This window comes from Lagopus leucura, unplaced genomic scaffold, assembly GCF_019238085.1.
Source record: "Lagopus leucura isolate 7727_CA_CO unplaced genomic scaffold, USGS_WTPT01 Super-Scaffold_100019, whole genome shotgun sequence".
NCBI lineage: Eukaryota > Metazoa > Chordata > Aves > Galliformes > Phasianidae > Lagopus > Lagopus leucura.
The window spans coordinates 940,565-1,082,492 of NW_024962273.1; the positions used below are offsets into that span (position 1 = coordinate 940,565).

The 141,928-nt window shown below is 46.7% G+C and overlaps 2 protein-coding genes across 5 annotated transcripts; both read right to left on the reverse strand.

The window, feature by feature from the left end:
* Nucleotides 1–3,918: 3,918 nt before the first annotated feature.
* Nucleotides 3,919–31,910, reverse strand: KCNJ3 (potassium inwardly rectifying channel subfamily J member 3). Its single transcript, XM_042877936.1, has 3 exons — nucleotides 31,203–31,910; nucleotides 27,957–28,173; nucleotides 3,919–4,908 (listed from the first exon to the last, which is right to left on the reverse strand). Exons 1-3 carry the CDS (start codon nucleotides 31,878–31,880, stop codon nucleotides 4,325–4,327), a joined length of 1,479 nt encoding a protein of 492 aa, XP_042733870.1. The 5' UTR covers nucleotides 31,881–31,910; the 3' UTR covers nucleotides 3,919–4,324.
* A 7,118-nt stretch (nucleotides 31,911–39,028) lies between these two features.
* GALNT13 (polypeptide N-acetylgalactosaminyltransferase 13) lies at nucleotides 39,029–119,467 on the reverse strand. Of its 4 annotated transcripts, XM_042877795.1 has the most exons (15): nucleotides 119,380–119,467; nucleotides 112,265–112,363; nucleotides 110,643–110,891; nucleotides 87,975–88,143; nucleotides 78,211–78,377; nucleotides 76,971–77,178; nucleotides 76,272–76,442; nucleotides 70,018–70,135; nucleotides 64,081–64,261; nucleotides 54,517–54,656; nucleotides 52,485–52,583; nucleotides 48,726–48,860; nucleotides 45,705–45,734; nucleotides 44,684–44,882; nucleotides 42,268–42,349 (listed from the first exon to the last, which is right to left on the reverse strand). In XM_042877795.1, the coding sequence occupies exons 3-14, from the start codon at nucleotides 110,782–110,784 to the stop codon at nucleotides 44,697–44,699; spliced, it is 1,746 nt and encodes a 581-aa protein (XP_042733729.1). In that variant the 5' UTR covers nucleotides 110,785–110,891; nucleotides 112,265–112,363; nucleotides 119,380–119,467; the 3' UTR covers nucleotides 42,268–42,349; nucleotides 44,684–44,696. The 4 variants fall into 4 exon arrangements, with proteins under 4 accessions (XP_042733731.1, XP_042733729.1, XP_042733730.1 ...); XM_042877796.1 differs by lacking the exon at nucleotides 45,705–45,734; XM_042877797.1 differs by lacking the exons at nucleotides 44,684–44,882; nucleotides 45,705–45,734 and having other exon boundaries at nucleotides 39,029–42,349.
* Nucleotides 119,468–141,928: the final 22,461 nt, after the last annotated feature.

Genomic DNA, 141,928 nt, shown 5'->3' on the forward strand with positions numbered 1-141,928 from the left:
AATGGTGCCATACCTGGGCACACACCCAAGGCAGCTCCACTGAGCACACAGTTTGCAGCCACCAGCTCAGCCCATCCTCACTTTCCTGCTGCTCCTCAGCCCTTCCTCAGCTTTCATGCCCAGCACTGGGCTGAGCAGGGCAGGTCCTGGTGGGCTAGGACTGCTTGGGCTGGAGCAAAGACAAATGCCACACCTGCTTATCTCAGTGCCATGAGATGCCCTCCTCTTGTTAGCATCCTGTATCCCTTGGAAGGAAAGAGGGGGAATCTGTGCATCCCCAGCCCACACCCTGCAGGGGAAGAGGCACAAGTGTTTGTTTTGGAAATAATAACTCAAGTGCATTTCTGCTGTACTGAGAGTGTTTGGGAGGGCCGTAAACAGGTGAACAAAACCAGTGCTGCATTCATGCTAAACAGTGCTTAGAGGCATATGGAAATTAGGCTGATAGAAATGATAGGCTCTGTATCCATCCCTGTCTCTTTCCCCATCCTCCATCTCTTTCCCAGTCTGGCTGTCTCCAGGTCGCACACGTTCAGGAGCAATGCAACACTGCCATCCAACATCTTTAAGGACACTGTGGATGCAGTTGAGCTCCAGCTGTCAGCCACCCCACAGTCCTGCCCTGGTGCAGTTCCTTTGCTGCTGCAGGCAGAAGAAAGCCCTTAGGTCTCATTCAAAAAGCAATCAAATTCTTCTTCTCTGCCCCAACACATGATGAGCATGAATTTGTTTCAAGCTATTATTACACTGGGGCACTTCTCTTTTTTTCTTGCCCTTCTTCCCCAGCCATCTTTACTCCAAGTATTTAAACAATTCCAGTTCCATTTCTCCCAGTAAGCAATGCAAATTCGCTGTTCTACAACACAGCTGAGGAAATAAATTCAAATGTATTCTGCGTCTGGCGGCACAGCGTGATTGATACAGCTCTGTGTTGCCATGTCTTTTTGTTCTGCCACACTCAGTAATTCAATTATGCTAAACAGAGCTTCAATTCCCCCATTGTGGCACTTCTAGCCCCAGCAGCAGGGCTGACTCCCAGTAACTGTGCAATTCCTGCTAAGAAAGAAGAAAGCAGAGAGGAAGGGCTGCTATGAGCAAGGAGGGACCTGACAGCCACTATGGAGTTCTGGGGAGAGAAATGCCCTATACCAATATAACAGCAGCCACTCTAGGACACGCAGCCCTTCATGAAGGTAATAAAAAGGGGACTGGCTGACAGACAAACACCCAGAGCATCACCAAACTGAACAATTCTGAAAGTTTAATACAGCTGTAGATAAAACTGAGCTTGCAGTATTAATGAATACAAGAGTCTGTTGTTTTGCATTATTCAAATAAACTTGTACATTTATACAGTTATAGAGTGCATGCCAGAAAATGCTTTTAGTTTATTCTAATTTGAATATGTACAATTTACAATATAATTCAAGCATAAATTCAGCAGTAGAGAACACAGACCGGCTGTGCAGTCGAACAAACAGCTACACTTCTCTTAGCACAAGCATTAGGGCTGGGTGAAAACAGTCAGGAAAAACAGAAAAGGGGCCACATCAGTAACAATGAAATGTTCACCAGGAATAACTTCCTGAACCCAATAACCAAAGACAGTTACCAACCATCCATGTTTTTACATTCACTCTCAGTAATAGAAGATGCCTTAACATACATCGTACATTGCAATACAAGCCACAAGCCTCAGAAAACTTGTGTGCAACAAGGACAGGAGAATTATTTAAAACATTGAATCAACTGTCACTTTCAGTATTTTATATGGCATTAGTTCAACAGACACGAGAGCGCTGTCCCAGTGTTGGTGCACAGGCACCCAGCACCTTGCCACCGCTCCCACTCAGCCCCTTACATTCATTTTGTGCAGCACATGGCCGTGGATGGGGACACCCCATTGCTCTTGGAGGCATGCTGGCTGTCCATATGGAGGCCTGGGTGCAGGGGACCGACCCAAAGCCTGCTGTGTCAGGAGGGGCTGCAGGGAGGTAGGCTGCCCTGAGCACGATGGGTGCCTGATCCCTGGAGATGCCAAGGCCTGGGGCTCTGGGCAGTCTGAGCAGATGGGGGACAGCCAGCCCATGGCACAGGGTGGGACTGAGTGATCTTTAAGGTCCCCTCCAACCTAAGCCATTCTATGGTTCTCTGACTCATCAGCCTCCATCACACTGGTTCAGGGTCCTCGGCTTTCTGCTTTGGACTGGAGGTGGCATATTTAATGTTGATGCCTGACCTTTGTATGTGGCCATTTTCACTCGGCCAAGGTCTTGTGGAGGAGTTACAAATGGCACAAAACTCTATGTCTACAACATGGCCTGAATAAGTGTTAGCAAATAGGGGTAAAGCATTCAGCTCTTACCTTGCAACGTTGGAATTCTGCTCATCAGTTGTTGAGTGCACAGCATCAGCGTGCAGGGAGCTACACACACAGTTCTCCTTAACAACAACAGGCAAAGTATTTCAGTACAGCCAAAGGTGTAAAAAGCATGCAGTGCCACTCAAAAATCATCACAAACAGTGGAAAAAACCTTTAGTTAGTATAAAGTCCATGAGTGCACAGCTAATGGAGCACTGGGCAACTTCCAGGCCAAGCACTGAGCCCTTGTAGACTCTCAGCCAACCCTTCCAGCAATATTGCATTTGTCACTTCTCATCCCATGCCATCATTTCTACCTGAACCAAACTATTGTCTCCCAATGAAGAGCAGATCCATCCTTATTGAGCAAGCATGAGCATTCACATCCAGTGGCCCAGAGCTCTCAAGCCAGAACTGCCCTACACAACTGCCATTGCACTTGTACATCTCCAACACCACACAGCTGTGCTTTGCCTCCAACACCATGACGCCATGCTGCCAGTGCTGCCTATTGGTCTGTCTCACCCAAAATGCCCACTAAAGCAAGACAGAGAGCCTTGTCACTGCCCAGCTCCAAAACAGCCACCCTGCTTTGGGTCCTTCAGCACAGCCCAGGCACTGCAACAGCCTGGTGTTAGGCAAGGTTAAGCACAGGTGTTGGGACACAGCAGCAGAGAGGGAGTAAAACAGGATTAAAACCCCAAAACCACACAGAGCCACAGGAGGATACCAAACCACACATTTACACAACGTATTACTCATTTCAAAACCCACAGGGTCAACCTTGGTTAACGTCTTTGCACACATTCTCACCAAAGAGAAAGCAGCACCATGGGACTCAGCAGCTCTCACAGCTCTGGCTGCAAGATGTGGGCTCACAGAACCACCACTGGGACCTGGGTTTGCAGGATGGGGCCTCAGATTAAGGGGGAGCAAAGCCCCAGCACAACAGGGGCTCAGGGGGAGCCCAGCTGTGCTCCCGAGGCTGAGCATCCACAGCAGAAGCCTGGCTGACTTCAGAAACAACTGAATAATAACTGTTGTCATGTCCAGCTGTCCTGAGAAACCAAGCTTGTTGTCTGTACAGAGATAAATGATGGAAGGATTCTGATTTTTTTTTTCTAATTTTATCCAAAGGGCCAATTTCACTAATTTCCTTATAGTTTTTCCTAGCCTTACCAATAGAAGCTTCTTTTCTCAACAGCATCTTGTTAAATACACTGACTTTTTTTCCCAGCAGTCTAGAGGCAGGAAAAGAAAACCCAAGAATAACTTAACGCAAAATGTACACCAACAGTTAGTTTAAGGCCAGCAGGTTTGGCGTGAGGAATTAATGAATACAATTCCTTTTAGGAGAAGAAAAAAATAAAATAAAAATCACATGCACTGTAACTACTTTGTTGAACAAAACACAGAATCATAGAATAGCTTGGCTTGAAAAGGCCCACAGTGCTCACCCAGTTCCAACCCCCTGCTGTGTGCAGGTCACCAACCAGCAGCCCAGGCTGCCCAGAGCCACATCCAGCCTGGCCTTGAATGCCTGCAGGGATGGGGCATCCACAGCCTCCTTGGGCAACTTGTTCCAGTGTGCAACATCACAACCCACGTCAGGAAAAAAAAAGAAAATGAACTCAAATTATAACCTATGCTGACAGTTACCCACTCACATGTCCCAACCTGCTACTGACTCTTAAGAAATACACAGGGAATGCAACACCCCTGGACGCATTTTTTCAGACTATACAGTATAAATATAGTAGGAGCCATGCCAGAAAATTAGATGCAGGAATTGCACACTATTATTGCATGCGCATCGTGGTTCTACATGCCAGGGGCAGACGGCTCTGCTGGCCCCGGGCAGCCTGCTGGTGCACCCACAGCCCTGCCAGCACAGGGCACGGAGCCACATGGAGCTCTGGAAGGCCATCCTCCTGCTGGGGCAGTCCGGCCTTGGTAGCTGGGTTATGTGAAGCGATCCGAATTCATTTTTCTCAGTTTTGGAGGAAGGTTCCCTTCCATCCGACCGCCACCCGACAGTTTCTGGAGCTTGGGCGGCAAGTCAGCCACAGACTGGCTCATGGGATCCGACATCATCTTGGTGGCTTTGGACACCAGTTTCTCTTCTGAATTCCCAGGGACTGAGCTGATCCGCTGCAGTTTCATGGGCAAATCGCCCATGCTGTAGGCCTTCTCCGAGGTGGTGGAGCTCATCCTGAGGAGTTTTTTAGGGAAGTCGTCCCTGCCAGTTATTTTCTGCAGTTTGGAAGGTAGTTTTATGCCAACCTCATCCAGACCATCCAGGCACTCCACTGAATTATTCCTCTCCTTGCTGTTGCTGACAGCGGGCGCTATCAGGGGTGAGGACATGAGCAGCATCTCCTCCTGCTCCTTCACGCTGTACGGCGGCGTGGGGACCTCAAACGTCGCGTGGAACTGCGAGTAGTCGACTTTGAAGAACCCTTCTTCCAAGGAAATAACCGGGAAGAAGCGATGGCCCCACAGCACCTCATCCTCAGTGTAGGACGTCCTGGCCTGGCACGTCATCCCTGCAAGCAGCAAGGGACAAAAGTGCATCCGTTATACGCAATTTAGGAAGTGCACAAACCTTGGAGGTTTTTGAATGTTTTAAAGGAAAAAAAAAAAAAAGAGAGTTGATGTTTTTAAACATATGAAAGAAAAGACACTGGCATGTCTACCACTCTCACATAGTTACTATTAAATTGTCATTCTTGATGGGAGAGGAGCCAGAAAAATAGAGAAAGGGATCTGCCTGTATGAATAATTCATGTCTGTTCTTATGGCCACTTCTGAAGGCTCTGCTGATGAAGGCAAAACACAAGCCATTTTGATAGCCTCAGGACAGACTAGCAGGAGCTGCTAACTTGAGTGTGAACTTGGACTTGTTGCGATCTTAAAGGATGGCCTGGCTGCTCCACATACTTATAATTCACCAAAATGCACAAAACCAGCCCTCACACTTTATGTATCCCTTGAATGAACCAAGCCCATCCTGGTGCACTGTGCTCCATTGGAACGCAGTGAGCATGGGTTAGGAAACGCATTTATTTCTCTTTAAGTGCTTCGCTGGCAACCTGCCCACAGATCACAGATATACAGTGATCAGGCTGAGATCAAAGGTTCCAAAAGTTAACACAGACAAAGAAATACGACCAAAGGGCCCAGCGCTGCCCTTGCCTTCCCTTCTGCCCCTGCCCTCTTGCCTTCTCCTCCTCCTCTGGGCCATTGGCCCCTGGCTGCCTGCCTGACCTGAAGAACCAGAGGGAAGCAGTAACTGGGGCAGCTGGAGGTTTCCAGCTGTGTTGGGTTTTCTTGTCTTTATTTCCCAAATGGCATCTACAGCAATCTAGAAATATGGCTACACAGCCATTTTATCCTACCATCATAGAATCATAAAATATCCCAAATTGGAAAGGACCTGTAAGGATCATCAAGTCCAACTCCTGATATAACAAGCTGACAAAAGGACATTTTATTCTCAGAACGTTAAATCTGCCCGGACAATCACACACTCTGCCTGGTTGGCAGCAGTGCCTTTAAGTCAGGAGCAAGTGAAAGGAAACTTTGGAAAGCACGTGAAAAACACTACCAGGGCTGTAGGAAAGGGGAGTGGGGCACGAATATACATCTGATGACACACAGCCAGAGAAGGAAAACATTATGCTTCATGTTACCACTATCGGGATGAAAGTAAGGTTTTGCCCTGGATGCAAACCTCACTGCCCACAGTGCTTCTAAATACCGCTGCTAGTGCGACTTTCAAGCCCAGCCCATCCCTGCTGTCACCAACAGGACAATACTTTACACCTCATGATGCTTTTTCTATTTTGTTTCTATTTTCTTTACGAAGTGGAAGCAAACGTGTGTGTAATGGGTTTAGAAAAAAATCCACCGTTTTTACCAAAAAGAAGGTAATTACAGTGAGTAATTCTGCCATCTGCAGCCTTTATCCTGCAGCAGTTCATTAGCTGAATTTTCACAGGGAAAGCATGGCCCTTTCCCTTCTGCTCCCCTAGACCTGACCCCAAGGGAGCCTTCATTAGGACAGAGTGCTTCCAGCAACGCGCGCACATGGCAGAGCAGCACTCAGAGCTGCCCACAGAGCAAGGGCTGCTTGACTCCATGACCTGTGCTTTAGATGGCAAATGACTTCAAATCCAGAGCTCTTCTAGGACGGTTGGAGAAGGACAATGTAACTATGCTGATGGTATACAAAGTTGGACCTGCGCTGCAGAGCTGCATCACAGGATCATAGAATCACAGAACCATGGAATCACTGATTGGAAAAGACCTGGAATCTCAGGTTGGAAAAGACCTGAGAACCCCCCCAAGTCCGGTGCGTGCCCGCCCCCCCCATGCCCACATCCCTCAGTGCCACATCCCCACAGCTCGGGGACACCCCCAGGGATGGTGACCTCCCACTCCCTGTGCAGCTGTGCCACTGCCTGACTGCTCTTTGGAGAAGAAATGTTTCCTAATACCCAACCTGACCCTCCATGCTCCAGGCTGCCGCATGCAGCAGGGCTCTTCTGCAAGAAAATCCATGTTTTATTGCATCAATGTAACCCTATGGAAGCTCATCTGAGAGAGGAATATTTGCAGGTGTATCATTTTTCTTCAAGTTCAATGCGTCCTATTCACTAACAAACCCAAGGTTGCAAATTACTCAGCAGTCCCCCAGAGGAGCTGCAGCTACTGATACGCTTGTCAGCACCAGGAATAATTGTCAAGCTCAGCAGAAGATGCTAGGAGGTGCTGAACGTGCTCTGTTAAGGCACTGGGCAAGAAATCGGTTCTCAGATTTTCCTTCAGTTCCACTGCATTGCTCTGCTCTCCCTCCCTTGCTCTTTACGGCAGAATCCTAGAGTGTGGCAGTGCCTCTTTGCAAGCAGTCAGCCCATACTCAATACATGCCAGCTATGGAAAAGCTATTTCTGTGCCACCAACAGCAAGAGTCAAACTCCAACAGCAAGAGATGGGAGGGCATGGCACCAAATAGAGCACAGCAGGGAACCTCACCTTCCTCCTTGCTTCATGATGAACTTCAGCTCAAACAGCACATCCAAAGGGGAGAACACCAAAACTCAAAGCAGTATTATTTCCAGGCTTTCCCATAGGAGCACTACTGCAGGTGACAGCCTATCTGAACAGCCACCACTGTACTGTTTTCTATGTCTCCATACTTAATCTATGCTCTGCTGTGAGCAGCCCTGCCATCTTACAGCAGGTGCAGCTCCTTCTGCTCCCACCAAATCTACCAGGTCCCAGCACCATGCTCATGTTCTGCTCTCTCTCTGTTCATAGAGCCACCACTGTTGAAAAAGACCTCTAAAAATCAACTGCTCCATCATTACAGATTCTTCTTTTTCCCCAAGGAGTTATCCATCAGCAGGTATGATACTGACAGTTCTTTCCATGCCTTCATCATGTTAATGGGCTGCTTATATTTCTACCAACTTGTCTATTATTAATATTCATTTGCAGTATAAAATTTAAGCTCTCTTTTGGAATAAACTCTCCAAATGCTGCGCAGCCATCCGTTTGTCAAAGGAAAAGGCTGAGATGAGCATTGTTTATCACTCCAAACGTGGGCTTCCACCACAAAGTGCTCTTCAGGGCTGTTAGCAGCCGCTGATTGCAGTGCACATTAACTAAGCTCTAGCTGAATAAAAATCATAATAATGTACCTGAAAAGTAGGAACAAGTGTCCAATAAGAAAACCCTCTATTATTAAAAACAAAAACAAAAAACCAACACAAGATGCAATAACATTGTTCACAGCGCCAGAGGGAAGAAATTTCCAAACAGGAGCTGCTCTTCTGCTAGCAAAACATGTTATTTTGGCTGATACACTGCATGCCAAAATCCTGAGCATTTTGGACCACCTCACCTAAGACTGTCCTGCAGTGCTTCCACCAGAAGCGGGAGCCGCCATTCCTACTCCTGCCTGTGCTGACAGTGCCACACATGTTCATAGAACCATCATAGAATTATAGAGTGGCCTGGGTTGAAAAGGCCCACAGTGCTCACCCAGTTCCAACCCCCTGCTGTGTGCAGGTCACCAACCAGCAGCCCAGGCTGCCCAGAGCCACATCCAGCCTGGCCTTGAGTGCCTGCAGGGATGGGGCATCCACAGCCTCCTTGGGCAGCCTGTGCCAGTGTCTCACCACCCTGTATGTGAAAAACTTTCTCCTATAACAACTTCCTCCTGTTCCACCCCAGCAGCCATGCAATGATGTGCAGCACCCAGCCCCCTGCTCCTCCACCACTGCAGATGCCAGGGGCTGCAGAGCTGAACTCTATGGGATGCCAGCCCCCATGTACGTGCTCCATGCTCATCTGGTCACAGTGGGACAGCCTAGCCATGCACATCTCCGAACATTTTCCATCACTGCCCTTGAATAAAGTACAGCAGAGCTGCTGTCCAAGCCAAGCATGGGTTAAATTGGTGAACCTTGAGATTTATCTGAAGGCATCTTTTTAATAACCATGCCTTTTCCTTTCATCATTTGCACTGTCTGAAGCGAGCGCTATCACTCGCAGCAAAAGGCATCTATCTGCCATATTATAAGTTATTAACTACAAGTTATTATTTCTAATGAGGTAGAACATTTGCTGTTAGAGCCCCGACTGGGCTGAAGAAGTGAACGCAATTAACTCAGCTCAGCCAGGCGGCAGCTCTGCCAGCTTTTGTTTTCCTGTCCGTGGCTCCAGCAGCTCAGCTCCCCATCCCAGCAAGCACAGCTGGCAGGAGGGGAGCTCCCAGCACAGCTCCCAGCCACCCAGAGAACAGGATCCCTCAGCATCCAAAAATCCCAATCCCAAATCCCAGTCATTAAGATCATTATCCCAATTGCTTTAAGCTTTGCTACAGGATCAGGCTCATTCCACAAAAGAGCAAGGCCATCTCAAAGGATGGCAGTTGTTGACAAAAGCCCTGCAGAAAGCTAATTCTATCAGCAATAACCCTCAAGTTATGTCTAAATTTCTAAAGGACCTGTGTGGGTGATGGCTGTATCCAGGCAACTCCTGGAACTCACAACATGCAGCCTTACAAACCTGGCAGACACACTGCCACTTCTCTTCTTCTTGTTTCTTGGGCCCTGTGTATTAAAACTAATTTTGCACTGCCATCTGAGGCCATGAAATCAATGCAAGGGGAGAACTTTGGTGTGCAACTTGTCATATTGGTACACCATGCTCCGTGCTGCACTACCATGGCACCAAGGGAAGATCAGCAGCTCCAGCAACACGGAGGTGGCATGAATGCCACAGAAATACATTTCTCTTGGGCTTCCAGGATGGTAGAGAAGGGAAACAGTGGCTTTTGGAAACCAAGGGAACGACAGGCTGGTTGGCAGCACGTTCAGCACAATATCCCAATGGGAGCACCTGGCTGCCAAGCCTCTCTCTGCCTGAAATGAAAACAAATGGCTGAATTCTGCAGTAAGACAGAAAATGGGTGCCTGAAATGCGAGGGCAGAAACAATTCAGCCAAACCCGGAGTGATGGATGCTCTCAGGCTTTTCCTCCCGATGTTTGCTGCAGCATTATTTTTTAATACAACTTAAATTGACAAGCTGTGCCATGCACAGCTGAGAAACACAGCCCAGTTTCTACCCTGACAGCAGGCACGGTGTCTAAACCTTAATAGTTCCCATCTATTTTGAAGGAGCAGCTATTCTTAGCACCAGTGTTCTTCCACCGTAATTCCAGGATACATTTTTTATTAGGTGGACAATCGTTAGAAGTGCCATAAAACTTTGTCAATTTGCAGCTGCCAGCCCCGGCTGCTGCCCAGCCTAATGCCTGATTTATGGTACAGCACTTCTGCAAACCCATTTTCCTGAACAGAGGAGAGGCGGGCAGACACTGTGCCACCTTCACATGCTTAATGGCTTTGATTATTTGTAAATAACGTTCCAATTAAATAACCTTCCCTGAAGATGAAAAAATGGCATTTTATAGAATTGTGGAATTGTTAAGGTTGGAGAAGCCCTGTTGGATTCCCAAACCCACCCCTCCCCATGCCCACATCCCTCAGTGCCACATCCCCACAGCTCTGGCACAGCCCCAGGGATGGTGACCTCCCATTCCATGGGCAGCTGTGCCACTGCCTGACTGCTCTGTGGAGAAGGAATGGGTCTTCGTATCCAACATATTTCCTCACAGGCACTGCTGCAGAATGGCAGCCATCAGCTGTTCCTTATCTGCACCCAAACCCCCAGCATCCATGCGCCAAGGAGCAGAGGGGTGAGGCCGCAGCTATGAAGAAAAGAAAACATTTTGACTCCGACAGCTCTGCACCACATGATTTTTGCTTCCCACAGCAGGGAAGCAGAGAGGCTGCCCGTTTTGTCCTTTTAGATCCACTCCACTTTCTCTGACGACAGCACAAGTGGGATTCAGTGACAGGATGGGGTGCTGGCATGTCCCCCATGGCACAGCATGCTCTGCCTTGGAATTCCAACCTGCAGACAGCTTTTCACAGAACACTTAACGCTTAATCACCATCTATCACTGAAATCTATAAACCACGGGAGTGAAAGGAGGTCAGAGATCAAACGAAGGAAGGATGTATGCAAAGAGGGAAGCCAGGGGGATTGAGTAACAAAACGCACACATTTATGCAACAGTCAGACATCACTCTTGTGCTAAACATTGCAATTTCTCATCGCACTGAATAGCAAAGGCAGGGTGCTGCCTTGCTGCCCGATTTAGATGCGTTGTTTGTGCTCCAGTGCTATAAATACCTCCCAGCTCGTTCAGGCTGTGCTCTTCTCCCAGCAGCTATCTATCTATCTGCACACTTAAAAAGCGCTGGTGACAGTCAGGGTATTTTTCTATCAGCTGCTCCTCCTAGGGCAGTTTTTAATCAGCGAGGCACACAGCTCTCTGGCACCTTGCAGACAGCTCGCCTTGATGTCTAGCAGGACTGCAGCCAGCGTGTGCTGTACGGGGCATTCAGTGTCACAAAACCTGCGTGACAAAGCCCAGCCCTGCTGCACACAGCCACACTGCCCCTGCCTAACAGCTGAATGCACGGTTAATGCAGTGGCAGCAATATATACTATCTATACCTATATACTATAGGTATTTTTCATATATACTTTTTTTTAACATGAAAAAAAAAAAAAAAAAAAGAAAAAGAAAAAACAAAACCCATGCTATTTTGGAAGAGCAACCTGTTCTCTCCCTTCTTCATGCAACAGTGAGTCAGGGCTGATTTCAGCCCTCCAGCCCCTCTCTTGGAGCAGCTCTCCCTGCAGAGCCATCTGCTGCGTGCTGCTCCCCACCTACCAGCACTGAGATGGCAGTGCTCACTGCCCTGCACCACACACAGCAAAGTGCTCTGCAGAGCCCCCTCCAGCCTGAATGCTCAGTGCTCCCAGCCCCTGCACAGCTCTCCCCGTGCTCATAGCTGCTAATCTTTCCAAAAGAAGCACAGAGCCAACAGCAGACCCCAGGCCAAGAGGAAAGGTGATGCTGCATTGCTCTCCTCCAGGCCCACCCAAACCACAGTGGTTTTGTTTGCAGCACAGTGCAACTGGACAAGCCACAGAGAAAGGATTGCTTTGCAGTATCTGAACAAAACTGTTGGTGGGCAGAGGATGCAGCGGGAATATACAGCTTAAAGGAAACATAGGAGCAGTCTGCCAATTCACCACAAAAGGAAAGAAAAAGAAATTGAAAATAAGTTGAAAAATTATTATTCCCTTTGAATGAGAACATTTTAGTTATGAGATCAGCAATGCAAACATGAGTCCCAGTTCCCTTGGAATCCACAAACCCACCAGTGGTCCCATGCTCCTCCAACACCCACCAGACCATATGCTGCTCAGCACCAAAATAGGGCTCATCCATCTTCAGGGCTTTAGCAAGTCTGAAGGAGTATCATACGTCACAGACTGCCTTCCTGGGATGGAGAACTGCATCTCCACATGGAAAAGCACTGGCACTACGCAGCACAGCTGGTGTTTTTTTGGGGCTCAGGTCCAGCAGGAGCCTATCAGCTGCTGTGTGCAGGAAGGAGATGCAGGACCCAGCAGAACAGCAGCTCGTGGGGATGCTGGGGCTCACCTATACATACCTCAAACATAGCAAGCAGTCTGTAAGCAATGCTGCTGAAAACAGCATGCCATACTGAATGGCAGCAACACAAGGAAGATAAAATACAACACTGTGTTTGAAAGTCAGTGTTCCCTACTTAGTGTTGTTGGTCTGACATACGTAATAATTAGGCGAATATCTTCACAACACTCAACACTGAAGGGCAACCCATCCATCCCCAGAGGTGCTTCAAATGAAGCTGCAGTGCTGTTGTAACTTGTCTGATCTGCATCCCTCTGGCTGCCTCCAACAGGACACCCAGCATAAGGCACCCAGGATGACTGTCAGCCTCCCACAAAAGAGGGGAAGTCTGGTTGACTATCCCCTCCTGATGTTCTAGTGTTTACAGTTATGACTACAACTGGCAGCCCCACTACTCATGCACAGCTCACACGTATCTTAGGGCTTCGGCTGAAGGATGGGGTCTCAGCTGCTGGAAGCCAAATTCAGGCAGACAAAGGAATAAATAGCCTCTGGCATCAGGCAAGGGGCTGCCTGCTGCAAATGGATGGCAAATTCCTGGGGCATGGGATTGCTAAAGGCCATCCCCTCCTTGATCCACAGCCATAATTCCCCTTTGGAGGTGACCAGGGCACCCAACACAGGCATCAGGGGTGGGAAGCAGAGATACCCAGCTCCTGCCGTGCCCTCAGCACCACCAGCACAGTGCTCAGGGGCAGCTCTGGTCTGGTAGGCCCAGCAGCTTGGGGAACATACTCTATCTCTCTGCTGCACAGATAGCTGCTGCATTATGCTTAGAGCATCTCTTCTGTCTGCAGCAACTTCACCACGGCTGCCCACTGTGAGAGTGCCTGCTTTGCACTTGAAACACAGCTCCATCACCAGCATCTCCTCGTGTGTACAGCTCATGTCATGTATTTAAAATTAATTCGCAGTGCTTAACACAAGATCCCTTGAACTAAACATAGCATTTGCCGCAGCGTCTTCAGTTTTAGCTGACAAACATTTCTTGCAAACACGTCAGGCACACAGAGCTTCCCAAGAAATAGATGCTTTAACGTTGTCAGTTCTGGGTGAAATGAATATTTTGATCATCTCTTTGATAATCCTGAGGCTATAAAAGTATCTTCAGGAAACCAGGTTCTCCCCAGTACGCCACATGTATATATATAGCACACATGTGTAGCAAACAAGTTATGGGATGGGGGGTAGAAAGCTCCCATAGGGTCTGTGTGGCTCCTGCCAGACCACAGCCTTTCCACCACACTCAGAATCATAGAATCACCAAGGCTGAAAAAGACCTCCAAGATCACCCAAGTCCAACCTATCACCAATATTTCTCACTGTGCCACGTCCCTCAACATGAGGTCTAAACATCCATGCTTCATTTCATTGCATCAAGCACAAGGCTGAGTTCACCCACACTTTTATTACTAGACACAGTGAAGAAAACTGTCTCATTGCTGAAATAACGGGGTGAGAAGGTGAAGTGTTGCTCACATTCCTGAGCCCATACATTGGTGAGCAATGTCCTGCCCTCAGACACGAAACTCCAAGTCAATACAGCCTTACAGGTCGCTATGGGGATACATGAGTGCCAGCAGGAACTGCCTGTGCTGCTCTGCAATGTGAAGAATTACACCTAAACGACAGCAAAGCCACGAGAGCAGCATCAGACACTCATTTCCAGAAGCAGTCAGTAGGAAAAGCATCAGACGTCCCAATAGGAATGGCTATAGCACAGCATCCCTCACCACCTCCCCTGCCCCCTCTGCTAAACCCAAACTCTTAAGAAGCCTCACCACACATTCAATAGCTTTGCTTTATGTTATCCTCTTGGTAATACATCTGGCTGGCCCCTCCTTACTTTTACTTCTTACTACCAGATGCATTGCAGAGCTGCCGCTTCATTCACAGCATCCCCAAACCTCTCCCATATTCAAACAAACAAAAATCCCACACTAAAAACAGGCCCAACAATTCCTGGTGGGAAGGTCAGGCAGGCAAGACCCCAAGTTATTGAATCCTGCTTTCTTCACATGGCCCATCTGCCACTGTGCCTTACATACAAAGCATCTAGAAGATAATAAAGCAGAAAATAATTTCCCGCAGCGTGCACAGGAGAGAGACTATTACAGCAGTCAGCAAAGGTTAATTAGCAACGATATAGATTGCACTGTGACGTCACACAGTACTTGTTATTCCCATGCACACCCTCAGAGAATAAATAAGACAACTCAAAGCTGTGCTGTACAAACTGCTATATGCCCACGAGGAGCTTCTAATTTTATATATAAACCCATTCCCCTACATGCAGATTGAACCAATGCTCTCACCCCAAGCCTGCAAACCCAGAGGCAGGTTTAAAAATCTGGGGGAAAAAAACATGGATTTCAGGATGCAGACCATATTTTTGACAATTCCTTGTGAATGATGTGTGGCATTCCTTATAGCTTCCAATCCTATATTGCAGCTGGGCTGCAGAGGTGCCTCCATGCAGCACGTGCAGAAGGAGCAAACCTGAAGTGCTCAGAGATGTTGCCACCAGTACCTCTGCTCATAGCCAAAAAAAGCTGGCATCAGTTTCCATCACTTCTTAAGCTTTAGGGTAAATATATAAGATAAATCCGAGAAACTACTAAGAAGAGCTTAAATGGATACCTAAAATATTACAAGTTTATCCAAGCTATATTCTCCAAGTCAAGGACTTGTTAATTATTTTCCTAAATATCTGATTTTATGCTGACACATCAAGAAAAAAGTGCTGGGAAAGTCTCTCCAGTAACTTCTTGCTTGGGAGATCCCTCACTGTAACAAAAATACACCTTGAACGTATATGGAAACTGCTCCCGTCCATCAGAAGACCCATCTCTACTGCAAGGTCTCAGGTTATGGGATGTCACGCTCAGTGTGTGCCGCAAGCAAGAGTTCAAGAAGCATCTGGACACCACTCTCAGACACATGGTCTGACTTTTGGGTGGTCGCGTGTGGAGCCAGGAGTTGGACATGATGGTCCTCATGGGTCCCATCTGGCTCAGAATATCCTATGATTCTAAATACCATAGCAAGAGCCATGCCACTACACTGCTGATGGGCACCAACCCAATCCCACGTCTCTGAGCAGGATTAAGCAACACTGCCTGGCAGGGAGGGCATGAAACGTGGTTTTCCTCCACAAACACAATCCCTGCCCATACCACACCACCATGGAACAAGGAACGTACACAAGTCCCTGCTCATCACACGCGCTGCATCACTTCAGCATCTTTCTTACCTCCCGTTTCCAGGAGCACTCCTGCAGCCCCCAGGCAGCCACCCTGAGCCATACCTGGGCCAGTCCCTGCTCTGTGCTCACCAGCAGCCAAGCAGCACCAGGATGCTGTGCTATACTACCTGAACACCATTAATTATTTTGTTTGTGTTTACTGATGTTCTCAGGTTGATCTGCTCAGTGCTAATGAGGCATTTATTCTCAATTAGAAGGCTCTTGCAGAAGTGAGCTGTAATTCCAGTGAGTTTTGCAGATGAATTAATTACAACACGAGCACTCAGCCTTCTGCTGGTGCCTCTGCTCTGTGCAACGAGCTCCCATACTGAACAACAGCGTTTTGAGGAGAAATAGGTCCACCTTTTTGTTCTGTACAAGGTACACAGTGTAAGGCATCGCATGCATTTCCTCCAGCTTTAAAATCTACCCAGCCTTGGCTGCTGAGCAGTGCTGCAAGAAGCAGCCGCGAGCAGAGAATTCCTGCAATGCAATGCCTGCTCAAAAAGAAATATTAAATATAAATCTGTGCTATTTCATCACGCAACATTAAGTCAGCAATGTTCCACTGTGGGAAATTTCATCCCCATTACTGCGTGCTGCGTGAATTTAAAGCATCTGCAGTATAATGAGAAGATGAAACAAGCTACAGAGAAACACTGGGAATATGCTTAGCACTACAATTTGTGCCCGTTAGATGATTGCATCTAATAGATGTGAGGCATCATGCTAAAAAATAAAAGGGCAAAAAAGAATGAATTATTGATAGAGCTCTGAGGGGAAGTTTGAAGATATCTATATTTAGGGAGGAAGCCTCCAGGGCCTGCTTTCTCTCTGCTCCTTGTGCTCTGGGTGCCCGCAGCTGGACTGGGTGCAAGCAGGGGTGAGCCACGTAGGTGCCTTCCCTGCCTGCAGTACAGTGCCACATCTCCCAGGGTTGCCAGCAATGCACAGTGCTGATGACAAGCAATGTGTGATCTCCTTCTCTTTCTGCCAGAGCCCTGCTCCTTGGCAAGCTCCCAAGCACCCCAAGGCAAGGAGAAAATGTTCAGCTAGCCCCAGAGGACACTGTCAGCTCCAGCCTTTTTCCAGCCAAGTTCTTGTAATGTAGACACTGACAGTTCCACGAGCTCCACGTCCCATTCTGAGCTGAGAAAGAATCATAGAACCACAGAATGGTTGGGTTGGAAGGGATCTTACAGATCACAGAACACTGCAATGGTTGGGTTGGAAGGGATCATCCAGTTCCAACCCCTGCCAAGAAGCAAACTCTTACAGGGAAGATGAGAACCCAGAGACAAGAAACCAAGAAGAAAATGTACCTAATTACTGTACTTCAGAAGCTGGTGAAGAGGCAAAACCCATGAGATATCCTTGGCTTTGTCATGTCACAAAGCAAAGTACATGCAAAACATTGGGAACCATTTAATAATTTAAACAAGACAAAACATTCAGCTGCTCTGCCACAGAGGGAGCTGCTAAGGAAGCCTGATGGCCCATAGATGGGGACACAGGCTCTGCAAAAGCTGCCATGTGACACCCATCCTGCTACCCATCAGATGTGAGCTTTGAGAAGAACCAAAACCTCAGAGCACACCCAATTTGCTTTTTTATTCTCCTGCTCTCACAGCCTCGTGTGCTTAAGCTCCCTCTGGAAACTCTTAAACATTGAGAAGAAACATCCCTGTCTCAAGCTCAACACGGCTCTTTCATCAACCCCATGAAATAAGTGAGGCAGCCCTGGAACTCAGGTAAACATGGACATAAACTGAAGGGTAGAAAAGTACAAAATATTTCAAAGAGCAACTAGTTGGTGCATGTGAATTGTCCCAGACCAGTTCAAAAGCAACACATTACATCCATCAAGGTTGTAGACAACCTCGAGGACCACTGAGTCCAACTAATTTGTTGAAAAAGGACAGCAATGTTGCATGTCCATCTTCCAAAGTACAAAGAGCTACAACTGCATCTGCACCGAGCTGCCCTGCAAATCCCTCCTGCAGTACCTTAGCGTTACATCGCAGGGCACAGATCTTCACTGTTAGACAGCATCGCTGTCTCAGATGCACTTCCAAAAGGGAACATCAATAGCACCACTTGGAGATGTCATTTCCCATTAGGAGTAACTGCAATAACGTGATCTGAACAATAAATCTTAAGGCTAGAGCAAGCCACTTTAGAACCACAGCAATCCACGTCTGCTTCTTTTCCAGCATCACAATTGAGCTGATAGACATAAAAGAAAATAATTCTTGCAATTTTATTATTTTCCCTATTGCTTTTGGTTTCAATATTCTGCCAGTTCTTTTACTGCTTATTATTTCCTTACTTCACCAAAACCCACACCTTGCACACCTTGCAGCTGATGATGCCAGCTAACTAACTAACTGGCCACTGCTCAGCCAACCAACCAGTGCATCACCAGCTGCTGCACAGCCTCAGCTTTCTGAGCACCCCCAGCCTCCTGCACTTAAACACAGATCTGACCGCCAGGAGCAGACAGAGCACATTGCAGAGTACAGCCAGATTACTTCCTGGACCAATTTTGGCCTCTTTACTGCCTATTATCTAGGGTAATGATTCCTAAATTAGAGATGTTGCACTTTGGATGTGGTTACAAGCTGGGCAGAAATGTGGGTTTTAATGCGGAAAGTAAAACTACAGTTGAGAAGTGCAAGTGGCACAGGGATTAGCAGCAGACAGAGCCTGACTGGTCGATGGAAAAGGAAAATGAGTCTGCAGCTGTCTGTGCTTAAAGGCAACCCAATCCAGCACTGGAACAAGGATAGCATTGATTCACAGCTCTGTCCAGGCATCATCTTTATTACCCCTGCGCTTCTCTGTATTCCGTGGTTGTAATTTTAACTTTAAAGTTGTTCCAACTTCTAGTTATTCTGGTCTCAGAAACCCTCTGGAAGCCAAAATCAGCCAGAAACCCACAGCTACTCAACACCGAAAACAACACAGAAGGGAGCAAAGCATCATTTCTCTGATAGAGAAGCTGCTTCGCAATGCAGAACCATGAAACGGCAAACAGCAATCGACAGAAGAGTCGCAGAGCAGAGCACACTGTGGAGCAAACTGACGTGGTGGGGACACATGTCCTTAATCATGGACAATTAGTCCACGTCCTTCATTATTTACTCATGGGATGGGAGCTCTCAGCTTCATCCTGAGTTATCAGGCCACAGACACAGATCAATATCATAACAAGGAGCTGAGAAAATCTTGTTAGAAAAATTGCTGCTTGAGGAGGCCACTTTGTTTTGCTTCATTTACCTCTGCCTCTCTGTGCTATCACTCCCTAGGGAAACTAACCCAGATAAAAAAAGGGACCACTCCTGATGTGACGGGCACCTGAGCAGCAGTGAGATCCCACAGATATCCCAGAAACAGCACTTCCAGGTGGCATTAGGATTCCTTCTGTAGGCACAGACTGATTTCGCCTTTCCCAGGACAACTCTATGCTGTATTTTGGTCAAAAGCATTCAATAAGCCTCTGCATGCCAACAATGCCAAGACCTCTGCAATGCATTGTGTATTTACACTGCTGTGGCACTCCCAGATAAGCAGAACACTATTAACATGTCCGGCTGCTCAGTGCTGTAATGCTATAATGCGATGGAAAGTACAGTGATAATAGTAGGGTGGCAAAGCTTTTCACTTCAGCAAATGAGAACAAGACCAAACGAAGCAGCTGTGGGGGGCAGAAACAACTGAAAGAAGCTGCTTACCTTCAGAAGGCCTCAGGAATGCAGGAATCTCCAACAAGATACCCTTATCTCAACTGCCAACCCTTAAATGAGATCTGGGAAGGGGTGGGTCCTGACAAACAAGTACACTGCATGCACCTGAGCTCCCTTGGGTTGGCCCTGCCTTCCCACCAGGTGTTCAATCATTGCTTCAAGTCATGAATTAGCATTGCTACTACAGGTGTCCAAGCTTTTAAGTCAAGCATTAAGTCCAGGCACTCACTGTAAGCAGCACTAATCCCAAGGCTTCAAAGTGCTGATCTGGTAGAAGAGTTTGAGACAACGACATTGGTCAGGGTTGATACGAAATGCACGGAAATAAGCACATCCCTAAACAATGTGCAAGAGAAAAAAAATCCCAACATGTTGAATTTTCTGTTTTTTGCAGTATTCTGGTGCTGATTCGTGGAACGTCCCAAGATGAAAGGGACTTAAAGGGATCACTGAGCCCAAGTCCAAGCTCCACGCAGACCCACCCAAAAAACAGACCATATGTCTGGGATCATTGTCCAAATGCATCTTGAATTCTGACACACTTGGTGCCATCACCACTGCCACTGTACCAATGCCTGACCACCCTCTCAGTGAGGAACCTTCTCCCAATATCCAATGGCCACCAGTGCTCCTGGGTCCATCCGTACGGCTGGGATGGTGAAGAAGTGTGTTTCAACATGCAGAAACTCTTAACACCCAGAAGAACTCCTGGATATTTTACTTCCATATCGTAGGCAGATGGGAAATAGCAAGTCTCCCAGCACCCTTACCTTGCTGCAGAAATCAGAGCAGGCTCCCAAGCACACACTGGTCACTTGGCTGCTGTGTCCATTGGGGGTTGGACTCAATGATCTCTTGAGGTCCCTCCCAACCCCTGCAATTCTGTGATTCCAATCAGTGCTGTAAGCACAGCAGCAGTCACGGTGCTGTGATCACTTATTCTGTCCCTGCGGTCATGCCTTGCCTTGGCACACAGCATATCTCTGAAAAATCAATGGTTTTTCAATATAAGCCACCTCTTGGCAGCTGGAAAGGGCCACGAGGAGCTGCTGTGTGATTTGCTGCATAAGCTGTGCAGTAAAACAAAAGCTGACATTTGTAATTTGTTTAAAAGTGATCATAAACAATAAATCCTATCAAAACGCTGTGGATGCTGATAATCAAATTGCAATCAAGGCAGTCACTACAAAAGTAACCACTGCACATCAGGCAAGTTTTTCCAAAAACTGGAAACTTTCTGGAAATTCTGAGGCTGAGCCCTAAAACCTGGGAGTTCCTAAAGGCCTTCCCACTGAAATACAGTGAATCTACCTTTGTGATAGGGAGCCTCTTGGAGGAGTATTTAGGGATCAACTCTTGGGCAACTGAGAAGCTCTTTGACAAGTCGTATGTGACAGGAGATGGGAATCGGGTCAAACAAGAAAGCATTATTTTAGCAATGTGAATTCTACCTCTTCTGCTGCATTTACCCTCTGTGCTACCAACAAAGCTGTCGAGACAAGTCAGAGAACATGCAGCCGTGTGCCATGAATGCCTCATCCACAAAGTGTGACTATTTCACAGAATCATGGATGTTCTTGGTTGGAAAAGAGCTCTAAGATCATCACATCCAGCCCCAACCCATCTCCACCACATCGAATGCTGTTTGCTTTCAAATGAACAACGAGCAGGTGTGAAAAAACCCAGTCTTAGAAGCCAGCGAACTGGAAAGCTCCATCTGAAGCAGCCAGAAGGCACACACCACACCAAATGGGTTCAAAACAGACAGGTTGAGTTTGCTATGCAATACATTTTGTGTTTTCTTTGACTAACGGGAATACTGTGGTGCAGATCTCCAGGGAGTTAATATGTAAGAAAAAAAACCAAGGTCCATGAACCTGTGGTAAATAATGCTGTTGGAGCAGGAAGCTGTTCCAGGACCCACAGCATCCTCAGCCTCTGCTCTCTGATGACACACCCAGATAACACAACCCATTTTTAGTTAGAAATCCAACCCACTCACAGCAGTTTGCCCATCACTGGCAAGCTCAGAATGCACTCAGTTCTGCCATTGCCACCTGCTCCCTGCTGATGCCCATCAGCACCATTGGTTCATAACCTCCAAGAGAAAAAAAGAGACAAAACAGCTAATGGAGAAGTCTGGGTTATGTGCCAACACAGCCTCTTTCAGAAAAAGTACATCAGGCACTGCTACTCAGTTATTACAATAATTGCACAGCAAAGGCCATCTGAGGCATTCTGGAAATGCAGTGCTGGAACTCAGGCAGGTCCCCCCTGAGTGCAGGGGTGCAGGACCCAGGGTGGTCCTGCAGTGTGCTGTTACTGCTGGGTGAGCTGCAGAGGGGCCCCAGCTGCACCCATCATGCCCGTGAGTGAGGAACCTCCTGAGGATGCTGTCATAGGCAGTCCCACAGCCATAGAGCCACGGAATGGTTGGGTTGGGAGGAGTCTTAAAGACCACAGAACCATGGAATGGTTGGGTTAGAAGGGACCCCAAAGTCCCCCCAGCCCCACTCCTGCCATGAGCTGGCTGACCCCCATTAGCTCAGGTTGCACAGGGCCCCATCCATGGCCTCAGACACCTGCAGGGAATCACAGAATCACTAAGGTTGGAGAAGACCTGCAGCAAAGGATGCAGCTCCAGCACCAGACACACCATGCTCCATCTCTCCTCCCTCCCAGCTAAATTGCACTGCAAATCAAGAGGCCACATGAGTGTTTATAAATGCAAAGAACATAATGCTTGCTAAGTTTTAACTACCACCAAAGGGCTCTGCTCTCAGTCAAGCGTGAAGGCCCATTTCGGGAGGGCTGCAAATACATCTGTGCAGAGCAGGAAGCTCACCTTGCCTGCTTTAATCTGTTTCTTCCTCCAGGTCTAAAGGTGAAAACACACTTAATGATACTTAAACTACAGCGAAGAATCACTCGAATGTGTCCCCTAGGGAGTATCTAAAAATGTAAGTAAATAGCTCACAACAACATTAAAATATTCAGCAGCGTGCAGAAAGTGACCTCAGCCCCAGTCTGAAGCACCGACTTTGCTCATGATGTTCCCTGAGCCCTATGAATTAAATTGTCCCCGTCTCTTTAATCAAGTTGCCCTTGCAAATACGAAACCGCACTGAGATCCATATGTGCTCCAATAGGGCACAGAGCCACTGCAGGGCCTCAGCACACTCAACACCGTGCTACTGTGACAGGCTGCAGCCCAGGAGATGGGATACGTGCTGGGAAACCACGTAAAGCATCCACGTGGCTTCCATATGCCAGCTTGGCATGCCACAAATGGGCCCAGCCCAGCCGTCACAGGGTGCACACTAAAACACAGAGCTGCTCTGCTATCCAAGGAACGACGTTTAGCTGAAGATTTTCAGTTAGGTTTATGTTTTATATCATTTCTGTGATGGGGCAGGATGGCCCCCCTCACCCCGAGTGGTGAGGAAGGACAGATGCCACAGACTGAACATCCCGAGAGCAGTGATGGCATGGAAGTCAGCAATTCATACAACGCGGAGCAGCAAGAAACACACTCAGCAGACAATTCTTTGCCCTAATGACAATTAATATTTTTAATTTCATTTCACCTGCTTGCCATCCTCCCTTGTCCCCAAGGACCATTCCTCCTTCCCTTCCTCGCTGTGAGCGCACCACAAAACGGCACCCAGGAGCCCAGCTGGGATGAGCTCAGACTGCACTTAGGAAGGGAGAAATGCACCTCGCATTACTTGTCCTACTCGACTGATTTTTGCCCCTATAACAAAACAAATTCCAGATTTCAGCCACGTATTTTCCCACCAATTTCTCCACCTACAACAGACGAGATGCATTCACTGAGCACATCTCCAAGTGTTTCATGCAACACCACTGATGGCTGGAGATCATCCTAGCATCCATAAGTCAGCAACAGCCTTGCAGGGGCTGTAAAACACTCACACTTTGTTCATTTCAGTTTGATGCAGTGCAAACAAGTATCCTTACAAAGACATGACTTTTGATGAATCACCGCTTGTTTAGATTATATACGATGAAAGCAAAGCATCTGCAGAACTCCAGATTAGAACAACTACCATTTGTCTCTTCTGTATCTCAGAAGACATCTAAGGAAGAAAAGGGAAGAGCCGTGGAGGCTTCAGGCAGTGAAGCTGGGAGCTTTGGGGGTTGTGCTGTGAGCAGGAGGCACACAGCACCTGCTGTGCTTTCCCCGAGCAGCTTCTACGTGATGCCAGCACTGGAAAAAGATGTGCTGAACTGCCCCAACCACAGAATCATATCACGACATTCGAGTGCCTGCTGTACCCCAGCACTGGGTTGGGATTGTCCAGAGCACCTGAGCAGTTTTATCCCTCCTGCCTTCTGCCCACAGTATGTTTTCCCCTTGCATCCCATCCCCTCCAAAGCCAGCACAAGATATAAATGGCACGATAAAAGGAAAACAGAGAACAAATACATTTTTCACTCCACCTCCAACTTCGCTCAATGCAGGCGGTGGTTTCCTTACACCTCTGCGACCTTGAGAACCACACATGGGAACAGTGCTTTAAGTAGCTCTAGAAATTACCCAAACCTATTACCCAAACACAAAGCTTCGTATTGCAGCTCTTGGTTCCCTCGAGTCGCTTCAGTTCTGCAATCATTCACAAGTGGCTGCTCCTGAGATAAACCTTTCCACGGAGACCGCATCTCCGCCATTCACGCTATTCGTGCTTCTAAAAGTTAAAGTCAGTGGAAAGTGCCTTTGATTCCCACTTTCTGCTCGTTCAATTAAAGAACCTGGCAGGCTGTTTGATTTCTTTCATCGGAAAAACGGTGTTAAGAGGTTTTCAAAATAACATTTCATGAGTTCTGAGGACACAGCGATGCACATCCCTGCTGGTTTCATGCCTATTTCAGGCTCATACTACCAGCTCCTCATCCAGCAATGGCAGCGGTTTGGAGGCCTCTGTGCTCCCAAAGGCAGACAGAGGGCTGGGGGGGTTCCCAGCTTCTCCAGCTCCACCTGCAAGTTGGGCAGTCCCAGTGCTGGTAGTGGGGCTGGGATGCTCCATCACAACAGCGTGAAACCGGGACAATGGGCTGTGAAAATAAACGCTCCGAGCGCTCTCCCAAATTACATGCTATCATAATAATGGAGGGGTTGGTGATATATCAAAAATAATCCAAAATGATTAGCAATTACCCTCGTGAATCATAACCGTCTTTGAATGCTGAAAAGCCATTTGAGCACTTCAGCTGTGAGGCTCCTCCATCGTAGCCAACGCTCCAAAAACCCGAAATAAACAGAGCCTGGAGAACATCCCGAGCATCCCTGGGTGTCCCTGTGCAGCCCCCGGGGCTCAGCCATGGGGTGGGCACAGAAGGAGCCCGGCCCCACATCTCCCCTCCTCCTCTACCACAGCAACACTCAGAAGGGCCCAAAAATGCACCACGTGTTGGTATCTAAACAACCCGAAGCTGTAATTAAGGAGGGTATGGAAAGCGTAAAGCAATGTTTATATTCCCAGAAATTAAAATGTCAGCGACGAGGCAGTGAAATAATTTAATCAAGTTGGGAGGCATCTATGAGAAATCACTTTTACATGATTTAATGAGAGAAGGCATCGGAAATGGTGATTTTAATCAGCCAAGTGGGGCTCGTGAGCAAGAACCGCCCGCTTAGGGAACGTAGCTCACTTCTCCCAGAGACTGTTCTGTCCCTGCTGACACTCAGCACAACATTTATTGTACATATTTACCACTTCCCCAACCCCTGGGTAACGCTGCTCATCAGAAGCTTGAAGCAGAAAACAAAGCCAAAGACAAACATCAACAAAACCTTGTAATTCAAACCTGTGATTTGTAAGAGAGTCAAATGCTGGAGAGTCTCAAAGCAGGCAGGCAGACCTGATGGTGCCATGGAGCCAAGCCCCAAACCCTGACTTGGCTCTGCTCTTTGAAAGGGGAGATAACAGCAGGACAAGGGGAAATGGTTTGAAGTTGAAGGAGGGAAGATTGAGGTTGGATGTCAGGGGGAAGTTCTTTGCTATGAGAGTGGTGAGGAGCTGGAACAGCTGCCCAGAGAGGCTGTGATGCCCCGTCCATCCCTGGAGGTGTTCAAGGCCAGGTTGGATGGGGCCCTGGGCAGCCTGGGCTGCTGTGAAATGTGCAGGTTGGTGGCCCTGCATGTGGCAGGGGGGTTGGAACTTCATCATCCTTGAGGTCCCTTCCAACCCAACCATTTTATGATTTTATAAGTCTATGATTCTCCTTCATCACGCTCACTTTGCCTCACTCTGCTTCAGACCCAAGGCAGCTCCTGCAATGGCAATGCAAACAGGAGCAGCACTAAGAGCATCGCAGGAAACATACTTTTGTTCTTCTCTCTGATCTGCTGGCTGCCCCTCTCTTGGCTTTGGCACCAGCAGATCTCTGAAAACGCAGCGCCCTGTGAACCGCAAGGGATGCTGTGGGTCTGAGCACAGCTCTGCAGCACTTTATGGGCACACACACAGAAAATAATTTACTTGGAAAACAAAGCAGGAGCATGGGCAGAAGGCACTGGATCTCCCCTTAAACTCCAGAAGCTGAAGAGATGATGAATACCAAAGCTTCTTCTATAAATATGCAGCCCTACAATGCACAGCAATGAGTGCTGCCATCGGCCACCGGACACCCAACCAGCCACCAACACTGCAAAGTGACTCAAACTCACCCATTCTCACAGCGCCAATGCAGTCTTTTGGGTTTTAAAATCCAATTTCATATTGTTTAAAAATGAATGATGTGGAATAAGGGTGATGGTTTCCCTGCAGGAGGTGATAGTAGGGCAGGGAGTGACTGCCTCCAAGGGAGCACTCAGGGCTGCCAAGAGGGCAGCTCTGCATTCAGCTCAGCACCTCCTGATCCTGAGATGGGGAAGGAAACCACCACTGGAAGGGGACACAGCAGACCACCTATAAGGTCTCCTCACCATTAAAGCCAACCATAATTCCAGCAAAGCAAGGAATGTGATCCAACCAAACACCACGCAGTGGGCACTGCAGTGGATTGCACAGACGCAATCTGAATTAATGGCAAAAAGAAGCAACTTTTCACATTTCTCATTCTCCCAGGCAAACTGAAAAGCAGTCAACATTTGTACACAGAACCAAAAATAGGAGCCCAGCTTCTGAACAACTGCGAGTTATTTCTGGCCCCTCCGTTCCACCGTTCTTTCCACACCAGCAGAAGGCATTTCAACCCTCTGCTGTGTGCCTGATATCACCAGACCGCCCCACAGGGCCTTCCTCCTCTACTCACAGTATTAAAGATTCTTTAAAACCCTTTCATCCCTCCACGTTTCATCGAGATAGAACTCACTGTGCTCAATTTTACCCAATATTCATCTCATCTCACAAAACTAGGTCACAACATTTGCAAGCTTACACGAGTTCGGCTTTATAAATCCAGAAAATACCTCCTGTTTTTCTTGTTCTGTGTATGTCTACATTGAAAAATAAAACATCTGTGGAGTATAGCAACACATGACTTCCTGTTCCAAATTCTGATGGGCTATTTACAAAATCCCTTTTCTCTGGGCAGTAGTATTTTGAAACCGTCCTGCTGAACAGCCCTGGAGCCCCCTGGGCAGCATCAGCCTGGCAGCCCCAACACCAGGCAGCTGAGCAAAGCAATGCACAGCAGTTTTCTTGAAAAGCAGCAAGGATTCTTAGCTGCTGCTACGGCCTCGTTGGTGCTGAAGGCTGATGTTGCTGAAATGCTGCAGCCCGACTTTCTGTGGGATTGCCACCCTTGTGAGCAAAGCTGTGCAGCACAGAAATGCTGGAAAAATGGTAAAGACATTCAGAATATCCCCACTAAGCATCTTTGTGATGAAGCCAGAGAGCAGAAAGTAAAGCAGGGCATGGCAGCAGCTCCAAGGCCCAGCCTGACCACAGCTCCAGTGCCCAGGTGGTGCTGTAGGACACCCAGCCATACCACCAAGCAATGCTGCAGGATACCCAACCGTACCAATGGGTGATGCCAGAAAACACCCAACTGTACCATGGGGTGATGCCACAGGACACCCAACCGTACCACTGAGCAATGCTGCAGGACACCCAACCGTACCATGGGGTGATGTCAGAGGATACTCAACCACACCACAGGCAATGCTGCAGGATCTAATGGTGTCGTGTTTTGTCCTCCAGGAAATCCTACCCGAGCACAAGCCAGTGACACTGAGAAAGGAAACAGGGATTTTGCCACCTCACACAGAGCATTGCTTTGGTAATAAATACATTTCCAAAAAAAAATCAGTCGAGTATTTTCACTTTGAATGTAATAAATACATTTCAAAAAAAAAAAAAAAAAAAAGAAAAATCACTGAATTATTTTCACTTTCAACGAAAATAAGACTTTGGCCGTCTGGAAATATTCACATTTGAATCATGCATGGCCTTCAGCAGGCAGCCTGAGCAGCAGCAAGCCCTGCAGGGTGCCATCTGCACGGCGGAGCATCTGCTCCACCACTCACCCGTGGTTTCCACGATGCCCTCCAGGATGACGACGATCTCGAACTGCTCCGTCTGCATGCTGCGCTGGGACAGGTCGTAGAAGGGGCTCTTGGCATCGATGACGTGGCAGATGGTGAGCGGCGAGACGAGGAAGAGCTGGTCGGCACCTGTGCTGAAGCCCACGTCCAGCTCCAGCTGGTCCAGCGGCAGGAACTCACCCTCGGGTGTCTGGCGGGACTGGGGGAGAGCAGAGGGACAGGGGTCAGGGTGGGAAGGAAGGCCCCAAGCCCCAAATCGTGGGCTCACACAGCACCCCCAGACCATAGCGAGGGCTCCCTCCTGCTTTACTCCTCACTCTTTATTCCTCCTCGCAGCGCTGTGAATAGGAAGGAACAGAACGTTACACCCCTTCCCAGTCATTATTTTTATTACAGTTTCCCATTAGTCTCTATTTGGGTTTAAGGAAAGCTTTATGAATATGTTTTTGCCATACGTAGAGCCCCAAAATAGCGTTCCAGCGCTGCCTGAAATGCATTTCCACCATTGCCCACAGCGTGCCCCATGGAGCCCCACGGCCGGGTGGGAGCTGCAGAGAGGCTGCAGGAAAAGGGAGAGAGCGGAACAGAAAGGGATTAAGCGCCTCGCTGGGATTTGGTTTCTATTTTTACAGTATTCACAGAACGTGGCTGGATCGCAAGATGTAACCCCAGCGAAACAATGATGTCTCCCAGTGCCCCGCAGTTCCAGCTGAGAATTGGGCTTTCATCCGTGCATGTGAGCGCTGCGACCCATCGCACCCACATTGCCCTGCCCAGCACCACAGCTTCAGCACAGAGCCAAGGAACACACACAGCACATCTGCACAAACATCTGCCCCGCGGCCAAAGGCTCCTTCCCTCCTGAGAAGCCTGCTGCTTTTCAGCCAGAAGGCAGAAGCTGGGCAAGGCAGCCAGCACGGCGCGCAGACAGGGAGAGGAATGGCACGGTCCCAGCAGGATGCCAGGGAGCTGCCCAAAATGTGGGTGCAGGGCAGGAACCCGAGGACAGGAGGTGGTGAAGGTTGAGGTGCTGACTGCAAAGAGACGATGCCATACTACAGGCATCCTAACCCAGAGAGAATCAGTAAAAATGGGTGTTAAGGAGAATGCGGTACTTTAAGGACACTGGAAAAGGAAATGTATCCAATTTGATGTGCTGACAGAGGAAGAAAATGATGGGGAAAAGGTTAAAAACAGGCAAATTGCTGTGCCCCTAATGCAGCTCCTCCAGGGCCCCAGGAAACCCATCCCAGGCACCATCACAGCTGCTCGGGGAGCGCCAGGCAGGATTGAGCTCAGGGCATAACCACCCCCATCACGCACCATTTTGCTGTTCTGCTCAATACACTTGTGGAGAAAAAAGACCTTGGGGGACTGTTCTGACCCAGCGTCACATGGGCACCAAAGCACAGCACTGCCAGCATTCCCCTCAGCTCTTCACAACCACAGAGATCCATTCTGCAAAAGGAGCTCCGCCACGAGCGAGGCTTTGCAGTGATTCTCTGCTAGCATTTCCATTACAGCTTGCTTGTTTCACCACACCGTCGTCTTAGCAGGGAGAAAAAAATAACAGCCAAGCAATTCTCAGGCTTTCCAACTGTCCATAGCATCTCCCAGCAGGACAACGTGGGAAGCAGCAGGGCAGCAGCAAGCAGGCACCGCTCTGCACTGCTCTCCACTGAGCGCACACTGCGGTGCCCATGGACAGGACTCCCAGAGGAGCACTTTCACAGCACAGCTCCTGTCCCCAGGCAACGAGCATCACTTTGTCTGAAAAGCCACTGTGGCACCTTTCACTTTCAGAAGAAAAACGAACAAACAAAGAAACAAAAAACAGCAGCAAAGCCTTCTGCTCTCGGGTCCTTCCAGCATTATCACAGAGCAGGACTTGTGTGGAGGCAGCTCCAAAGTTGTGCAGATTGCATGGAGCCACACCAAGCGGTAAGCACCAACTTACAAAATTCCTTTGGAATTGTTCCATTCGGACATAAACAGAGCTGTTTTGTTGGGTTTTTTTTTACATCTCTGACAGAAAGGACCCTCTCAGCCTCTCCAAAGCCATATGGACACAGCTTATTCCATGTGCAGGGCATGGTGGTCACTGCAGTGCGCTCTAAGAACCGGGGCTGCTCCCGGGGCTCAGGGCACACTGTGCCACCATCCAACTTCTGACATGAGCCAATGACTGGGGCTCACTCACATCAGCACAAGAGAGCCCCAGCCTCAGCCAACTGCTCAGAAAGAAAGGACCAAGACTGGATGTATCCGCTCAGAGCATCCCCAGCACCAACCCAGCCCCATTATTTGGGATGCAGTGGGGGCCCTGCTTGGTGCAAGCAGCGGCAATGCTGTCCACGGAACCCCACCAGCAAAACCCACTGGGGTGAAAGCACTGCACCTTCTGATGCCTCCAAGCAAAAGGCAGCTGCATATCACTGGGGCCGGGTGCAGCAGATGGAATGAGAGCATCCCTCACAGGCAGAGGGGGCTGCCTCAGAGCGGGGCCCCCAGAACACCAAGCACCACGTCCCCCACAGCTGGGAAATGTGCAGGATGCTCTGTGTGTGCCAAACATCACCTGAGCCATCCATCCCCTTCCACCCACTGCACATTTATTTCAGCTCATCTATATATAAAACCATAATAATGAGTCTCAAATAGATATTCAATTTTCCTTGGTAATGCCTCATGCTTATTTTTCCTTAGATGTGCAGGGCTATTAGCATGGCTTTTGCACATCTAACCCTGACATTCAGCTGTCTGCGAAGTTCATGCACCACAGAAATGAAGTTCTCTCTAGCTGGAGCCTCCAAGAGCACAGAAATGTGTCAGAAAGGCAAACAGGTCCTTTTGAAAATACACACCAAGCAATTCCAGCTAAGAAGCCGTTACCTCTCAGAGAAAGAATCTAGTACCCATAGGTATTTACATGCTAAACAGTGTGGAATGTAAACATTATCATACGGGGATGATGCCTCAGGAAGAAATCCTTCACCCAGAGGTGGTGAGGCCGTGGCAAGGCCCAGAGCTGTGGTGCCCCATCCCTGGAGGTACCCAAGGCCGTGGATGGGCACTGGGCAGCCTGAGCTGGGGGGCAGCCAGCCCACGGCAGTGCTGGGGCCGGGGCTGCGAGGTCCCTTCCAAGCCAACCATTCTGTGATCCTATGATGTCTGAGGTCCCTTCCAGCCCACCCCGTCCTGTGGCTCTACTCTATGGCAGTGCCTTACCTTGAGCAGCTTGCAGCGGATCTGCGCCGAGACCATATGGCTGTTGCGGAGGTTCCCCACGCGGAACATGAGGGTGAGCTTGCCGTCCCGCATGGAGATGGCCGCGTGCTCGCTGAACATCAGGGTCTCAGCCCTCTTCTTGGGCTGGGACATCTTGATGAACATGCAGCCGATGAGGAAGGCGTCCACGATGGAGCCCAGGATGGACTGGAAGAGGAAGAGGATGATGCCCTCGGGGCATTTGTCCGTGATGTAGCGGTAGCCGTAGCCGATGGTGGCCTCGGTCTCGATGAAGAAGAGGAAGGCGGAGGGGAAGTTGTAGACGTTGGCCACGCAGGGAGTGTAGCTGTCGTCGTGAGCCTTGTTCAGGTCGCCCCGCATGTAGGCGATCACCCACCACATGGAGGCCATGAAGAGCCAGGCCACGGTGTACGTGAGAACGAAGATGAAGAGGTTCCAGCGCCACTTGAGGTCCACCAGCGTGGTGAAAAGGTCGGATAGGTACCGGCTGGTCTCACCGCCCAGGTTCCCGTGCTGCACGTTGCACCGTCCGTTCTTATCCACGAAGCGCTGCCGCTTCCCCCGCGGGGCCGCCCGGGGCGGAGGCAGCCCCCCTCCGCTGGCCGAGGTGCTCACCACCTGGTACTCATCGCCCAGCTTCCTCCTCAGCGCCGACATGCTCCGCTCCGCGCGGCACCGCACCGCACCGCGCCCCGGCGCCGCCGCTCTGCGGGCGCGGAGGCACCGCTTTGCGCGGCCGCCACCCACGCGGAGCCGCCGGCAGAGGCGGTGCGGGGCGGCCCCGGGCAGTGCGGGTACCGCCTCTCCCAGCACCGCCCATCAGAGCATCCTCCCCGCCTCCTCCTCCGCAGTGCCCCGCGGAGCCCCGGGTTGCGCTCCGGGACGCCGAAAGGTGCAAAGCTAGCGGGAGGGATGGGGAGCTCGCAGCCGCTGTGCGCTCGAGCTGCCGGCAATAAGGCACGCTGAGCGATGCGGCCGGGAGAGCCCCGATGTGCGGTGGCCGCGCTGACCTTCTCTCCGTGCCCGAGCCCGGGGGCAGAGGCGGTACCCGAAGCGCACTGCGGGGGGGACGCGTCAGAAGGAACATCGCACCACCACACATCGCACGTTTTCAAACAGGGAGCAAAAATAGAACTTCCAGTCACATTTCCAATCACGTCTGGGTGCGGGGGACATTTCGGGGATTTCGTTAGAGCTTTACGACAGCTTACGCAAACTTCATTTCCCCTTCACTTCCCCTTCCCTTCCCCTTCCCAGCGTCTGACTGCTCGTTGGATAATTGCCTCCTAAACCCAGCCCTACCCTCCCCGGCACAAGGTGAGGCGGTCACCTCCCGTCCTATCGCTGGTTACATCATTAACCCCAACGCTGCGGCTGCAGGAGCCACGTCAGTGCAAAGGGACTTATTTTCTCTTAATTGCTGCATTTCAATTCCCCCAATTCTTCTTGCTCCTGGAGAGACTCGCAGACTGAGAACATCTGTCTCCTGTCGCATGCGATGAGGTAAGGAAACAATGTGAGTGGGAAAGAGAATGACAGATGCTCAGCAGTGTCCTTCAGCATGGGAGTGCTGCTGGAGACGAGCAGGCTGCCCTAGGATCCACGGCCCTGCTCGGTGCCGCCAGGAGCTCCACAGTGCCGCTGCAACTGTAGGAGAAGGTCAAGGCACCATGGAACTGCCTCGAGCTCTCATTCCCTCTGCACCACACGGTGCCATACCCAGCTTCCCAACCGAGCCCAGATCCCAGCAGTGATGCCGTTAGGAAAAGCCCAGAACCCTTTTCCCATCCAAACCACAAACGGATTATTTCTCAGCAATTAGGTGTGCTGCTGATACAAACAGTGATGCTGGCAGCAGAAGCAAACACTCATTGGGATGCAAAGCCACTCAGGAAACCCATGTGGGGGTTTCCAATTCAAATTCAAATCGAGTTCCTAAATGTTCTTAGGTTGCAGAACAGAAAATTCCACCGTGAATCATCAGATTGGTTCATAAGCAAATACAAGCTCAAATCAGGGGATAAAGGCAGCTAAGGAAGCGCAAAGCTGAGAGAGACATCCCAAAGTTCAAACCAGCTCTACGGCTTCCCTTCTTGAAAATCTCTCCCGACTATGTGCCCTAGCATTTACATTTCTGCCCCAACCTTTTGTCCCTTTGCTCTCCCATGGCTTAAAGTGTTGTGAATGGAAGTGAGGAGCTGTGCCAGCACGTCACAGATGTGGCACATCAGCCCTGAGCTGCGTGGAACCAGCAGGCAGCACGGCTCCATTTCTGATTCTGTCTGCATTTGTTGCTTGTTTGCTTTCAGGACCAGATGGATTTGAATAGTGATAGAACAAGGGGGAATGGTTTTAAACTGAGACAGGGGAGGTTTAGGTTGGATATTAGGAGGAAGTTTTTCACACACAGGGTGGTGAGGCACTGGCACAGGTTGCCCAAGGAGGCTGTGGATGCCCCATCCCTGCAGGCATTTAAGGCCAGGCTGGATGTGGCTCTGGGCAGCCTGGGCTGCTGGTTGGTGACCTGCACACAGCAGGGGTTGGAACTGGGTGAGCACTGTGGGCCTTTGCAACCCAGGCCATGCTGTGATTCTGTGAAATGCAGTTCAGTAATGCAAAGGGCACAGCACTGACCCATAGTGCACACAAGCTAAGCATGGTAGAGGCAGCCAATTACAGAAGTCCAGCGGTGTGCTCAGAGAACGAAATCAATCTTCATTTCAGATAAACAGTTACAGCAGAAATGCAGCAAACATCCTTTTCTACAGACAATAAATGGTTGTTAGCTGAAGACAGGCATTCAAATGATCTTTACATTTCCCATCGGTGCTATTAGCAAACTCACATTTTCCAATAAAACGAGTGTAAATCACAGCCATAAATCACCGCAGCGGGGCTGGGGAGCATTGAACAGGGAGAGTGTGTGGGGGGGGGGGGGGGCAGCCCTACCTGGAGCCAGCACAGCACCCAGCTGTGGGCACAGCACCCATCCCATCCCACCACCAGGGCTGGGCCCAGCACCCAGTGTAGGTAGTGCAGCTCTGGGATCTGCTCCCAGTTCACCACCGGCCAGAGCAGTGTCCTCACCTGTGCCATAGAATCACAGTCATTAAGGCTGGAAAAGCCCTCCAGCCTGCAGCACAGCTGACACAGCACATGGGGTCATGAAAAGGTGAACTTTTGGTTTGATCTGTATGGATCTGTGTCCTCTACCTGCTCAGTATGCACCAGTGCTGCACCAGCAGCTCATTTTCTGTTTGCCAACCGCAGGCACTCAGCTCCTGCCACGTCCTCCCAGGGGCAGCACCAAGCCTGAAGTCTGCACAGTGCAGTGCTGACATTTCATGGAAGAAAAAGATTCACAGGAGCTACAAAACCAGAAAGAAGTGTCTGCTCTTCCAGCACTCCTGCTTCCCTTAGAAATGTATTTTCAAAGCTACAGTGCCAGAGAGCCGACCTGGGGTCATTTGTAGGCTTTTATGAGCTTCTTATTTGAAGTCTCAAGCCATGAATTCTTCCCTAAATAAACTCACACCTCACAAAAATGTGCACTTAGTGCTCCGGAACGTGGGCAGCTAAAAATACACCCAATTATCTCTGCTTGAAATGTCAGCACAGACAGGTCTGCAAACGAGTCCTTTCCCATCACATCTTAAATAACGGAGCAGAGACGAAAGTTGGATCTGCTCCTGGCACCTGGGAGAGCAGCGAGTGATGCTGGATGTGGCCGGGCTTCTTGGAAGAGCGGAAAGGAAGGAAGAAAAAAGGAATAAATAGAGAAAAGTGTGTCTTTGTGGAGGGCTTCCTGCTGGCTTTGGGTGCCAGGAGCTTTGCGACCCTCTCGACCCTGAGGAGCTCACTGTGCAACACTCTGCTGGGATGTAGGCAGCACTGCAAACACTGTGGGGAATAAAACAAAAGTTCATTTACCCCATCTCCAGGCAAAACGTAAGAATAAAGCTGGGTATGCTGAGGCAGAGCTTTTCCAGAGAGATGCTCAGAAGGACGCTATTGAAATGAGCTCACCTGCAAGACCAGGGGAGATGTGTTACTGAGGCAGGTGTTAGCATGGAGCACCAGGATGCAAAATGGAATCAGTGGCAATGGAAGCCATCCCCAGGGATGTCTGCATGCAGAATTCATAAACCACTGCTCTCTCATTCGCTCACAGCAAAGCGAAACACCTGCAGCATTTACATCGATATCCAAGCTGTCTTTGCTGGGCTGATCCAAGAAATGGCCCCAAGCTGTTGTGGAGGGGCAGGAATGAGGGATGCCCGAGCAGACCAGGTGAGGGGATGAGTCTGATGTGAAATATTGGCACAGGGCAGAATTTCTGCCTGATGTGCTGGCAAAAATAGAAGGGGGCAACTGGAAATGGGCAAGGAGGAGACGGGTGAGGCCTTACCCTGCACGGTCTGTTGGTAAGGTTGCATATACTTCAGCTGCCTCCATGCATTTCCTTCCTGACTTTGTCATTAATGACCATCAGCACTGAAGGAAGGGCTCACATGGCAAGGCTTCTCTTTCCCTTGTAGTGCAAAATTGGGACAGACAATACGTGCTTTGTTCACTCATTCCTTACTCCTAACCTCAGGGCTTTCAAAACGTTGGTAGTTTTGGATGTATGGAACATAAATCCTTCCTTTCTTTCTGCCTTTGCACCTAGGAAATGCCAAAGAAAGCTTTGCTGTGCTTCAAAACCGTGTGATTTAAAATACATTTTCCTCACATCTCAGATGTATTTCAGAAACGCGCAGCTCCCACTGCAGTTCCTGGGATGTCAGAACCTCAATACATTTCCATCCCTCACTACTCAGTTTTGATTAAAAGCAAGCCCTGCTATTTCTAGTGCTTGCACGCAAGCCAGTTGATCTGAAGAAAATAAAATGTTCCAGAAGAGGGAATAATGAGCCCTCCAAGAGCACCTCCTTGCACCCCAAGGAAGGGGATTCTTACCAGCAGCCCAATTTATGCCCACCAAAACCACCCCTCATTGCCACCCGAGTATAGGAAATGTGCCCATGGAATCACAGAACCATTCAAGTTGGAGAAGACCTTTAGGATCCCCAACCCAACCCAACCCCACCAAGCCCCCTGGGAAACTGTGCCAGTGCCCAACTGCTCTTTAGAGAAGTTCTTCCTCATTCCCAGCCTAACCCTTAAGGCAAGCCTGGAGCAAACTGCAATAAAACCATGAAGATATGCTGAAAAACAGCAGCATTCATATATATATAAATGTATGTATATACATTCAGCTACACAGAATGTAGCTGTATCTATGGATTTAGTATATTAGAGACTATGAAGCATATTTGAGCTCTATGAAGGTCTGGCTTCATCTGCTTTGCAAATGCAGGAGCTCCTTACAGTATATTCTTCCAACCCAGTTCTCACAGCCTTCCCATACATTCTGCTGGAAGATAATTCCATTTGACAAATTTTAAAATGTTAAATACTACAAAGCATTGACCAACCTTAGGTTTCCTCCCTTCTCTCCCCATTCTTTCCTAACACGTCTGGCTGTTCAGGTACGTGCAGCCAGCACAAAGCACTGGCTGAAGCACTTCTCTACAAATGGGTTTTTTGGGTTCCTTGGAGACCTTCTGACCCACCACGTCCTTTTCAGCCTATTGCTTCCATTTGGCTCATTTTACTCAGTAAACTCTCCTTTAAGGAATTTTCCTTCAGCTTCTCATTGCAATGGAAAGTAACACCTGCATCCCCAGAATTGCCTGGTGAGGTCCCAGAGAGCTGCCCCCAGGGAATGTCAGCACAGACCAGCAGCAGGGCTGTTTCTTCTTCTTTTTTTAATTCCTGTGTGGTAAAAAGGTATTTCAGAATTAGAAAAGTGGTAAATAAAGCAAAAAAGTGTTCTCACATGCAGACCATACAAGAGGTTATCTTCACAGCTTTGGCTAGAGATCACTTATGCAGAGACGGATGAAATACGGGGTTGCAGCTTGGTGATTTCTGAGCATCCTGCTCTGGCACGTGAAGATCACAGGGCTGAGCTCCTATATAATGCAGAGCCAGATACTGATTTTCTCTCCATTTCCCTGACCAAAGGAGGTGCAGACAGAGGACGGGTGGGCCGAGCCATTGGGGTGAACAGTGAGCAGCCCCTGGCACGTGGCCCTGCCACCAACCCATCCTGCAGCGAGTGCAGCACCCAGACAGAGCCGTGCAGGAGAGGAGAACCCAGCTGCATTGCCGAGGGTTGAATTAAGGAGCACCAATTTAATCACTTGCAGGCGTGACTCCTTCCCTGTGGCAGATGTCACCTGGCAGACAACGAGGGTGTATCATAGAGCGAATGGAGTCGCCCCTCTCACATGGCTGGGGCTGTGCAGACTGAACCCATTGCTCACGTATCCCATTGAGCACAGCCTTATCAGTAGTGATGGTGGGTGACACCAGGCAGATCTGGGACGGCTCGTGCAGGCTTGGCATGTCCCCACATGCACAGCATTTAACTCATGGTGATTTGCTTAAGGGCTCGACCCCCAGGAATTTTTTATCTCCATGTAACTCCTAAATGTACCTCAAAAGAAGAGAGAAAAACACACACAGTTTGGTTTTTTTTTTTTTTTGCTTTTCCTTTTCCTAATGAAAAATGAGATGCTGGTTGTTTCCCTCGCTGTAATTATAGCCCCATTACCAATCCTAACTATTAACGCTTCTGCAAAATGCAAAAAGAAACATACCTCTGCCTGCACTCATTACTCACAAATAGATTATTTTATGATTCATCTAAATGATTCACATACTATAATTAACACGAGCTCTACAGTTAATTGCATCTCTGTGAAATAGTTTAATAATCAGAGTAGCGACTTGACGGGCGTTTTTTTAACGGCGTCTGTGCGATGGATGTTTTATATAAACTGCAGCTTATTAGAAGCAAACACACAAATACATTTTTCTCTGCAGACTGTCCGGGTCGCTTTAGGCTTAGAAAACACAGAAGCAGGTATGCTTTGAGAGAAAAGATTTGTCAGCTTTTTCTATTTGCACAAGTGTCCTCGTCAGTCTCTATGACGCCCTGTAGATGAAGGCCACATCACCTCTCCTGACTCTTAACACCATGACTTCATTTTCACAAGGTTAATACCAAAAAGATTTGATTTAGACGGGAATTGGAATTAGAGTAAAAGCTGACATAACCGTGCTAGCACTGGGGATTGGGTTTCTCTGGAGTCCCTTCCATGGAGCCAATGCCATAACCCTGCTCCTGCCTCCCCACCTGCCAAGGATTCTTTGGCACTGATGCTTACAATCCTTTATTTTTAAAGCAGACTCTCCTCCACCCTCAGCACAACCGACCACCTCACGATTCAAGATGTGACTGGAAGAAAGAAAATCCTCCAACTGCCAAAATAAGCCTAAAACACCGTTATTGGCACCATGCGTTCAGCATCACTGCTGTGTTAGCTGCACGCAGCTCTGCAACCATTGGCACTGCTGCAGCATCATCAGCAGCCACAGTTCTCATCCTTTGGCCCTCCTGTGCCCCACTCCAGAGAGAAATCAGATTTATAGGAAAGCTCTACCTTTCCCATTGGTATTTTTCCCCAAAGCACAGCTGCTTGACAGAGCATTTGAAGAATGCTTACCCCAGAAGGTGTCGTTTTGGGTTTTGCAACCCAAGGAGAAGCCAAAGGCAACGACAGCAACCACCCCACCTCCCACCTCTCTGCCAATTGCAAACCGTGCACATAAACAAGGGCCGGGCAAACAGATGGGTTGTGCTGCAAAGCCAATCTTTCAGCACACAGCACCACTTAAGCAGAAACAGACAGAAGCACCAGAAGAAAACTAAACCAGTATATTTTAATTCTACAAAAATGTATAAATATTTAAATTTAAATGTACAGCAAAGAGTACCAGGATGCCATTTAATAACTGTTACAACATTTAAAATGTGCAATTCTTTATCCACAGTCTACCTTTGTAAATTGAAGTCAATCCCTGCCCTCATCCAGGAGCGCTGCTAAGCAAGGCTGCAGGCTGCCATGCCTTGTGCCATCCCCCCACTTCACCAAAGCCCACCACAATCCCAATGCTCCCCCCAGGAACTGTGTGCCCCAAATGTTCCTCAGTGCCCACTTACCAAGCTGGCCTGAATGTGGAGAAGAGAAATAAACAGGGCTGGTAACTGTTGGAGCAGCGGTTCTTGATGAAAGTGACCAAGAGTTGCAGAAGCAGCGCTGACACAAAGCCATGGATGTTGCTGGTGCACCACCAGCCCAGCACAGCTCCTGCTGCTGGGACAGACTGGGGCTCACCAACTCCTTTTGTATCCCCAGGTTGTTCCACACGGGGAATGCAAGGACTTTTAGATAGCACAGAACCCAGGGAGCCTGGAGGCTCTGCCCAGCACCCACAGCAGAAACAACCAGAAGGCGCAGACACAAAGTCAGAACGCACAGCTTTGCAGCAAAGCACACAGCTTTTCTTCAAAACGCCCTTCAAAGAAATAAATCCTTCTAGTGACTGGGAAATATGCGTGCAGAGAAACTCATCTAGCTGGACAGATCACAACGCCTCACTGCTTCAGGCCCCACTTGTGCCTGGTTTCTCCTGCCTCCTTGGGCTCACAGCGTGCTGATGACCCCTTGCACGATGGCTGGCCCTCACTTCATCAGTGCAGTTCTTAACACAAGGACTACAAGCAATTCTCCGATGAAATAATTATTATATTTAGTATTTGTAGAGTTCTCTTTATTTTAAACACACTGTGCAAACAGAAGCCAGTCCTCCCAACACCCTTTGGAGGTATTTTGTCAATGGAGAGCCACACAGAACCACGCTTATCAGATGTGGTCTGTGACTCTGAGTGCTGCCCTTTGTGGGCACACAACCAAAGGAGAAATTTCGAATTATTTGCCCAGGAAACACAGAAATTTAGGAGATGGAGGAAAGACTGGGGTCCATGCACTCAGAAACTTACATTCATTTCCTACATCACAATTTGTTACCCTTGATGTTGTATCAGCATTTAAATTGCCCCTCACCACGACCACCTCATTCTACACGAGAGGTTTATGTGAAATTCGTCTGGAAGGACTCAGGGGTTTTGCACATTCTCACAAAGGAGGCAGATCCAGGATCTGACCCCTCATCAAGGAGGTAGGTCTGGGATTCGAGCCAACAGAAACACCCACTGTGTCTGAGGCTAAATTCAGTGCTTTTTTCCTAAGTCAGAACGTAATTTCTCAGCCTCAGTCACTCTGAGACTGCACCTCAAGCCTAGCCAACTGCAGACTGCTTGCACCTTCAAGCAACGATGCCAGAAGAACCTCCCAATGCAAACAGCCTCTAAGGGGTGCAGCAGCTGCCACCTCATGCACTGGGGATGCCCTGTCACACAGTGACATCGTCACACTGGAGGCAGCCATCAGTTGGCACCAGGAGTGCTCACTCCTAACGCTCACAGATGCTGTAGGACCTCCCATAACTTTTACTGCTGCAACAGCAAGCAAAAGCCAAGCATCTGGATGTATCATCCACCGGCCTGAGTGGCTCTGCATCCCGAACAGCCCTTGGAAAGGAGATAAAGAAATAATTTAAAAAAAGAAAATCTGCATGGAGATTGGTTTACGTTTGTTTGTGAGGTTTGTATGCTGTTCCTGTGAAGAAAGATTACAGCCAGCTTCTGTTTTGCTGGCTTTTAAGCCATACTGAATAATTCTGGGGGGATTTTAAAATGAGACTGGAAGTGCCTGACACTGTTCTAAGCAGGGCTGTCAGGATGGACACTTCTCAAATTGAACAGGCTTCTACATTTCATGTAATGATATGTATCTAGAAAATATAAATGGCTATGAATTTTTACTATCTACATATGAGAATACTGACCCATAATTATGTGAATCTCTGCTGTGATGGCCAATGGAAATGATACTGAATGGACAGGTCACCTTCCCATACCCAGCCACAGGCTGACACATTAGCTCCTGGGATGCCTCCGACACGACCACGTGTCATCAGTGCTTCTTTAATAACCATGCTAACAAAGCAAAATGATTAAGCCACAAAATTATTAAAAATATAAATAAGCATCTGCCATCTCTATTGGAGCTGGACCCGACCCATGGTTTTACCCACTGTGACAGGGGATCCCAGGAGGAACGCTCCTGACTGCGTTTCACATAGGATGCAGGGACACAGTGATGCTCAAAAGCAGCTGCAGGTTGGGTCCAGCCTGACACCTGGCCTCTGTTTCTCACAGAGGATCAATTCAGTGGAAGCAGCAAAAACCCTTTGTCTGCCAGGTGTGAGGTTGCAGGCCCTAGCCCTGACCCAGTCTTCCTACTGCAGATTTCAACGCGTGTCACTCCTTCTTAGGACTGTTCCAACGTCTCTTTTGTTGTTCCATTCAATTTCAGTTTATGAACACGCTCCGTCCTGCTGCTGTTTCAAACACACACACGTGGCTATGCCGCTGTCTCTTGACATCACAAACTCTGCACACCACCTCAGTGGCCCGTCGAGTGCAGGTCTTCCCCACTGCCAACATCCCATCGCCCTGCCAGGAAAGCCAGGTACCAACGCGTGGAGGCTGCAGAACCACTGGCCGTTGTTCCCAGCGCCGTCAGCTCCGTAAGGCATTTCGTGCCGTGCCACTGCTCTGCAGCACCATGTACCACACACACACCAACACACTGCACCCAACCTCTCCCACCAAACTTCACAAAGGTTTCTCTTGAAACAGTCACCGAGGACATTCGCGTTGCTAACGGCGCGGGTTTTGATATTTATAAGCTCCGATGCACATCTTTTGAGCAGTCACGGGTTTGAAGGGGGCACGTGGAGCCCTGCTGGAGAACAACACAGCACGGCTCCGTCGGTCGGCGGGCCTCCTGCGGGCGCGAGGCCTCCGACAGGGCTGTGGTTTCCAGCGGGGCCGGGGCCTCCTGTGGGTGAGAGGTTTCCAGCAGCCCCGAGGGCTGCGTGTCGGCAGGAGCCGCGGGGCCGGGCCGTCAGGCCCCCAGCGTCATGTTGCGCAGCAGCCACTGCTGGGACCGGCCGCCCGCACACTCCTTCATGCTAGGGACCAGCTTGTCCTCCTCCGACGGCCCGTCCAGGCACTGGTTGCTGTTGACATGCCTCAGGGTGAGCTTCTGCAAAAGAGAAGTGGAAGAGCTGAAGCAACAGGACAATCACGGCTGGAAATGCTCTGTGGTTGGTTTTAGCCCTACCCGAGGGCCGGCTCTGTGCCACCTCAACAGCGCTGCCTGCAGACCGAGGGGTCCTGCTGCTGAGCCAGGCACAGCAGATGGAACACAAACACAGCAGTGAGCACGTGTGAATATCACCACAAAGCAGCAGTGCTCTGCTTTAAGAAGGACCACCAAGATGACCAGAGGGCTGGAGCACCTCTCCTACAAAGAAAGGTTGAGGGAAGTGGGCTTGTTTAGCTTAGAGAAGAGAAGGCTGCAGGGAGACCTCATGGTGGCCTTCCAGTACTTGAAGGGAGCATATAAACAGGAGGGGGAACGGCTGTTTGTGAGGGTGGACAGTGATAGGACAAGGGGAACGGTGTTAAACTAGGACAGGGGAGGTTTAGGTTGAACATGAGGAGGAAGTTTTTCCCCCAGAGGATTGTGATGCACTGGCACAGGTTGCCCAAGGAGGCTGTGGATGCCCCATCCCTGCAGGCATTCAAGGCCAGGCTGGATGTGGCTCTGGGCAGCCTGGGCTGCTGGTTGGCGACCTGCACACAGCAGGGGTTGGAACTGGGTGAGCACTGTGCTCCTTTGCAACCCAGGCCATTCTGTGGTTCTATAACAATTTTATGATTAAGGAATTCAGACTGCAACAACCCAAACAGATATGTATTTCAGGTCACTTGATGTGAGTTCAGAAATAATTGCTAGTGGAAAACCTATGTTTCAGAAGCAAACTTCAATTTGTTATGTAATACATGAACAACATCATCGTACAGGTGATAATCTTTCTCTTTTCAATATATTTTTTCTTCTCTGTGTCCCTTTCATTATTTGACTATACTGCACTGTTACTGGGGAATGGGAGAGTCAGAAGGGGACAGAAGGAAGCTGAACACCTTTACCTGAAATCATCTGCTCAAAAGCACTGGCAGCACACATACATAAAGAGACTGAGGGAAGGTGAATGTATCACTGCGGACTGAGCTCTGTACAGCAGCTCCATGCAGGTTATAACCCTGCCCTAGCCAGAACAGCCAAGGGAACAGATTTCATTAACAACTGCAACACATTCTGCTTGGTTTTATATGCAGACAGATACCTGGGCTACTGCACCATATAATTTTACACTGCAGTCCATCCTGGATTGACACGTCACATACTAACACTTCATTTCTATTACAAATGTTATTTCACTGGCTCATTCTTAGAGCTTGGCTCCTTGGTTTAAAACAAACTATTACGCACTTCTCAATGAAAATCCTACAGATATTGAAAGAAATCACTGGGGGGCCATCTGACATGCATTCAGTGATGAATATAAGGAATTCTTCTCTAATTACTGGAGGAAAGAGTTAGCAGTGCGAACAGAAGCAGCTTGTTTACTAAACAGCACAGCTCCAAGCACCACTGATTCTTCACTCACATTGTTTCTTGAGCAATTAACCAGCTATCATCTTCTGCTATAACCAGAAATGCAAAGAAGTCTAAAAAAGCTGCCGTCGCCTTCATCAGCTGTTCCCTTCTTTTCAATGTATAATTTAGTGCTAGACTGACATATTATTGGGATTTTCAACCGTCTCATAGATTTTTTTTCTGTGTTCTGTCATTATTTATGCTATTACAAAAAAAGGCCTCATTTGCTTGGGAAACAATTAATTACTAGGCAATACAATACTCACACAAGGCAGCCTAAAATTTCTATTTCACTCAAAGCTGAGAACACATGGATGGGTGCAGAGCAAGCTGCACACACATTCAGATGCACAAGAACTATGTTGTTTCACACTTAGCAATGTATGCAAAATGATAGCTCTGAGGGGAAATCCCTCAGCTCATCAGAGCTCTGGGGGTCTGCACTAATGAGAGCAGTGCTCACCTCGACTTCAGGGTGGTGCACCTGGACATGGAGGGAACAGTTTGCTGCATGAAAATATAAGACATGAGAGCAACCCCTGCTTGTGCCACTGAACATATGTGGTCCCACTGTCTTCCACTACACATACACATCAGTGAAACTATCTGGGCAAGAAAGGCAGTGGTCAGCACAATATTTTTGATTCCTTCAGTGGTTAATGCTTCATAATTGTCTGCTGTAATTAACAACTAACAATAAACAGGCATACTATTATATATACCAAGAGATAGGAAAGGAATTCTCTTGAGGTAAACAAGCAGAGAAAAAAAAAGCATTTTCCTGCAAGGAACTTAAATCCATAGCTGTTACATTCACTTTCGATGCTGTGTCTGGATGAACTTGCATGAGATGCTTTATATTCAGATACTAACCTCCAACAGCTTGTTAAAGGAAATAATCAGTGGGGCTGTAAAAAATGTTTCTAAAGACTTCCAGCCTGGTGTAGTTCCTTAGCATCCAAGTTTGCAAGGGGCTACCATTGCAAGCCTCCACGGTGGGACCATGGGTGCCATCCTCTATCCTGCTGAGTGTCAGGCATGACTGGGTGATTATGTGTAGAAATGTGTGGGTCTGCATGACAAAAAAATGGTGAAAATAAACAAAACCAGCAAACAGGAGGAGAAGCAAAGGAGAAAGCCACAGCCTTTGACTAGACACCCACAGCAGCAAGGCAGGTCAATCTAACAGCAGTGCTGATAGAGGGGAGGGGGGGGACTGACTGTGATACCCTGGAGTCAGATGGCACTGTGACCACTCACAGGGCCAGCTCACATGCACAGAGCACACATACAGGCATGCCCATGGACTGAGGTCCGGTCCTCACTGTGGCCTTCCAATGATTGAAGGGAGCCTATAAACAGGAGGGGGTGCGACTGTTTACAAGGGTGGATAGTGATAGGACAAGGGGGAATGGTTTTAAACTGAGACGGGAGGTTTAGGTTGGATATGAGGAGGAAGTTTTTCACACACAGGGTGGTGAGGCACTGGCACAGGTTGCCCAAGGAGGCTGTGGATGCCCCATCCCTGCAGGCATTCAAGGCCAGGCTGGATGTGGCTCTGGGCAGCCTGGGCTGCTGGTTGGTGACCTGCACACAGCAGGGGTTGGAACTGGATGAGCACTGTGGGCCTTTTCAACCCAGGCCATTCTAGGATTCTATGATACTGTGAAATCAGCTCCAAAGATGCCAAGCTGTAAATATTTCTGAGTTCCCAGTGTGTCTTGATGAACGCCTGTATTGCAGGTACAGCACTGGCAGCCTGACACCAGTGAGTTGCTACCTGAACAGATGAAGCTCTGGGGAGACCTGCAAGGAGAGCACTGTGCTGCTGGGGGAGGAGGAGATGCACTATTCTAGGGTTTGGCACAGGGGCTGCAGCTGTTTCCAAACTTACCTCAAAGCTATACTCCCATTTACCAACATACTGACAGGAGGAAAAAGAAAAGAAGGAAATGAGAGTCAGTGACTCAAGGCACATTTTTTGTGAAGACCTTCATCTTCCAGGGAGTGTAAATTCCACTGCATTGTGCAGATGTCATATTTAGTGACAAACTTAAGAGTAATTATGCACGATCAAATCCTGACATCGTTATTCATGCATGAAGAAATGAAGCCTTTTTCTCTCAAACACGACTAGTATTTTTTCTTCCTTGAGACCATTTGCATTTACCGTACATCCTAAGATCTCACCATCCTACACAGCCTAAAACTTGCTTGGGTGTTGTGGGGAGACACAATGGGATCCACCAGCTCATCCCTTCCCAAGGCAAGCATTGTAAAACCATTACACAATGCGTGCTGATGGGAAGCCATCAAAAGCTGAGAAAGTCCACCTTGGCACATGCCATTGACAGAGCTGATTTATACAGCTCCCTTGCAGTGAAATAGGCAGCTTGAAAATGGGCCAGGAATCCTAATGGGCTGTTAAGGAGTAGGAAATGAAAGCATTACCAATCAATAACAGAAGGCAATGGATTAGAAGGAAAAAAAAAATCGAACAAAATGAATTTCCTGCCAAGATGTAAATGCATTCACACACAAAAAAACCCCTTGGTTTAAAAATGCTGCAAACTGCTGTGGCTTGAACTGCCCAGAGGCAGTCTGCATTGGAAACAGAAAGAGCTGCCTGGGCTGCTTGAGCTGTCTCATAGGGCTCCCACACCAGGTTTCTTCACCATGAGATCCCATAAAGCCCCATTCCATCCACCAATTCCTGGTGCACACTACTTTCTGATGGATTAAGCTCATGGAAAACCAGCAGGCAGGAAGCAGTGGCAGAATGCAGGTCCAGCAGTGCTGCCCAACACGGCAGCCCAGAGCTGCAGGCAGCACGTGCTGTGCTCCAGCCATTGGAAACAGCAGAACCATGGAAAATCAACCTGAAAATTAAAAAAAAGCCCATCCACATCTTGATTGAAAGCAAGTTTGTTTCAACATGGACTTTCATTTCTTTGCAGACATTAAACAAGACGTGTTTTATTTGCAGGAGGAACCTGCAGGAGGAGGTGCACAGCCGTGCTGTGAGCCATAGAGATAGCATGGCACCGAGAGCAAGGCAAGTGCTCCACTCCTCTAACAGCAGCATCTTTGCTTCAGAAAGTAACTACATCTCTAGTTCACATTAACATGTATTAGTGATTTATGTTTCAAAAGCATTTTGCACAAATGTGGACACTTTCTGGCTTGGGAAAATGAGAGGAGGGGCATTTTAAATACCCTGCTTCAAGCTGATTCCATCCGATACCTTCACAAATACGTACGGAATGGCTGAGATTTACTTCCCTATCCCATTTCCTTGTTCATTTTTGAAAAGAATATGAATGCCAGGCACATCTATGGGAATTTTAATGCCAGGAACACCTGAGATTTATCCACAGATGAACCTGAATAATGAACACCAACGCTGTTTCATAAGAAAAGTTCACAAGCTGAGTCTGAATGTTTGCAGAGTAGAAGTGTTTTCTCATACAAATAACTCCTGCAAATAAAAAGGTGTGTGATGCAATGGACTGTTCTGTGCACAGAGCAGTCAGCAAAGCAGCAGTCTCCGAGATCCCTTATGTAAGGTCTGAGCACAAAAGGCAGAGTATTTCTTTTTTATGAGCTCCATCTAATGGCTGACGGCGTTTTTACACAGCTACAATCTTCTGCTGGGGATCTATTATGCTGAACGTAAGAAGATAGCTTGTCTCTAATGCTAAAAGTAAAGGGAAACGTAATGGGTTGGAAGAAATGCAACCTATTCAGACAGAATGCTGAAAGCAGCAGCTGCTCTGTGATGCTGGAGAGGGTTACAAATGACTGTGCTGTTATAAGGCAGTACCTTCCAAGCTCTGCAGCACTTTCCCAGCTTTGCTGCCATGGAAATAGGCCAAAGCTAAGGTGGCATTTTTAAGCCTAGAACAGCGTAACCGTGCAACTGCAACCATCAGGCACTCAGTGTCAGAACTCCACGTGGGATTCATTTGCTGCAGCTTGTGCTTGAAATATCCAAAGAAAAGCAACCAGCGTTCTGATTTTTTATCAGGAAAGACTGCTCTCTGTGCTGGCAGCAGGGAAAAAGCGTTTGGTGAGAAGCCTTGTCTTGAGCTCTGTGCACCTACTGACCAGTGCTACAATCTGCTTATGGAATAAAATGTGGGGAGATGAAAGGTCTTAAATCCCCAACATTAACTGCTGGCATGAGCACTTAACACCACCCAAACACATGCTGTGTAAGAAGAAAATCATCTTCGCTACAGAATACAATGGTTTCAATTCAGATGGGAGACTCAAAAATGAAATCAAAACCTGGCAAACACACTGGGGCTAACTGCTGTTTGCCTTCTTGGCAGCTCAGCGCTGTGGAATGGCAGGGTTGCATGGTTTTTATCAGAGGCTAGTAGAAAAAAAAGCCAATACCTTTGTGTGGACTTCACTGTGCAAAACTGACATCCATGTTTCAAAGCAAAAGCTCAGAACTAACGCTTTCAACCTGCTGTTCCCTGCTGCATTTAAAGAGAGGTACTAATTCAGCCCTAAAATACTGAGATTCTCACGTGCATTCTGTATTAATGCTGCAACTTATCTCTAAGTCACCGCATCTCTACAAACTGCTCTACTTTTAAAACCCAGGGAAAGCCACATCCCATGCCAGCAGCTAAATAAGCAGGTGACTGGCACATGGAAAATAACTAAACAGTTCAAACCCAGTCTAAAAGCTTCGAGAACCAGCAGAAACAAAGCAGTAAAACTCTAACTTAGACAAATACGTATTGTTTTCCATTTCATTTATATAAATCAAGCAGAATGCTTCTTCAATTTTCTAAAGATATCCAAGACAGCCACGTGCTGGGCTCAGTGAGCTGGCTGACTTGCTGTATACAGGGATGGTCAGCAACACGCTGCCCCAAGAGCACACAGGGGAACCCAGTACCTCAGCATCGTACTCCCAGAGCTGGTTTCCTCGCATGTGGTGGCACTTGAGCATGGTCACAGGGCCGTTGAGCCGCGACACGTCCAGGCACAGATCATCCGTGCGGATCTCCTTGTCTGCCGTGTAGGAAAACACCTGCCAAGAGAAAAGTGCCTGCAGTGACAAGGCATTGGCAAAACGCAGCAACAGACAACATTTCTGGTCTTGAAGTGAGACAGAGGAGGTTTAGGTTGGATATTAGGAGGAAGTTTTTCACACACAGAGTGGTGAGGCACTGGCACAGGTTGCCCAAGGAGGCTGTGGATGCCCCATCCCTGCAGGCATTCAAGGCCAGGCTGGATGTGGCTCTGGGCAGCCTGGGCTGCTGGTTGGCGACCTGCACACAGCAGGGGTTGGAAGGAACACAACTTTCTTCTCCCAACAACCACGTGGTATCATGGATTTCATAAGCATTTCATGCAAGGTTCTCCAATTGTGGAAGTCCATAGTACATAAGAAAAGGAACACCACGTTTAGGAAAACATATTTTATGTGCCAAAAGCCATCAGCCACTCAGCCTTACCTCTTGGGAACAACGCAGCGGAGACACAGAACAAAGACTGCAGCATAACGCAAGTGTGAGCGCCGAGCTCAGAGGCAGTCCCACAGACCTTTGGATTGCATGAGTGACACTGCGACCCCCCCATCTGGAGAACCTGAGCCTCTTTTACACCATGTTGGGAAGAAGTGTTGATCTGTCTAGGGGTCAGAAGGCCCTACAGCGGGATCTGGACAGGGTGAGACTGCGCTGAGGCCAGCCGGATGAAGTGCAACAAGACCAAGTGCTGTGTGATGCGCTTCAGCTCCAGCAACCCCATGCACTGCTACGTGGTGTTCAAGAAATGTGGCTCTGAGGGACATGGTGGGATGGGTTGGGGTTGGACTTGGGGATCCTAGAGATCTTTTTCAACCTCAATGATTCCATAATTCCTTAAATGAATTGCTCCCCTGAGTGTCTACCTTAACTGCTGGCACCAAGGATTATCCATGTTAAAGGCTGATGTGTACAAGAATTACACAACTTGCAGATCTCTTAATAAAATTAGGAAATAAATGAAGACGCAGCAGCCATCTGCCAACAAAATTCTATCAAACTAGGTATAAGCTTCAGAGGGATTCTTTAACAGAATGCTTCAAATTCAGCAATGAATTCTGAATTCAGCAATGCATTCACCCCTTGGAGACAGAAAGGAGGCGGAGGAAAATGTGGACACCATAAGAGGACGAAATGGAGGATGATGGCAGGACTGCCACTAGTTGTGTTAAACTGTAAGGCCCTGACTCACTCAAAGCATCTCAAAGCATTCCCAACCCACTGTTCAAAGCCTTGATGGTGCTGCTGGCCCCAGCACAAGGCAACGTTAGGTTAAGTAAAGGCAATACTCTGTAAAAACTTGCAAAATCTATAAATTGCATACAGCTGTCATGGGAACAGAGGCAAGTATTGGGAAGTTGAGGTTCAGATAAGTCATTTAGAGCAACCATGCAGAATGAAATAGCGTGCAAAGACAGCAGAGGAGCTGCCAGGTCCCAATCTGAGCAGTAAGACAGATATGGGAAAGTGCAGGCTGCAAGGATCAGTGGGCTCTGCATTTCTCTCACTCCTTATTCACCGCTCAGCAGCCACTCGTTTGGATGAAAATCCAGGCTCCACAGGCATGGTGAAGTACCAGCCACCACCTGTTTGCATTTATTCATCTTGTGATAAATCTCTGCAATCAAACTGAGGCTTTCCAAGTGCTGCTTTCACTTAAGAACACATCAGACACAGTTAACACTCAGATGGGCTTTTCTCAAGAGGAAAGGCACTTTTAAATACTGAGCCAGGGGTGCTCTGCTGAGGTCACACTCTGAAGCACACTGTCTTGTTGGAAAGGGGTGAGACGAGCCCACATCAAAAATCTGTTAATGTTCATATGCTGTAAGTATACATATCCCCACTTTTCTGTGCACAAAAGCACATTCTATGGCCTTTAAAAACACTGTGTAACCTCTATTTTGCAACCATTAGCCTTGCCAGTGCTTGCTGATGTGCAGAAAGCTAAGTATATGTAGGGCCCATCTCATTCTCTTACTTTTCAGAAGGATTTAGAAAGGAAAATTTATAGCTGAGGGCTAACCAAGGAAGACAGATGGGTGTCACCTCGAGAGGTTTCCCCAGAGGAGCTGCAAGTGCAGCAGATGCTCTGGACATAACCAGACCAAGAAAAAAGGCCCAATTTTCTGTTAATGCAAGGCTCAGCGACATTCGTAGCACCAAATATTGCTCACTGCAAGTAGCAGAATTTGGCTGCAGGAATCACTCATACACTCCCATGTACACACTGTACAGATAGTTTATCTCCTGCCATGCTCATTACTGAGAGATTTATCCATTACTATTTATCCTGAAGCAACTTCTACTTAAAATTTTAACTTATTTGTGTTGGTTTTCTTAGAGTAAACAAGTTTGCATCAGACATCTTCTAGGCTCAGGGACACAGCAGCTGTTTTCTGCTGTGCTTTACAGAAAGCAAATACTCAGATTTTGTAATGTATTTTCATTTGCATCTTTCCTTTTCCTCTCTTCTTTGATAACTGCAATACTCCATTATATCTTCTGAAAGAATAAGTGATGTCAGAGTTAACAATTACAGAAGATGGATTTGAAAAACACGCAGTCTTCAGGAAGAAAAATGAATGTTAATTAAGACAATGTAAAATTATCAAGCTACCATTTTACTAACGTCCATATTAATTACATACATAATCCTATTAATGTCACTGTATAAAAACAGAGGGTGAGGAACAACAGGTTGCATCTCAGAGCTAATTAAATAGCATATGCCATGCGATGTGATGCAGTGCACGACAGCAGCACTCCTCCTGCCCTCCTCCTGCCCATGGCAGGGACATGCCTACAGCATGGCCCTCCAGCCCCATGTGCCCCCAGCAGCTCCTTGGACTCATCCCCACAGTCAGGAGAACTTTTGGTCGTGATGCACAACAGACCACAGCTACAACTGTGCCTCTGTTACCTCCCCAGTTACTAACAAAATTTGTGTCCAGAATAAGCGACAGACATTGGAGTAAAATTTCCTTTTTGTTTTTTGAGATATATTGGCTTGGGAAGGCTGAGGAAGCACAGTGTTGTTGGGTATCTTTAGATGCATCAAACAGCCGAGGTGCAAACAGAACCTTGGCTGTATAAAGTCTTACCAAAACGATAACCCTTCCATCTCCTAAGTCAAATCAACAATGAGAGAGAAGTCTGGGATTACTGTGATGACCTCTGAAAGGAAAGTGGAAGATTTTGCCCTGAGGTCCTTCATCTTCTCTTATTTGTTTGTAGCAGATGTGACACTGGAGAAAGTCACTCGTGAAAAAATAGCTTTATCACAGAATCAGAATCACAGAATGGTTGGGTTGGAAGGGACCTCAAGGATCACGAAGCTCCAACCCCCTGCTACACGCAGTGCCACCAACCTCCACATTTAACACCAGACCAGGCTGCCCAGGGCCCCATCCAACCTGGCCTTGAACACCTCCAGGGACAGGGCAGAGTGTGCATACCTTAAAGCTCAAAATCTCCGTTTAGAACCTTTATTACTACATTTACCGATTGCTGCAGGTTTTTTTTGCAGCGATCCAACACGTCTGCTGCAGTGAGCCAATTCTCACCAGGTTTTCCAGATCACCATTTGGCCTGTGAGACATCTACCTCCTTACTGTCATTCCTACCTGGTTCCCTCCCATGCCATGGCAGTTGAAGATGCCCACTTTCTCGTTTTCCTTGCGGCCCATGTTGTCCAAACACTGGTTGGTGTCAACGTTCCTGATCTGAAGAAAGAAAAAGATGAAACGTGCCTTAGAACAGTATGCCTGTAATGTCATGTTTGTGCAGAGAAAAATTACACCATGTATTTTCTCCTGCAGCCTACAGCTATCTATGCATTCAGCTACAGCAATGTGTTTTAACTTGCAATTTGCAAATGTCACACTCCCTAGAGCATTCCCATCACCACAGAAACACCAATACTTTTCAGCAGATGTTCCCTCAGAACCCACTCTATGCAGAGCAGACAAATGCATTGACCACTTCTGCTGACTCAAACCATCCCTCTGCCATCTTTGCACAACACAGCTGTGCTACCCAGCATTACAGACACGCTGTCAGCAGTACAATGCACTACAAGACCACTTCCAGTGGTGCTCAGCTCATGCATCTGTCAGAAAAGACCACCAGACCCAGAAGCAATGTGGAGCACCTGAGTGACAGCAAGGTGTTGCTCCTCCAAATGCTTCTGGGCTGCATTGAACCCACAGAACAGCAGAGCACAGCACAGGGATGAGCAGCAAGCTGGGGTGAGCTCTGGGAATATTTCCAGCCCTGACCACAGGGAAATGGGAACGTGGCCTAAGCACCATTTTTATTCAGAGAAAAATGCTTGTTTCACGTCCTTCTGTGATTTTCCCCAACTCATTATCATGAAAAGCTCCATTCAAGCCTTTTTGTCTCACATCACCTTTTTGCAGAATAGAGTTGCAAGTGTTTCTAAGAGAAAGGCAGTCCCTGGGTTCCTTCAATCAGAGGACTAAAATGAAAAGTGACTCCAAAGCTCATCTGCGATGTTTATGTCTCAGCTTTACAAAACAATCCTTGCCTTGCCTTTGCTTTGTATTCAAATGATCAAAATGCAAAAAGGAATATTCAGCATTCACCACACTGCCAACAGCTTATGCACTTTCTGACGCCTGTTTCTGTTTACCCAGGAAATAATCCAATGCAGCATCCACCTATCAGTTCTATTCTAACTGAAGGAAAAAATCAGCTGCAAATAAAATCCCAGTGACTGCCAGGACCTGCCTGTGAAGGCCCAGCTCTGGTGCTCTCCCACCTGCCCGCTGCTGCTGCTGGTGGAACTCAGGCTTCAGGCACAGTCAGCAGCCGTGACACTCAGGCACAGGTTCTAATTCATAGGTACCAAATTCCTGTTTCCCTAGAAATTGAGGCACTGTTGTTAAAAATGAGGTGTTTTAATAACTATTGTATGACTTCCTCGTACTTTTATTTTCTGGTCTGACAATATCGCACAAAACACCCTCATTTGACACTTGTTAGATGAGTTCTTTGCTTGCTGTAAAACCATGTTACACTTTATTCAGTCGTAGTTAAACCTGAAGCCCTACAGTGGCTTTTATTTTCCACTCCAATGGCAAGTTTCAATAGCAAATTGCTTTCCCAGCTGCAATAAAGCCATTTGCGCCTTTGATTGCTATTCCAACAGTACCTTTAAATCAAAGCATTCAAGAGCTTTCCAAAGTCAGCTGAGATACAACTCAATAGAAGCCTTTTAACAGCAAATTATCTGAGTTTTAAAGAGCCTTCCACACTCAGTGGTACTTGAACCACAGGGTTATGAGGGATGGTGGTGACACAGTGCTGGGCAGCAGGCTGACTACACTGTGGAGCACAGTTCATTAGAAACAGGGGCAGAGGGAGAAACGAAAACAACCCTACTGTGCTCCACATGATAAACAATGCTGCAGAGTTTTTTTTTCAAATGCTGTGTATTATTGAATCATTTTCACACATCAGTCACAAACCCCCCCTTTTTTTTCGACGCGGGGCTCCGTTTCAAAGACAAATCCCTAATGGTGAATGCTTTCTCAACAGCAACAGCCACGTTAAAAAGGCTTAGTGCAAATATCACCCGCTCAAAGCAAGAGGGAAAGACGTGAGGATGGAGTGAGGCAAGGAAGTGCAGCGTACCTCTCCCAGTGAGTAGTAGCGCCGCGGGATCTGCGAGTCGGGGTAGATGTTCTCCAGGTACCACGAGAAGGGTTTGCACTTCAGGGCTTCCCTCAGCGCTTTCCTGGCCGACACATCGCCGTAATCCACCTTCACAACACCTGAAATCGTTTCATTAAGAGAAACAGAGGGTCAAAGAGCAGTTGTCACAAAGGAAGACATCACCAACTGGCCAATTCCCTCCCACCCGAGCCCAGCTGCTGACACTGCTACACCACAGCTATCTACCAACACTAAGTGACTCCTTCAGCAAAATGGAACCCTTGATATAAGTGCCTTTTCTTCTTTTCTGATGATTTACCAGTTCAGATAGGTGGGGCCACTGAATTCCTCCATTACTTCATACCTTCAAACGTTCATTTAAAAATTGAGTACCAAAGTCCAATTGCACAGAATCCAAGGATTTCTGACTGAATAACGATGAATCCCAGTTCCCTCTTTGAAAAAGGTGATGTAGCAGTAAGTTACCGTGATACTGGCAGAAAGGAAACCACCTCCATCGCACAGCACTGAATGGGAAATGGGCCATAAATAGAAAATACGGATCACAACGGGAAAAAATGCAGATGAAAATTCAATGAGAGAGGAAATCAGCCAGAAATCCCTCCGGGACAGAAGAAGAGATGATGCTCTGAAGCCAAGAGCTTGGCATGTCACACATTTGTGTGCTGACCTATCTAGCTGTGGAGCCCCTGCTCAGTGCAGGGCAGCTGACTACATGACCTTCACAGCTCCCTTCCAACTTTTGAACTTATTACATAGGTGAACCCCCAAGGACGCCCCATCCTAACACACAAGGTGATATCCATTCCTAATGAAATCCAGCACTGGGAAACTACTCATTCCTACTGCCAAAAATTGAACCCTTATCCATGCTCCCAAATACCTACCAGCTGTCTTTGACAAATTGGTTCTATGTACCATCATGCAATTGTAGGATGCAACGTAACTCTAAATAATTAACTAAAATATGGGATACCCAACCAATTAGTGCCACTGGTTAAATCAGCACTGGTTGATCAGCATTGTGCCACCAAAACCTGTGAAGAAATGGAATGTGTTTGCCTGGTGCCAAGAAACTCAGAGGCATTTAGGCAGGTTTAGGCACACAGGCACTGGGCCCTATGTTTAATGATGCTCAGCAGCAAGGCTTGGAGGCCTGGCTGCTCTTGGGGTGCCCACCACAGCCTTACCCTCAGACCCAGGGATCCCACAGAAGGAGCAAAGCCCCAAGCCCTGCAGCAGGAACACCAACAGGATCAGCAGAACACCTTGCAAATCAAGTCTCTTTCCTTCCTCTGTGTATTCCCACATATTGAGACTGGGTCAGCACACCTTGGATATTTTCCCCCATACAGACACAGAGGTGCATTTTCAGTCTGACTGTTTTTGAGGTGACTGGAGCCACAGAAACATTAAGGCTGGAGGAGACCTTTCAGATCCCCAACCTCACCCACCCCCCCATGCCCACATCCCTCAGTGTCACATCCCCACAGCTCTGGGACACCCCAGGGATGGTGACCCCCCACTCCCTGTGCAGCTGCCACTCACTGCCTGACTGCTCTTTGGAGAAGGAATTGCTCCTGGTACCTACCTGACCCTCCCCCAGCACAACCTAAGGCCATTCACTCTCATCCTATCACTAAATAATCAATGGGACTCAGAAGAAACAAAGAAACAAAATAACAGTTAGTGACTAATAAGCCTTCTTGCATTCCACTAAGAAAATGGAAGTGAAATGTCCTTGAATGCAAAAAAACAAGATGAAACATCACAGGAAGGCAAAGAAAGGGCTGTGTGCAAAGGCAAATGTCCCAGGGAAAAAGGCAGATGATAATAACAGAGCAGCAGATGCGCTGCCAGTGGAACAAATTGAATAGCTGCAGAATTGCATTACACCTGCATTTTTTCTAATGGGCACGTCCTGGAAATTGGTATACAAGGACACGGCTTCAGAATTGGCTAAATGTACCATTTCTGTGTAAGAAGATATTTATTCACGATGATAAAGATGAAAACTATTCACTGGAGTGTAAGATGAAGTTGCAGAGCTGGGAATGACTGCCTTTATGCAAAGATAACCCTGAGAAAACGTACTCCAAATTTGGTTTCTGCCATCATTTGCTCCTTGAGAAGTCAAAGAGGAAGGTGTCCCATGGTACACTGGTGCATTCCCAACCTGAGCAATTGTATGATTCTATGATTCAGAGGGAGAAAAGTGGGAGCAGAGCAGCACGTGGGCAGCATGGCTGACTGCTCCCAACCTGATCTAAATGTCCCCAGTGTCCCCAGACGATCAAAAAAGTCCATAAGGAGGTTTGAGGGCCACCAGGAGGGACGTCACCAATGGTCATCCAATGTTGAAGGTCACTCAATAGGTCAAGAAACCATTTATAAGGCCAGGAAATAATGGGAGCGTCCCAATATGAAGCCAAAAGAGGACCATGGTTGAGGCCAGCAGGAGGGACAAGGGACAGTGTTGAGGGACACCCAACAGCCTCTGCTTCCCAGGCTTCTGAGAGCCCCATTCCAAAGGTAACACATGATCATGCACAATTCCAAAGCCCAGGGAGCTCCACTTTACATCTCCATCAAAAGTAGATGCATTAACTGCTTAATGAGCGCGCTTCCTAATTAGCTAAAACATCAACAAAGTTGGCAGTGGGACTCCTTGGAATCCTATTTACGCCGCCACAAAAGGATGTGTAACAATAAAGCACATCTGAAGGGGTCTCACATCACTGCAGAACTGATGCAAGAGAAATGTATGCAGCATAACAGAAAATACATTTTGGAATGAAGATTCTAAGCTCTGCATGGGAAAACGTCACCATTTGGGGAAAACACATTTCAGGTGTCCACCACAAAAGATATTATTCATCAAGAGAATGAGTCAATATTGCCAAGACCTCCACAAGCACAGCCTCTTCTGTTGAAAAAGACTTTAAATTACATTTTGCCCCATAAACACACTTGCAATGTTATTTATGTGTGGATATTGTAGAGAGAAAAGCAGAGGCCTACTGAGGTTGAATCCTATATCACCAGGTTGGTCCTGACAGTAAAACAAGCAGAGGATCAGTTCTACCACAACAGTCATCTTCTATGAGTTTCATTCTGAACATCCACACGAGCCCATGAAGTAAGATGCTTTCCCAATGGAGAGCAATAACATTAGGGATGAACAAACAAGCCAGCCTCCCTCCTCCACACATTCCCACCATGTTTTATATGCCTTGGCACTTCAATATTGGGCACAATCCACACCACTGACGAGCGCATTGTTTTCTCATTCTGCTTTTATCACATGAAAGGTAATAAAGCAAAGGCTCCTTCTGCTCTTCCCCACCAGCTGAAAAGCTTGCTGAAGAGTGAAAATGTTTACCGAGAGCTCTTACTTGCAAGATTGATACAGTCATTATCAACCTAATTATATAATTACACTCGACAGGAGGATTGCACATCATCTGCTGAGTAAACACAAGCACTTATCTTGCAACCCGAAATTAAAACTTTAAGTGCTATATTTAAATCCTCAAAAATGTTTTAAACAAGGTGCCTGAAAAACAGTGGAACTCTGCATTTTAGCCTTGCTTGAGCAGCCTGGCTGGTGCAGGAGAACTGACCCCGAGCTGATGAGTGAGGCCACAGACATGTGGCTTAGTGATGCAGTGGGCATACAGAGAACCAAATGAGGATGGGCATGAGCTTTTCAGCTGACTCTGCAAAAGCAGGCTGTTCTGAGCTGTAATTATTTCCGTGCAGTGATTAGCTACAGTATTTTAATATGCACAGATTGACAAAGCTGCCTGTATTTGGAAATGCACAGACCGAGTGGAATGAGATATGCTGGAAGAGCCAGAGAAATAAGTGAATTATGCTGCTGGAAATGCCACACCAGGTAAGTGGAGCAAGCTGAGAAGGGAAGGGTGTGCAAATCCACCCAGACAGACACATAAATATTTAGGTGTCTCAGAATAATAAACTAAGATGCATATTTTGCAAATGATAAAGATGTTGGCATTAGCAAAGCACTACCTGGAGCATAATGCTGTGCTACTGGTGTACATCAATTACACTGAAAACAATGCCCAGCAGTGAAAATAACAGAAAAATGACTGCTAAATAGACTAACAGTGAGGAGCTACTATTAAGCAATTAGTTTTTTCATTAGTGGAGCCAAGGAAAGATAAGACACAGAGCATGAGTGAACTGTTGCAAAGGAAAGCACAGCAGTGGGACAGAGTGGGACATACTTTGCCCCAAGGGGATGAGGTCGACCATCCCAATTTTGGGTACTCTGCATTGCAAAGGAGCTTGGAAAGAGGTTTTCTTTGCATTTGGAACACTGCAAGGACCTACTGACTTACCACAAGTGAAACATGCCTAAGAGCACCACTAACATCAATGTGGGCCATACACACAGAGCAGCTCTGCTGTTTTCAGAATGACTTAATGTATTTTTTTCTTCTCTAAGAAAGGGATTTCCTTTAATCCCATTTGAAGCGTGCCCAGTGTTTCTGACATTCTCTAGACTCTCCTGAGTTACTGGGCAGGGTAAAATTCAAAGCTCCTTGTCAAACACTGCATTGCATTGGTTTGAAGTTGAGGGAGGGCAGATGGAGGTTAGATGTCAGGGGGAAGTTCTTTGCTATGAGAGCAATGAGGTGCTGGAACAGCTGCCCAGAGAGGCTGTGATGCCCCATCCATCCCTGGAGGTGTTCAAGGCCAGGTTGGATGGGGCCCTGGGCAGCCTGGGCTGGCATTAAATATGGAGGTTGGTGGTCCTGTGTGTGGCAGGGGGGTTGGAAATTCAAGATCCTTGAGGTCCCTTCCAACCCAACCATTCTGTGATTGCCACCAAATCCAAATGGTAAGCACTCCTTACTGCAGTTACATTCTGTGACCCCACTGACAGCTACAGACCCACGCCAGCCTCACCAAACAGCTCCTTCAGGGTCCACTCAGAAACAAGGTCCGCTCAGGACAGAAAGCAAAACCAGTGCCTCAGAACCAGCAGGGAGCACAGACAGCTTCCAGCAAGCAATCCCTAACTTGATTAATGAAGACTTTCACCTCCAACTATAATTGCGAGGTGTGCGCCCTAATTATGCTGAGAGAGACTGAAGGCAATGCTGCTGTGAGCAGCCCGGGTTCCTCTCAGGACATCATCTGAGACACAGAGTGAAGCAGGGCCCAGAGGAGAGCGGGGAAGATGAGTGTTGCTGATAGATAACAGCTTCAGAGACCTAATTACTGAAATGCATCTTGCTTTGTTCTCCAACAGAATTATCTGGAGATCTGTACGTTTCACATTAACAACCTGAAGGAGATACGTGCCAGACAGAAGGATAAAAAAAAAGGAGTTCAGTGATACTAGGAACGATTTCTGACATTTTGCAATGTCCTATAAACAAATCAATTATTTCCTATGGATTTTTGTTAAGATTTTTTTGTTGCCGTTAAAATATTAACTTCTATCAATCTTTCTAGAACACGTAAGCACCTTTCTCCTTCCTTTGCTTCTGAATCCCACAGAGCACTGTAATGGCATTTTACTTGGCAGTTTACATAGCATATCCTTAAATAACTGCCCACAACAGGAATAGCACCGGGCATTGGGGCTGGAATTAAACAAACCTGGTCCTGTCAACACCACTGTTATCACTGACCTGCTTTCACTCTTCCACATTAATACAGTGTTGTAGGTTCTCCATTCAAACCTGCTGCAAATAGGCAAACATGTAGCTGTGTGCAGAAGAGAGATGATGCTCAGCAGCATTCAATTCTGCCAGTTTGTGCTCACTTTGGAAGCAAAAGGCAGCTTTCTTCACAGAAAGAGGAGTCTCAATCTAACAATACACAGAGTAAATGCATTAGTATTTTAACCTGACTTTTCTTGTTAGAAGAAACAGCCTCACTGAGAACTGGGAGTTGGACTGGATGATCCTTATGTGTGCCTTCCAAATCAGGATATTCTATGCCTCTACAAAACCTGTGAGGAAAACCAAAGGATTTTATCATGCATTGGCTCTACTTTCACACCTACAAGTGTGAATTGCCAGCAATGCAGCAAGCGCTGCCAGCAGCTGCAGTGCCCAAGTGGGATGTGTGTCCCCCAGGCACACTTAGCAGTGAGGAACACGCAGACACTGAGGTGATGACAAAGTCCAGCTCAGCAGGTGGAATGGAAGCTGAAACGCTGAGGGATTTTTTTCATTTTCTGGCTTGCTGCTTTCCATTATTTCCAATGGAGAGAGCACTTTTCGAGCCACCTCGGCACCCTACAGGCATAAAAGAAAGGGCAAAGCACTGTGCCAGCCCTGGGGAAATGCTGCTGGGGAAACTGATGGTGAAATGTCCTTCTCGGTGTGAGGAGGACAGCGGTGCCTTCTCCAACTGCCCTCTTCCCCAGGCAATGACTGCAGAAAGCAGCACTAGCAATGCACGTGTCCTGCTGGATGACAGGCTGCTGAAAAACGGTTTGTTAAAGATAGCCTTGCATTTATAGCTGTGCTTGGGAGCCTAAATTAAAATGGCCCGCGGCAAGAACTGGGCTTTTCAATGGAAGAAGGGATGTCTCTTCCCTTCCAATGCAGCTGATGAAATGCTGGCTAGGAAGCCTAGGATTGGACATCCAAGCTAAAAAATATTGCTGACAAACACTGCCTGCTGAAACCCTGGGAACTGTAAAGGTATTTTCCAAAGTGACTGCAGAAACTCTTCGCCAATGTAACAGAAAATAACCTGTTATTCCTGTCCAAGATACATGTTGTAATGGAGAAACTTCAGGACACATCTTCATCTGTGCACAGCAGATGTGGTTCAGCACAGAGCTTCACGATGGCTGCTGTCCCCAGAAATGCCAGCTATGTGTCCAGACCTTCTAACCAGGCACTTTCTCCTCAGCTGAGCAGTGAAATAAAGGCAACTTCAGACGATGAGCCAGCACTGTTCCCTGCTCCCCAACCCAGGGAGCACCCCTTGGGCACTACAGCAAAAGACTGCTTGGCCAAGCAATGCCTGCAGTGCTCCAGAGGAACCAGTAGCTGGGAGGACTGCTGCCTTCACTCACACCCCCCAGTGTGCTCTCATATCCACTTACACAACAAAATCCCAACCCAAAGAACACGTTGAGCTACTGCACTGGAGCACTGATACATCAAACCAAAGAAGCAGACCGGGAGAAGTCAGGAGCAGAGGGGATTGCTCCAGTTTTACAGATGTTGCCTAGAAATAGTTCAGCCTGCCACAGGTAGGCTCATATCAGACTTATTATTTCATGTCCTTTTTATTGTAACTGCTAACGCCCAAACCTAACCTTCTGTCCAGTGCTGAATTCCCCATTCAACTCAGAATACTGTGGTGAGAATGCATTAAAAAGTCAAGGAGGACCAGGGCAGTCCTGCTGTAATTAAATGGACTGCTGATTAGAAGACCCTAAAACCAAAGAAATGAAGGGAAGGAAAAAGAAAACACTTTTTCTTTAAAAAAAATAAACTACACAGCATGAACTCCTCTTGAAACTCAAATTCTTAAATTATTCTCCCATATGCATCATTATTCTAGTCACATTTACATGTATTTTACTAAAATCTCATTTTAAATGTACTGTATTTTAAATAGCCCTTAGTTAGGTATTTTTGGAGCTGCAGCTTAGCTAAAGGCATTAAAGAAGCAAACTCCTCATCAGCCCAGCAAAGGCTGCTGCCCTGGCAGAAGACAGAGTGCACAGTGCCAGCCCCAAAGTGGAATGAATGGGCAGCATCTGCATGTCTTGTACTCACTAGCAAATGCACACTTTGAGGGTCAACTATTAAAAAAGCATTTACAGTTCAAGAAAAATGCAACAGGAATTTGGTATTATGGGACTGCACAAAAGCTGAACTTAACAAAGGAGGTCTGCACAAAAGTACGGCTTATCTGATGGGAGAACCTCAGGACTTGAACTCTACTGCATCTTATATCGGCTTTGAGTTCACTTTTGTGCCATCACAGACATCCATTTCTCAGTGGGATTTTTTGTGTTGGCATTTTTCCCTCCTCTTACAGGAGCACAGAAACCTATTACATTCATAACAGCCAAATTTTCCATCGCACACTGTATTCCTTCACTTTCAATTGGGTAGATGTAATTATCAGTTATAAAGGGACACAGTCCTGCCTATTTCACACAGCTCACTTCCCATATTTAAGAGGATTCTGCTGGTAGTGCTGCTTTTCACTCACATTATGTGAACTCTCTGCATGCTGCTAAATCCAGAAGGAGGAACATCCACAGGGCACTTCCCTACAGTTTGTGTGAGACCCCCTGTTTTTTGGCTCAAAGCTTGCTTCCTGAGGTATTTCTTGTGATAAGACTCTAACTGATTTATTGAGGAGGCAAGTGATGGGTGCTACAGTGTGACAATCAACATCACTTTGTGGACATTTGTAAGCACCTTTCTTCAGAGCTGCTTGCCTCTGGAACAGAACACTCAGGAGTGTTTACTGGCGGAAGATCTGGCCTGTGACTAAATAGCTCCAGCCTGGTATGGGAAAACTGGGCAATGATACCATTGTGTGAAAAACAGAATGCAGGTGGGCATCCCTGCTCCCTCTTATTTGCTGGCAAGGCCTGGAAGATGGGAACAAAGGAGTTTCTACTGAGACCCCAGAGCCAGAAGCTACCACTCCAAGGAGAGCTGACTCAACCACTTTGGATTTGAGCTGTCACTCCAAAGAGAGCTGACTCAACTACTTTGGACTTGTAAATAATTTGGTACTACCACTGAAAAGTTTTGTCATCAATGGAACAATGCCCGACAACCCACCACTACTGAAGATCAATGACTGAACTACAAACCATGTTGGATCCACGGTGGTGACTATCTTCCTCTTCTACAAAGACTCCTTGCTTCTATTTCCTATCTTTTCTATCACCCTTCTCCCCTTCCCCATCTCCCTGATTAAGATTTGTAAATATACTGGTTGGACCAACATTTGAACCATTGTTTCTTAATCTCACATCAGGTATACATTTACCAAAGAATCTTCTCTCCCTCCTATAAATTGTAGCAAGACAGTGTGGCACACAAATGCCTGTTTATCCAGCTCTATGAGTGAAGACAAAATACCAGTGGCTTTAAAAAGGGCTTCCACAAAAGAAATGAGGGAATCCCCATCCCTGGGGGTGTCCCACAGCTGTGGGGATGTGGCACTGAGGGACATGGTTCAGTGGGCATGGTGGGATAGGTTGGGTTGGGAATCCTAGAGGGTTTTTCCAACCTTCGTGGTTCTGTGGTTCTAAGTATATTGGCCAGGAAAGGGTGATTCAACAAAATGTACACCCAAACCAACAAATAAATCAGCAGAACGAGTAACAGCTGCCATGGAGAAGGCTGAAATTTAGTATTAAAGTTAATACCTCTGAATTTGAAAATAAGCTCAAAGAAGAACGCATTAAACATCTGTGACTGTAGTACTCAACTCTCCACTCAAGTCATGTTAAACATCACCCCAAGGATTCAGAAACTAATTTCTTACCTGGGGATATTATATAGAAGAAGTCTTTAAACTCATCCATCCAGACCTCTGCCAGCCTCCTGTTGTTCTTGTTGATGACATGTCCTGTGCCACCAGGGAAGGTGTAAGGGGTTGCTTTACGGAAGACGTGGCCAACGTGTGAGCATGTGACAATCTCAAGGGAGCCACCACACTGCCAAACCTGAAACGAAAACATGCAGAAAAGGTTGACTGAAGCCAGCACAAAAGATGAAAAGCTTACAGCAGGAAGAACTGATAGGTTAGCAGCTACCTGCTCATTTATTTCCCCAGGTCACAATTCAACTGGGAATTTCAAACTCAAGTTTAAGGGGAACAGTAGGGACATACTATCCCTATATTCAGCACTCGTGAGGCCGCACCTCGAGTGCTGTGTCCAGTTTTGGGCCCCTCACTGCAAGAAAGATATTGAGGCCCTGGAACGTGTTCAAAGGAGGGCAACAAAGCTGGTGAGGGGTCTGGAACACAGGCCATATGAGGAGAGGCTGAGGGAGCTGGGGGTGTTCAGCCTGGAGAAGAGGAGGCTCAGGGGAGACCTCATTGCTCTCTATAACTTCCTGAAGGGAGGTTGTAGTGAGCTGGGGGTCGGCCTCTTCTCTCGTGTCATCAGTGATAGGAGCAGAGGGAATGGCTTCAAGCTACGGCAGGGGAGATTCAGGCTGGACATGAGGAAGTATTACTTTTCAGAAAGGGTGGTCAGGCACTGGAATGGACTGCCCAGGGAGGTGGTGGAGTCACCGAGCCTGGGGGTGTTCAAGGAAAGACTGGATGTTGTGTTGAGGGACACGGTTTAGTAGGAGCTATTGGGAACAGGTGAACGGTTGGACTGGGTGATCTTGAAGGTCTTTTCCAACCTTGGTGATTCTATGATTCTATAATTCCTGAGAGCAATAAAAGCACACAGACCTTAACCACAAAGTGAAAACTTGTGTGAATGGCACAACTGGTTGCGTGATCTTATTAAATACGTACAAACCACTGCCTCGGAAAGGAGTAACCCTGTACTATGTTTCCAAGCATAGGGTTTGAATGCTGACCATGTATTTGAGTTTTGAAGGAATACATAATGTTCAAAGAAACAAAGAAGAACTTTTACAATCTATCTACCCACATCTGTAGCTTTTAAAGCAGAATCGAGTCCACGACCACACTAGTGAAGGCACAGCAGACTGTGGTTCATATTGAACAAGAAGCACTGGCACCTCGAACATCACAGATATCCCCAAATCTACACCCTGAGCAAGCTTAGAGCCTTCAATACGTCTGCACCAGTATCAACAATCCTTTAATCCTGAGCTAGGCATCCTGCTGGTAAACGAGGTACCATTCTTCTGGCAGCTCAGTAGTCTTGGTGTGATGTACATCAGCTGCCGCACTCCCTGCAATCTGCTGCCTCTCTAGGTGCTGGGAAGAACTAGAAAAGGAACCAGCAGAGGTTCCAGGTCCAACTGGACAGAACGAGAGGCAGCTGACTGCAGATGTGTACAGATTCCCAAGGGATGCTTATAGGGCTACCCAACTTTCTGCTTCTGGTTGGCTGTTCTGACAGTGGTGATTTCTTGAAGCTCTCCCTACACCGGGGCTCACTGACAAGTTTTGGCACCAACAAAGGTACCGCCAGCTTGCCCAGCTTGTTACCCAGGCTCATCCCCTCTTTGCAGTGGTCTCCTGCTAAGCAGGGAGCAGGGCTAAAACTCACAATATCTCTTCCTAACAAGAAGCAGGGCTTAAGAATCGTTTGGTGTCTTAAGATCACTGGTACAGCCTTGTAATTAGAGCTCCTCGACACAGACATAACAGTTACCATAGAAACTTAATGCAGATTTTGTTTAATTAGGACTAGATCCTTTTATATGATTTCATTAGTATGCTAAGTGATGTACTCTGTTGGGATGAGCAACGACAACATCAAAATATTCTGGTGTTTAACATCTTGTGTTTTGCAGCTCAGTGACAACCAGTCAGCTCAGGTGAAACTTCAGGTCGGTGGGTGCAGCAAGAAGAGAACACTTATTAAACCCAAAATATGCACTGCTGATGTATTTACACAGCAACACAGCAGCAATCCCCCACACAGGACAGCAGTGAACACAAACAGTTTGAGGGGTATTTTAACCTCTGCCAGTGCTGTGATCAGTGCTCTCACAGCTTCACCCCAACCCTCCTTCCTGGCAGGAGGTTCCTCCCATACTAACACTTTTATATGTGTGTTCTGCACATTTTTAAGTGTATTTTTGGCTGCCCTTGTTACAAGCTGCTAGCTACTGCAGTTGTCATAGGAATGCAGATAAACCTGCACACTGCTCAGAAGGGCTTTCATTTTTTCAGCGTTACAAGAAAAAAAACCAACCAGAAAAGCCTACAACAAAACCAAGTTTCCTGAATACTCACTGCTAAAATGACTCCTTTCCCCAGGCTCAGAGTGGCTAGAGCTTGCAGGATCACATTGATTTGGCACAGACAAGCATACAACAGCATACAATTCATCACTCTTCACTGCAAGCTCCTATTTGCCAAGATAATTTATCCCATTTTAAGTATTGGCATTAATTATTTAAAACTACCTTTTGATCTCAGACTTTTGGCAGTCATTCCCATTACTGCACAAAAGGAGTGCATTAAACTCCATCCCGTTTCTGCACAGCCCACCTTTGAGATCCTTTGCCCCTTCTGTCATTTTTGTATGCTCAGGTAAAGCCACTTCCCACCCGCCCATCATAAATACAGAAGGCTAATAATGATCAATCTGTATGCAGATAAAAATAACGCATTAAAATGAGCAGAAAAAATACTCATGCAGGTTAGCTGATGGGTCGTTTTGGGTGGCTCTGCACTTGTGGTTATTGCAAGGAAATGGCTCTCCCAGGAGCCAGGCAATCTCCTTTTGTGACAGGATATGTAAAACTAAGTCCAAATGAGATAGACAGCTTCTTAGAGCTTGGATTAAAATAAAACTAAAGTTTCAGGCTGGAGAGATTTAAGGCATTTGATTTTGCTGTTTATATGTTAATGACTTTGTTTACAGCATTTTAGAAATATTTACTTCCATAAAAGATTGCTCTTTTTAGTATACACTACCTAATGTGTGTTTATGGATGGTGGCATTAGATCAAAGCTCTCTTGCATTCCCACAGGTTGAAGCTGTGCTGGAATATCCCCAGTGACTGCTGCAACCAGAAGGTTAACACTTCAGCCTGAGTACGTTAAATGAGTTGAAGTTGCTGGCTGCTGCGCAGTGGTGCATAAGGGAGAGTTAAGAAATACCTCTAATGTCAACCCACAAACCTCCACACTGAAACTGAGTCGGCATACCTTGGATATTTTCCCCCATACCTGTACAGAGGTGCATTTTCAGTCTGTCTGTGAGGAGATTGGAGCCACAGGACCATTAAGGCTGGAGGAGAGCTCTCAGATCCCCAACCCCACTCAGCCACCCCCCCATGCCCACTGCCCTCAGTGCCACATCCCCACAGCTCTGGGACACCCCCAGGGATGGTGAGCCCCACTCCTTGGGCAGCTGTGCCCTGCCTGCTCTTTGGAGAAGAGATTTCTGCTGCTACTATCCAATAGGGACCTCTCCTGGTGCAACTCGAGGCCATTGCCTCTCATCCCATCACTGGTTACCCAGGGCTTTATACATCCCAACAGCACTCAGACCACAAAAACTCACTTCCAATGTCACTGCACTCTCAAAGGTAAGACACCTACATGCATGTGACCCCTCCAGCCCTACAGAGTCACATCCTATTGTGCCCATAACAGCACAGCACCAGTCTCCCTGCCATCCAAACCAACAAACATGCTAAGCTTGCTTACCAAACCACAGCCAAACATGCTCCCATCCCTGTAATTCTGCAGCCAGAAGAAGAGCCCTCCCATACCAGCAGGCTGAACACTGGCTGCTGCTGGTCCCTTGTCCATTCTGCAAGCAGGGCACTGCACTGGGTACAAGCAGCTATACAGAAGGCTCTGGGGAGACCTCATTGTGGCTTTGAAGGGAGCATAGAAACAGGAGGGGCAATGGCTGTTTGTGAGGGTGTACAGAGATAAGACAAGGGGAACGGTTTTAAACTGAGACAGGGGAGGTTTAGGTTGGATATCAGGAGGAAGTTTTTCCACACGCAGGGTGGTGACCACAATGATCATCTAATTTCAACCTCCCTGCTAACCACCTAACCAATCTCCTTCATCGATCAAGCCCAACTGATGCACTGGGTTTCTTTAAAGAGAAAGGCTCTAGCCATATATCTCCATACCACTAGTTTAAGGTTTTTGTTGACTTTTTTTTTTTTTAATAAAAATACATATGTATATAAAGAAGTTTTGTTATGTGCATACATTAACTCTATTAAATATTTCCCATGCAGCTCAGCAGGCTGGACACCCACACATGCTCCAAGCACAGCTTGGCCTCCACTCCAATCCTACACAACCTCCCAGCTCTGCAAACATGTTTGTTCTCCTCTCTGAGTGCTTTCCCAGCCCGTAATGCTCCCTGAGCTCAGTGGGAACCCTCCTGCAGATGCAGGATGGTGCTCTGCAGCACAGTGCACACGGAGCTGCGTGGGGCAGCCGTGCCACCAGGGCTCAGTGTTTTACACTGAAATTGTGGTGCTCTTCCTCAGAACGCAGTGACATATTTCAGACTGTCTGCTGAGAGAATGCAACAGCCTCAAGCTGGTTCTGGGAAGGATTTTTTCTATGCACCAAGGAAATGAAGTGACAGCAAATTGCTGCAGGATTCCTCCAGTCGGGGTTGAATGCACATCTATTTCGGTGAACAAGGTGAGCTTCACAGGGATGCTCAGCAAAAAGGGCAGCAGCACCAACCCACAGCATCAACCCAGGAGAGGCACGTGGCTGATACCCTAAGGCTGTGCTATTCCCTGCTGCAGGGATCTCTTCTAAAAAGACAAGAAACAAACGTGCTGCCTTAAAGGCTTCTGCTGAGCATACGCTTCTACACACGCCTGCATCCCGTGTGCATCCAAGGAACACTTTGGAAGGCTGTGCACCAAGAAAGCTGAAATCGGATTTAAAACGTCAACACTCAGAGTAAGTCTGTCTACCTCTCCATTTTACTGGAAAGTGAATGATGTGTACTTAATAGAAAATGGCCTGAAGATGCTTTCAGGTTCTCAGCTGATCTCCTCTAGAAATATCTGCTTGACAGAACCCTTCAAAGCCTGCTCTGTCAATAGAAAACATTCCACCAACCAACCCTCGCTGAAAACAAGAGAGAAAAAATGGAAGAAGAATCTACCTGTGCAGTTCTGCGGGGATAGGACAGGTGTGGCAGGTTTTATTTTGCATACTTACTTCAAGTGCAAAAACTGTGATCCACCACAGGCATTAAAAGCCATTCCCAGTATCGTTCCTACAGACTATTCATTGAAGACTCAGTGTTTCAATTTTCCTTTACACCTGAAGGACAATCACTAAATGCATTTCACTCCATCAGATTCCCTCCTGTCCCAGGCAATGTACCAACCCTCTCCTGCAGGTAGTGCCATCCCATGCAGTGTAAGCATCACGGCCACAACTCACAAGTTCAAGCCAAAATATATGCTTTCAGAAACACAGACATCAGTTGTTTTTTAACCTAGACACATTCATACCTTGTTTATGTCAGTTAGCATTTGCACCATCTCGCAGAAAGCCTCACTTTTCCATACAAAGACATATTCTAATACATATATATCATCTCAGAAGTGCAAGGTCAAAATTTCCAAGCAGTTACAAAACGTTTCATGCAGTAAAAAGGACCAAATACTGTATTGAGACATCCCCAAATAGCTGCAGCATTACAATTAACCCACGACTTGCATGGCAGCTAAAACACAGCGGCCCTAACCCCAATGTAGGAACTGTTACAGCAAAAGTGTTTGTTGACAGAAAATGAAGGAAAACGGCAATTACCCTAAAAGACATTTCAAGATTCTCTCCACCCCAGATATCCATTCCTGCATCGTAAGATCCTATCTCTTCAAAGTAGTTTCTGTCAATAGAAAATAGGCCACCAGCCATAGTAGGGGTCCTAGTTGAAAACAAACAGAAAAAAAAAAAAAGGAAAAAGAAAAGAAAAGAAATACCTTTTGAAAGACACTGTGGAATTCATCGCGTGATACTACAGCACACATCTCCTCAGACATTTTGACTATCAATACATTCTACGCACAGCAACTTCAATACAAAACACCACGCGGTTCCCCCGGCTCTCTGCCATGAGTTTAGGAGCACTGCAACAGTAAAGTGGATGGAGTTTTGGCACTGCATCCAGAACAGCACTTAAATCCCATCTGAGATGCTTAGAGAAGGGAGTTCAATGCCTTAGCTTTGCCTTAGAGGGAGACTGAATGTGCGGAACATTACTGGGCGTAATCTCTCCCAACAGGATTAGGGATCCTTACAACGGGCAAATCCCATCAGCGTGCAGCTCCTCCTTTAAAGCTCCTCCTGCCCAGCTTCCCCACACCGATGCCTGCTCCAGGCTTTGCAGCACCCAATGCCTACACCAGGGCCAGCAGCAAAGCCCTGTGCTCCCACCCAGCCCTGCACACGCAGGCTGGGAGCTGCTGGGACGCGGCTGTGCTCACAGCACTGGGTGCTCACAGGGCAGCACGGCCCAGGGCATTGCTTTGAGCACTCTGTGCGGTGCTGGGAGAGGCCTCTGCGCCCTGAACCCACACACACCACCGCCACGCAGTGCTGCAGCTGTGGGGCAGCGGCTGAAGGCTGTGTGGCAGAAAAGCATCTGAGGATGCCAAGCCAACTGACCGTGAGCATGCAGGGTGCCAGGTGGCCAAGAAGGCCAACAGCATCCTGGTTGTGTCAGCAGTAGTGTGGCCAGCAGGAGGTGACTGTCCCTCTGGTGAGGCTGCACCTCGGTGCTGCGTTCAGACTTTGGGCCCCAGAAAGACATGGAGGTGTTGGAGCATGTCCAGAGAAGGGCAGCAGAACTGTGTAAGGTCTGAGCACAGTCCAACGGAGGATGCCTGAGGGAGCTGCCATGGGTGTGGAGAAGGCTCAGGGGAGACCTCACTGCTCCCTACAAACCCTGAAAGGAGGTTGGACTGCGAGGGAGGGGAGGACTCAGCCTCCCCACAGATAGCAGTGACGGGACAAGAGGATTCCACATTGCACCAGGGGAGGGTAGAGTGGGTATGAGGAAGAATTTCTTCTCCAAAGAGCAGCTGGGCACTGGTAGAGCTGCCCATGGAGGGTGGGGGGGTCACCATCCCTGAGGGAGTCCCAGAGCTGTGGGGATGTGGTACTGAAGTACATAGGCAGTGGGCATGGGTGGGCAAGGGATCCCAGAGGTCTTTTCCAATCTTAATGGTTCTGTGATTCCAGGACAAGACAGCACCAGCACCTCTGCCCATCTGAAGTGCAGCTTCCACACTTAATGTTTGGTGATACCCTTATGCAAACACTGCTATCAATCATGCTTCCAGGATTTTTTTTGCAAAACAACAAGTCAATAAGAATGGTTAACGTGCAATTCAGGAAAACTGATTTAATAGAGCTGCCTGCAGTCAGCTGCTATGTGAGCAGGAGCAGCCTGCAGCCCCAAGCTTACCAACATTTCCTATTTTCCCCATGTCCCCAGTTCAGCTCAGGCTGCCCAAGGAGGCTGTGGATGCCCCATCCCTGCAGGTATTCAAAGCCAGGCTGGATGTGACTCTGGGCAGCCTGGGCTGCTGGTTGGTGACCTGCACACAGCAGGGGAACAGTTGGAACACAGTTGAAGCACAGTTGGAACTGGATGAGCACTGTGCTCCTTTGCAACCCAGGCCATTCTATGATTCTATGGATCATTCCAGCCTGTTCCACCTGGCCCCAGCACAACCTTGCCTCAGAGCTGAGATGCTACCACTGTAAAATGAGAGAGCTGAAAGAAATTTCTGTGATTGGTTACTTAGTGTATATGTCTATGCAAAACTTATTTAAAATAAAACCAAAAGCAGAGTCAGCACTTGGTTTACTCATAGATTCAAATGCCTATCATGGATTAGAAGTCACTGTAAAAGCAAAGGAACCACTGTATGCCACAATGTTAAATAACTGAGGTGCAGCAGGCAGAGCTCGTCTTTGCTGAGTAAATTTAATGTTGCATAAACAGAACTGCAGAGCTCTCACTGAAAAACAGCTGAAACAGTAATTTGAGCAAGAAGGAGCATCTCTGCAGATTTTCTCAGTTTTGTGCTTATTAGCTCTGTTTTGCCTACTTGGAGTCTCACTAGCAATACGGTGCTATGATTAATGCTAGCCATCATTCCAACCCACTTCTCATTTTCTTTTAGAGACAGGTCTGCCTTTCCTTTCTGTGACTGTGAGCAGCAAGCAGGATTCCCATTCCCATGCTCGCCCCATTGCCTTCCCATAGGGAAGAGCACAGCAGACAGGTGTTTAAGCCCCACTCTGCTGCACCCCAATGCTCCCAGCACCAGCTCCCAGTGCTGCTCAGCCCAGCACCAGCCCACATTACTTGCCCAAGGCAACCCCCTGCAAAGACCTCAGCCCACTGCTGCCCAAAGCACTCACCTCAGCACCTACAGCACCAGCCAGAGCCTAAGAGGACAAATAAAATGAGGTCCTCAATCTTGTGTTCTTTCCTCTTCCTAACCAATTTAATTTAGATTTTTTGGAACTATATACGTATATCTGAGTATTTTTAAGTACAAGTCTCATCAGTTTTCTGTTCCAAAGCAATTAAAGGCAGATATGGCAATATCCGTAGAAAAGTGCAGTGAGAAGTGCTTTCTGGTTGGGATCCTGCAGCTGTAGGATGAGTTGGTTGCACAGTGATCTCAGCACAGTGTTGCACCACCACTCTGGCAAATCACAGAAGGAGCACTGAGCTCACCTGGAGGCACAGGATGTGTGAGTACTGCTTTGCAGTGGGGAAAGCAGAGCACACCAATGAGAGATTAACTGAGACCACTGGGTTTAGCACTCCATGAGCATTTACCACTAAACCTGAGAGACCTGCGACCGAGCTGCACTGCCCAGAGCCCTGTGCCAGTGTCCTCAGCTCTACCTGTGCAGCCACATGGATTCTGCCCCCAGGCAGCCCAATGGAACAGGAGGCTTTGCACTTCAAGTGATGTGTTTTGCAAAGCAATCAGGTGTTACTCCAGTGACAGCATAAGTGACAGCATTTAGAGAACAGGAACAAGACAAAATCTTTGAGGAACTTTAAAACAGCCATGAGCAACAGCAATGGTCCTTTCCAGCTGGTGCTGAAGCATTACAAGAAAAAAGTAAGGGGAAAAGTGCTAGGGGCTGAGGTGTGATGGTCAGCAAAGGAGTAGTATACATGGGAGCAGCCATATCAGAACCCATTCTGTCTGAGGCAGGCGTTGCTCATTGGTATGAGAGGAGAGGCACCTATGAATTCTCACTGTTCTTTTTGCTAGAAATATGACAAACAATCCAACTTTTCTAATAGATTCCATTAAGAAAGTGCTTTTACAGCCATACTGCACAATAGGGAGATGTAGGATGTCAGAGTCACTGCATTAATTAACCTTTTCCCATCAATTCCAGAGATTCCTGCAAGGACGGATATTTCAGTGGGCTGAAATACCTGATTTGTGAATTTAAGAGCTTCTTTAATTCCTTAAGCAAACAAACAAGCTGTGCTGCACATCCACTAATTAGAAAGGATCGTGTGCTTTCCCCTGAGGATAACACACGGTCTGTGCTTAACTCCCCCTTGGGATTAATGGTCCCAGTGATGGCCGAAACCCAGTGACCTCTTAGCAGTGAGCTACTCTGATCTTTCCATTAAAAATTGTATATACAGTAACATTATATACACGAAAAATACATTTTATAGAAAATAATTAAAAGAATCACAGCACGGTTGGGTTGGAAGGGACCCCTCAGCCCCAGCCCTGCCATGGGCTGGCTGCCCCCCAGCTCAGGCTGCCCAGGGCCCATCCATGGCCTGGGGCACCACGGCTCTGAGCAGTGCCATGGCCTCACTGCACTCACAGGCTGATGATGTCTAATCTGCATTATGGCATTAAACGTAAAAAGTCACAGTAGGAATTTATCATTGTTATTACGACAGGTAAGAATTTGAGTAAAATACTTTTTCTGATTACATGGCTTTTTAGTGTAATAAAACGCAGGACTGGAGTGCAATGATTACATTACACATACAAGCACATAAGTCACTGATCTTTATGTATTCTGGGCTTATTCCATTGATTGCGAAGAAAGAAAGATGAATGCACACATATTCAATCTTCATGAGATTGAAATAATGTTATAGAACGGGGAAGGCAATGCAAAAAAAATGAAGTCAGCACCTTGTTCCCAAATGGTTGGTGTGGGTTTGGCTTTGGCTTATTTTTGGCCTCTCATCTTTAGAACAGACAAGGAGCAGCATTTGCCAAAAGCCTTCTGAACTCAAATGAAATATTCGACTTTTTCCTCGTTGGATGCAGAGTTCATTTTTGTGATTCTGACACCTCAAGACTGATTTACTGCCACAATCTCTCGCGTTGCTTTTGATAAGCATTTCCAGATAGTGGCCAGCACTGAAAGCAGCCAATGGCTTATTAAATGCCATTTCCCATATGAAGACTGTTACACCTCTTCTCAGTGCTCACCAGCTGCCAGTGTTTCCAGGAGAAATCTCACTGCTGTTTTGCACCAAAAAATCTCCACTGTGTGTTCAGAAAGGGCACCTGTGCCTAAAAGCTAACAGCTTGCATCCCAGGCAGCCCAATTACACCACCTCTAGAGCCACCACCTCCCTCTCAAATACTTGTTACAGGGCTAATTAGAGGATGTGCTGTGTTGTTCATTAACTCCTGAACCTTCACTAACACCCATCTTCACCTGGAGGGCTCCCAAAACACCAGGCAAACACCAGCTACAGCCATCGAGGAAAGGATGAAAAGCTGCTTTGCTTTAATAGGAGTCAGTTACGTGTATGATTCTGGATTAACTTTATGTACTGCTTCCCTTCTGCCCATCTTTCAAAGCTTCCTGTGTCAGCACAGAAGGGCTGGAGCAAAGCCAAGGGTGTTGGAGGAGCAGCCAGCAGTGTCAGCCAGCACAGCGTGGGGCCGTGCAGCTCGTTATGACAATTAACACTGTGAACCTAACACACACTTCAGGCTTAACTGGGTAAGGAACTGGAAAGCAAAGTGGTTCCAGAGATGGTCTGATGAGAAAGAGATGTAAAACACCCAGCACTTCTCTGACCCCAGGCTTTGAAAGAATTACAGTGACAGATTTTGGCCACTGTCAGTCACAGCAGATCCGAAAAGCTTTTCTGTGCCCACCCTCTGTCTTACCTGGAAACTCTGCAAACCTTTGCTGGGAACTGCCATCCCCTGAGCTGCCTCTCTCTTAATCTGCCTGTCGCCCACAGTCAGGGGGTTTACAGCACCAGAATTCTTTCTACTTCATCATGTCTCTTTGGACAGGTTTGAAACCATTACATCCACTTATTACAACTTAAAGTTGTTTTTTTCCATTTTCTTTTTTTTTTTTTCTTTTTTTAAATTTTTCTTTCAGTTCTCATGGAGATGACAGAAGCTACTGGAGCTGAGCAAATAACCCATGGCAAGTAATGCATTCAATCTGCTTGGTTTCAACTTCATTTAGAACTGTTCTCGAGGTTTTGTTACAGACTTTGATTTCAGCAATTAGAAGGAGGTCAGGAAGGCTCAGAGGAACTCAGGATATATTCTTAGATCAGTTTTGACTGGGTATGCACTGCCATCACTGTCATTTTATAGGCAGTATGTATTTTAAGAAGTGCAGACCATAACCAAATGCTTGGATTAAATGTCCAAAATTTCGCATTTCAGAAATATGCTCTAATATTTGTTTTAAATCATGAGAACAGTAATGTCTGCAAACAAGTTCAACAAGGCTACTTGCAGATAACAAACACAGAAGGAAGCTCAATACTTAGAAAGCAAGTATTATTTTGAATTATTGAACGTTCTGAAGGAAATATTGACAGAGTTTTCTCAGCTCTGATAGTTATCTGATAGTTACATTACAGCATTAAGGACAAGGCAGATGTTGGTGCTTTCTGCCACAGCTATCTGGTGTGTATTCTCCAATACTGCAGCAAAACCTTCAGTATTATCATCTACGTACAGCAAAGCCAAACACCCCAGAACTCCATTTCCCCTCCTTACCTTACAGGCAAGGTCCTGTCCCCCTTCCTCCTGTCCATCTCCCTCTGGGGCACGGGATACCAGCGGAAGTTCAGCTTCCAGTTGAAGCCTCCATAAGTCATATCTGACCCAGCCATGTACTCAAACGTGTCATCACTGATCACGTCGATGATGGGGCACACAACAGTCCTCCTGTGAGGAAAGAAATAAAAGGCATTTGAAAACGAAACTGTTGTTTGAATCCCCCCACTGTTTTATTCTGTGGCTCCTCTGCAGGAAAGCTCTGTTCAGCAGTGCCCTGTGACAAGACATGGCATAAACCAGAACCCAGGAAGTTCCATATCAACAGGAAGAAAAACTTCTTCACCTGGATGGTGGCACAGCTGCTCAGATTGGTGAGCAGTCTCCTTCTCAGGAGATATTTGTACCCACCTGGACACTGCGTGCAGTGCAGCTGCTGTAGGGAACTCCTGTAGGGGTTGGGCTAGGGGGCTCCAGAGGTCCCTACCAGCCTCTATGGTTCTGTGGTTTAGTACGTCAGACAGAAATTGTATAGAATCCTTTACCTTCCTGCAAAATAAATCTTTAACAAAATTCTTCTTTTTCAGATCAGTGAATGTTTTTCTGCTTTTTTATTGCTTTAGCAGCACGGTGCTCGAGGGATGGCCCAGAGCCCCAGCTGATGTTGCAAGGACCTGCTGTCCCCCATCCTCCTCTCACCTGTCCTCCCGGATCCTGGCCAGCAATGGCTCCAGCCAGCCACGGGTGCACTCACAGTGTGCATCCAGGAAGGTGACCACCTGCCCCCGGGCAGCTGCTGCCCCCCGCAGCCTTGCACGGATCAGCCCTGACCGCTGCTCCATCCGGAGGATCTTCACTGGGACCTCCAGCTTCTTCACATAGTTCTCCAAGGAGGCCTTCAGAAATTCTGCCAAAGGCAGTAGAAAAAAAACCAAAACATAATAATAATAATAGAGAAACATTAATTGAAGGTGCCGACGTCCTGGTGCTGCTGCCCTGAGCTGAGGTGCCCTAGGCCATGGATGGGCTCTGGGCAACCTGAGCTGGGAAGCAGCCAGTCCACACCTGGGGCTGTGACATCCCTTCCAACCCAACCCAACCATTCCATGGTTCTATGGCCTTTAAGGTCTCTTCCAAGCCTTCTATGGCTCTGTGGCCTTTAAGGTCCCTTGCAACACAACCATTCTATGGTTTGATTATCTTTAAGGTCCCTTCCAACCCAACTGCTCTATTGTTCTGTTACAGCTAGGTTCAGCAACTCCTGAGGGCTCCAAATGCAGCTGCAGAACATGTGTGTCATGCTCTGCCCTGCCAGGGACCAACAGTGGCACAATGCAGGAAACTGACACGTGTGGAGTTGTTTTGAAGAGCAAGAGCAGAGCTATAGAGGCTCATGCTGCAACTTAGCTCTGTGCAGCCACAAAGCACACATCCATGAGTGCACATCAGGAAAACATCACAGAGATAAAAGGATCTTCAAGTCACAGTCTGTTTTCCAGTAATAAATCAGCAATCAGTATTGGGTGTAAGATGATTACACTTCTGCTCATTCATATATGGCTTAATATGACTACAGCTATTCCTGATAAATTGCACCGTTTGGGCCCTCTAGGACCAGCCTTTGGGCACAGAGAAGTAACAAGCCGCCTGTATGTTTTCTGAAGCAGGGAAAACCAGCACAGTGACTACAGTGAAGTTAGTGCTACATGGAGCAGAAGTAAAGGATGGCTTGGCTTGCACCCTCCTTCCACTGAATGGCTGCAACTGGATGTTACATTTGGCTGCACCGGGGAAAACCTCTCATCGTCCCATCCATCCCAGCTATGGGATATGATCCCATTTGGGAATGCAGCAAAAGAGAGACCGGGGAAGGGATTCTGCCTTCTGCAGTGACCAAGCACAGCACAAAGGGCTGCTAACCATTTCCTGCAGCACCCACCCCTCTCGCTGGCATCGTCCACCAGGATGATCTCGGCAAGCAGGCGGCGCGGGGAGCGGGCGACCACGCTGTGCACAGTGCGCAGCAGGGTGCTCCAGGCCTCGTTGTGGAACACGATGACCACACTGGTGTTTGGGAGCTCGTCAGGGTACACTTTGGTCTTGCACCTGCCAAAAAAAGTACAGGAGAAAGAAAAAAAAGTGAATCCAGAAGATCCTTAATGAGTTCTACGGACAGGAAGGTCAGAAGGAATCCTCATACGCGTGAATTCTTTAGGAGGAGCTCCTCCAGTAGTACATCAAACCTCTCTGTTAAGACCCAGGAAAACAAATGATCCAGGTCCCTGCAGCAAAGTCAGCTTGTCCATATGGTTTCTTTCATAAGCATCATCTACTATAACAAAACTCACTTTAATCTCTTCTTCTGAATCACTGCCATTAAAAAAGTACGTGAAATCGTGATCACAGCTTTCAAAATGCGAGGTGAGGTGATAATACAGAACACTGAACATCACTGCATTCTGCAGAACAGGCAAAAGGTTCACGAGATAGTCACTGAACACCAGATCTGACTGCAGAAAGTATGGTGTTAATAGAAACCATAGATACACAGGCATGTGTATGAACACATGTATAAATACTCGCACACACAGAGCTACATAATGGCCTTCTCATCATTTGGATGGAGACCACCATTCAGGTCTGCTGGTCACCATCCCACCTTTCTAACTTCAGCAACCTTTCTGCATCTAGACATCGTGATTTGGATTCAGAGTTCACACAGAAAAAGTTCATCACTTGTTATCAGAGTCTGTTGTGATAGAACAAGGGGAAATGGCTTCAAGTTGAAAGAGGGTAGATTTAGGTTAGATAAAAGGAAAAAGCCTTTTACAGGGAGGGTGGTGAGGCACTGGAATAGGTTGCTCAGAGATGTGGTGGATGCCCCATCCCTGGAGACTTCCAAGGTAAGGCTGGACCAGGACCTGGGCAACCTGACCCAGCTGTGCATTGCAGGGGAGCTGGACTAGGTGACCTTTACAGGTCTCTTCCAATTCTAAGGATTCTATGATTCTGTGATCATCCATGACAACAGAGGTGCCTAAAAGAGCAAAAGCTCAGCAGAACAGTGTGTCCAAAATCAGACATTCTGAACTGATTTAATTCCAAGGCACACTGAATGGGTATATACAAAGCCAGCATAAATTCTGCTTGTCCCACAATTCACAACAACCACTTGAATTATATTTAGAACAGACTCAATTTTGAAAACTGGGAGAGAGCTGCTCCATGGGACTGTTTACAAACGTCCAGACACGTGCATCAGCAGCTGAAGGCCAGGACACAAAGAGGCAGGCTAACTAACTTTGATCACAGAATCATGCAATCTCCTGAGTTGGAAGGGACCCATGAAGTGTCAAGTCCTTCTCTGGCAGCCCTGGCTCCATTCACAGCAACAGACTCTGCTGTTCATCCCCTCCTTAGCATCCCAGACACTTCCAGGCTGGGATTATCCCTTCTGGGGGAGGATTATTCAATTTCCAAATGATTTCATTCTGCTGCTTGGCTATGTATAGTTACTCAGGTACCTCAAGCGATGAACTGGGATTTGTTGATATCTGGTCCGCTCATCAGAGACCAAATTAAATCTATTCACTCTGCTTAATTTGGGTCATTTGATTTCAGTAGAAAATGTAAATGCATGTACTTTGTCTATATTATGGTATTAAATCCATATTTCAGTAGATTACTGCAGTGCTCAGCCCACCCAGAGGAGCATTTAGTCTGCTCCGGGTAGCAAACTGGGGCCCATGCTGACTTCCACCCCACAGCATGCAGTCATCAAATCTGAAAGGTGCTCTCAGAGGAGCAGTTCTACAAGAAGCTCAACTTTCCTCAGCTTTCTGGGAAGCTCTGGAAACACGCCTGCAAAAGTAAAGGGCTGGCTGTGCAAAGGGGAGGCCAAGAGCAAGGCACCACCCTAAGCAGCAACACTGTGCACAAAGATAAAATTGGGGATTGTCTACATTTGTGCTTTAGCTATCACTAATGTTTTGGTATGCTTCTTGAGCTCAAGGGATAGTTCATGTTGCATTTTGTTTTATTTCTCACAGAATATTCACAGAAACATGGAATGGTTTGGGATGGCAGTGACCTTAAAGACCATAGAACCACAGAATGGTTGGGTTGGAAGGGAGCTTGAAGTTCATGCAACTATAGAATGACTGAGTTGGAAGAGGACTTAAAGAGCACAGAACCATAGAATGGTTGGGCTGGAAGGGGCCTTAACCATCACAGAGCCATGGAATGGCTGGGCTGGAAGGAGCCCACCCTTGCTGTAGGCTGGCTGCCCCTACAAGCTCAGGCTGCCCACAGCCTCTCTCCTTGAAGTGACCTAAGGATCAAATTTTAAATGAGCAGCTGCTCTGGAGCAGACAAACTGCACAGGCACAAAGTCATTAGTGCGTGCTAATTGATGAGTGTAACAGAGGTGATTCCTGTACTGGCTGCTGGGATGACCTCAGTCCACAAGCACCGGTCCCATGGTGAGAACATTCATTGCCTGGATTCAGTAACTCCATGAGCTCGCGGACCTGTTGGCTACCTAACACTTGCAAGCTGCTCACGTATCTCCCATGGAGGCTATGTGCTACTCCCTGGATCCTATGCCAGCACTCAGCTCTGGAAGCTAAACAAGACGTCAGTACTGCTTCAGCCATGCATCATGTGTGTAATCTCCATCACAGCACCGCTCACCTGTTTGTAACCATATGGAAGATAACATCTTCCCTTCATTGCAACCACTGCACTGACACACACTGCACTTTTTCTGCTTCAGGAACACACAGCTTGCTGAAGGAGAGGTAAAGGTAAGCCATGCACTGCTCACACAGCCATCAGATCCGAGGACTGCCACTCCACCACCTCAAAAGTCCTTACAATGCACACCAGTTGTTAACAATGATCAATGTTAACTGATGCTGGCATGCTGGCAAGACTTCCCCAGAAACACTGGCTTTCCTTCTGCACTCATCAGATGTTACTTTATAAATACACATGAAGTAAATACAGCTGTTTAAATGCAGGAAAAACACATTTTCCAAGATCAGTAATATGGAAACAGTGAGACTATTTACCATCCCTCCCGTTGGCTGTGTGCAAATTGCACGAACATGAAGGGCTGTGCTGTGATTTTTCTCTTCCAGAATTATATTGAGGCTCTCAGGAAAGAAAATCAAGGCAGAAAATCATGCAGGAAGGCAAAACACTTGGAGGGAAAATGAGAACGTAACCAGTAAGTAGAATTTATTATGCAGTATTTGTGATACAGTGCATTAGGGAACATAAAGAACTGTGTTAAATAGATGTAGTTTATACAAGCTGGGGGATTTTGATGATTATTTAGTCATTACCCACTATTACCTTGCATTACTGAGAATATAAAGATGGAAACACATAGAAAAGGCTGGATGTTGGTGCAATCCTGGATGTGTTTTCTAGAAGCTGCACTTTGGAGCACCACTGGCCACCTGCAGTCAGCAGTGCTTCGTTTCTATGTAAGTGATAACATTTGTGCTCAGAGAATCCTGTTGTCTGAAACACAGTTCTCTCTTGTATACTGAATACAAGACCTGTGAGGAAATTTAAACTGCTATAAGGAAATGCATGGTACAACATTATGAGCAGGAGAAAAGCTCATTGGAGCAGCTGCATAAAACAAGAGACTTGATTTAGGCCTAATTTGTCACCTCTCCCCACTGCAAACCCTACCTCTGCCACCTGCCCCATCACTTCAGCACACACCTGTTGGAGCTCTGCTTCAATACACTCACTTGAACTGCCCCAGCTCCTGTTTTAAAACTGAAATTAATGCAAACGAACAGTAAATAGAAAATAATTGAAGAGGAATTTATTTCACTTAGAGTGCCAGCACTGCAGCCGCGCTGTCTCACTGACTTTTACTGTATCAATAAGTCCCAGTGCCAATCAATTTTCACAGCCAGCAGATGAAGGATGTGAAGATGCATGAAAATTGTTTTCCGGTGTTTCATTACAGAGTGCAAGCAGGTTTGCACTTGGTAGGAGCAACCCTTCACTCATCCCTCCAGCTATCAGTGCTCATAAAGCTCCAGGTATAGCCCTGAATATCAAATATTCCTCTGGGATTTTCCACCCAAACTCTGCTTTGAGATCTTAAAAATCACTTCCCAAGTTGTTTACTGAATGCTCATAGTTATTTTCATGTTGAGGAAGGCCACAATTACACAACACAGCATTATTAAAAGCAAAGAACCCGCAGTCAATACTGCAGATCCGCCATCCTGAGCCTTCCAGCAGACAGCTCAGGGGATTTTCACCTTAACTCCAAGTGGAAGCATCAATACCCCCACAAACCTGAACACAGCAGCAGTTGTTGTCTGGCATGCAGCTTAATTCAGGACAAACCTGTAACGGAGCTCACAACTCTTCAGATAAGGCTTTCCTGGACAGCTTTTCATCATTAGTTTTGCTCCATTTCCAGCACTGCTTTTTATGATAGCATTGCTGAATCTTCTCCATTTTACAATACCAGGCTAACCTCAACCTTCCATTACTTTTCGATGTATCCTTCAAAGTATTTTAGCAAGTATTAACTCTGTATCCCCAAATCTCTTGCTCACACCTGCAGTACAGGAAACAAGACACCACTGTGTCCATCCCAAAAGGTCTGGTAGAGCAGACATACCCTGATGCTAATGCTCTTTATAAGGCTCTCCTGGAGCTCTCACTAACAAAGGGAACTCTCTCTGCATGCCATCAAAGCACAGGAGTCAGTGGGGTGGGACAGCAACCCACAGAAACATGGCTGAGCATCACACCTGCCCTTACCAGATGGGCACAGCCCCACTGCAGCCAGATGCTCGTTGGGATGCAGCTGCAGCTTCTGCCACCTGCCCAGGGCAGACCCTTGAGTTCTGGCTGCAGTTAGTATGGGATTTATGCTGCTCTAGTCCTACAGCAACCCCTTTTCTGGACATAACTGACAGCACCATAAGCAGTGTTGCTCCATCATGAAGCAGTTATTAAGGAAGCATATATAAAGAAGCCAGGACAACCACCCCCACACAGCCAAGAGGTGGCACAGCCCTGCTCTTGGCCACCAGCAAGCACCAAAACCTGGCCAGCACTTAGCCAAGCTCAGGGTACCTTCCCTTCTCTCCAGCAGCACTTCTGCCCTTTTGGTACAGAGAAGTTTCCCCCATTTCCAGAGGAACAACAGCAAGCCACTTGGATTTAACCCTGCAGTACAAACACAGCCTTGCTGAGCACTCACACTTTCTCCTTCTCCTCCTGCACGTGGTTGTTTTGCTGCTGGTGCCTGACCCGAATTGCCTCCCCTTGTGCCTGTGTTCTGTCACACAGAGCAGGCTCTGTTTGGCACACATGTAACATCCTTGTCTCTGCACTGCTCACTCCGTGCCAAGACCACAAACAACTGACTGTCACTGTGATAAAGTAATTGGAGGAGCAGCATTTCCCACTAAGCAATAACAATGCAAAGCCAAACAAAGCAAAGCTCTGGTCTTACATGGCTCTAGGAGCAACCCAAAGTCCACCTGTGAGAAGTGCTCACAGCCTGAGCACACCTGGCAGAGCTCAGAGGTCCCCCTGCATCCCTCATTCCCTATGAGCGCTATGGCACCGTAGCATCTTTAAATTCAGCAGCAATCCCATACATAAGGACCTCAAAGAGGCCAGAGCTGCTTTGGAAGCGTGGGGGGCCGTGAGCTCAGCAATTTGGAAGAAGCTGATGGGACTGCAGGGGCTGTAGGCACCTCCTGAGGCACTGCTGCTAATCTGACACCAGGAATTGCCTTCCATGTTGTGCAGATTACCCATGGGCACCTTTCCTCCCTGCAGGCAGTCACCCCAGGTAATTCTCCCTCCACATACACAAGGCAAAAGAATTCCTAATGCGTCATTCACATTTTCTAGCTGAAAGCACTGATTAATTTCTCTCTGACCTTCCTTGTTTAAGGATGGTTTAGAATTTCTCTATGCATGACTTTATAAGCACAGTAAAATATTTAAAAACAAGTTAGCTGTTACTGATAGGAAGCTGCAAGCAGGTAAAACCTGAACACACTTCAGTGACCACTTTGAGCTGGAAGAAGAAATAAGGCAACGCTTCATGGCATGAGACAAATGGACTAGATGAGACCATCAGAAATCAAAATAATTGGCTCTCCCTTCTCAGGGCTGAACTGGATGCTCCCTGCCCAGGCACAGGGCTGGAAGCACTGAAGGACTTCAGGCAGCGTTGGCTGCTCCTTCTTTGTCCTGAGTCCCTTCCCTGCTCTGAGCACACAGAGCCATACAACAGCCAAGGCTCTGGACTTGAAGAATGCAGCACAAAACCATAGCACTGCACTCAAGCCAGACTTACAATTAAGAAAAAGCTGAAGCTAAGCAAGATGACAGTGAAAGCACTGCTTCTGCTTCTCATGTTTGTACCAAGCTCTTTCTAAGAGGCCTCCTAGACATGCAATGACCACGTCTAGACCATGTTGGGACAAACCCACCACCAAGTGACCACCAGATCTGCATTGTAGTAAGTGCCAGAGCAGCAGCTGAGCACCTTCAGTCCTTGAGAAGTGTCCTTACTGCTTATTATGACTACTGCCTCAGATTTAATAACGGATTCTCTTACCTTCATCTGAAGTGGCACTGTTGGGCTAAGTCCCTTCATATTCCCAGGTATCCGTAAGTCGCAGGCAACAAGGCCAGCCAGATCCGAGCACGGCTGTCAAGGATGACCCCCCAGAAGGGCTTCTGACAGCATAAAGATTACTCGTGCAGGTATCTGACAGCTCACAGCCCTGCCCAGTCTGCTGGATTCTATGCAGCACCTCTGACACTGTTGTTACTGATAACGGGCACAAATTCTGCAGGACTGCTGCTTTTACAAAAGGTTCTCCAAAGCAGAAAAATAAAAGCCTTTTTGTTATGTGAGCTGTTTCTGATTAGAATATGCACGCTTGTAAGCAGAGACACAGCACAACAGCTGACTTCAACCTAAATTTCCATGATAAGGAAATCTGATTATAAAGGCTTAACAATTTGCAGAATAGCACTGGCAACTCATTCTTTCAGAAAAGACTGAAGATAGATTTCCCTACACTGGGGAATATGTTTAGAAACAAAATTACACATTTCTACATTTAATTCGACTGCTCATAATTAGGCATTGATTAACACCTTCAGGCTGGCCATTACCAGCACAACTCAGGCTGTGGGCTGAGATTCCTTGGCATAGTGGGAAGCAAGAGACACAGCCTGAGTGCTGCTGAGCTCATCAGCACCAGGCAGCAGGGCAAGTCCTGCCAGAAAACTCCCTGGCTCTGAAAGAAACATACAAGAACACACAAGGCTCAGCCACCCACATACTGCAGCACACCTCCAACCCCTGGCAATACAGCAGGTGCTGCTGTTGCATACTGAATGCATTAGCCATAAAACTCATAGAGTCATAGGGTTGCAAAGGAGCACAATGCTCATCCAGTTCCAACCCCCTGCTATGTGCAGGGTCACCAACCAGGCTGCCCAGAGCCACATCCAGCCTGGCCTTGAAAAACTGTATTCTTCCCTAAGAGCAAAGCATTATAAATAAGCATTTGGAACAGTTTAATCCTCCTTAAAGACAGGATGTGTAATTGTAATGAAAGAATTTCAGAAGAGAACAACAAAAAGATGCTTTTTTTTTTGAAATCCCAAAATACTTTGTCTTTTCAATGCAGATAGAGTGTGAAAGCTTTTCTCATAAAAGAAATGCACACAGGCACATTTGTCTCAGCATTACACATCTCATCTCCCTTAGACCAAGCACAGCCATTCACTGAGATGAACACTTTACCTATTTGCTCATTATTCCTTCTCTTTTCAACTATCACTCACAGGGGGAGGACACAGCTTTTGAAGCCCACCAAGCAGTCCTTTCTTGGTTCCTTCCTGCACAGGGAAGCGCAGGCAACAAGGAGCAAAGCAGCAATAAGTAGTAAAGCTTTCCTGGTGCTTTTGCTGCACAAAGTTGCATCTCTGCTGGCAATAATGTTAGGTGCTGTTCTATTCAAAATGAGCATCACCAGATTACAAATGGTCATGCACTGGAGAAGCACCGCTCATGTTGCTTGTGAACTAGGCATGGTTTTTAAGGAACAATTATGCTATTTGCAGACACAAATAAAATGGGTGGGAGGGAGGTAGTATTTGTTTGATTTAAAATTCCATAGGGACCTGTAGAATTTAATTGGAAAGAAATCACAATAAGCAAGATTTCAGCTAAGTGACAAATCTGCTTAAAAAGTAGAAGGAATGGAAAATTTTAGAGTATCTGGCAACTTGCCTACATTTAGATCAGCTCATATTTTTCTACATTTGCATTTCTTGCAAGGTGCAGCAACTATAATGCTAGGATACAAAATCATCCTTGGGGCCCTGGGCAGCCTGGTTTGGTATTAAATGTGGAGGCTGGTGGCCCTGCCTGTGGCAGGGGCATTGGAGCTTCACGATCCTTGAGGTCCCTTCCAACCCAATCCATTCTGTGATTCTATAACCCCTAAAGAGCTGTGCAAAAACAGGAAACATGGGGTTTTTCTGATCTATAGCTCTGCCTTCCAGTTCTCCTAAATCTGCCCACGCTCAGGTGCATCAACCCATTGCTGAGCCCAACCTAAGGAACTCTGAGAGCAGGCAGAACCTCAGTGGCACTGCAGAGCTGGGAGATGGACAGCAGGGCAGCACAGTCAGTGCCACCCAGCTGCCAGCACAGGTGCCTGAGGACAGATCAGTTATTCACTGCCTTGTTCACCTGCTCAGAGAGCAGCTGCTGTGTAGAACCTCTAATCTTTCTGTTCCCATCACGCTGAAAACACATCAGTGCCTTTAGCAGCTGGGTTTCTGCGTCTTGCTGTTAGCATGTCTAGTCAAAAGAAGGCATGGTATGGATGTCAGCAATTCAGCAACAGGCATCAGTATTCAGTGCCACAGCCTGTAACTGCACCAAACCACTCTGGTTTAAGTAGCTGTGCAACCAGGCAGGGCAGAAGTGCCAAAAATGGGAGTTATGTGGAGAGGTCACCTCTGAGCATCCTTCCATGAATGGCAGATGCCCAGAAGGTGGGGAGCCAGCAGCAGTCACAAACAGGCTATCAGAAGTTATCAGATTTAAATGAATAAGCAGACTTTAAAGTCTTCCCATTTAAACAAGTGCAAAGTGTTCTGAAAAAGATTCTTTAAAATGTGATTATCCCAGAAAAGCCTACAGGCAGAACTAATAGGAAGTCACACTGTGCAGGACAACTTCAGGCACTGGTAGTGTTGTCTTCTTGTCAGAATTAACATGTCAACTTTTCAGTGCCAATGGCTTAATTACAAAAAGCTACAAAATCAACAACAGTGGGATTTTTTTTTAATCACTTTAACAGCTTAAAGTTTTCCAGGAGAAAAAAAAGTAATAAAAAAAGTATTGCAGGTGACATGACAAACCAGACAGCATTTTGTTACGTGCCACAGTGAAAGTTGACAATTTTCATAGTTCACAAAATAAACTGCACATCTGTGAAGCAGTAACTCTTTGCCTCAGTGTGTGTTACAAGAAGCCAAACCTAGAGCTGGTAAGCCCCAGATAAGCAGGCTGCACCCAGAGCCCAGCAATGCACCCAGAGCCCAAGGAGGATTTGCCTGCAGCCAGCCCACAGCCCCTGCAGCAGAGCCCCGAGCAGCACTCACCCATCCAGCCTCACATCTGGCAAGCTTCTGTTCAGAGCAATCAGGTCACTGGCCATAAGGTTAAACTGGTTGATTTTAAACAGCTCTTTCATCTTCTCCTGGTCGTCTTTTGGAATGAGCACCGCCTTCCCCATCTCACCGGGTCCTTCTTGGTTTCTGGAAATGACAGCTGCAACACAAGACAGCAAGAGGGCAACTTTGAACACTGGGGTGTCTTTGAGCATTTGCAGCTTTCAGCTGGAATCACAGTGACAGTGCATGAATGCTCCTGAGAGACTCGCATAAGGATTAAAACCCAGCACCAGGTTCTCAGGGAGATCCTGCAAGCCAAGGTCTGGGCAACATTTGTATAGCTGTTGAAAGAATTTGAACAGCACGTGAATTAAATCGCTCTGACCTATTTCTTTTGTTGTTAATTTATTCCCAACTGAATGGCACATGGCATTATAAACCTATCCTTTAAAAAACAGACACCCCTTCAACCCTGCAAAAGGCAGTCATCCTCAGAAACACAGTCTAGACACACTTGCTAGAAGAGTATCAGAAATTTACCCAGGAGGTTTCTGCCTGCAGTTGTACTGTAAGCTTCATTGTGCAGCAAACATTTTCCCAGTGATATATTTCTATGACTTGCTCTGCTCAGAAGCACTGCTGGATGCTGCACTCACAGTGCACTGCTTTCACTATGACTGCGTGTGATTTCCAGTTGCATGCTGTCCACACAACAAAATTCCCCTTGGAGCGTTTCATAAGGGATATTTATGCAATGCATAATGCAGACATAAAGCACTTGGAAGTAACGGTTGGTAATTAAACTCTGCTCTGCCATCACTTTTTGGAGGAAGGACGACACTTTGCACACTGGAATTTGAAAGAGATGGTCCTTCCAGCTGCTAATTCTGGCTATGGAAGCCAATTCTGCCTCTTCTTTCCTCTGCTGGAAAGACTGAGGGCTGCATCCTTCCCCTGGCAGTTCTGCAGGAGCAGCTCTCTGCTTCCCAAGGGCCTGTGCCCAATGAGAGCCCAGCAGGGAGCAAGCAGCCATGCTGAGACACTGCTGAGGTAGTAAGACAGCAAGAAATGGGCTCGTTTTGGATGCTGAAGTACTCTGGGTTTGGCTGAAAATATCTTAGTGACAGTTTTCTGCTGTAGAAATCAGAAGCTTTCCATTAAAGCAAATAGGCATGAGAAAAAAATCTGTCAGTGTATTATTAGAACAGTCATCATTATGACAGGAAGTTTGCTGCCTCTCAGAGCAAACCATCTAACAGAAGTGCATCTCCTGAAATTGTTTAGGGTACCATCCAAACACCACAAGGATGCTGTGCTGCAGTAGGATGCTGTGCTGTGCTGCTGCAGGAATCACTGCCTGCTCACCAATATGGCAGTGCCCCATAACAGTGCCTCACACTCATCTCAGCCTGAAAACTTCCAGTAACTCTCCCTGAAGGCAGCAGTTATTTGTACACTCTGCAGTAAAACTGAGTTTTCAGTAGGGGATTCCATGTGCTTCTGCTGCTTGCTAAGGTTCATCGAGACAAAGCTCAGGACAGCAGAAGCTCTGTGAAGCTTCACAACAAAACTAATTGGGAATTTCTGATCAGCCTTCCCACTCTCACGGCTTTACTCAAAGCCAAGTGATACCTGACTACATTTCAATCAGAGTACATGCAACGCTGTGACCAAGAAATATGTTTAATTTTGCTAATTGCAGCAACATCAGCTTGCCAAGCCTGCAGAGAAGACACACACAGCTTGCAGGCTACGTCACCCAAGCTTTCAAAAGGCACGAAGTCACAACAGTGCTGCAAGGAAGGCCACAGTGCCATGGAATAGGAATGCTAACATCGAAGAGGGAAACTGTGATGCCTTCATTAGAAGCTTCTTTTTTGCCTTGTGAAAGGTGAGTCACTCCTCATCAGCCTCCTTCCTGCTGCTGGTGTGTTTGTGCAGCATCATGCTAAACCATGTTTTACAAGGAGGCTGGGGATGCCCCATCCCTGCAGGCATTCAAGGCCAGGCTGGATGTGGCTCTGGGCAGCCTGGGCTGCTGGTTGGTGACCTGCACACAGCAGGGGGTTGGAACTGGATGAGCACTGTGCTGCTTTGCAACACAGGCCATTCTATGATCTTCAGGGATAAATACAGAGGAGGATGGCTGAATCTATGTGCTGCTATGTTAACCCACTGACAGCTGCCAGGTGTGAGCACTCCCCATACCTTCCTTTCTGCAAAGACTGCAATGAGCTCTGTCCTTCCACACCAACAATTCAATTCTATCAAAGCCTTACAAAAGCAGAGATCTGTCCTCCTCCTCTCTGGAAGTCATGGTGGTTAATGAAAATGGAGTCTTCTTGCTACTGTTTACAAGCAGGATGGAAAAAAAAATGACAAAAACAGATCTCAGAAGGTCACCAAAGCTTCCCCCAGACCACACAGAGTTAACTGGACTTAAGACACTCACAGCACAAATTCAGTATCTACCTTCATGGATATTTTACAGCCTTTCAAGAAATCCAAGCAATACAGTAAATGGATTATACTCTTGCCTTGACCCAGCTGAGGAAACAGAATTTTCAGGAGCTAAAGACATAAAAACTGGAGGACGGGGGCTCTTTAGGAATACTGTCACACCCGTGTGGTTTCAACAAGGAGCTGTATATACAGACCAGCACTCAGGAAGGCATCCACTTGTGTCTCGCCATGGTTTAGCTCATTCTGTTTAAAGGCTGCAAGCGAGGAGCAGTGATTCAGCACTTCTGTTTGTTAACTCACTGAAGCAGATTTCAGAGGTTGTGCTTTTCAATAAAAAGTGCTTTAAAAAAAAACAAAGTGTCCATCAAAAACAGCTTCATCTCCGAGCACAAGAATTAACGCTCATCTCCTCAGTGACCATCTTGGTGCATGCAGGCATAATGGAACTGACACGAAGCATGCCCACAAAGAATAAAAATGCTATTTATCCAGCATTCTGCCTGCAGACATTTGACATCATCTGTCAGAGGAAACAGGCCTGCTTTGGAAATGCATACAGCCTCCTCACAAGGGCTTACCAGAAGCACTGAGGTCTTTGGTGGAGCACAGAATACCAAGTGCAAAATTCAAGATAAGGAAAGGAAAAGTAAAGCTGACCTCAATAGATCTGAAAGCATTCAATTTACTTAAAGATTCAGTAAGGGCTCTGCACATGGACTGCTGCTCAGATATGTTGACACATGGGGGATATAAGGACTCATCACCCATGCATTCTCTCCAAAGGCTTCTTTTCCTTGCACATACCTTGGCTTAAAGCCCCTGTACCTCCACAGCAGCGCTGTGGAAAGATGCTGGTTTGCAGATGGACAGGCAGCAGGGTCCCTGTACACCCACCCCTGTCCAATCTGCCTTTCCCAGCACAGCCCTGGGCAGCCCTATCTGGTGGGGCACATCGAGCCCACAGCAGGGGGCTGTGGGGGCTGTAAAGTCTCTTACAACCCAAACTATTCCATCATCCCATGATTCTTCGTATATTATTGATCAGTTGAAATCACTAAGGAGAAAGCTGGAAATAACACTGATGCCCAGCACAGCTATGATACAGCAGCAGTCAGATGGCTTCAAAACAAGCAGAGTGCTGCAGGGAGGGACTTCAGCCCAAATCTCCATTCTGCAGCTGCCAGAAATGTGCAGTTTGAATAGAAAACCTCCCAGCTTTGTGAGAAATCAATGGAATGCTGGCGTTATAGTTTGGAAAGTCAAAAATAACTAGGTGAGGATAAAATCAATCTTAGGATAGCGATAGGGAAGAAAGTAGCTTAAGGGGTGTAAGCCACACACAGCTGCCATCTGCCCAATTTCTGTGTTCACAGATATCTCAGAAACATAATGGGTAGAAGATAAGATGTGAACGGCTCACTGGTAAGAACACCCCAGTAAATGACAGTGTGTCTCTACTCATGCTGAAAATGTTGAGAGAACATGACTTAAGTTCGTTTTTCAGAGCAGAAAGGCTGAGGTTGGCAGGGACCATCTGGTCCTGCCTTGCTCCACTGAGTAGGGCCACTCAGATCCAGGTGCCCAGGACCACATCCAGGTAGCTGCTGGAGATGCCCGAGGGAGACAGCTTTGATTGGAACTGCAATTAGAAGAATTAATAAATAAAGAAAACATCAATAAAACCAGTGGTAACTGAAGTGTGATCTGAGAGACAGGCAGAGCTGCCTGCCCTACTGCCTCTACCAGCAAAGGCCCTTCCCAAGCAGTCCTGCATTATGTAGTTCCTCATCATATCTTACTACAAGGCATGAAATCAATCGTCCAGAATCCTGAACAAGTAATTCTTTCTTCATTGCACCTCTACAGTGGCTCTAACACTCAATGTTATTCTGCTGGTTTATGCCCAAGTAATTTGTTATGAACTCCACACAGAATCCAATAAACTAAAGGATCAATTTGCAGTTCTTTGCCATTTGGATGATATATCTTTTGCAGCTCAGACTCATCTTAATCCAAAACATATGGAATTCTAGTTTTAATTATACAGTAGTAACAAATCCCACAAAGTTGCCATAAACATCATTATATAGGTCATTTGCTTTACAATGTCTTCTAAGACAAGAGCTCCACAAATTTGAACGAAAAAAAAAGTTGCTTTCAAATAATAATAGAAGCATCAGAATTCATTGGGATTTCTGCCATAAATATTTCTTATACCATTTCCACACGTGTTGTCCAGAGACACATCAGACCACACTGCTACTGCCAGCCCCACACGAGCAGTGCAAACAAAGTGCACATCAGATTTAAGCAGCGCTCAGGAGGGACACGAGCTCTGCTTATAGCTGCTGGTTGCTGCCTTAAGAGAGCTGAAGGAAGGCATTGATGCTCCTCATGAGTCCCTAAGGAACCTGCACACATGATGCAATCTCGTAAAGTTGAAGGTCTCCACCATTACTGGCCTTGCTTACACCATGGTAACAGCTGTGATACTGATAGAAATTCAAAGCCTAATGAGATATCATCTAGAACATCTAGTTATTTCTTTCTTCTTTGCAGTTTCACACTCTGGAGAGAGAGAGAAGCAAAGCTGCATAAAGCAAGACAAGAAGTGACAATTCCTAATTTAAACAAGCTATTCAGACACTTCAAACAGGGCTGTAAGATCAAGCTCACAAGAAGCAGCAAAAGTTTGGTCTACTCATCTGCCTACTTCACTGTAGCAAGTAAATAAATAAAAATAAGTCCTGGAGCAAAATCCAAGAGAAGGATTGTCAAGGCCTGCACTCGTTCCAAAGTGCATTGCAGCATCCCACCACTCACACAGCACTGCTGCCCATAGGAGACACTGCAGTGAGTGGACACAGCTCCCTTCCCTTGAAGGAAAGAATGGCATCCCAATAAGTCAGATGCTCATCTATCACCTTTATGGCTGTTATTAATGAATTCTGGGCTTGTGCATACAATGAGGTATGAGTTACCTCCCTCCAAATAATAATTAATGAGCAATAGCCCAGGAAAGATATATTAACTTATCAATATTAATCAAGATGTAATGGAAACCCCAATGCTAGCTGCTAGGGAAGCAAAAGCCAGCAGATTGCACCTGCTGCTGCTGGAGCTGGTCCCATCAGCGTGGAGGAGCTCCATCGTGGCACAATGGCAAGCTGACGAGCCTGCCACAATGCAGCCCTCAAACAAGTGTGCACACAGAGCATCACGCCATGTTGGCCTATAGCAGCAGTTATTCTGAGAAATTCACCTTACAAATGAAGCAAAAAACACTGAGGGTAGGAGCAGCGAATGAATGATTTATGGCAGCAGGAAAAGCCATCTTCCACAAGGTAACACTAAGCTGGCAGTCATTGAATGGAATAAAGGCAAGAGGACTTTCATTTATTTTTTAAAGCGTTCCTGACCTCCTTGGCTGGCAGTCCAGCGTCTCAGAGGGTCTTATAACGTCCAATCATTACGGATATACAGCTTCCCTGTCTCAGGGTCTTGTCAGCTTTCATCAACAGGCTTTGTGTTTCCATATCCATGAAAAAGGAAGCGTCTGATAGCGACCTGGATTTACCTACATGTATCTTCAGAGCAAGGCCTTCTTTGTGGTTGTCCCACAGACAGTTCCATGTTTGTTCAGCACCTCCCCTCTGTTCTGCTCTTGAGGAGCTGTGGGTTACCACGAGGTCCCCTTTCAGCCTCCTTTGCTCTGCGCTGAACAAACCAAGGGACCTCAGCCACTCCTCACACCCTGTCCTCTGGGCCCTTCCCCATCTCTGCAGCTCTCCTCTGGATGCTCTCCAATAGCTGTATGTCCTTCTATTGCAGTGCCCAAAGCTCTACCAGCAGAGCAGGCCCTGCCAGCTGCCAGCTCTGCCCTCAGAGCCTTCTCCCAACACCTTGCCATCCCCAGCAGCCCCACCACAGCCCAGGTGATTCCTCACCCAAAATACATTTACTTACGTACCTCTGCTGGACTTAACAGCTTTCAGGACAACTGTCACTTGAAGCAACACGTGCATCTGCAGACAGGGATTTATGGCCGTGCTCCTGCTGATGGTCACCCCACATCACAGGGCAGCACCCATCACTGTTCCCTTTAATTGTGGAATGCTGTTCTACAGCAAAAAACATTTCTAACGACCTATTTAATTACTGCAATAAGATCTGCTAGATTTGGCACTGTTTTAAAAATGCATGTGCTTTCTTAACAAACATTGATTTCCACTTCTCACAGACACAATGTGACACAGGTCTATCAAGTCAGGCCTTCTGAATGTTTTAAGTATATCAATCAGTTCTAGACTTAACCCCTATAATTGAGAAAATAATTAAGTCATGAATAAAACAAGCCCTTACCTGTGATTCTTCATATTAAGAAGATATCCTGACTGCCTTGCAGTAAAGGATATTTTCCAAAGCAAACCATGCTTAACAAAAGAGTAAGCGAGCAAAGAGACAGAAAGCCATCCATCTCCTTGGGGAGAAGAGCTGTGTGTGCACTGATTGAAGCAGAGAGCAGTGTAAGTGCACTGCTGCAGGTGACTAATGACAAATCACACATGCAAAAGGGGAAGAGTTCCCATTTCTGTAACACATCTGTTGGCACCAACAAGTGCTAATGCTGTGGGCAGGGTTATACATCAGGCTTGCTGACTGCTCCTCAGCAAGAGGCAATACAGTGGTGTACCAGGATTCGATAAGCAACACCTGGAGACTGAAAACAACCATGAGTCAAAAGCCTCATCTCTAATTACAGACAGGAGAAAGGAAACAGGTTTGGAGCTCTGTTACAGTTTTTTTTTTTTTTTTAAAACTAGCTTTAAAAAAACAAAAACAATCTGCAGACATTCAATACTGCAGATATTTCTGTTTCATTTGCATCAGATGTGTAACATCCTTCTCGTCATAAGAAACTGTCTAAGGGTGAAGAAAGGACCTCATGACTGCTTTCATAATGGCAGTATATCTCATCACTGCTTACTTAACCAGTAACTTCCCATCTCCATATGTAGCCAGTCGAGCAGCCTATGCAGTAACAAGTCAAATGATGCCAAAAGAGTGCACATCTTAAGATGCACAGAAAAGAAAAAGAAACACAACATAATTAATCTGAGTTTAAGCTGGAGTCTTCCAACAGTTAAACAGGCAGAAAATTTAAACTTGCACTTAACCACCAGCGCAAGCTGGCTTTCCAAACCCAGAGCAGCCTTCACTCTGCCTCCCTTACAACTCAGAATTTTCACTCTTCTTAATGAGAAAACAGTGCACACCCACGTCTGCTCCATTCCCTGGTGCTGAGCAGCAGTGTGGTACCTGCCTGCAGGCACAGCCAATGGCTCTTTGCACACACATGCACACAACTGATCACTCTTCCAAGAAACTGCACCCTATCTGCACATGTATTTATTGAAGTACATTTTTAATTGCTGAAATAGATGAAGAGGAATCAAAGGTGCTGTATAGATAGACAGGTTGACTGCATGTATTTAAGGCACTGGTGCTGATCAACACAGCACTGCACCCTTGATAAAAGCTAGCTACACAGTAAGATGCAACTTGCACATTCTTTTCTCTTAGAGAGCTGATAAAAGAAAAAATGCCTAAAATTATACAAAAACTAATTTGCCATTAACAATGCATGCTAACAACAGACTTTTGTGCATCTTAAGTCTACGGTTTACAACGAAAGCTTCATTTCCTGAAAGATGTTCTTGAGAAGAGAACACACAGCAGTTCCAAACACAGAGCTACAAACATAGGATGGTTTTTCATTTAAACACAAGTAAATGAGAAAGAAAAACAATTGAAGAATTGGCTCCAACTAAATTAAGGCACTATCTTAGCTAACGTCTTTCAGGCTGCTCCTTGTTTCAATGGAAAACTGTAAAATGAAACAGGTTGCCCAAGGAGGCTGTGGATGCCCCATCCCTGCAGGCATTCAAGGCCAGGCTGGATGTGGCTCTGGGCAGCCTGGGCTGCTGGTTGGCGACCTGCACACAGCAGGGGGTTGGAACTGGATGAGCACTGTGCTCCTTTGCAACCCAGGGCACCCTGTGATTCTATGATTCTGTGATATAATTAAATTATGCAGCTTTTCTTTTGTCAGTTTCCCAGCTGAACCACATGAATTTCTGAGAAAAATCTCTTATTTCCCTGACAAGATTCACTTCCTCACATATTATCCTGCCACATATTAATTGTTCTTATGTAACCTGCACTTAACTTGCACCACAGAACTGGGAAATTCATTACACTAAGCAAGGGTGAGGATGAATGCACTCACAGCAGGAACAAAGCATTTCTAATACTCACTTAAACTTTGCCCTCTCTTCCTCTGTAGGAAGAGCAAAACCGAGGCAGGAATTGCCTTATTTTGCATTTCTAATAGTTTGAGAGCAGTTTACGGCTGAAAACTTCCAGCAAGGGTACAGGCTGATGTAATTGTGTCCTCCTTCATTAATTTTCCTTTCTACTGCAACATACCAGCTGTCCCACTAATGTCATTAATTCCAATCAATGCAGCAATTAAGGAAGCCGAGGCAGGCGATGAGGCAGGTGATGTAGGAGGAGTGCATTGAGGCAGCTGGTGCAGGCAGGATGGTGAAAGAAACCATGGAGAGGTGGCACTGGATGGAGGGAACTGAGAACACCACTGCACAGAGCTCCATCTCCCACAGCCATAACGCTCCTGGAGAGGAAAACCTTCATGTCTTAACCTTAATTCCTTTCAAGAAGAGCAAAGAGAAAAATGTGAAGATGATATGAGCCACGAAACCTTTCTCACTTTGATACCAGATCAGCATTCTTTTTTTTCAGTTTTTCTACATTGATGATAAAACACCTTCTAATACTCTACTGAAACAAGCTAAGCTTGAAATTATGCCCTTTATTTGACCTGTTTTCTATGTTGAAATGCAATCAGGGTTACTATTTTGGAAGACAGTAATGTGGATCACCTGCTCCTGAGGCTAAAGGAAAGCACCCAACTGCCTCCTACATCACACACCTGGAGGTCTACTTTCTCTTCCTTGTTTTATATCCCAGTAGGGAAACAGCATCCACACACCACTCAGTGCCTGTGGTTTCATTGAACAGCTCAATGCTCAAAGACAGGTGTTTGTCTACACCTTGGGAAGAAAAAATCATTCACTAGGGGACTCAGCGGGAGGCTGGTGGCCCTGCCTCTGGCAGGGGGGTTGGAGATTCATGATCCTTGAGGTCCCTTCCGACCTGGGCCATTCTCTGATTCTGAGGGGACCAGATGGTGCTACCTGGATCTCATTAACATTAGACAGGCAAACAATGTTGGATTAAGCTAATTTAAGTTTACCTATCAGTGGTTGATAAAGCCTTCCTCCAGCTGCCGGAGAGGAAAAGGCACTTCCAGAGGGCACCCAATTCTCTCCAGCTGCGACCAGCAGCTCTGCATTAGGCAGTAGATCCTCTCTGATTTATTACAGCCCTTACATGAGGCAGCGCTGAGCTGCAGGTTAGTTTGTGCCACCTTCCAAGGATGCTGCTCCTAGGAGCATCGCTGCCTGCTCCACAGCAAGGGCCCACACCCACGGCAGCAGTCTTCAGGCTGCGATCAGCTCAGCAACCCAGCAGTCTGCCAGCCAGGTACAAACTGAGAGCAATTCTTCATCCTGAACACAATCTCACTTAGCGAGAATGGAGCAGCTGCTGAGAAGTACCAAGAAGACACCCTCATCAATTTGTTCTGCTTCCAATAAACTTATCACAACGACAATTGAAGCAAGAGGGAAGAGTTGTCATGAGGGGTGGGGACCTCTGTGGGGTCAGGTAGTTGTGCCTCCTCCTTCCTCAGCTGAGCAATAACAGACACATTATCCCTCTTTATGTGCTTATCTCCCACTTAGAAGCTTTCTGCCCGTCAGGCTGCAATCCCAGGGATTAGCAGCAGGCACTTAGCTCCTGTCCTCACTGCTGCCCATGTCAGAAACAGAGAGCTGCTGGGGCTCGAGCTGCAAAAATAGCATTTTCTATTCCCTTATCACCAGTCGGGGTTGTAGAATGCAGAAAGAACCACAGCAGGGCTTCAGCCTTCAGTTGGTACAAGACTGCCAGCGCTACAGAACAGTCATTGATGTGTTGCTTATTTTGTCAGACTTTTCACTTGTTGGTTCATAGAATCATTCCGGTTGGAAAAGGCCACCAAGTCCAACCATGTGCTCAATGCACCGCTAAGAGCCACTGCCCACTGCACCAACACCTGCCATGGAACTGCATGAACATACATCAGATCACACAGATCAGATTTAAAAATAAAAATGAGCCTCTCATGAGAGGCAGTGAGATGACGAAGTTCAAACACTAACAATGTGACAGAGCACTAACCTCATTTAGGAAAAAAAAAAAAGAGACATACATAAAGAATAGGCTAAAAAGTCTGAAAATTGCAGTGACAAAAATTAATTTGGAAAGACAGCAAAAGGACAGGAAGTGTGCTGTCAACAAAATCTTGTAAAATGCAGAAATAGAAACCTAGCAGTCAAAGATGATCACATCTCAGACAAAATGAACCCAAAAGCAAAAGCAGACTCACAGTCAAGCAAACAGCGTGTGTTTGAGCACATGTGGGGGTGAGCAGGAAAAAAAACAAGTAATTTCTATGCAAACTCTCTTTAATTATGTTTTAAACACGTACCTCTAAAACTGAGTGAAACCTATTTCCAGCACAGCACGAAGCCTGCAGGAAAACAGACAGCACGCATTCAGAGGGGACATAAATATGTTTGTTCTTCTGGAGAGGCTTTGTGGGGGTGTGACATCTTGTGCGTGTTTCAGCAGTTATGTACGGCTGCAACAGATGAGACAACTGTAAATTTGGTGAAGCATTAGCTAAATTAATGGATGTGTTAGTATCATCATTATGGTAGCACACAGTGTAGGGTCTAAAGATTAAAAGACTTCTAACAAATTCTAAAGCAACGGCTCCACAGACCGCAGTAACAGGTAGCAAACACAAAAGCAGGAGAGTAATTACTTGTGCTCCCTGAACGGAGCCCATTTAGGAACACATATTTTCAGCACAAGAAGCACTGACTGAAGCTGTGACATCCAGGGGAATTTCTCATACACTGAGACAGCAAAGTCAAGCACACAAAGCCTCGAGCTCTCCCTGCAGTGTGAAGGAGCTGTGCAGATTGACTGCAGAATATTTCAGCACAAGGAAGAGAATAACAAAAAGCTTTAAAAGGAAACTAAAATTAATCTTGATACCACTTAATAAATGGGTTAATATGTCTCACCTCTTAAGAGCCAGCAACATTTCCAAGCACTAATAAGGCTCACACCACCCCTCCGTCCCAGTGACATCCCATCACTGCCATTCACCAGCTGGCACAGATGAGGCAGCCATAAATCCAGCCCTGTCTGCACCACAGGCAGCAGCCATGCTTGAGCAGGGCTAAAGCTATCCTGAATGTGATGCTTCCATGGCAGGAAACTGGAGAAAAAAATAGGAATAATCCTACTGAAACACACCCGATTGTCTCTCATGTTAGTTCATTATTCCCAAGCTGATGAGGCAGGTAAATCTTTACTTCTTTCCTTTTCTTTATTTCCCATTAGTTTCACAGCTCTCGAACTACTAAAACCAATACCTGCAAACATGCAGAGCTGTTCTCATTGCTGTGAACAGCTCAATCCCAGAAGTTAAATGTGAAGATTATGTGGAGAAGGACAGCACTGAGCCCAGAAAAATACACCTTCTTGAAATGATTTTGATGCCAATGTGGGAAGTAACTTCAGAATGTACACTTAGGGCAATGAGGGCTGCCCAGAGCTCTGGGTGCTCCGTTCTAGAGGTGCCCAAGGCTGTGAGTGGATGCTGGGCAGCCTGAGCTGGGGGGCAGCCAGCCCACAGCAAGGCACTGGAACTCACCGATCCTTGAGGTCCCTTCCAACATAAGCTATTCTATGAAGAACTTGACCTAAGGAAGGAAGCATCTCCCAGAACAGATGCATGGCACCCATCTGTCCCCCTCCCTGCCACATCCAGCCACACTCCTGCTCTCCCCACCTGCTGTGAGCACAGATGGCCCAGCAGCGACCAGACACCATGAGTGGCCGACAGCAGTCTGCACTAATGTGGAATTAATTATGAGCTTACCAGTGGGCAATTCCCAGAGGTTCTTAGGTAAATCCCATTACCAGCCTCTCAGTCTGCTGGACAACACACAAGTTTTGTTTACAACGCAGCGTTTTCAAGAAAGCAAACACTGTGTTCTCCACCGTACTTTAGACCACGGCTCCAACCCAGTAGTTTTGTGCATAACCTGATATATCCTCAGGTGACACTTGTAACCTGCTGATAAGCCACTTGAACAATCCACTGAGCAGGTTCTGCCATTACTGGGGACTCTCATCCTCAAGTTCCCTGCTTCCAAACGCTCGCTGCATGGAGGGCCTCCTCTGAGATTTTCTCCCCTTCTTAGCAGAGGGCTTTGGAGCATCATGCACCTGCATGAAGAATGACTTCTGATGCCTGAATCAATACCAGCCAACTGAGATTACAGCCAAGCAAATCCCACGAATGTACCCTTAGAGGTAGATGTCACAACGCAGGAGGCCTGAGAATAAAGTCAGAGTCATTATGTGGGTCAGCTTGCCTCATTTCCACACCAGCAGCCTCCCTAATCTGCTGCTAGCAGCTTTAGGCCATTTGGAATATTAACACTTCTTACCTCTACAAATGTTGACCATCATGCTGAACCATAAAACTATCACCTATTTAAGGATTTCCTTTTCATTTCCTCCCTTCACTCTACCTGAAAGTTCAGCTTTGGTTACAAGAGTTTCAACTCCTAGCAAGCAATCACAGGAAATGTTAAATGTCATCATCACAAGCATTCCAAAGCTTGGAGTGTGCCCACAGGAGACTGGACAGGGTAGAACAAAAAGCATGTATTTCTGGTACTAATAATTGCTGCTCTAACTGCAGGGATTTCACAGAATCCAGCCTGGATATCAGTTCCACCCTAAATTACAGAAAGCTCAAAGCAAAAGGTGTTTTTAATTAAAAATGCCTGTACAGGCCTTTGCAAGCTAGAATTAAGGCTTACAATGGCACCATTATCTACAGACTGTTTCAAGAGGTTGCTTTAACTGTACCCACTGTGATAATTTAGGGAATTTCTTGCCTTCTTTTTCCATGCTTACAGGATAACAATTCTGACCATAAAAGCAGCAGGAATCTGAAAATACAGAGATGGGAGCTCCAAACTGCCACTGAATGCCCAACGCTTTCCCTTGTTGCAGGTCTCCTCGGTACAGTAATCGACATTAGCAATTACACTTCCATTCTGGCAGCACGTTTTAATTATACTTTATCATATTGCAAGAGAAACAGACTATTAGCTGCTGTTTTGTTGGGGCTTTTTTTTTTTTTTTTAATATAAAGAGAACCAGCTATCTCTTAATTGTTTAATAACAACACCTGAAACAGAATCACAAAGTCCTGAATGCTTCATTATTTTCTCATCATCCTATTTTCATACACAGTTAACCTATAACCACTCCCCCCCCACCCGCAGCCCCAGAAGGGCTCACCCAGAGCAGATGAGAGCAGCAAAGCCAACTATTTAATTCCTCTGAGAACCCAAAGACCAAGCAGGTTACCTTCCCTCATGGTTCCAGATATCTGCCCAGAAACACAGGAGGCACGTGGCCTCAGATAAATGAATGACAAAGTTATGCATCTACAGCCAAAGTTCATTCCATACTACTTACCTATGAGATTCATTTTCTACAGCACCAGAAAGGATAATGACTGAAAGAATACATATTCATCACACTGAGTAATTTTAATACATTTAAATGATTTATTTATTCACTCATTGTACCTTGGGCCACTGATGGCCAATACACAAACCGAGGCTGGTTTAGTGGCTGAATTAGAGGTGCATGACCTGTCCACGGGGAAGCAGTTCTTTCCTCTCACTTTATTCTTCACACTGCCATAAAACACACGCCAGATGAACAGCATTTCTATGGAGCATCTGCCCTGTCTCATTTGTGACACACGGCTCTTTTTTAAAGTAATGTCAGAGCAACTTCTACTCCTACAGAAAGTCACAAACAGTCCCTTACGAAAATCACTTCAAGCACAGTAGCTTAATTAAAGCTGGTTTTAAAGCCAGCAGTAAGAAGACAGTGTAAGAAATCTGCGCTACACAAACAGCAAAACACTTTTCTTGAATATCAGCACCTTTAGAACAAAGCAGCAAGGGATACACAACAACTTTGTGCACACTACTCTTTCCTATGAGAGTGGTGAGGTGCTGGAACAGCTAGAGGCTGTGATGCCCCGTCCATCCCTGGAGGTGTTCAAGGCCACGTTGGATGGGGCCCTGGGCAGCCTGGGCTGCTATGAAATGTGGAGGTTGGTGGCCCTGCCTACAGCAAGGAGGGCTGGAGCTTCATGTTCTCGAGGTCCTTTCCAACCCAACCATTCTGTGATCCTCCCGTACCCACCAGTAGATGCTGGCCTCCACTGCTCTTTTTCTCTGTTCAGCAGTAGGTATGAAGGAACTGAGCTCTCTGCTCAGCACCCACACCAGAACCATCTAACAACTCATTCTAAAAGCAAAATGAATGAAGTATTCATTGTATTTAAATATAAATGCTCTTTCACACAGCGTATGTTCCCATTTTCCTTGTCTTGTCGTGTCACATAAGGATTAAAGTACCTAGCACAGAGGGCTAAGCAGAGGCATAAATAATTATGACAGTAAATAGAGAATCCTTGAGGAAATCAAATGAAATGCTTAAAGGAAATATTTATCAGCGATACAAACCTTTAATCTTCAAAACAACAACAGACCGTAGAGGAGACAAACCAAAAAGAAAACAAACGGGGCCCAACCAACACCTCTTCCTACCCACCTGGGCTCACTTCTGCACTTCTCCTCTAAGGAAGCAACACCCGTATCTTATTCTGGGGCACCCAAAGGCCTCAAACACAGCCCAGCATCAGTGACATGTCACCCCACTGCAATGGGTCGGTCCTGGTGACAGAGGAGGTCACAATCCCAGGGCCAGCTCCACAAACACAGCCACACACGTTGTCGAGCAGACAGCACCGAGCCATCGCACACACCAGCACGCTGCCTGTGTTAATGCTACGGTACATTCAATCCAAAAATCATCATTTCCACCCAGTAGAAGAATGAGGCAAATCGACGTTTTATGAAGTTTAAAACAGGATAATTTCATGCAGTTAAGTTTTAAGACTATCAAAAGTGGAACCAACTGCTGAACCCATCAGCAGTAAGGTCCCTATATGCTGTATTTAAACTTCCAAGCAGCCAGTAGGAGAAATTGCCATTATATAAAGACTAAATCGAGGGAGTTTAACGTGGTTAAATTATTCCTAAACCATGGAAGACTGACAAGTTCTTTTATTACAAAGCGCTCTTATCGCTTAATGGAGAAAGTCTTTTATGATTTAAAGTTTTATTTGGTTTTCAGATACCAACATCACTCAAGTAATATTGCTCCTGCAATTCAAGGCACTCCGGAGTGCAGAATTATCTCCATGCAGCAGCAAGGAACACACAGCTGAACTCACTGCAGTAATGACACAGTATGCCATACTGTGGAGGTTGATACCATTGTGAGGATCATTTTGGTTTGGTTTTAGATGCCTTTGTCACAGTCCCTCTGCACTTACAGAGTGCAGCGATGCCAAGGTCCCAAGGCCAGAGCTTGGCATTCCATCTGCCTCTGCAACAAAACCTGGACAAATACAGCTTTATCATGCTTGCCTTGGGAATGTGAAGTTACCAAGAACACGGCAGCTCTAGGTTCAAGGCTTTGTGACTGGAGAATGTCCTCCAAAAACCCTCTATTAAACAAAGCCAAGACTGGCCAAGGCACTGGGCACAGGACACAGTGCTTAGCATACATTTACATACAACCACCTTTAAGAGCTTAAGAGAAATGGGAACTTAAGATAGGTTTTCAACACTTTGATAACAGCAGGACAAGAGGAAATGGTTTTAAGTTGAGGGATGGAAGATTTGGGTTGAGTATCAGGGGGAAGTTCTGTGCTATGAGAGTGGTGAGGTGCTGGAACAGCTGCCCAGAGAGGCTGTGATGCCCCGTCCATCCCTGGAGGTGTTCAAGGCCAGGTTGGATGGGGCCCTGGGCAGCCTGGGCTGCTATGAAATGGGGAGGTTGGTGGCCCTGCATGTGGCAGGGGGTTGGAGCTTCATCATCCTTGAGGTCCCTTCCAACCCAACCATTCTGTGATTCTGTTTTTAACCATATCATCACTGAGCAATGCCAAAGTGTTAGAAATTGCTCTTAATAGAACCTACAGCAAGCATTAGTGTATCCCTGCACTTTTACAGACAGCTTCTTTACAAACTAAAATAAACACTCTTTAACTAAAAAATAGCTTATTTGTACTTGAAAACATTCCATAGCATAACACAGCAAACACAGCCCTTCAGCACAGTGTCGGTGTGCTGCTGACCGCTGTACTTTCAGAACATAATCTGACAAAGCACTGCTTAAATTTTACCACAAAATATCATTTTCCACATATTTTTTTCTTGAACTGCAGCACTGTAAGACACAAAGCATACAAACAGGCGTTCTGCATATAAAAACAATTTCAAGTCTAATCAGCTGGAAAGCATCTTAACATTTAAGAGCAAGCTGTGCAAAGCACAATAATGGCTATGACAATAAACCACACCAGATTGTCCAAGAGTGTGTGAACCCAGGAATCAGGCAGCACAGGGACAGCATCATACCCATCCCTGCTCCCACGGAGGAGAGGAGCAAAGCACCGCAGTGTACACCTTCCTTGGCACAGAAATGCATGCAACACTCTAGTTTAAGAAGGGCCAAAAGCCAATTAAGTGATCAGTGCTATACTTACTCCTGCAAGCCTAGAAATAAGGCCTTACTGACCAAGTGATAATTGAATTCCAGTGCTTAATTCGTACATTTAAGAAGCAGACCTCTCTTCGATAAACACCAAATGTTTATCGGAATTCCTCTTAAAAGGCCTCTTTGCCAGCCAAGTTTTTGTAATCTCAATAGCAACTGCTGTTTTCTCTCAATGAAAGGAAAGCAAAATTACATCTTGTGTGGTGATTATCAGTGAAAGAGCAATGGGGAATGGAGGGAGGAGAAGGCATTGAGGTGTACATTCACACTGCACCTGCATGGCTTTGCAGAACGGCTCAGGAAGCACACAGCACACATGCAGCTTTCCTCTCTCCTTCATCCCATCCCAAAGCTCCAATTTTTAAAGCCCTGCTACAGGTTTTCTGCACACAGAACAGCCATGGAGTATGTAATTAATGATGACCCTCGGGAGGAAAGGGCTATTTCTGCCACAGCTAAGCCCAGGCATGGTGACAAACTATTAAGAGATTTAGGGGCTAAATGTTTCCAGGCTGCTTCCAACCTTAACAGACAGGAAAGGAATCACACAGAATCACAGAATCGTAGGGCCTGGAATGGACCTCCAGAAATCATCGAGTCCAACCCCCAAAAGGAAGAAACTCCACACAGTGTACACACAAGCATTAGTTATACGACCCAATGGACCATTTGAACAAAAATAGTTTGTTTTATTTTGCTGCTCAGCCTCAGAAAAGCTTGTAACTATTCAGGATGAAACTCAAGACAAAAGTGTCAAAAGTTACACTGGTTTGATGCAGAAATTCATATCATAGAATCATAGAGTGGCTTGGGTTGGAAAGGACCTCAAAGATCACCAAGCTTCAGCATCCCCTTTTAATACCAGCCCAGGCTGCCCAGCCCAGTACCCCATCCAACCTGGCCTTGAACACCTCCAGGAATGGGGCATCCACAGCCTCTCCACTGCACTGTTGTAACACTGCCATGTAACATGGGAACTGGGAGGCACCCAGAGCTCTCATTAACCACAGGCCTTCCTACCCCAACAAGAAGGTGAACAACACCTCTCTGTAGTTGGGATATCACAGGGGGCACAAAGTACCCAATGGTGTGTACTCATCTCGCTCATTTTTCTGCACGGTAAGAGCCTGGGGTTCTTGTTTTGGCTTCGTTTTCTTATTAATTGATTGTTAATACAGACTAGGCTCCCAAGGACAAGAAGGACGACACTGGAATAAATTCCACTCTGATTCTTCACTCTTTATTATGCAGATGAATGCACACCTCAGCTTGTCAGGTTTGGCAATCAGGGCTCCTGAGAACGTCTGCAGCTGAAAAACTTTCATTCCAGATAGAGAAGTACTCTGCACGACAGCTACAGAAAACAGTCACCAGGAGCAGCACTCAGATACACAAACAACCAGGGCTTCACACAGATATCATGATCTGTAATTGTTATTCAAGTCTCATACTGCACTACTACAGAGAAACATAATCGAGAAGTGTTTCTCAGTGATAACACCAATTAGTATTTCTTGCAAAAGTTGCCCCCCAATTCCATATCACTGATTCTTCACAAGGGGAAAAACAACCACAACAGTAATCACAAGAACCATAGCTTAAAGCCAGTATTATAAAAACCTCTCTCTCCCTTTGCAAAACAGATGAATTGCAGCACAGAGCCACCCAACGTGCTGTGCCCCCTTCCAATGCTCTATGACTTCTCTGCAGTTCTCATTGCTCCAATGTCTTCTTGTACTTCTTAACACCTACACAGAACTCACAAAGGATGGAAACCTACTCTGCTGTGCTCAGCTACACTGTTATTTTCAGAACAAGTTAGGGACTGCTTAACAGCGGATTAAAAGAGGCTGATGGCAGATCAAGCTTCATTTTTAAGCCTCAATTCTTGCAACCGGGCTTGAGCACGTAGACAGTGTTTGCAGAGCTTTCCTGAAATCAATGAAGCTTCATTCAAGGCCTAAAGCATGGCATCAGTAACAAAAAGGAGCCATAATTCATCGACAGTATCCATTATTAAAACAGATGCTGGAAGCACACAGCTTCCAAGAATCACTTATTAATTCCCACAAAACGAAAGGATGTGCAAGCAAGCGGGTCTAAAAGGTGATAGGTACTCCACAAAAAGGAGAGCTGCTGGCTGGAAAGAATTGCCAGTAATTTTATGAATCATCTGCTGAACAGAAAAAGGAAATCTAAAAACCTACCCATCAGCTGGAAATCACATCCTGCCATTGGTCCTCCACAGCCTGCTGGAAAATGTGGCTCCTCTGCAGCCTGCTTGCTCCGATCAGGGGGCACCAGATCTCTGAGGAAAGCTTTCTTCTCTTTTTAGATGTTTGCAACCAGATAAAGGCATCTGCTATGCTCCAGCTTTCCCCTCGATCTCTAGAAACTGATCTAGAAATTAGCCCACTGCCCCGTCACAATACCCAAATCAGCACTTCAAGTTTTGTTTGTCAACAAATTTGTGGCAAGACTTGAGCGCAATGTACATATTCATCCCTCCATCCATTAAATCTTTATGGCATGCTATTAAAAAATATCTGCTCCCATTGTGAATGCAGACAGCCCAGTGCATACAGTAATTTGACAGATAAACACGTTACCATGGAAACCACCAAAATGAATGCCTTCTTTTCTAAGCTTGGCCATAACCCCAAACTTTTCATACCGCAGCCCAATGTTTCATTCACTTGCTTTACATGATCACAACAGACCTTTTCTGTCTCGAAACAGAAATACATTACAGGGTTTGAATAAATGAACCTTTCCCTTACACCGAGTTGTCCTCAAAATAGCAATTTAATAACTTGTACCGATTTTATGAAAGCCCTTTTGTACTACTTCAGAATACAGTTCATAATACAGGAACAGAAATCTGCATTAAAACATTAGACAAAAACATTACGGAGTTGACACTACTTTATGAAAGTCTAAGGCATACAGCAGGCTACAAAAACATGAGTCATGCTGCAAAGACAAGCAGTCAAAAATACAATTCCATCTCATCACCCTTGCTCATTTTAATTAAAATAATCACACTCCCTAACAATTACTATTTCAGTCAATGCACGCGATCCCTGCTTTATTGCTTGGAGAGCTTTGACTTCCCCAGGTTCAACAGGTATTTTCCAAAAGCTTCTAAACAAGTAATCTCCAAAGACAGCTTTTGTAACAGAAAATGTTGTATTTAATTAACAGTTTTGATTTTGAAATTAAAAGATCCAAGTATTTTTCTGCAGGAAAGTATTTTTCCATTCCAAATCCACAGCACCTTTCTCTGTCCCCCAGACGCATCCTAAGCTTTCAGCCCCCCGCAGCACACAACCCAAAGGGATGCTGGCCTTCACTTGATCTCCCAGGCATTGCTGTGGGAAGGATGGGGCTGCAGGAGCCAAAGCACGAGCCTCTCGAGTCCCTCAGAACTCCTCCAATTCATGGAAAACAAAATTAAAGCTGAACTGATAAAGCTCCAGGCCATTGGACTACCATGAGTTAAACAGCACTTCCTTTGTTAGAAGCTCAGCGTGCTGAGCAAACTGAGCTCCAGTCCATGCATAAGCACTCCTGCTTTAAATACAAGAAGGATTATTTCTTCAGCCAGACCTGAAGGCACCCTGCCTTGCCTTTTGCAAGCCTTGCATGTTTCAGAAGAACCATCTGCTAGAAATATTAGATTAAATGCAATTAGTTCACAACATCAGATTTCATTTCCAATCTCTTCCCTTGGGCCAGCAACTGCTGCATTCATCTCTGTCATTTCACCCATTTAAAAACAAATTACCAAAAAAATCCCACAAAAGTTCAGAACCGAGCTGTCCTTATATCTTTTAAAAAGCATTTGAAACAGAACTGTTCTCAATACTAACACTGTATTTTACAGGCTTTTTTGCAAACTTGCCAACTTTTCCCTGTCCCTCAGAGCCTTGGCTCAAGCAGCACACCTTGGCTCTGGATGTTCCCACATCACACAGCCGTGGTCCCTTCTCCTGCAGGAAGGAGCAGAGGGGAGCAGCCCTGCATGCAAGCCAAGAGATGCCCTCTGAGACCCCTCTCACTGGCTGCCTCAGTGTGCTTCAGGTGCTTCAGCCCAGAGAGAGGCCAGACCCAGCTTCCACTTCATGCGATGCTCTCCATAAAACTTACCTCTCTTACAGTTTTCTGAAATGCTCTAAATCTGCTGAAATTCCAGACAAAACTTGAGCTTCCAGAGAAATCTCTGCTTTTATGCAGTTTGCTACAAGACACGAGGTGCCTCTGAGGAAAGGAAGGACTACAAACCTTTTCTGACTCTACTGACTGCTTTTGGAAGAGCATCCCACACCCTGTCTGGTCCATGCCCTGGGAAGTTACTCCTCTGCCACCTTGAGATCTTGTGATCCTACAGTATCGGTATGGGGAAAGCAGCAAGAGGAGAACACAAGCCTACAGATGCAGAGCCCACACTAAAAGGATGCAGAATGCTGACATTTTCACAAAATTTCTGCATATGCCATTGATAAGCAGGGACTGCTAAATACTGACCAGTATTAATTTTCTTCTAGGGCAGGAAGGAGGTATAAGAAATAAGCATATTTTCCTTCAATCGTGGTACAAAAATAGATAAAAGTAAAGACAGCTTGACTGGAAGCCAGCTCTGTGTTAATTGGGATAACACTTGCAAGTTGTTAAGCAATGTCACTAACCAGCACAGCACAGCTCACTGTTACAGCACCCAGCTTTTGTACTTGTCACTTGTATGCTTCAAGATGCAACAGACATCAGAGGGAGACTTCTGACAGCTGTGTTCAGTCTGTGAACTGTCACCACTTACACTGTGCACCTACTGCAAAGTTGTCTTCATGAATCATTTACAGAGCAATAATTACGACGAAAAAGGCAGGGGAAGCTTACCTCTTACTTCTATGTACGTTCTACACAAGCAGAATCTTTCCTCTCTAATAATAAGAATGACTTCCAATACTAGATTACCAAATAATAATTATTTTTTTCTCTTCTATGTACCAGACATTTAATATTGCTTTCACTGAAAAAAAAAATAATGTACAAGGCTCAGGCTTCAATATGGTAAAAGGTCAGAACTAAGATATCTGCAATTGTGAAACCAGCGAAATAAAACAGAGTACTTCAGATCTTGGTATTCTGTCTGTTTGAATTGGAAAAATAATTTAGGAAGCACAGAGAAAGATATGAGAAAGATAATTAACAAAATAATAATAAATCTGCAGCCACGAGAGATGGCTCAGACTTGGCACTCACCCCTCAGAGCAGGCAGCAGGGACCTCTCCTTCTTGTCATCGCATTTATTACATTCACTGAAGTACAGAAGTAAGAAGACGTCCACAAGCACCCACATGAGAGAAGTGGCCAGCACCACCTTGCAGTAAACAAATCTCCTCATCGCTTTGCTTCCTTTCCAGCTGAAGCGCTAAAGAAAGAACGCCGCTGCTGAGATGCACCAAACTCCCAGAGCTAAAATCCAACATGGAAGCAAAGGCATGCATCCCACTGTGATTAAAAGAAGAAAAGGGCTCAATTAGCTAACAAATACAGTCTGAACTGAAAAAAGTAAACACCTCAACGCTGTACTTCCACATGAAGTACGCAGGCACTTTTCATTTTTCAGCCCAAGCCCTTTCCACCCTCGTCCATGAATACCAGCTATTTAAATTTACAGATTTCATACGTAGTCTCCATAGTGCTTTTATTTAGAAGCACACCATGTATAGCTCAATCATCTTAATGATATCCTAATACAATGTAATATATTTTAACAAAGAGCATGCAAAAGGTCAAAGTAGTGCTAACAGACAGTTCTAACCCATACTGCAACCAGTTCTTGCTGGAGTACTGAAGAAAAAACATATGGGAACTTCTTTGAACATTAGACATTAACACAAAGAAGTTTTCTTTCGCCCCAAATACTGTGTTTACAGTGCTGCCTTAAATATGTCCTGCAAGGACTAGAAGCAATTTGTTCTGTTTTGTTTTGAATTAGTCCTGAAGGAAAAAAATTGAGTACTGCCATAGCAGCAGCAAAGACACCTGCAAAAGACACTGCAGTTACCCATACACCTCTTTAGGCTCTTCCCTGCAACACTACATTTGAATCATGGAATCACCAAGATTGGAAAAGACCCACAGGATCACCCAGCCCAACGATCCACTGATCATCAATAGTTCTCACTAAAACTTATTTAAGTTCTTTCCTATGAGAGCAATGAGGTGCTGGAACAGCTGCCCAGAGAGGCTGTGATGCCCCGTCCATCCCTGGAGGTGTTCAAGGCCAGGTTGGATGGGGCCCTGGGCAGCCTGGGCTGCTATGAAATGGGGAGGTTGGTGGCCCTGCATGCGGCAGGGGGTTGGAGATTCATGATCCTTCATGATCCCTTCCAACCCAACCATCCTGTGATAAATCTGATCTAAACCTCCCCATCTCAGCACACAGCTGCCCCTCAGCAGCCTTCTGAAAAATTCACTTAAAAAGTGCTTGCAGCCAGGGCTCTTCCATCCCAGCCCCCAGCCGAGCTCCACACCAGCAGCCAACACCCCCAGAACCTATCAGGTCCTAGGTGCAAACAGTCACACCTTCATCCCCCTCCATTTCTTTTACACAAAGAGCAAAAACTGCTAATAATTGCAGGGCTTGATTCCATTCACAGCAAAATGATAATGCAAAAAGGAGTGTCAAGAAATTGAGCAGAACCAGAGCCAGATTGATGCAACGGGGTGTGTGGTTTATCCATAGGTCTGAAATCACCAGTGTGCAGAAATGCAAATGCAGCTGTGCTTGGCTCCTAATGCATGCATCCCTTCCAGCCCCCACAGCTCTGGGATTGTCTGCTCAGTCAGATGACCACACGTGGACACCTCACTCGTACCGTCATACGCTGCGTTCCACGCCAGCGCTGGGAGCTGTGCTTCAGCCACGTCCCCATGCACAGCCTTGGAGCTGAACCAGAGGTTAGCAGTCCCAGCACCTGCAAAACAAAACACAGGACAAGCCTTACTGCTCCACTGCCTTTCCTAGCATGGGAACAAGAAACCCACAGAGTATTTGCTTCCTGGCTGAGCTGGCTGTGGGGTGGATGGAAAGGAATCAGTGCTGCCTGCTGCTGTCTCTGTGCAGCCTCCAGCTCCTAGGGGTGCCCCAAATGTGCTGGGGCACAGTAGGAAGGGAAAGGGGACACAGCCAAAGGACTTTCATGATTGGAAATGGATGATCTTGAAGGTTCCTTCCAACCCAAGACATTGTGAGATTCTCAGAAAGAACATTCTCATAAATTGGGTCCGCATTTTAACCCACTCATCTTAATTCCAGCACACTTTATAAAGAAACTTATGTTTAAGTTTCACTTCACTCGAACAAATGAGATGGAGGAGACAGAACAATTTAAATAAGCTTTTTAGAAATCTGCTTGAAGTGCTATTTTACTACGTAATAATCAATAAAGCTGTTCATCTGCCACGTAAACACAGCCAGCAGCTCCTTTTCTCATCACAGCAAAGCAGGGCCGGTTAATTTAAAACTGTATGGGCTTTGGAACACTTGCTTCCAGTGAGCACAATTTGTTTTCATGCTAGTCAACAGGAACGGTTAGTGATAGAAAGAAAATTACAAAGGAAAAAAAAAAACCAACAGAAAAATGACATAGATCTTTATTAGGGAAAAAAACAGAAAAACATGGCAGAGGCCTTCACCCCCACACAGCCCGTCACCGCAGCAGCTGTAATTGGCTTCTGTAGCCTTGAGTAGCACAGTTATTTGTTCAGCACCAGCTGACACAAAAGCACGTCCTCCCCGAGCACTTCAACATACAGAGGAATTCTTTTCTTCATCAATTCTCGCTTTAATACAACCCAGTGAAAGTCAGCACTGTAGCAGTCGGAGGGATGAGTGGAAAAATCTCCTATTCCCAAACCAGTGTAGTTTCTAAATCAACTGTGCAGGAACCATCGCCTCTGTAACACTGTGGCCAGGAGCTATGCAGTTTGCAGGGGTTAAAATAGAGACAGCCAGACAAGCAATTATAAAGTCAATGGCAATTATAGTTTGGCTTTGCTTTTTTAATAATTAACATTTCAATTAAATACTCATCCCACTACTTAAAAAAAAAAAAAATAAAATAATCAGACCTGCTTTAGCACTTGAAGCCCAGCTAATGCTGGGCCACCGAATTCCTATGCAGCAATACACACCAGGTGCCAAGAGCCCTGGCCCCAAGCTCTCCCCATTACTCTGGCCCTAAATTGCTTTGATTTGGGATTTTACTAAAATCTGGGGTACCAAGGCTTCAGGGGAAGAAAGGGAAGAGAAATATGCCAGGTCTCCCAGCTACCACCGCAAAGAACAAAGCTAATCTGAAACAGCAACAAAGCAGGGAAATCCCTGCCCCAAAACCCTGCAGTTTGGCAGCGCTGGAAGCAATAAAGGCAGGGTTTTATAATAGAAAACAGGATGCAAATTTAGAATTCAGCTGCATTGCCAGGCTTTCCTAAAACTGCCACAGCAAAACGCAGCGCTAAGAGGATCTTACGGTGGTTGTAAATTCAAGCTCTGTACAATTGGCAGGATTAAAAGCTCACATCACCTTTATCGGGTACTGAAACAGTCCCCTGCAGAGCTTGCTTCCACCCAGCACTGGGGACATGAAGCACATGCTCAGCATTGCTCCCTGCAACCCTCTTCATTTCCTCAGGGACTCAACACCGTGGCATTCACCACTATTCTGTCCAGTTGCCTAAAAAGCTTTTAATTTAATTTCATGCCACCTCTATGAGATTACAAACCAAAAGAATCACCCCTTTGTTAAAAATAATGGCAGCATCCATTGGGGCCAGGGCTCTGAGGAGCATCCAGCACCGGCTGTGCTCCCTGGTTATATCCACACAGCCCAAAGCTGACACACAGCACCACCAGTGCACTGATCCCACCACAAACCACAGACCTCAAGCCAGCATCTTCCTGCCAGTGCTGTTAGCAACACACCTGTTGATCATCCCAAGCTGGGCTCCTCTCTGAAGCAACCATCCATTTCACAGCCCAGCGCTTTCCCCTCACTGCTTTTTGCTCTCACCCTTTGTCAGCATGGCTCAGCTGTGGATGCAAGATAGCAATTTCAGCAACATGGGAGTGAGGGCAAGAGGAAGGTACAGCAGCAGCACCTGAGGGACTGCAAGCAAAAACTGCATGCAGAAAAATGTATGGAGCTTTATCTCTGCATATTTCCAAATGGCCAGTGTCTGCAATCTGTGTGAGCACGCCCTTGAATGGCCCCTTAATCTACTGCCACTCTTAGAACTGAGTATATATTAAGTTTCCTAAGCCTTGGGCAAGACTCAAACTCAGTACAGAAGATCCTCCAAAGAAAATTGGAAGCATCACCCAGTGCCTACTAAGCACCTTCACTGATTTAATAGGAAAAGCACCATGAGAGTCCTAGGGCGCACCTACATGCTAGGTGTACTCCTAGAACTGGGGCCACATCTTCCAAAGCAATGTGAGGACACCCTGACCTCTGCCTGGGCCCCAGCTGCATGCAGCCACAACCAGCCTATGGCCAATGGGGTGCCAACACTCACCAACACATCTGCACTGACATCTAGGTGCTTAGATGAGAAGGGATGCAAACTGAAGATCAGCACTGTATGGAAAGTTTTGAAGCGCTAATTTCTCATAGAATTGAGTGTAAAATAGAGGTGAACACCATTTTGTCCAAGTGGATGCTGTTCTTAGCAGTGGCAGTGACAGCTTAATGGAGTGCCCAAATCCTTGTATAAAGCTACACGTTTCCACAGAGACTATTCTCCAACAGCATCATACAACAAGAAGAACCCCTCCTATTCTCCTCCTACACTCCTCTGAACTATGAACACTGAGGAAAAAGCATGCTGTCAGAAGCTGGGGGGCAGAAAACTGCTTCCACTGACCTTCAGAGCTACGTTTCAATTATCACATGCAGACTGCAGATAACAGGTGCTTTAGGAAGATGAGTAAGTGGATGGAATTGCATTACTGTTATGACTCCAGAGGTAATTTCCTGCCTTTTCATTATTCAACCGAGATATGCTGCCTTCTCTAGTGAATCTATCACACGGGCTATGCTTTTGAGGCATGCAACTTCACCACCTCAGTCAGGGCTGCAACTCACCCTGCTTGACATCTCTGTATTTTCACAAGCCATCTCCATGCACAGCCTTCAGCTCTCCTCTTGCATCCCAGCAAATTCAGGCTAGAGGCTAAGAACTAGAAACCTCAGGATGGCCACAGATACCATGATGATACTGACCACAGGAGTAGGGTATGTGAGAAAACCAGCTCATTTACAACATTTAAGCACCGCTAAGAGAAAGGTCTGGTGTTATTATTTTTGCCAATCTCTGCTGCAGAACCAGAATGCAACAAGGGCAGCACTGCACCGAATGGCAGCTGGCCAGCAGGAAGTGACAGAGTACATAAACACAACTGCACCACAACTGCCAGCACATCACAAAATGAGACCTGACAAACCAAAGCCCACTGCCTATGTTTTGGTGCAATATGTGCTACCCTGCGTTATAAATAAAAGTCCATTACAGTTGCTTCCAGACAAATCATCATTAAAAAGCTGAGGAAGCAAACTTGCTTAAAAAACTACTAAGGATTGCAATCCTATTTTCTGTGACATGCTAAATACGTTTAAAACACATTTTGCCTTCCAAGAGTTAACACTCATTTAACCAAACCTAAATATATACTATTATCTCCAAAAAAAAGAAGCATGAATCATCACCCAATACCATGAGCAGTTTATTAATGAATGTACAGTTACCTGAAGAACTCAGAATGCTCAGACTGCCAATCTCAGAGATTAATAAAGGAAGCTTTCACTTTCAATAAGAAAATCAGGTGTATCAGGTTAGAGCTACCCATGCTTTGTGTCTTAAGACTGAGTTTCTCCCCCTCTTTCCTTTCCTGAAATAGACAACTTGACATTTAAAAGTCAACCTGTTCTTCATTTTAAAAAGTGGTTCCATGACTCTGAAATTAAAGTAGAAAAGGCTTATTAATTCACCTAATCAAACTTATTTGTTAGTCTATCCTCTATTTTCTGTTGCTTTGTTCAGACTGGAGGCAAGCAATATGCCTAGCACCAGCTTCTCCCAGAATCAATACCTCGATGCAATGAACCTCCCAGGTCCCCAGCATCCAGACAAAAAAAGCTTTTTGTGCTCAGAGCAAACTCGCTGTACACCACTGAGCCTGCAAGTGATGGCAAAATGGTAAAGGATTCCTTTGCCTTTAGTCCACACCTCCACATTCTCGCACCAAGACGTGCTGTTTCCACAGATCTGTTAGCACAAAGCACTAAAAGCGTAAACCCAGTGAAAATGCTGACCTCAAAGAAGACAGGCACCAACTCAGCCAGGTGGTGCCTCCCCAAACCTGCATCCTCCCCAGCAGGAAACAGGCAGGGATCCCCCTGCAAGCTGCTGGAGCCTCCCTGCAACTAATTAACAGAGAAACCTGACTGCATGTGCTCTGCTTTCAGATGGTGGGTGCTCTCCCACACAGAAATTCAGAAGTAACAAGTACTTGAGTGGTACTGACAAATTGACAGATAACACCCAGAACCAGTTTTCCAGCCCTTAAACGCTGATGAAACGGTACAGCAAGCCAGGCAACAGCCAGGGGAAAAGCTATGGGACAAGCACCTGGGGAATGGTACAATCCAAGCAGCACAGCCATGTACCAAAGGATTTCCTCTGGCAATGCCAGCGCAGCGCCAGGCATCCCACAGAAACGTGGAACCAGCTGTCCAGCTGGGACAGCCTTCACCAATGTGCTCAACAGCAGCATTCCTCTGACACCAAAACAAGAGCTGCTGAATGCCTGAACGAAATCAGTTTTCTACTAGGTGCTGTGCCCATGTGAAGCTGGGGAGCTCACTGCATGGAACAGCAGCAGCTGCATCACCTGGAAGCATGCAGTCTGCCCACCTAGTGAACTGAATGGCCTCTTCATTCATTTTCCTACATACCAAAGAAACCCATTTCCAGTGCTGAGAATCTGCAGAATTTCTCTCACTGCCAATCGCACAAAACAAGCCCTCGAAAAGCAATGTTTGTGAATACTGAAAAGGCCATTGCTGACAGTCCAAATTTTAATTTCACATCATAGTTGCTAACTTAAAAGCGAATCACCAAGAGGGAGTAGAATAAACAGAAAGAAAAAATCAGTATATAATCTCAGTGTTTTTGAAGAAAACAGAAGAGCACATGCCTCACTACACTGAATAAAAAAAATCGTATACCATACTTTCCTGTGTTGATAAAAATGACTCCCCCATATTTTCAGTGCAAGTACTCCCTCAAATTCATCCACCAATGCCACACACACAATAAAATAAGAAAATAGTATTAGCAGAAAGCAAAACAAGCAAAAAAACCCCAAACCACTAGCCATGGGCAATCAGATCTAGTACTTGACCTAGCAGTTGGCAGCCCTGCCTGCAGCAGGGGGGTTGGATGATGATCCTTGTGGTCCCTTCCAACCCAAGCCATTCTATACTAATAGTAAAGCAGGGCAGCATGGTCTGGTATTAAACGGGGAGGTTGGTGGCCCAGCCTGTGGCAGGGGGGTTGGAGCTCCATGATCCTTGGGATCCCTCCCAACCCAACCATTCTGTGATATGATCCTATGAATTGTAGGCAGCTTCCAGCTTTCTAAGTTTCTTATTTCCAAGCGTTTCTGCTTCCCTTCTTTGGCCTTAATTTTCCCATCGTTGGACATAGGTAGCACTGTGCTGTATGCCGCCTCAACCCAAAGCAGCAGCACTTTGCATTATGAGGAGAGCAGCGCGCTCTGATTCTGCGAGCAATGCTCAAAACATAAAATGGTAGTAAGCTCTTGCTGTAGACGGTAAGGAATGATTTTATAACCCACTAATCCTACAACAGGATTCTCGGGGCACGGAGAGTGGGAACAGATATGCCACCTCTCCCCTTCCTAAACGCTTCGGGAGAATCAGACTTCTCTTGCAGGGGGAGGCAGGAGCTAACAGCACAGCCTGGAGCCACGCAAGGTTGCATTCACACAGAGCTTCATTCGTGCCTGAGAGGCAAAGCTGGGCACAGTCCTTCCTTAACACTCACCTACAGGCAGAGGAGGCTGCCAGCCTGCTTCCCCCTGCCGTACCGGCACCAGCTCTCGCCGTAACGCACACTCATCCTCCGCAACCTGCGCACACCGAGCTCTCACACACCAACGCAGCCACAGATCCGGGTTCTTCGAGAACTGCTCCGGTGAAGAAATCACTCCTAAACCTCGCACGGCTGATCCCAGGGGAACCCAAACGCGTGCCACATTACACTCCTTGGTTTGCAGCAACAGGCCAAGCGAGAGCACCGCCCGGAAAGGGAGCAGCAGTTTGGGAGCTGAGCGCAGCTCCTGCGGCAGCCCTCACAGCTCCAGCAGCACGCACCGCACGGCCAACGGAGGGATTTACACAGCCTACTTCCACAGCAGCCCGAGACCGAAGGCCCATTCCCTCCCCACGAGGCATGGTGCCCAGCACCCAGCGGCAGAAGCCCTCCTGCTTTCTTCTGCATCATCCCGAGCGCGCCTTACCCATTCGCCTTTCCTCTCGCTGCTTCCAGAAGCGCCCAAACAAATTCCTCAGCCCGCTCTCGCTCCACAGCGGAGAACTAAGCGGGGATACCCAACTCCGCGGTGCTCCGCAAAGCACGGAACCACAGCGCCGTGCTGGCAGGAAGGGACCTCCGGAGCCCCTTCAGCCCAAGCCCTGCAGCGGGACGCGGCTCACAGCAGGCGGCTCTCCGGCCGACGCCGCGCCCGGGGCGGCCATCCAGGAGGCGGCAGCGCGCCGCCCAAGCCGTCACCCCACGCCCGCCGCACACGGCGCGCTCCCCGGGGACGCCCGCACGTCCTATTTCCGATAGCTGTGAGCTCACGAGGGGGAAACCCGCGACGGGTTGAGCCGCGGTGTAGACGTACCTGCGGAAGCGTTGAGCCGGCGGCAGCCGCCACGCGCTGAAAGTTCTCAAACGCCCGACCCGGCTCCGGGCAACGCGCACCCGCGGCGGAGCGCCTCACGGAGGAGCGCCTCTCAGCGCCGCCCCCCAGCACCGCCCCCGCCCGGGGCGCAGCGCGGCGCTGCCACCCGCCTCCTCCTCATGGCCGCCGGGAACGGGACGGGGGATGCGGCTGCCGCTGCCCGGCGCTTGGCTCAGCCGCTCGGCGGCCGCCTCTCCTCCGCCGCGCCGCCCAATGGCTGCGGCGGCGCTCGGCTCCCGCGATACTTGCGGCCCCGGCACGGCGGACCCGGCGAGCAGCGAGTCCGCGGAGCGAGGGATGGGCGGGAGCGTGGGTGCGAGGCGGCGCTTCTCCGACAGCGGCGGGCGGGATGGCGGGGAGCGGCTTCGGCCCGGCCCGCCCCGCAGTGCCACCGCGCGTGCTGTGAGGGTCGGTTGTGGGCACTGCGCTGAGGGAAGAGTAGACGTGTCACGGTCGGAGAAGACCGCTAAGATCCCCGCTCCGCCATGCCTGCTGCCCGCGTCCCTCAGTGCCACATCCACGGCTCTGGGACACCCCCAGGGACGGTGACCCCCCGTTCCATAGGTAGCTGTGCCACTGCCTGGCTGCTCTTTGGAGAAAACACCTCCGCAGGGGTGCAAAGGCAGTTCAGTGCGTGTGATGTACAGCCTTTAAAGTATTAAATTATTCCCAATGCAGGTTTAGTATGGACAAAGGAGAGAACTTAGCCTGGTGCGTGCGTAGAGCCCAGGACCTGAAATCCTTCGTGTTGTGTTTCTCTCAGGCTGAACAAGTCAATTCCTCTGCATTGCAGCGCTCTTATCTCCAGCCTCACATGGGTGTTGTAAGCATTAATTGCTTTCTGTACAGTGTGTGGAGGTGCAGAAGTGCACGTTGCCTACAGAAGAGCCAAGTGGTCTCTGTTCACCTTTAATAACGACATTAGGTATTGGAGCTCTTCAAAGTTTAGAAAGGTATTTCCCAAGTGGATGCCCCATCCCTGCAGGCATTCAAGGCCAGGCTGGATGTGGCTCTGGCAGCCTGGGCTGCTGGTTGGTGACCCTGCACATAGCAGGGGGTTGGAACTGGATGAGCACTGTGGGCCTTCGCAGCCCAGGCCATTGTATGGTTCTGTGATTCAAACTGTTACATGTAGCATCTATTTTTTGAAAGTCTATGAATTTCTTTCTTTTAGCAGCTGTTTTAATATCTTTTAACTTTTAGTTTCAATACCAGCTTGAGCCACAGAGTTCCAAGAATAATTGTACCTTTTGTATGAAAGCACTTCAGCTTCACATTTGCTTTATCCTTGCCACTTAGTATTCTTACTGGGGGGGCTTGCCATTCTGTCTTTTGGAAAACAATGGACAAATGTCTCTGCAATCTCATATGCTCCAATCTTTCCTCACCCTTACCAGGCAGAAGGGAAGCCCAGGTCTCATCAGTTTCCCATTATGCAGAAGCCATTCTGCATCTTCACTACTATTCATCTTCCCTTCTTTTCCTATATATATATATATATATATTTTCCCACCAGGACTTTTTTCCCACCCAGAGAAAACAGAATTGCAGACCATCCCTTGCTGCCCAGAAGCATGAGCAGCACAGTCAGACCACTCAGCAGCAGGCTGGCTTTCTGCCCTGCCTAAGTTCACATCCACTAAGCTTGAACAGGAACCGAATCGCACTGAAATACAACCGGTGTTTTTTCTTGACAAGTACTTTTAAATGTTCTGTTGTGCTATTTAAAACGTACATACATATCAGTGTGCCAAAAAATGTATTCCTAGCTCTACTGGAAAATCTACCGTGACCTTCCAACCAATCTGTCATGCCAGAAGGTAACCTTTTCTTCTTGGCAGATGAGGTTGGAGACAAACTTTATGTATATTTATCTCGTGGAGCAGATCCTTTGACTTGTGTATGGTCATATGCAGAAAGGAAAACAAAGCTGAAGGAAGAGCCGATTCATTTCCATCTGAATTTCACATCGATAATTACACAAAATACAGTATTCTTTCCTAGCACCCAATAGAAATAAAATGGGCTGATAGATAACCGACTGACAGTTATTGCATGTGTGCTGCCTTTCAGTGTAATCCATTTATTATTTTTAGCAAACAGCAGCCTATGCTCTTCTACTTACTCAATTTTATTGCTTTTTCTGTATTATCTTCTCAAACGCAGGACCACAGGTAAACCAAAAGTAACTATTCATCAAACTCATGGAACTATCATTTGTAATATGAAAGCCATCACACTTATTGCACTCGTTAATCCCACACCGCCTCCGACAGCGGCTTCCTTTACAACTGCACTGCCTGGTTTTACCACTTGAAAACAAATTGGATAACCTCTGAGATAAATTTCCCTGCCTTATATGAGAAGGTTTAAATACCCTTGCATTTAAATGCTTCATGCCTCAAACACAAATCTTAGAGCTTTTCGGAAGCAGGATATGGCACTGAGTCCTCTCATCTGATATAGCAGGTGTGTGTAATGATAACTTATGTACATTTGGCAGTGATTCTGTTGCTTTTGACTTCAGTTCCCTCAAGCCTCCTAGACACGTCATCTTTGTGATTTCATTTCATTTTTTAATTTATATTTTTTTCCATCATAGTAACTGCCCTTGTCTTGCCTTCTCTATGTATAAAGGCTACTTCTGAGTGGTCATGCCCTTCTAGAATGGAAGGGAAGTGCATGAGAAGTTGCTACTGAGCACCCTGAGGTATTCACTCACCGAAACAGCCTGCCTTGAGAATGGCAAAGAGCATTCCTTCTCAGGGTTCCTCGAGTGCAGCAGCCTGCTGCTGTCTGGCTATATGTGTGCTGGAACTGGCACTCAGGTCTCTGAACCAGTTAGCGGTGATAAAAATAGCGTTCCCAAATTGTTCACAGTTTGAAAACGAGAATGATCTGAAGGACACGGGCACTTCTGGATGCAGAGCGTTTGTGAGGCAAGAAAATTCAAATTTGGTTGAATCCCTGAGGGGAGCAAACTGTTTACAGGGGTACATAATGGCAGGACAAGGGGAAATAGTTTTAAGTTGAAAGAGGAAGATTTAAGTTGGATGTCAGGAGGAAATTCTTTGCTATGGGAGTGGTGAGGTGCTGGAACAGCTGCCAGAGAGGCTGTGATGCCCCGTCCATCCCTGGAGGTGTTCAAGGCCAGCCTGGGTTGCTATTAAATGTGCAGTTGGTGGCCCTGCCTACAGCAAGGAGGATTGGAGCTTCATGATCCTTGAGGTCCCTTCCAACCCAACCATTCTGTGATTCTATGATTCTTTTTGCTCTGAATTCAAAACACAGTTGTCCAGATGCATCTATATTCGACATAACAGAGAATTAATTTTGTCGCCAACCTATTTCTTCACGTTTGATGGAATTTCATTTCAGGAATAAAGGATTTATAGCTTACTTTCCCTCGGTGCACATTATCATTTATATAACTGACAGGTTCAGTTGTTAAAAGCAGTACATGAGTTTTCTCCAATAAAGAGCTCGCATCTTTCTGACATTTATTACAACTTTATTACTTCCATACCCTCCTCAGCGAAGCTTTTTCACTCATTGTGGGAGTGTCTGAAGTACAGATTTTTCATTACCTGCGACTTATCATTCATTTTAGGCCAGAAGTGATTTCATTTTGACTAGCTGTTAAAAACAGGAACGGCATAAAAGTACTTGAAGTCAATTAAGCTAAGAAAGCTCATTTGGGGTGGGAGGGGAAGGTTTTCGTGATTTTTTTCCCAGGAGGAAGCTGTGTCAGTCGTTCTTCTGATGTGCTGCAGAACAACAATCACTGCTAAGACTGAGTAAAGTGGTTGTGTTGTAACAGGATGGTTTTGCACCTGTATCACCGTGACAGTGATGATATCAACACACACAAGTCCTTTACAAAGTGCTTCCTTGAGAAACATCCTTGCTCCCAGAGACATACTGAATCCCATGCCAGGTGGTTGCATTGCCAGAGAACGGTCCCAGGCAAGTTTAGTGTACTGGTAAAGGTGAAGCCTCAAGAAACCTACCTCCAAATCCTAAATTTTGGGTGAAGGTTCTCAAAAACCTGTATAAAAGTCATTTTTGTTGGGCAGCATAGGAGCAATTGTAGCCCCTTATGTCACAAGCAAGTTTAATAGGCCTTCAACTACGCATGAGAGAATCTGGTCCTCTGCCCTGAAATGCATCACATCTTTGTGCCTGGAATACTTGCTTTTGATAGTGCAAACTTTTTACGCTGTCAGAGGCTTTGTAAGGACCTGCCGCCTTGAGAAACCTCAGTAACAATTTTGTTCACATCTCCTATAGCCATTTATCTGACTGGTTCTTAGTAAAACTTACACGATGAATTAAGACATCGTTTTAGTACAACTCAATTTTCTTTGACCCTTTTCTTGTCTTCCCATAATACATTTATTTTCCCCCTTCAAATGGTCTTCTTTTTTAAAACTAAAACCTTTGCTGCCAGCATCATCCCATCAATTGTTTTTTTTCCCCTTAATCTGTGTTTCAAATCTATATCTGCGTGAAGGACAAAGTGTTCTTCAGAATCTTACATAGAAATAATGCTCTATGAATACTTGAAATCAAAAGGCTTTCTAGTTAGAAATAGGAAGCATCTTGAATTCACACCATAAAACTGCCTTTGGGATTTCAGCATGTTCTCTTGGAAACTTCACAGGCATCGATCAGGGAGATTACTGTCATCTTGCTCTCAGCTCAGAGGAAAAATGATGCTTTACAAACTCAATTAGAGCTCCTGAAATTAAAGTAAAACAGTGTAGCAATGGCAATCTTAAGTTTGGAAGCGTGGAATGGTAACAGGAGTGTGATCTAGCTTTGGAACAACCTGTGAGCCACAAAAGAAATAATTGACGTGGGAAGGGAAGGCTGGCAGGACTCGGCACAGCCACACTGCGACCCAGGCAGTGAATGGGGAGCTGGATCTTCCTTTGAGGTTGGCGTTAGGCCCCGCGTCCCTGGACACAGCAGCACGGCACAGTCACTTCATCCCTGTGCAGGAGGGCAGGCCATGTCTGGGTCCCTGCTCTGCTTAATGGAAGCAAATTAAACACTGGCTGGAGGCGGGCCTGGGACTCAACTATCCGCAGCATCCCTCTGCCTTCTTTCTGGCCCAATTAATACTTAATGATTCCGTACAAAGCGATACGGCTTTAATAGGATGGACGGAGAGAGATTTCCTTCCTGCCTCATTAAGCAGCTCCCCGGGGAGATGGGAGCTGCGGGTCGAAGCTCTCTGAGGCAGGGAAGGAAATGGAATCCAGATCTTCGCATCCTGCGCAGCCACTGCGCTGAGGATGTGCTGGAGCCACAGGCCCAAGGACACACAGTGCACGTTGTCCACCATGACACTGCAGGCACGTTAGCACCTGCACAGCGCTGTGCTGCTCACATCCACACTGACACGAATGGAGCGTGATGCGAGATAGCTGCAGCAGTATTCTGATCGGTTGTTCTGAAGGAGCTGCTAGATATTTATGACATTAATTCAGGCTTAGCGACTTTCTGCCCAGGGAAATCTTTGATTTCAATAGCACACAGATCACTTTGTTCGTATTTGGAAAACAGATCTATGTGCGGTGCTTTCCGGGGGTTCGCTTTGCTTCTGTCGGTAACTGCTGCCACATCTTAAATGAGACATTGCATTTTTGTATGTGTAACAATGGCCAGCAATCTTTCTGGCTCAGAAGTAAACCACAAATGTTCTTTTTGACGAACAAATGAACAGTCATTACCCATTGCGGTGCAAACTTAGTGTCTCACAGCACATTTGCATTTACTCCATTTGAATGAAGAGAGGTTAGGCCAACAGTAATAGCAGAAATATTATTTGTAGAAAATGAAGTGAAATGAAATGAAAGCAGGAACTAGGTTTCCCTTTGTGAGTGCACTTTCCAAGTGTTTTCCCAAGGTGGTACCCAAATGCCATCTGTATTGCTTGCAGAATTCCCCACGTTAAAATACGCATTCATTTGGTTTAATTTTGCAAGGCACTACAGGAATCCATCTGAAAACTTGCCGCTCATTGAAATCTTTCTTGCAGTGGGAAAATGCTACCCACACCTTAGGAGAGCATCAGCAGCGCTGCAGTCAGCCCTCAGGTAGCATTCCAAGCTGGAAGGGACTTAATTGCCTCCTTCAGCACTGCTACCAGCACTGTGCACTTGATAGATTGGGCTTGGCTGCTGTCAGCCATTAACGCGTCCCTCGCTTGGGGAGGTTTGCAGATTCACTGAAGGGAAGAGCAGTGCTTCCTCCTGCATCCCTGTGTGTCCTGAACAGAGCAGGATGGCTGTGTGCACTCAGTTGTATTGAAGAAGCACACAGCAAGGAAGGAGTTAAACAGCAATACAGCAGTGTACTGTGAGTTAAAGTACATTCTGAGTCTGTGTAACAAAAGGGTTAAAAAAGCTGAGCTCTGTGACAGCGCTAATTTGTGCACAGCTGCCCAACTCTGAGCTTATTTATTTCAGACTCTTAGAATTATGAGTGTTCCACTGCTGAACAGGAAAAGCTTTCTAATTAAGTTCTTACAAAGCAGGGTGTGTTATTTACAACTAAGAATTGGTTACTTTGAGACTTTTTCTTCCTCTCCACCAATTAATTAAAATCAGAGAACTGTTTCAACATATCGACATCATTCAAAGTTATTCTATCTGATGTAAGCATAAAACAGCACACAAACCGCTTACAAATTTCTCCTTAAGAGCAGGACTTAGAAGGCTTAATGCAGACTTTGCATTTGTGATGTCTATAAGTGCATGCCTTGGGTACTGCTAACAGCTCCATTTCCCCATTTCCATCTTTGGAATGAAAGGGGCTGTACACAGGCAGGTTGCTGGGCTGCAGTCAGCTGGCACCTCCAAACACCAGCACACACTGCTGCAGCTCTGCTAGCAGAGACACACCAGTGTGGAGACAGACTCCACTGGTTTGTTGGGTTATGTGGCAAAAGAGCACTTTGTGGCACCACACCTCCATTCTGCTCACTCACATCCTCCAGATTTCCTGTTCGTACAATGGCTTGGGTTGGAAGGGACCTCAAGGGTCTGACCCCCCTGCCACAGGCAGGGCCACCAACCTCCACATCTCATAGCAGCCCAGGCTGCCCAGGGCCCCATCCAACCTGGCCTTGAACACCTCCAGGGATGGACGGGGCATCACAGCCTCTCTGGGCAGCTGTTCCAGCACCTCACCACTCTCACAGCAAAGAGCTTCCCCCTGACATCCAACCTCAATCTTCCCTCCTTCAACTTCAAACCATTTCCCCTTGTCCTGCCCTTGTACCTTGTATCTACCCTTGTAAAGAGTTGCAGTCTCTTACGCTAAGAAACAGTTGCCCCTGCTGGTTGTTTCTATTCCAGTTGTTCCCTTTAAGATGAAACTTCTTTTATTAATTATTATTTTTCAGTAATATTACAGAATCTCAAGGGTTTTTACTTTTCCATTAGCAGCTCTGACAGTGCTCTCCTTCCTGCAGTCATTAGCCTCCCATGACAGCCAATTAATCCTGGCCGTGTTCTTTCTGTTGATCAGCTCCGATTTGAAAGAATGCTGTTGGCATCTGAATCCAAAGTGTGATTTCTTACCACAAAGCTGTAATATTGCTTCTTCCTTTGTAATGCTTTTTGTCAGCGTGGGGAGACAGCACAGACACACAGAAACAAAATACTCCAATCTGATCTCATTACTCTGCGCTTTCCAAAATAAAACTGCTAGTAAAGGAAACACCTTCAAATGTCTCTGAATATTTGAAAGATAAACTTTACTTCCCATAGCTTTTGGGAACCTTTTCCTCATATGGAACCTACTGCCACCCTTATTCTACCCGCAGAAATTGTCAATTACAACAGCACAGCACACGGTGATAGAAATCTATGAAGAGTTCTTCCCCAAACAAATTCAGTACTTATTTGAGTTTGTGACGAGCATTTCACACCATGTCCTTGCAAACATGTCTTTTTCCCTTTCCAATCTTGAAGGACCATTGGCATTTTATCTATTTTTCTCAATATTCTGTTTCATTTTGCTTTGGAAAGGCAAACTTGCTATCACTTCTACCTTTGGCTTCCCCATTTCATTTCTCCAATTAATAATTATCACGTGGAAAAGATACTGAAGAAAACACTTCCAATCCCTTTTTTTGTGTGTGTCCTTTCACCATTAAGTTTTGTTTTAGCCTTCACACTGAAGCAAGTCATTCTTTACAACATAGCACCTCAGCAATACCAACATACAGCTGTTTGTTTTCTCTTCCAGTCGTGTGTTCCTTTGCATCTGTGTGATTTACCAATAGCATCTACGTTTCATTTCTGCCCTCCTTTCCTTACTCTTATGTCTGCCCAATGTCAGTGCAAGAAATCCTCACAGCCTCTGCTTCAGCTCCCCTTCCCATGGGCAGAAGCTCTTCAGGCAGCAAGTTGCCCGTGGAGCTTTGAACACTGAATACTTATCCTCACACCTTAGGAGCTTTGTGATACTGATCTTCTTCTGCAGGCTTGAGGAGTGAGGTCAGAGAAAAATTAATTGAGATTGAGTTCAGGAGAATGCAGCATTAACCTGCCCCTTCTCTGAAGGCTTCAAAGATGATTCTGTTGGCATCTTAGCTGTCAGCAGGCACACAGTTAATGTTAGGGATTCTGTCTCTGTTAAAAGCACAGAGTGAGCTTCTAGAATGACAGTGCTATTCTTACACAGGCACAAGCCCTCGTGTAGTGCCACTGCTGCAAATTATCTGTAGTGTTAAATTCATATATTCTGTAAAAGCTGCCTGAAACTTCACGTTGTTCTAGAATAGCATGTGTGGGCTATTGTTCTGTCAATGAAACTGCCACTGGGATTTCACTGCATCTGGTGGCTTCAAAACCACTTTGAGTTAACATAACAGTGAGAAAGTACAGAACCTGCAGCATGCTTTTCATTATTTGTAATCATTTACTTAGGAGAACTGCAAACCTGCTCACTGCTGTGTGAGAACAGGAAATGCTGATGACATCCCTATTTTTCAGGCCATGGAGGCCGTCTGAGAGTCAACAAAAAAGCTGTAGGAATTAAGGTTCACCTGGAGACCTCCTGGAAATCTCTTCCATTGGTACCCCAATCCAGTGGGGGTCTGAAGTGACAGTGAGTTATTGATGGAATAAAAGCCTAATAAACCCATAGACAAACCCATAGGTGCCCAGGAGAAATATGTCTGCTCTACTCAAAGACATGAGTAAACGCATCCACTGGGTGCTTATCATCTGAGAATAACTTTGAAGAGGAAAAAAAACCAAACAAATAGGTTCTCGAGCACACTGTGTTACTTGAGGAAACCATTTACATCTGGTGCCTCTGCTGTCAGCATGGAGTAAGGGGATCAAAACCTTAATGCACAAAGAGCAACTGCTGCATCCATTTTTTTACATTTTATAGATGTTTTTTCATTAAAAATGCAATATGGTTACATAAAACTAAGCAAACATTAACTACGTTGCATAACTTGAGAGCAGCTCAATTTCTCCCTCATTTACTGCTTTAACTGCTGCAGTACAGTAGTGCAGCATTCTGGACCAAGCTGACAAAAGCAGCCATTACTGTGAGAGGTTTATAATGTTACAGCTCATCCTGTGTGAGCAACAGCTTTGCAAAGCCCCTGTTATACATATATATTCCACTATACAATATACTCCTCCATCTGTACTGCCTGGGTAACCAGTGCTCGAAGTGGCTCAGTGCTTTTGTTCCTAAGGGACCCGAGTCTATGGGCCTGCTCATCACTGCTCTGGGAAAGCAGTAAGGGAGAAAGAGCCTCTTCTTGAAGGGTGTGAAGGAAAAATAGTCTGTTCATGTTTAGTGCATCTCAGAAACATTAAAAAAATACCACCATACATCTGTTGGGGTGATTGCATGTCAGATTTCCTGATTATTATTATTATTATTATTATTTTTTTTAAGAGTTTTAATGGGGAATCTATTACATAGGCATGACCATCAAGTGATGATGTGAGAAATGGAGGTGGTGTTACACCCTGCAGCCTTACGTGGGTTAACTTGAAAAACGCCAGGAGCCCAATGTTACTGCTGTTTTCTGAGGTCACATTTCTCAGAGATAAATTTTGCAGGGATAGTCGCTACCATATCAAAGGAAATCAGGTTTGTGCTGTACACAGGTCGATGCACATGGCTTGGGGTGTTCTGAGGGGTGAGGGGGAGCTCTGCAAAGGAGAGAAATGTCACGGGAATGAAACAGTGTGGGCAGGAGAGATCGACTGCCATGCTGTTGTGGATGGAAATCAAGGATAAGTGAATTAATTTAAGGCCCTCTTGGTGAAACAGTTCTACTGCTTCCTTTTGAACTAGCAGCTAAACATGCAGCAGGTCCCCGAATTCTCCACAACAAATCCTTCCTCTCCATAACTTCCTTTCTCATAACGTGCTCTGAGATTGGATTGCAGTTTTGTTTCCATCATCTTCTCATGTGCATGCCTATTGTCAAGTACAATTCCTTTTAGTTTTTTGGGTTGCTTGTTTTGGTTTTTTTTGTTTGTTTTTTTTGAACTCAGATTTAAGCCTCTTTGTTTCCCCAGACTGCTTACCTCTGTACTTTCCTGTGCTGAGAAGAGGCTCACATGGCAGGGAATGCTTCGGGTACAAACATCCACATGAAATAGTTGTTAGGCTATAGGTCAAACGTATGGGGGAAAATGTTCAGGAACAAAATATTTGTTCAGCCAAATATCTGGGGCAGTCTTCACCTCAGACCATCATCTTGACAGTAAAACTTTGCTTACCCATTTGTGAAAAGCCACGCTAAAGTAATATTTATCTGTTTTTAGTAATGTTTACTTTCAGTTTTAAATTTCTATTAAGAAATAAAATATTTTTCTAAAGAAAAGATTGAAAGGGCTCCAGAGATGCGCCAACAGGGGACTTTGCTTTAGTGAAATACTAATTAAAGGCTTACCATGCCTATTTTAGCTATTAAACATGTAAGCATTTTCCAACGCTGTAGTAACATTGTAAAGGATTTTCACATGGTAAGAATGTCCATTGGGAGGGGAAAAAGCAGCAATGATTTCTTAGTGGAAAGAAGCTGTGTTGCCTCTGTTGAGATGAACACCATGTCTTGCAGCACAGCAGTTAAGATGCCCATTTTGTTTCTGAAATTTCCCCTACTGCTCAACATCGACACAGTGGGCACCAATGAGAGACATACAGTCTGAAAAAGCCCACACGTTGTTAAAGAAATAAAGACAAAAATCACTCAACTCTGAAAGGAGTAGGAGTATTATAAGGCATCTTTTTCGTTATGCTTAACAGCTGAGAATGGAGTGGTGGAGGTTGGAGGTCATCGTGCCAACAGCACAAGCTATGTGTCACATCTTTTACTTTCAGAGATGTATAAGTAACAAACTCTGGTAATTAAGCATAGGATGTAATAGATGAGCCGAGAGAGAATGCAAAGATCAGACAGTCAACAATAGGGGGACTTCAACTACCTCAGGAGCAGGCAAGTTGCAAGAAAGCAAGAGGATGGCATTGCCACAGGGGCATAAAGCAAGTAATTTTGTAGGTTAAAGACTCTCTTGAGAAGCTGAAGTATTCATCCATGAAGGTTTTGTAGACGCTGAAGAAATACCTTGTTATTAAAGGAGATAGACAAGATGAGACAGTTGGAAGTGAAAGAACAGAGGTTAGATCAAACCAACAAACTGAAGTGCTACACAGCTCCAGCACCAAATAATACTCAGACCTACAAGAATCCAGGAAATTATGGATGAAAAGCTGTTAGGATAACCTGAACAAGAAACCAAAAACATTGTCAAACTCCAGAGGTTTATAGTTGAGAGCCTCTGGCCAAAGCATCACTTTGATGGACTGTCAGATCACAGTGTTGATAAATAAAGAATGTTCTAAAAAGTAGAGACTGCACATTGATGAAACCCTAGATATTCTCAGAAAGAAAGATCTAAATGCCACTGAGCACAGATCTCTGAAATACTCCGTACGTTGTACTCATTATTGCCATAGCATACAAACTAAGTCTTGAAGACTGCAACACAGAGAGCAAAATAGACCAAAGTTGGCAAGACAAATACCAACTTTTTGGACATCACAAAGCTTTAAAGTGGGAGATGTATTTTCCAGCTTTCTTTGAAATGCCTTGGTGGTTCTTATTACACCCCTAGTACTGCAAGTTGCACACACAACACTTGATACAAATCAGATTGCTAGGAATTACTCTCCGAATTTCCCTTTAGAGCACTTTGCAGGGGGGTCACGGGGACTTACAGTGATGGCTGCACAGACTTTCTGCTGCTCCTGGTTGTGTTGCTCCATGTAGAGCTACATTTTCCCCCAAAGCACCCATAGCTACCCCCTATCTTCATCACAGGAGAACAAAATGAACCATGGGTAACATGGGTAGCAAGGAAAAGAAAAGAGAAAGAAAAGTAAGACGAGCCCTCCATGGGGGAAAAAAGGACTGGCCAGGGAGAGAAGAGGGACTGAGGAGAAAGGAGGCAAAGTCAGGAGCAGGAAAGCCTGTCCCCCTGTACAGAAGCCCTGCCAGCCACAGACAGAACGGCTGTCTATGGAAGAGAAACTGAGACACAAAGATATCACAGCAGGAAAGAGGAATCCCCAAATACCTGACCTAGATAGGACAGCTGAGAGTGAGCAGCAACGAGCAAAGACGACAACAGAAGCAAAGACAAGTAAGGATCCAGCTGGTTATTTCTTTTACCATTCTCAGCTCATGATTCTGGTGCTTGGTTTCTGGGGTATTTCCCAATGGCCACAGAACCTCCAGCAGGTGCCTGGGTGAGCAGGATGGGCAGCAGTGCATCCTGGAGATGTGTCTTAGTGCAGACCAAAGTCAGCCCTGCAGGTTAAGTTCAGGCACAGCACCATTGCTCCTGGTAATCGTTAATTAGATTAAATATTCTGCAGCATCTGTCAGCAGCTCAGGCAGAACCATCTCTGCTGTAGCTCAAATTTTACCAACCTGTCTTAGAAGCCCAAACATGGGAAAGATAACCAGAGCAAGACAGATTGATCTGTAAGGAGAGATTCCAAAGATGACGCTTGATGAATAAACATCATCTTCCTGGTAAAACAAGCAATGGAATTACAGAAAATTAAGGTCGGAAGGTCATTTGGAAAGGCTGCAAGGAAACACCAGAGCATCTGGCCCCAATGCAATAGGCAGCTTGCAAAGTGCCCTCCTACCACAGCCAGGCTCCCAAGCTGTAAGGCAACCTGCACTTCCTGCCTATCCCCTCCACTTTCTAAGCCTCAGTGATCTGATGAAAATCATTTTGCTCCGCTTTGGCAATGGATACAAGCATAACTTCTCCAAACCCTCTTTTTATAATGCAAATAAATTCTTTTTGTAGCAGCTTAGAGAATCCATTAGCTAAATATTTCTACTGCTTCTGTCTTATGAACCATAAGGCATGTTCTTACTAAAGGACCTATAAGTTATTACTCAAGATGCAATTACAGAACACAGTGTTTATGGCACTGATTTGCAATCAGCAAAACAGGACCATCCATCCTTCCACAAGACAACCCAAACAATAATGGTGAAAGTCTAACAGCTTTCCACAACCACATATTTCTCAGAGGAGTGAAGGATGTTTGAAAGCCTCTTCTGCAAGATCAGAGTCACTTAAATCACTTGAACACCTCGTCTAGGAAAGCAGAAGCTCCCCCAGATCCCATCACTTCTCGCTCAAGAGAAAGGAATTCTCTGAATACTAAGCACCAAAGGCATACAGTTTTACAGCTGTCCCTTCCCACAAACCCACAGCCAGGTTAAACCTGTAAATGGTTCAGGTCTCCTGCTGCCATCTCAGTGTAACACACTCCAGGTTCATTTTCACATCAGGCAGCAGTGAGATAACCCAGCCTGATGTGATTCTCACTGCCTTACATTGAACGTGCCTATAACATGATGGAAAGCACAGGAATGACAGCAGAGCTGCAAGAACTCAGGCTGAAGCAAGCAAGAGCTCGCTCAAATGCAACAGACATAGGTACAGAAATAAAGGAAAGAAGCTGCTCACCTTTAGAAGACCTCAAGCATACAGGGCTTGCCACTGAAATGCTCTCATCTCCACCGCCCACCCTTAAATAAGGTTTGGGAAGGGGTGGATCCTGCCTCCAGCCCTTCCATTCAGGTACACTGCATGTACCTGAGCTCCCCTGTTGGCCCTGACTTCCCACCAGGTGCTCCATCACTGCTTCAAGCCCTGACTTAGCATTTCTACTATAGTCTCCTGTTGGAGATCTTTGGAAGCAGTTGAACTGGAGGCAGCTGGAGCCCAGATCCCTGGGCAAAAACCCACCAGTCCTACCCAGCCCCACTGGGTCAAACAAGTCCTGCCCAGCTCCTGTCCCCAGTTCCCTTGCATGTACAGGGGAAAGTTTTTACCTAAAGAGAGGAGATTTAGATCAGGTTTTAGAAAGAAATCCTTTAACCAGAGCCAGTGAGGCCATGGCACTGCTGCCCAGAACTGTGGTGCCCCATTCATGGAGGTGCCCCAGGCCATGGATGGGCCCTGGGTAGCCTGAGCTGGGGTCCACGGCAGGGCTGGGGCTGGGAGGTCCCTTCCAACCCAACCATCCCGTGGTTCTATGATCCTGAATGTTCCTTCCAACCCAACTATTCCATGGCTCTGTGATTCCATGAGATAGGCTGGGGCAGGCCAGCAGTGTCTCCTTGGGTCAGTAGCGGGCACATCTCAGACACACATCCCCAACGAGCCATTTTGGAGCAAAAAATTGGCTTCACACAAGCTAGTAAAATAAGTTTGGTTAGTATCAAGTTCCATTAATCTGGAGGCAAAGCCAGCTGTCATGACCTTTAAAGTTTTGTCTTTCTTGGCAGGTGAATTTTTACCACATCCTTTTCTTCCTTTTTGTTATTATTATTCTTTAATGGAACCTTTTAAAAAAGTGTAGGGGGAGACACTTGAAGTTGTGAGTGCTGGTGGGATGTAGGAATGGAAACATATATTACATGTCGTGGGAATGACTTCTCATCTACTGATCACCATAAGCCTGAATGTTTGTTTTGATAGTTGGCCTTTGCACAAAACAGGTGTTAAGTCAGCAACTTAATTGCAGAATAATTTATGAGACCTACTTTCGTGTGATTAATCTCCGAGGGTCTAAAAACCAAACTTCTGAGATGCAGTGCTTCTTTTCACTAATTGGTGCTGCTCTTCGCTAATTGGTGAGGCGGTGTGAGAGTCACACACCACCATTTCCCTTCTCAATGTGCTCACCCTGGTGCTGGGTTGGGGTTGGATGGCACAGCACTCCTCCAGGAGTCAGAGGAAGGCTTTGAATGATGGGAAACTCCTCACTGTGTCCACAACCATGCAACTGAGAGTAGAAATTGCCTTACCTGCATGCACACACCATGCATTGCTGTAAGGAGAAAACCCCACATCCACGTCCAGCAGTGCATCCCACAGCCCTTCCAAGAAGGTTGCTGCTGCGTCCCATTCTCAGCACAACATTGGGGTGCCCTGGCCAGCACTCAATTGCTCTGCTCTTCACATGGCTTCTGCACAAAGAGAACTTGGGATCATGCTCAGCTCTGGGCACAAACAACCCTGAGAGGATGCTGAAGAATATAAAGACCAATGTTAAGCTGGGGTTAGGAACTGCCAGGAAGCAGCAAAACCCAGAATGTGCCAGGTGACCTTCCCTGGTAGCAGTGTGCAGTGAGATGCAATCCAGCATCAAGAGCTGCCATGCAAAGGACGGCTCATTGCTTCAAAGCACTAATTAAAAATGATGAATTAAAGCACGGCAGTGAAGCTTTCCATAAGCAAACTGGGAGGGCTGTGGCTGCTGCTGCCGTGCCATGTTTGTTTGAAAAATGATAGCGAGTGGCAGGACTGCTTTAAATTTAACCTTTTAACTGACTCTTAATAAAAATACACTTTTAATGATAACTAAGAAGATGAAATAACTCAGGCTACTCATTTTCTGGCTCCAAATGCTTGTTCAGAGGGCTGCAATTACTCACATAATTAAAATGTAGGTGATGGTCTCTCATGCGTGTCCTTCTTTGTATACAAATGTACAATTAAAAGCATGTGCTCGTTGTCTGAATGTCAATAGCCACATAAATCACTTGTCCACACTTTCTGCTCAGCTAAGCAGAGTGAGTAGAGAACAGCTGAGCTTGGGTCTGGGAGAGCAAAGCATTCACACCCTCTTCTAAGCAGAGCACATGGCAAACCTCTTTTGCCCTTTTTAAGATGCACCTGTAGGCTTCCCCATAGAGTCACTAAATATGTTTGTGTTGCTATTATCATGCTGTTATCATAGAGTAGAAGCTGGAGAAGCCCTTTTGGATCCCCACACCCAACCCCAACCCCATCCCACCACTGCCCACACCCCTCAGTGCCACATCTCACAGCTCTGGGACACCCCCAGAGATGGTGATCCCCCCACAGCCCCACTCCCCAGAGTGAAACTTACTTAAATGCAATCTTAAAGGCTTTTTTTCCTAGTTTGATCCTTTTGTGCTCTTCCCACCTACTTTGGGAAGTTATAAGAAGGTGTGAAAAGTGCATTTATTTTACTGTGGCACCTCCTGCCTGTGGGTGCTGGGGATGTTCCCAGCATTGCTGCATGCAGAGCAGTGCCCTGTGCTGGGTGCTGAGCTGGCTGCCCCATGGCACAGCCTGAAAGCAATGCATGGGTTACATTCTAAATGCATTGCTTCAATATTTCAGCGTCTTTGATTTAATTTTTAAAGTTCCTCGAACACATTAAGTGCTTGCAAACCCCGTGCTGAACTCCTTGAGTTCTTAAGTTAATAGTTAATGTCCATAGCTGCACGTCTGATGCTTCATTGGGCCACCTTCCTGCTTTCTGCTCCACGAGGCCCTGAGTCCGGCTGCCATCCAGCACAGCAAAGGAGCTGCTTATTTTGTGTGAGACTCATTCACTTTGCAAAATCCAGACGCTGCTTTAGTGGAACCACTGCTCGTCTGCAACCCAGTGAGCCAGGGTGGGATTTCAGGGGGAAAAAAAGAAAAAAACAATGCATTGTCTCCTGTTTGCTGCCTGCCCCTGCCCAAGCTGCCAGGCCTCGGTACCCAAAAGGAGCAATGAGTCAGGAACTGGCAGCAGCACATCCTGCAGCACATGACCCAGAATGATTATCTCAGCTGGATTAAGGGCTGGGAATTAGCATCAACCCTGCACCACACCAGTACAGCCCTGCCTTTTCGTACCCGTTTCTTTCACTGCTTTGCACAAAAGTCACGAAGCCTTCCCAGCACCAATGTTGTGGTTTCTGCTCCTGTGTCACCAACATCTCCCCGCCAGTTTGGGCTGTGCAATTACAGGAGATCCCCCTCTGACTGCAGCCCGATGCCACCCAGCACTGCTGGGGGTGGAAGCAGCCCTGCTTTGCCACAGCACACAGCCACCAGAAGAGCTTTGTGCAGACCCACGAAAGCCAGAGCTGCACGGCCAGCCGATGGCCAAGGGCTGCTCGACACCACCGCATTCCTGATTTGGGATGTTCCAGATGTGCCCAGCCCACAGCCAAAGGCTCTTTGTCCTCTAATGCTTTAACTACAGCTATCCTTTAATTCCACTTGCTGCATTGTGGTGCTGCCATTCCAGTGCTTTCCAATAGAGCCATTATACAAGAAAACACAAAATGAAAAATGAATAAGCTGTTAGGCAAGAGGAGCCAAAGCAAAAGCACACTTCCCGCGTCCTTCCTTTCAGGTTGGGCATGAGGAACAATTCCTTCTCCAAAGAGCAGTCAGGCAGTGGCACAGCTGCCCATGGAGTGGGGATCACCATCCCTGGGGTGTCCCAGAGCTGTGGGGATTGAGGGGTGTGGGCATGGAAGGGTGGGGTTGGGCTTGGAGATCCTACAGGGCTTCTCCAGCCTTAGTGATTCCATGACTGAATGTGCATTTGTCACACATCCTTGTGTTTTAATTAAGGAAAACAAACAAACAAATAGAAAAGCAAAAAAGTGCCAGAACACCACAACAGAGGCAGCAAAACATATCAGTCTCAGCACAGCTTTTCCTCCTCTAACTTTCTGGTATTCTACCTTAAAGCTGTTTTGGTTTCCTTCAAGCTTTCTCCAGGACCCACCATATACAATAACGAAAGCTTTGTGATTTATTTTTAAATATATCTGGCAACCAGACCACTTAAACATCCTTGCTTTAAATCAATGCATGACTGATAATTAGATATCAAACCTAATTCAGTCTGAAAGACTTGGAGGTCAGGCATCAGGTACTATTTAATTAAGTAAATATCAACCATATTGATTGCGTTTTTGTCTTACTTAGTTGATGATGCTGCATTTTTATGGCTTATTTGTAGACTGCCATGAGAGGAGCAGCCCAGGAGCTGCCAGGCCATCCCTCTGCTGCCATCCCAGCTGCTGCAAGGGGTAAAATGTGTAACGACAGCGAGGGCTTCTGCTCACGCCTTTGGGCTGCCTCCAACCAGCATCATAAATGCTACCTAAGGTTTCAGGTTCCTTGCACGTCACTCATGTCCCATTCTGCACGCAGCCATAATGTTCCAGCAGGGCAGCTTGCACACCAGCCCTTGTTTTTGGCATCCCATTCACTCAGGGTGAAGGCAGCCTGAGAGATGCATGCGCTCCTCAACGTGGTGCTGCCTGCTCTGCATGGCTCCCACCAGGGACCCAGCACTGCCCATAGAGATGCCAGTCTGAAAGTAAAGTGCTCCTCCCACCTGCCACAGGATGCCACAGGATGCTCCATGCCCAACGGAGCCAACTAAATTGTCACTCATTGTTTTCCTCCTAAACTCTGTGCTAGGATAAAGAGCAGACTTCTCCCCATCTCTTTTCCCATTTTTCCCATCCCTTTCCCATTTTTCCCATTTTTTCCCCATTCTTTTCCCATTTTTTTCCCATCATTTTCCCATTCCTTTCCCATTTTTCCCATCCTTTTCCTATTTTCCCATTCTATTCCCATCCTCTTCCCATTCTTCTCCATTTTCCCTATTCTTTTCCCATTTTCCTATCCTTTTCCCATTCTTTTCCCATCCTTTTCCCACTTTCCCATCCTTTCCCATTTTCCCCATTCCTTTCCAATTTTTTCCCATCCTTTTCCCATTTCCCCATTCTTCCCATTCTATTCCCATCCTTTTCCCAGTCTTTTCCAGTTTTGCCCATTCTTTTCATTTTTCCCATTCTTTTCTCACTTTCCCATCCTTTTCTGATTTTTTTCCCATCCTTTTCCCATCCTTTTCCCATTTTCCTGTCCTTTCCCCATTCTTACCCATCCTTTTCCCACTCTTTTCCCATTTTTCCTATCCTTTTCCCATTTTCCCCATTCTTTTCCCATTTTTTGCCACCTTTCCCCTGTTTTTTTCTGATCCTTTTCCCATTTTCCCCACCCTTTTCCCATTCTTCTCTGACTTTACCCACGCTCTTCACATTTTGCCATTCTTTTCCCATTTTACCCATTCTTTTCCCATTTCCCCCATCCTTTTCCCATTCTCCCATTCATTTCCCATTTTTTCCCATCCGTTTCCCATTTTTTCCCATCCTTTCCCCATTTCCCCATCCTTTTCCCATGTTTCCCCATCCTTTTCCCATTTTCCCATTCATTTCCCATTCTTACCCATCCGTTTCCCATTCTTACCCATCCTTTCCCCATCTTCCCATCCTTTTCCCATGTTTCCCCATCCTTTTCCCATTTCAAGACCTCATAAGCCATTAATCAACTTCTAAATGACTTCTTACACAAGATAGGAGAGTCTCAACTGGCTGTTCCAGAAGGCTGAGGTTTAACACAGAGACTCCTGCCATGGTTGTTGGTCAGCCCACCACAGAGCTGTGCAGAAGCAGAAGATCCTGAAGTTTGGAAGCTGAGGTTCTTCTCTCACCTCACCGCCTCCTCTGGGCAGCACAGCAGCTTCCACTCCACTGCCCTGTGAATGAACTCATGCTGTGGGACTGAAAAACTGAATAAAAAGCCCAATGGAATATCATCAGATTATGTCCAACTTCGCAGCCTGGCTGACTGTGCAGGGATTTGTTTCTGCAGACTGAGGGTGACAGCTCTTCCCAATCTTCAGTAACAACAGCAGATGTTTCCTTTAAACAAAATCATTGCCTTCCCCCAATTTCTTTCATTCCTGGCAGACCAACAGCCAAAATAAGACAGAATCACATTTATAGCCACAAGCCTGCCTTGCATTCACTCCTCATGCTTTTGGGAGCCCACCAAGCATTGCACTGGGGCTGTCAGAGCTGCATGGAACGCCCACTTAGGAGAGCAAACCAGGGCCAAAATTGAGGCTGCATTCTGGTGAGGCAGAGCCAGCATCAAAAACTCAGCACTGAAAATTGCTTCAACCACTCTATGGTTCTGTATTCCAATAAATACATGGCAGAAAGCAGGGCTGAGAGAGGGGCTGTTATGAGGAGAGAGGCTGTACTCCCCATCCTGCAGAGAGCTGCCTTCTTTCACGTCGAGAAATGCCATTTTCTCCTCTCTCATCTGTATGTTAACATTCCTGCACTTCAGCTCGTTCAACTCCGTTATTATCCAAAGGGCTTCCTGTTTGGGTTGGAGGAAATTGGTTTCATTTAAAATGCCCTTTTAAAATCCTCTGTTAGAAGTAATTTTATTAAAAATCTGCTTGATGGCTTTGCATTTAATTGCTAATAATAGTCCATTTAAATACCACTTGTAAACTCATCTGAGCAGGTCTTGACCCTAAGAAGCATCGCTGCTTTGCATGCTGGGATGCACACAGCAGGGCTGAATGCAGCAAATGCTTGCAGCAGGGATGCTGACAGTAGGGTTGCACGAAGCAGGGATGCACAAACAGGATGCACAAAGGAGGGATAAATGCAGTGGGGGTGCAGAAACAGGGATGCATGCAGCAGGGATGCATGCAGCAGAGATGCACAAACCAGGGGTGCACAAAGAAAGGATGCACAAAGCACCGATGCATGAAGCAGGGGTGCACAAACAGGGATGCATAAAGCAGGGGTGCACAGAGATGCACAATTGGGATGCACATCAGGAGTGCACACAGCAAGGGTGCTCATAGCAGAGATGCATGCGTTAGGAGCCAAGCACAGCTGCATTTGCATTTCTGCACACTGGTGATTTCAGACCTATGGATAAACCACACACCCCGTTGCATCAATCTGGCTCTGGTTCTGCTCAATTTCTTGACACTCCTTTTTGCATCATCATTTTGCTGTGAATGGAATCAAGCCCTGCAATTATTAGCAGTTTTTGCCCTTTGTATAAAAGAAATGGAGGGGGATGAAGGTGTGACTGTTTGCACCTAGGACCCGACAGGTCCTGGAGGTGTTGGCTGCTGGTGTGGAGCTCGGCTGGGGGCTGGGATGGAAGAGCCATGGCTGCAAGCACTTTTAAAGTGAATTTTTCAGAAGGCTGCTGAGGGGCAGCTGTGTGCTGAGATGGGGGAGGTTTAGATCAGATATTACCACAGAATGGTTGGGTTGGAAGGGATCATGAACGATCATGAATCTCCAACACCCCACCACAGCAGGGCCACCAACCTCCCCATTTCACAGCAGCCCAGGCTGCCCAGGGCCCCATCCAACCTGGCCTTGAACACCTCCAGGGATGGACGGGGCATCACAGCCTCTCTGGGCAGCTGTTCCAGCACCTCACCACTCTCATAGCAAAGAACTTCCCCCTGACATCCAACCTCAATCTTCCCTCCCTTAAATATTAGGAGGAAGTTTTTCCCCCAAAGGGTGGTGAGGCACTGGCACAGGTTGCCCAAGGAGGCTGTGGATGCCCCATCCCTGCAGGCATTCAAGGCCAGGCTGGATGTGGCTCTGGGCAGCCTGGGCTGCTGGTTGGCGACCTGCACACAGCAGGGGGTTGGAACTGGATGAGCACTGTGCTCCTTTGCAACCCAGGCCATTCTGTGATTCACTGAGCCGAGAGAAGCCCGGGCAGCCACCGACATTCCCTGGAACCGCCCCGAGAACGCACAGCGGATCTCACACAGCAGCGGGGCGCGACGTCCTGCAGAAGCGGAGCAGTCCGAGGACGGGCTCTCGCATCGGAAAAGCAGCTCAGCTTTTCCCCGATGGAAGCGGAGGCAGCCGGTCCCTCCCGCCCCCCGGCCCCGCTAGGTGTCACTGCGCGACATGAAATCCGCGCTCGGCTCTCGCCCCGCTCCGGTCTGAACACATCGCGGATGGGCTTTCGGGCATCCCCACCCCGGGAGCCGCCGTGTCCCGGGCAGAGGAGCCGCCGAGTTCACTGCCGCCGTCCCGGTGGCTGCAAGGTGCAGGCAGTGCCCGGCCGGTGTCTCCCATTCCCATCAGTGTCTTTGTGACTGCTCTGGAAGCCAGCTGCTGCCTAAGGTATAGATTCAGGACCCCGGTCCCCATCCCATCCCATCCCATCCCATCCCATCCCATCCCATCCCATCCCATCCCATCCCATCCCATCCCATCCCA

Excerpts from the sequence above, each read along its gene's own strand:
- KCNJ3 (XM_042877936.1), bottom strand. The coding sequence starts at position 31,880 with ATGTCGGCGCTGAGGAGGAAGCTGGGCGATGAGTACCAGGTGGTGAGC. Across the intron at positions 28,174-31,202 it reads TCCGCTGCAAGCTGCTCAAG|TCCCGCCAGACACCCGAGGG; the intron begins GTAAGGCACTGC and ends GCTCTCCCCCAG. Across the intron at positions 4,909-27,956 it reads GGGCATCGTGGAAACCACGG|GGATGACGTGCCAGGCCAGG; the intron begins GTGAGTGGTGGA and ends TGCTGCTTGCAG.
- GALNT13 (XM_042877795.1), bottom strand. The coding sequence starts at position 110,784 with ATGAGGAGATTTGTTTACTGCAAGGTGGTGCTGGCCACTTCTCTCATG. Across the intron at positions 76,443-76,970 it reads GCCAGGATCCGGGAGGACAG|GAGGACTGTTGTGTGCCCCA; the intron begins GTGAGAGGAGGA and ends CTTTCCTCACAG. Across the intron at positions 64,262-70,017 it reads ATCTTGAAATGTCTTTTAGG|GTTTGGCAGTGTGGTGGCTC; the intron begins GTAATTGCCGTT and ends TTTTCGTTTCAG.